The 103,660-nt window shown below is 52.8% G+C and overlaps 4 protein-coding genes across 5 annotated transcripts; 3 read left to right on the top strand and 1 right to left on the bottom strand.

Annotated features, from left to right (window-relative positions):
* Window positions 1–3,183: 3,183 nt before the first annotated feature.
* On the top strand, window positions 3,184–5,361 carry YRDC (yrdC N6-threonylcarbamoyltransferase domain containing). Its single transcript, XM_057403403.1, has 5 exons — window positions 3,184–3,596; window positions 3,700–3,814; window positions 4,148–4,267; window positions 4,672–4,814; window positions 5,165–5,361. The coding sequence occupies exons 1-5, from the start codon at window positions 3,184–3,186 to the stop codon at window positions 5,226–5,228; spliced, it is 855 nt and encodes a 284-aa protein (XP_057259386.1). The 3' UTR covers window positions 5,229–5,361.
* Window positions 5,362–31,301: 25,940 nt separating this feature from the next.
* On the top strand, window positions 31,302–66,264 carry EPHA10 (EPH receptor A10). Its single transcript, XM_057403527.1, has 17 exons — window positions 31,302–31,393; window positions 32,297–32,361; window positions 33,581–34,250; window positions 48,375–48,530; window positions 49,199–49,528; window positions 54,841–54,965; window positions 56,668–56,830; window positions 58,074–58,182; window positions 58,398–58,453; window positions 59,705–59,830; window positions 61,313–61,498; window positions 62,180–62,241; window positions 62,348–62,551; window positions 63,878–64,027; window positions 64,194–64,387; window positions 64,486–64,650; window positions 65,528–66,264. Exons 1-17 carry the CDS (start codon window positions 31,303–31,305, stop codon window positions 65,640–65,642), a joined length of 2,967 nt encoding a protein of 988 aa, XP_057259510.1. The 5' UTR covers window position 31,302; the 3' UTR covers window positions 65,643–66,264.
* An 18,866-nt stretch (window positions 66,265–85,130) lies between these two features.
* Window positions 85,131–89,531, bottom strand: CDCA8 (cell division cycle associated 8). The gene is made up of 10 exons (XM_057403394.1): window positions 89,397–89,531; window positions 89,174–89,302; window positions 88,456–88,496; window positions 87,864–87,939; window positions 87,392–87,531; window positions 86,864–86,940; window positions 86,434–86,532; window positions 86,152–86,278; window positions 85,592–85,678; window positions 85,131–85,224 (listed from the first exon to the last, which is right to left on the bottom strand). The coding sequence occupies exons 1-10, from the start codon at window positions 89,476–89,478 to the stop codon at window positions 85,180–85,182; spliced, it is 903 nt and encodes a 300-aa protein (XP_057259377.1). The 5' UTR covers window positions 89,479–89,531; the 3' UTR covers window positions 85,131–85,179.
* A 167-nt stretch (window positions 89,532–89,698) lies between these two features.
* AIRIM (AFG2 interacting ribosome maturation factor) lies at window positions 89,699–91,205 on the top strand. 2 transcript variants are annotated; one of them, XM_057403391.1, is made up of 4 exons: window positions 89,699–89,964; window positions 90,036–90,215; window positions 90,327–90,445; window positions 90,822–91,205. In XM_057403391.1, the coding sequence occupies exons 1-4, from the start codon at window positions 89,699–89,701 to the stop codon at window positions 90,887–90,889; spliced, it is 633 nt and encodes a 210-aa protein (XP_057259374.1). In that variant the 3' UTR covers window positions 90,890–91,205. The 2 variants fall into 2 exon arrangements, with proteins under 2 accessions (XP_057259374.1, XP_057259376.1); XM_057403393.1 differs by having other exon boundaries at window positions 89,720–89,964; window positions 90,836–91,205.
* The last annotated feature ends 12,455 nt before the right edge of the window (window positions 91,206–103,660 follow it).

Genomic DNA, 103,660 nt, shown 5'->3' with positions numbered 1-103,660 from the left:
GGGGTGTGCAAAGAAGAGCACTTAACTTGGTGCAATACTTGTAGCTAAAGATCATTGTCCCATGTGGTCTGTCTGTCTGTGTCTAACTGAGTTATGTGTAGTAATGGGCTCGGTGATGTACTTGTCTGTACCCAAACTAAATTATGCATCATTAGCAAATGTCCAATCTATGCAAATACTCCACTGAGAGCACTGTGCTGTAGCAGGCCTTTTCTCTCATGCTTTCTGGTGGGCTGCTTGTCACTTCTGTTGGGCACAGCCGAGCTCCTTGGTGTACACCCTCCTTCCCATGTCCTCTGCTCCCTTCTGCCTCGTGAGGGTGAGCAGAAGTGACAAGGTGTTCTGAAATGGGCATGTTGCACCTTTAAAGTCTTCGGGATCATTTTGATGTCGTGTTATCTGCCTTACTTCATGGAGGATGGTGCTTCTGCAGCCATCCAAGGTATTGTTTTTGCAACTGCAGCAACGTTGTTAAACTGTTTACAGTACTCTTCCTGCACCGGTTGGGAATAAGGCTTGGAGAAGGAACTAAGACTGGCCTGTTGGCTGTGGAACTGCTGGGGGAGATCAGTTAAAGTGTAGTTGCCCTTGGAGTTGATGGGTGATGCAAAGCTGTTCCTGGTTTGGGGGGAGCATGGCTGGCAACTTGAAACAAGAGGCAGCCAGGTCTGTGATGTTGAGCAGCCAGGGTCATGGTGTCACCAGTGGCTGGCTGCAGGGCCTCGGGCAAGTCATGTAACTGCCCTCTGCCTCAGCCTCTTCCTTGTGCAGTGAGGACAGTGCCACTTGTCTCTGTGAAATGCTTTGAGTACACAGTCCTTGGCATTAGTGACCTGAGCTAGCTGGGCAGAGTCAGTCTGGATTGTAAGGCAAAAAAGAGAAGCAAAGCATGTGTTTAATAAACCCTGCAGATTTCCAATGGCATAGGTTTTAATTGTACACTGTTTTTTCTGTGACGTGTTTTGGAACCAACGTCAAGGTTTTTATAAGCGTTACCTGGAGTTGATACTCATGGACAGGGCTGAACTTTTAACTTTCTTGCGTCTCGTCTTGGTGTATTTCCTCTGTTCTAAAAGTCGGGTTCTGTGTCTGCACTGAGAAATGCAAATGAAACTGGATATTTATGTAGTCGTGTACATAGTCGAAGTGTGTGTGTTCTTGGAACTAGTTTAAAAATCCCACACCATGCTTTTGGTGGTGTGCAAGCTGGCCAAAATTTGGTTCATTATGCAGTGTACACTTTCTCAAACTAAATGCAGTTTCTACTTTTTTCTTAAAAACAGGAGATTTTTTTCATATGATCTTTTTTCAGCAAAATCCAGGGTCTGTTTTTTGCAGTACCGTAGTTACAGTAGCTGGTGTTTCTTGCTGTGTAGCTTTGTGTCCTTCCACTTGCTTACTGAACCGGAGCGATCGGTCTGGCCCTTGCTGTGGAGTTGTAGTTGCAGTTGGGTTTCACACAGAGCAGTGTGGTGGGAAGGGATGAGCAAACCTCGAGCCTGGTTCGTTACCCAAGTCATAGTCGGCATTGGCATCATTAGGAAGCGCAGGAATTGTAGGAGAACCACAGGTTGTCTCCTGACTGCTTCTGGTTTGACACGCTTGGGGAGCTGGGCAGTGGGCTTGGAGATGGCAAAATAAAAGAACCCCAGTTTTCCAAGAGTGTGTGTATGGGTATTAAAGGATTTTATTTAACTATGAAACATGGGGAGAAAAAAAAATGTGCTTACATTGAGCAATGTGAAGATGTTAGTTACAGGTACAGTACTTCCAAAGGAAGAGCATCTCCAAAACCCCCAAACAAAGAGTAAATATGAATTTGTATTTTTTGAAGAATGTAAAATGTGAAATAATGGTGTTTGCTTAATTGCTCATTTTGTATGAAGTTAATATTGTACTTTGAAATATCTGCAAAGAAGTGGAAATTAACTTTTTTTGGAATTGAAAGCAATATTAATACTAATGGAATCCTAATTAAATGCTTATTTAAACATTGTGTTATAATAGTCTTTCCTAAGAGTATTTATGAGTTCCTGGGGAGATGCATGAGGATCCTTCCCCTGCCCCCTTAGGAACTGGTCAGGATGTGAAGGTATTTCCTCCCCACCTGCAATGCCCTTCGTGGACTCCATACCCTCAGGAGTTGGAGCAGAAGTTGTTAATCTTAAAATTACTCTTCATTTATGTGGAGGGGAGAGCCTTGCTTGGTCCCCTTCAAGCAAACACCCAAGTACGTGCCATGAGCTGGCAGGAGCCAGCCGACACTGTAGGGGCAGGGAGAAAGGCAACTCTTCCTTTGGTTAACATGAGAGATTCAGCATTCCAGCTCTGACAGTTTTAGGTACCAAGTGCTCCCCACCGAGGAGGAGCTTTGGGGGAAGATAGCGTCAATAAGGAAAACAGACGGAGTTGGCCCCCTGTAGCTTGTGCATGCCTCGGATGATGCATCTCTGACTTTGGGATTGTAGGGAGTGTCAGGACTCTGCCCACAACACAGAGCGTTTGTTCCTCTCCAGCCTCCCCAACAGTGAAGTGGATCATTCCCAAGCGCCGACCCTGTGAACAGTCAAGGGAAGAGTCGATGCTTGGACAAACCGGTGCCATCTGTTCAAGGCCACAGTTCTTCCAGTAAGCGGCAGCCCTGGGTGGATGCACGAGCTCCAGACCGAGCCCATCCCGCTTCGCTTTGAAGGGTGAGTTCAGGGAGATAAGGCTCCAAGGCCGCAGCTGGGGGAAGCGCCTGCCGCGGCTCCTCGCTATCGCTCCGGCTCTCCCGGCACCAGGGAAGGGGCAGGCGGGCGGGCTCCTCCAGCCGGGCCCGGGCCCTGCGCTTGGCTCGGCAGCGATCGGAGCAGGGCAGGGGGCGCGTCCCCCGGGCCGAGGGGTGCCCGGAGCGCGGCCAGGAGCGCGCCCATCTCCGCCGTGAGCTCCTCGCAGGCGGCGATCCGGGCCCGCAGCCGCCGCTGCCGGGTCTCCAGCAGGCCCCGCAGCTGCACCTGCGGCAGACACAGCGGTCACCGGCGGTGCCCGGGGCCGCCCTTCGCTCCCACCCCGGCCCCCGCCGCGCTCCCTCACCGCCTCCTCCGGCCGCCCGTCCTGCGTCGCCATGGGAACAGCCCGCCCCGGTACGTCCCCGGATGTGCGTCAGCGCGCTCCCCGGTGCGAGCCGGAAGCGGGCCGTGCATGCGGCGGGCGGCGCGGATCGCGCTGGCGCTGGCCGGGGACGGAGCGGCGGGGCCGGGCCTGGGCCTGGGCTTTGCCCGCAGCGCTCGCGTCCTCCTGCCGGCCGGCGGCGAGGCACAGCCCCAGCAGCGAGGTACGGCCCGGGGGAGGCGGCGGGGACCGGGTGGGGTGGGCCGGGCACCGCTGATCCCCCCCCCCCCCCGTTGGTGTCTCGCAGGCTGGACGGAGGCGGTGTCGGCCGCCGCCGGTGCGCTGCGGGCGGGCGGGCTGGTGGCGGTGCCGACGGACACGGTGTACGGCGTGGCGTGCCTGGCGCAGGACTCCGGCGCTGTGCGGAGCATCTACAGCCTGAAGGGGCGGAACGGGAGGAAGCCGCTCGCCATCTGCCTCGGGGACGTGGAGCGGCTCTACAGGTGGGTGAGCAGCTCCGCTGGGCTCCGGAGCCCATGCGAGCCCGAGGCCACGGGGAAGGGCTGCTTCGCCCCCGGGGTGAAGCCGCATCCTCCCGCTGTGCAGGTACTGCCGTGTCAATGTGCCGGACGAGCTGCTGCGGGACCTGCTGCCTGGACCTGTGACCCTGGTCTTGCAGCGTTCGGAAGAGCTAAATAAAGACTTGAATCCCTTCACATCGGTAGGTCCTGGCGGCAGGAGGTGGAGCTGGTTTCCGGGGACGGTGTTTTGTGCTTCTGCTGCAGTAGTTTTTACTCTTACCTGTCTGTTCCCTCTACTTATCAGCGACGGGTGTTTTCCCAAAGCTGGTCCCTGCGCTGTTGTGCTCCCTGTGATTTACTGACCACGGCATAACGCAGTGTTAGAAGCTGATTTACATCTTGTATCATTGCTGGTTCAGTGCTTGTTGATGTGTCATTCTCCGGAGCATCAGCTTTAAGTCAAGAGGGCGTTAGGCAGCACAAGATTAAAACTGATTCCTGTGTGTAAAACCATGTTCTCTTCTTCCTCGTAGCTGGTTGGTGTTCGTATTCCAAACCACCCCTTTATCAGGGAGTTGGCACGAGCTTGCTCTGGACCACTGGCTCTAACAAGTGCTAACATCAGCTCGCAGGCCAGCACGCTGACGGTGTCGGTAAGGTTGGTTTTGTCACTTAAGGGGTGTTTCTGTGGTATTTTGTCAGAGCCCCGGGCTCCCACAGTTGGAAACCAGCTTGTGCCAAGCTTGTGACCCTGGTGGTGGTACAGCACCAGGCAGGTGCCCTGTCCTTGCCCCCACTCCTGACAGACTTCTGGCTTGCTTTGTGCACCCTTAGACAGCGGTGCAGGTAAGAAGGCTTCAACCAGAGGATCCTCATGGCTTCCCTACACATCTGAGATAAATCTGTTCTCAGAAAACAAACTGGGATGTGTTCATGACAAAGGTGTGAGCTGACCAGAGGGGGCAAGGGGAGAGACCATTTTCCCTCAACACCAGAACGTGCAGCAGTGAAAACACCCCCTGGCCTGTTTGCCACGTCTCTTTTATCTTCCTCCCAGGAATTCCAAGACCTGTGGCCTCAGTTGTCCTTAATCATCGATGGAGGCCCAATTGGGGACGTTCAGAGCCCGGAGTGTCGCTTGGGGTCAACTGTGGTTGATTTATCTGTGTCAGGGAAGTTCAGCATCATTCGGCCTGGCTGGTGAGCTTGTTGTGCTGCATGTATCTGAGCTGCTGCTTCACTTGAAATGAAATGAAGCTTTCAGCTTAGAGTGGGTCTGGTTTGCTTTTTTTCCCATAGCAGATGAATCTTCATGTTAACACTGCTTAGGTTAATGACCAGCCCACTCAGCAATCCTAAAAGAGCGCTCCAAATTCCCAGCATAGGACAACCCTTTCTAGAAGCTTCCAGTGAAACACTAATTTCTGGAGTTCATGTTCTCCCCGATTCAAAATGCAGTTCTGCATCTGGCTGATTGCATCCCCCCACCACAAAATGCAGCCTAACCCTTAAAAAACCCTGTTTTCTGATGGTTCTCTTTTACCCCGCAGTGCACTGACACCTACGGTTGAAATCCTGACACAGAAGTATGGATTGGTACCAGAATCATCTTAAGACTTCAGACTCGGAGGAGCTGGTGAGGCTGGGCACCGTGTGCCTGTGCATTCAGGAAATGGGCATTCATGGCCTTGTTTAATAAGGTCGATGGGTTCTGTCAGGGTTAATAAAGTAAAGATAGAAAACTGGAGCAGGAGTTGGTGGGTATCTGTTAATTAGTATCAGAATCCCAGCCTGGTTTGGGTTGAAGAGACCTTAAAGCTCCTCCAGCTCCAACCCCTGCCACAGGCAGGGACACCTTCCACTGGAGCAGCTTGCTCCAAGCCCCTGTGTCCAACCTGGCCTTGGACACTGCCAGGGATGGGGCAGCCACAGCTTCTCTGGGCACCCTGTGCCAGCGCCTCAGCACCCTCCCAGGGAAGAGCTTGTGCCTAAGAGCTCAGCTCAGTCTCCCCTCTGGCAGGTTAAAGCCATTCCCCTTGGCCTGTCCCTGCAGGCCCTTTTCCAAAGCCCCTCTCTGTATTTCTTGTAGGCCTCTTGTAGATGTTGGAAGACTTTTACAGGTTCTCCAGAGCCTTCTCTTCTCCAGGCTGAGCAAGCCCAGCTCTCAGCCTTTCTCCATAGCAGAAGTGCTCCAGCCCTTGGATCATCTTCATACATCTGCTGTAGTCTGAGAAACCAACCCAGACACGAGTGCCGACCTCCTCGTGCTGCTGTATCATTCCCAAATACCTGTCTGTTTTGTTAACATGGTTAGACCTTTGAAATACAACTATTTGCACATTAGACTGTTCTCAGGATGAGGGTGTGTGTGCGACCCACCCTCCCCTTAACCACTTATTCCATGTCTTGGTTTATTGTCTCTGCACTGAAAGAAAAGCAAAGATGGAGAAGATGGTTTTGAGCTTTTACATTGTTAGAGCCCTGCTGTTCTCTGGCTGTTTCTTTCTGTTCTAAATGTAATCAAAACCTGCTACTGAGATAAAGCTATAAATGCTTTTGAAAACTAAAGTATTCCAATGATCCTTGTCTAGGCAAGGGCTCAGAAGGACCTGGCTTCCTCCTAATACCAAGAGTGAAACAAGCTCTTGGTGTGCTGGTCTTCGTTTTTTAGATGTGGACTTCCCTCTCTTGACTTTGTTCTGGAAACAGTGCTAAGCTGGGGAGTAAATAGGGAACGGATGGAAGTGTCTCCTGGTATTTATCCTTCATTGAAAAGTAAAGTAAATGGAGCTATTGTTAATTTGAAACAACTCGGATGATTTTCTTATAAATGCTGATTTTTGGACATTGTTGTCCATCACTTCCAGGTGCTCAGTGAGAACAGTAACTCTGTTCTGTGAAGATGATCTCTGGTCTGACCCTGAGAGCAGCCTGCAGAGCTTTCATAGTACTTCCCACTGGCTCTGCTCCGAGTGTTGTGGCTGGTCAGAGGCAAATGTAGCCTGGGCTGACGCTGGGGATGAACATCAGGTTGTTGGAGGCACAGAAAGTCTTCATTTGCTTTCCAGTGCTGGTGGCATGAGCCAAAAGAGAAACCATTGGATGCAGAGTACATGTACGTACCATTGTATCCCATGGAGAGGACATCATGCTTGTGTCCCTCCACCGCCAGCAGCGCTATGAAAGTGGTGTTGCAGAGAGAGTGGGAGTCTTGATGGCCCGGGATTCAGGTGGTGTCTCCAGGAACCACCTGCAGGGAAGGAGGTGGTGGGGCTCAATGGCACTCCTTTTTGATGGGTGGTTTTAAATGGCTCTGTTGAGCCCATCATCCCACAAGCAGCTGCTGTCATTTTCTTTTCAAATAGCTTCCTTTGGGCTACTTGCAGAGGCCAGGCTGCTGAGGGTGGGTGCTCCAGGGAGGTGGGAGTTGCTTTGTCTTTCCCTATCTAGTGTCAAGGACAAGGACACTGCCCAGCCATCCACAGCCCAGTGAATTTGCTGTCGCTGTTCTGCCTCTAGAAGCTGTCTCTGGGAATTTATGAGTGGGCAAATGAAGGAGCTTGAAGGCAGGGTGGGACCATCCAAATAGCAACCATTTGGAAGCAGTGAGTGTGAGGGGAGAGGTGCAACAGCCAGGTCTAACCGGGTCAGCTGGTTGCATGGCTCAGGCTGGGTCTTCATGCTTGCAGTGTGACGTGTGCTCAGCAGCATGGCAAGGATCAGTTTTTACTGGAGTCCCATCCCTGAGCCCACCTGACTCACCTGCCCCGTTGTGCAGAAGGCCCCAGGAGTTCCAAATACCACTGCACCAGGACCCTTCTCACTACTGCATCGCTGGAGATGATGCTCATCCTGAACAACTGCATCCCCTGATGCCTCCATCCATACAGGCTTGTTCTGGGAGCTGAGCAGGACCCAGCCTTTTGCTTCCAGGGTGGCCCAGCCACGGGAGCCGTGTCTGCCACCACTAGAGCGAGCTCCGGCCACTGCAGGGAGCCTTGGAGCCAGCACTGCGCCGGCTCTATGGCTCCTTAAAGGCATTAATAAGTGAGTGCTGGCCTGGGGCTGCGCTAACATGGTCTTGCTGTGGTGCAGAAGGTGGTTTGTGTGCTGAGCTGCCTGCTGCAGGCAGGGGGACAGGACCTGGTGCCACTCCTGCCTGTGCCTGGCCCTGGCAAAGCCCACACGGGGCTGATTTTCCCCAGTGCCATGCAGTGGTTATGGATCTATTGCTCGTGTCTCAGTCGCTGCTAATGGACTATAATGCACGTGGGGCTGACCCCCAGAATGATGTCTTCACAGAAATTGCCTGTCTCTGGAGCTTCTGCTGTAACAGGCCAGAAGCACCAGGCTGGGTGAGTTACTGTCATCTGCAAAGCGTGTGCGTGAGGGGTCTCTGGGTGCTTTCCCTTCTCTGAGCCCTTGCTCTTGCCATGTAACCTGCAGCATAGAGGTGTGACTTGATGGGGATGGGGGGGTTCCAGCCTGGAGCCCGGCAGGCAGACTGGGTGCTCTGCTCTCCCCAGCCTGATGCTGAAGGTGAGCCAGAGCCAGCTGCCCTGATGCCTGGCTTCCCCCACACCTGGGCACAGATGTAAAGGCTGCTTGGGGACTCACAGAAACTTCTCATCATAGTGAGCAATTTCCCTGCCGATTCTGCTCCCTCTCTGGATCTGCATGGCGAGCCTCCCTCCATCCTGTTCCTCAGCTCATCAGCTATTCATTGATCTTCACCAGGCTCCTCCAGGCCTCATTCATCACTCTCACGCCTGCCATCCACTTTCCAAATGTTTCCTATTTTTCCAGTGATGTATTTCCCTGCTCAGACAAGCTAATCTGGCCCCATCAATAACCAGGGTGCAGCGTGCTCCTCACCTCTGCACTGACACAGGCACAGGGACGCTGGGTCAGGGGCCTCCCAGGAGCTGCTGCCCTGGCTGCTGGGGCTCATATGCAGCAGCTCATCCTTTCCATGGGGATTTGGAAGGTGAAAGTGATGCCCTCGCAGCCAGGACATGTCTCTGCTTCTGGCTCATCCCATGCTGCTGGTGCTCAGCATCCCTGCGAGCGGCAGCTTTATTTGTGCCACCGGCACCAAGAGGATGAGCCACACTCAGGAGTGGGTGAAGCAGCTGCTGGCCTTGTTCCCATGCAGGAAATGCAGGCACTGTAAATCCCTTTATTTCCTCTGGCTTCTGGGTGGCTGCAGGTCACTGTAGCTGCCAGCGTGATGTACTCAGCACCAGCCAAAATGACCAGCCTTTCCATCAGCATTTGGGCACTGTCAGCGCCTCCGGAACACATCAGCATGGAGCAAACCCAGGCTTTGTTGCTCCTTCAGGTTCCTGGTGCTTTCCAAAGCTGCCATCCTGCGTGACTTTGTGCCAGGAGCTGTGCGCGCAGCGTGCGAGGGATGCGGCATCGGGAGCAGCAGCCGTGGTGAGTGCCTGGGATGCTGCAGGCTGTGTCTGCTGAGATGTGGCGTGTAAATACAGCCCTGGACATGCTGAAGGGACAAACAGATCCTGCTGGAGCGGAGAGCTGGAAACACTTCCATTAGCCAGTTCATGGATGAGGGTGACCCTTGTGGAAATCATATTGGCATGAGGGCTCCGAGCAGGAACCACTTGGCTTGCATTCTAATTAGTGCTTGCTCTCCACATAAAAATGCATCTTTAGAACCTCATTAACGGAGCCAGTTCAAACTGATCGAGATGATTCCAACGAGCAGGACCAGACCAGGCTGTGTCGGCATCAGGAGTGAAGCTGCTGAGTGTCCAACCCTTCCCATCCCTGTGGAAGCCACTGGGGCAAAGTGCTGCCAGGGTTTGTGTTGCATTGGGAAGCCTTGGGTGAGTGATGGGGTCTGCTTCTCACTGTGATCTTATCGATGGATGGCTCTTGAGTGCTTCCCTTCGTCCACAGCGCCACTCCTGCTGCAGCTGGTGCCTAAAAGCTTGTGGCTTTCCATACCCATGTGCACTTTGTGCAACTGTTCCATGGCAGAGGTGGTTGTGCTGAGAGCATTTCATAGCTGCAGCAATGAGTGTAACAGGAGAGGTCTGTGGAGCAGCACATGGGAAGGGGCATCCATGAGAGGACCAGTGCTTGGCTGGGGCTTTTCTGCCTCTCCAACACGTCTCTGAGCCAGGGCTTTGTTGTCTCAAGAGGAATCTGCTCTAAAATGCTCCTTGGAGTTTACCTCTGGAGATTATAGGGGCCTACTGCAAAACCCAGCTTCCTTTTACACGCTGTGCATGCAGATCCTCTTCTAGTGTCCTCCAGCTCTGGAGCTGGCGGGATGCCTGGCACCCTTCCACAGGATGCTGGTTTAAGGAATTAGCCTGCAGAAGCAGAGACAGAAGGGACCTTGAGGCCATCTGGAGCACCCGCTTCCCACACAGCATCTCCCGAGTCACTCCAGACACATTTGTCAGATCCGCTCTCAGCTCCCTTATGTGGAGGAGATTCCACCTGGATGCTGCTCATCTTCATCCCGTTTTCCAGTGCCTTAAAGGACATTTACCGGGAGTGGGATTTTTGAGGGGACCTCGCTCTTATCCCCTCCCTTTACCAAAGAGGCTGTGATTTAGCCTTTCTGGGATTGATACCTTGGAGATGGCTGCAGGGTGAATCCCTAGGGAGAGAGCTTTGGGCAGCACAGGTCGAGGTAGGGATGTGCCATGGGGTGCGAGAGGCTGGGTGCTGGAGCGATGAGCAGCTCGTGCTTGCAGGGAGGATGGCTCCAGAGATCAAGGGGTTTTCACTGCGGGGTTGTTAAATTAACAACTCATTTAATTACATTCTGATTGAATTGGATCCTTTTTTTTTCCTCTTCAACATCACCAGCAAACGGTTCTGGGCACAATGAATGGTGCCCACTGCTGCTCATTCATTGCTGCTGCTCAGGGGCAGAGGTTCCGCTTGCAGCCTGAGCCGTGGGCCGGGTCCAGGAGCTCGTGCTGCCCATGCTGTGCCATGAGCTGCCCCAGGGGCCAGCCTGCAGCTCCCCACGGATCCAGGGGGTCTCTGGGGTAGGGAAAGCCCTGGATCAGCCCCCTCCATGCAATGAAGCTGTTAATTGTTACTCAGCAGCCAGCTCTCCCCTGTGCCTGTGATGATGCTCTCCATTAACTCTGCCCACCAAGCAGCTGGGAAGTGGGCTGGCTGCAGCTCCCTCAAGTGCAATTACTTGGTTACTCCGTGATGCAAGCTGTCATTAGGCACAGCTTGTTGTGATAAGGGTGGCTGGCGAAGGGGGAACTCCTGAGCCTGTGGGAGCCACAGGGTCTCATAGCCTGAGTGCCCCAGGCCTGTGATGGCCCAATTCGTGCCCTTCCTTCATGGGGCAGCTGCCCCACACGGAGCACGCTGGCCCATGGAGAGGGAATGGGATGGGTCCCTCTCTGCACTGCATCTCCCCACCTCATCCAAGACCTGGGCATCTTGTGGAGCCCTTCAAGGGAGGCAAACTTGTGGTGGCCAATGGGTGCCTGGGGGTGACTCTGCAAGAGAAGCGACACAGGGAACAGCTTCACCCTGCTTCTTTTTGGGGATCAACCCCAAAGCAGGCCTTGCTTCTGCAGGAGCTGTCATTGCTGGGGGCTGAGCTGCTGAGAAACCCATTGAGTTAACCTCAGGTTAGCCAGGAGAATGGGAGTCTCTTCTTGGAAATGATACCATCGAAACCATTGCACCTGAAACGATCCCCACTGGAAGCGCAGCTGGAGACAGTCCTTCATTCACCGTGCTCCCATACTGATGCTGCAGCGTGACTTCGATGAGCCTTGTCCAGCTGCAGTTCTGGGCAGGGAGCCCTGGGACGGGCAGGCTGGTTCCTGGTGGTTCCTGCATAGGTGACCAGCAGAAGATGCTTTCCAGGCTGTTCTTGGTGTACAGTCGCATCCTTTAAATACCCTTCAGACGCTGAGAAGCTTCCTGAGGTGTGGAGACAGCACTTCCCTGCCTCCAGGTGTCTGCAGGCACAAGAAGAGGGGAGTCTCCAGGGATTTGGGGGTTTAATCATGAAAGAGCATCTTTAAAAACTGCAGCGTGAGCACAACCATTGGTTTAATGATTCCGAGCAGCTCTGGCTGGAATCCCGTGCCTGTTCCAAGCCTGTGCTGGTGGTGGTGGGGGCACAGCACCTTGCTGGGGATGCAAGTGGTGGAATGGGGACCGTGATGGAACAGGGACCACTGGTGCCTGTCTGGCCCTGGGAGCCAGAGGGGCTCTGCAGTGCCTGGGTGGGGGAGGCTGGTTTGGGTTGAAGGGACCTTAAAGCTCCTCAGCTCCAACCCCTGCCACGGGCAGGGACCCCTTCCATAGAGCAGCTTGCTCCAAGCCCCTGTGTCCAACCTGGCCTTGAACACTGCCAGGGATGGGGCAGCCACAGCTTCTCTGGACACCCTGTGCCAGCGCCTCAGCACCCTCACAGGGAAGAGCTTCTGCCTAAGGGCTCATCTCAGTCTCCCTCTTGCTCAGCATCCAGCACCTTCCTGAGAGGCAGCAATGCTGAGGTGAGCGTTGGGTGCAGAGCCCACGTCTGGCACCGACCCTTCTGTGCTTAACGCTACTGCGAGCAACCTCTTGGAAATGCTTCCAATTAGGCGAGCACATCTCTTTGTAATCTGGATCCCTGTTGTGCTGTCAGAATCAATTCAAATTTAATTTGCAGGAGGTGTATATTGGGCAGCTTTTTTACTTAGCGCAAAACGGAGAGGAAGATAACATTGATGGAAAAAATAATGCGAGTTCATATCCTCCTTACCTTAAGGAAGGAAAAGAGATGCCAGACAAACTTGACCAAATTTACATTTTAATGGGAAATGTTATGACTGCCTGCTCCAGGAGACACAAATTGCTTTCCGGATGGGACCCGGGCTTTATACCCGAGAGCAGGGAATTAAATCGAGCAGCCTTTGATGAGATGAAAGGGATCTCTAGAAACGCAGGCGCTGCCACCAGCCAGACGTGGGGATGCTGCCTGTCCCTGTCCCCATCACCCTGAGGGGCACGGGCAGGATGGGCTGGCGGGAGGGAGGCTGCTGGACACAACCTGTGCGTTTCAAACCCTGCTTGGGCAGACCCCCTTTAAGTGGGTGATGGCAATGGAAGGGCTGGCTAAGAGCAGGCTGTCCTTGCTCCCTTGGCAGCGAGGAGCCTCCAGCAGCATTGACTGCACTTGCACAAGTGCCACTTCAGCCTTTCCCGCTGGCAGCTGCAGCCGGAGCCCTCCATGGGGTTTTGCTACCCTCCGGTCTCATTGTTCCTCATCGGAGCATCCCAAGCTCCACGGGGCCATCCGGATGCCTCAGTCCTGCTCACAGGTCGCTGATGTGCTCTCACCCACCCCTTGCACCTGCAGCACAACAGCAGTGAGCTTTCCTTAATCCCTCTGTGTCCTCGGAGCATCCCACTGCTGCTGGGGTGTCCCTGCTGTCCCCCAGCCTGGTCTCGGCTCCACTCCGTGTGTGTGGTTGCCCCATCCTGCAGGATTTGGGGGGGTTTTCCAGCCTCTGAGCTTGGTTTTCAGGTAATTTCCCTGTGCTCGAGGGTTGGGTTCCTGCACGCATTGGATGTTTTTATATTGGCAGCACAACAGGCAACCAGCTTTATTGGCATCAGATATTCTTGTTAGCAGTGACCAAGGTGTCTCAGCACTTGAACTGACAGTTCATCATTCAAGTGGCTCAGCTCACCACCTATTTATTTACTTCCAGAAGTTGCTGGTGATTATTTGTCCTGCTTCTAAAGCTGCAGCTGCCAATGGGGACTGGCTGCGAGTAGTGCTTGGCTGTGCCCTTGACCCTTCCCTTGCTGTGCTGGGCTCTCATAGCCCTGGAGGGGCAGAATCGGAGGCCAGCCCTGGGATGGAGGGATGCAGGCACAGGAGTAGCTGCAGGCTGGGATCTTGCATCCACAAAGCAGACGGTGCTTTTCCAGTTGTCAGAGCAGTTGTGGAGTGTAAGCTCAGTGTTGGATGGCAAAGGCATCACTGAGACAAGGAGACAGCGCACTTATAGGGGATGCTTCCAACCCAATCAAACGAGCAAAACCAGCGCTGCTAGAGGCTCAACCAGAGCAGATGCTCTGGCACCCATGAGGCTGCTTCCCTGGGTGAAGCAGTGTCACTGCCTGCAATCCAAAGCAGTGATAAATCATAGGTGACCTTCAGTGATGTATTACTGCCTTGTGCAAAACACTGCTGTTTCTGTTGGCCTGCTCCCGGGCATCTGCCTGGGATCACAGTAATTCCAATCTTTAGCATCATAATGGGTTTGTCATGGCTTAGATAATGATAAAAGGCTGGGGATGGAGGGGACGAGCAGATACTGGAGGCAGAGCAGTGCCTGCACCAAGCGGCAGCTCCCACCGGTGTTTCCTGATGTGGGAAGTGGGATCCAGGCTGCCGGCTCTGCAGAGCCAAACGGGATCGCTGCGAGGGGATGGAGAGAGGTTGGTTGTGCTGCTTTCAGGCTGGCAGGCTCTGCTCCGGGCTGCACGCTGCTCGCAGCAGTGACTGGTGCTGGTAGTGCTGAGCGATGGGAGCGGCGCTGCAGCAGATGTTCTGGTAACGACACGGAGCAGCCCGGGGCGGATGAGCGCTGGGGGATTGGATTTCACAGCAGCGTGCCCCGATGCGGAGCCACGTCTGGAGCCTGTAGAGCTTGTTGGTCACAGACTGGAGCTGCATAATGGGGCTGTGGTGTAGAGGTGGGTGCTTGGTCCTTCAGAAGCCTTGTGGGCACCTATTTGGGTCTAAAGTACAGGGGTTTGTGCTTCAGCGTGGACAATCGGTCTTGTAGCATCCCCCCTCCAGCAGGGATGCTCTGCGCTGAACCACATCAAGGGCTCAGGACCCTTCCTGCCAGCGCTGGTCCTGAAGGTCCTTGTTCTGAGTCTCCCCTTCTCGCTCTCGGATGCTCTGCCTCTGTGTGAGCATTTCAGCATCCAGGAGGGCTCTGAGGACACCCTGCGGTGCTCAAACCCAGGCCAGGCCCCAGATGCAGGTGCCGGGCTTGGCTGGAGGCGATGTGATTTCCCTGCAGGAAAATCACAGCGAGAGAAAAGACTTTCTGGAAGCAGAAACTTCCAGTTTGCGAGGCCAAATTTGCATTTTGATTTTGGGAATCAATAGCTATTTACAAATAGTGCTCCTGCGCTGCTACGGGTCATCCATCAGCTTTGGGTTTCTGCTCGATAGAAGCCATTACTGGCTGCTTGTTTGTTTGCTTGCTCAATATTAGTGGCTTGTTCAGGTGCTGCAGGTCTGTGTTCCAGTGACAAATTACAGACTCGTGGGCTTCTTTTTTTTTCCCCCAAGCAGGAAAATGCAGATGGTGATGTCAGTGCGGTGCCACGGAGCCAGGGCACGCTGCCAGGGCAGCTGTGAACATCTGGGATGAAGTGATGCTATGGAGGGCATGTCCCTGTGCACTGAGCACCAGGTGAGCCTGGCTTGGGGTGGGCAGGGTGGACCTCGTGCTGCTGCCTCCGTGCCCATTCAACCTCTCCCTCATGGAATCACAGAATGGTTTGGGTTGGAAAGGACCATCCAGTTCCACCCCCTGGCGTTTATCCTTGTGCCGATGACAGGTAGAAGGACCAGGGCTCTTCGGGTGCTGCTTCTGCTTCCCCAGTCTGCCTCATCCTTTAGAATCACAGAATCAGCCATGCTGGGGAAGCCCTTTAAGCTCACCCAGTCCAACCCTTACCCCAGCACTGCCAAGGCCACCACTGCCCCATGGCACTGAGGCCTCGTTTCCACGTTGTGTGAACACTTGCAGGGACGGTGACTGCAGCCCTGCCCTGGGCAGCCTGTTCCAATGCCTGAGCACCCTCTGGGGCAGGAATTGGTCCTCAGCTCCATCTAAACCTGCCCTGGGGCAGCTTGAGGCCGGTTCCTCTTGTCCCATCCCTTGTCCTTGGGCAAAGAGACCAACCCCACCTTCCATCCTGGCCGTGTTGTTGGGCTCCCATCACAATGTGCCAGAGGGGAGCATGCAGGGCTCTGCAGGTCCGAGGCTGTTTGCCGGCACTGGCTCTGTGCTATTATGGACAAATTACCTGTGGAATGCCTTTTTCATCCTGAAAGAACTAACTTGATTAGCAATTATTGGTGCAGAACACTTGGGGAGTCTCTGCAGAAGGTGAGGACGGGCTGTTTGGCTGGAGCTGCTGTCACTTTTGTCATCTAATTATAAGAGTATTCAGTGCCAAGGCTCTGGACAGAGAGAGGAAAAAAGCCCTCAGTGTAATTGTATTGGTCACATCTTGTAGCCACTAATTACTTGCTTCACAATTAAGGTTCCTCTGGCTGGCTCTGGAGCTGTCATTGCCTCGGCTTCGGACAAAGAGCTCCATGCTTCTCGTTGCACAGCTTCCATGTTAAATGTGGGGCTGGGTGGGGAAGGGGCTCGGCCCCTGTATCACCCATCTGCTGCTGCAGAGCTGGTGGGTGCTGCTGCAGTCTTGCAGGTGCGCCCTTCAAAGGAACACCCATATAATCCATCACCCCTGCACCCCGGATCCCGCTAATGCCCATGGCTGCCGTATGGGAGGCAGGAGGAGAAAGGCAAAGTCCAAGCCTGGAGGAGAGGAGCGACAGGCACTGAGCTTATTTATTGTTCCCTGTTTTCTTCTAACGAGCATCATTTTCAGCCTGTTAATTGTGGCAGGACGTGAGCTGGGCGCAGATTGATTTGGACCCCACCGTCGAAGCGGTCAAACACTTAAGGCCCTATTTTCCGCTCTCTAACCAGACACGGTGCTTGTTCTCCTCGCACACTGTTTTACACCGGTTTAATTCCAACACTAAATTGAAAGCAAATGAAAAAGCAGCTTCCCAGCCCAGAAGGCCTTCCTGGCACGTGTGCCTGAGAACAACAGCCCCTAGCAGGGACATGTGTCCTGCAGCACCAGGTAGCATAAAGAGCCAAGCAGAGCCAGCAGACAGACAGGTGGATGGAGGAGGGCTCTACATCTTTAGCTGTTCATGTGCCTTGTTTGTGCGAGGTACACGGTGCTCCTGCCATTGCAAACTGCAACTTCAGCCTTGCAGTGCAGATGGTTTGGTGTCTGTTGGTCTCCTGCAGCCAGGGTCTCGGTGTCTCTTGGCTCCCAGCCTGGCCCTGGTCCATGGGGACCTCCAGGGCAGCCCAGGAAGGAGATGAGGGGCTTGCAGTCACTGGTAAGGGATGCACCGGTTCCAGGTCTGGGTCAAGGTGCTGGAGCTGGGGTTGATGCTTCCCCCTGAGCATCGTGTGCTCATAAATCAAACTCTGGATGTGAACTTTAGCAGCATCCATAAATTCTTCATTTATCATTATTAAAGATATGTCAACATTCCAGAACTGATTTATAGCTGGTAATTTAGATCACGGATTGCCTCTGATACAGTAAACTATTCATATCCAAAGTACGTCATGCGGTTTTCCACCATTAGGAGTTAATGACTCATAAAACAGGGCCAGAAGAGGCTGTTAGTGCGACTGAAGGGAAGGCTGTTGGGGTTTCCCTCCTGAATTAACACGAAGGAACCCCTGATAACCATCCCTGTGAATGCCCCATGGGCTGGGGTGGGTCTGGATCTGGTTGGGATGGCTGGGACTCGGCTCGCTGCCACCACCGAGGCAGAGCTGTGCCAGCCACCGTCAGGCTGTACAACCAGGTGCTCTCCCCTTCACTTTTACAGTGCATATGTTAAAGCTCCACTATCTCCTCTGCACTGACAAAGCTTTAAAGTCCTTCATCTCCAGGAAGGACCATCTGCTGCTCCAACGCCATGGAAACAGCTTTCGGCAGGTGAAAACTTTAGTTCAGTGCTTTAATTTAGTGCAAGGTCAATAACTTATTGTGCACTTTACAAGGGATTTCTTGCAAGCCTTCAGTAAGGCTGTGGGGTTTTTTTTTGGTAGTGATTTTGTGTTTGTGTAAGTGCCACGGAATTGACATTATAGAGCGAGACAGATTGGCCCGTCTTGAACAGCGTCTCCAGCAACAGCTGCTGAATTGATGGGCTGTGTTGGCATACCTTCAGAAATGACACATTAAGGCCTAAAATAAAACTATTCGAACATCTAAATTAAATGGAATCAAAGCTTAAATCATAGCTAAGTACATTTGCAGAGGCTGGGCCGTCGTGCTGTTGGGGGGTGATGGGAAGTGGGAAGGGGATAGAAGCCCAGCCTGGTTTGGGTTGAAGGGACCTTAAAGCTCCTCCAGCTCCAACCCCAACACCTTCCACTGGAGCAGCTTGCTCCAAGCCCCTGTGTCCAACCTGGCCTTGAACACTGCCAGGGATGGGGCAGCCACAGCTTCTCTGGGCACCCTGATAAGAAGCTTCAGGTGTGTGGATGGGGCTTTTGCAGACCTTGGTCTGATGGGGATGAAGCCTCCTCCCAGGGCGGAAGGGGCTCGGTGGCCTTGCGTGTCCTGCTCAGTTTCAGAAGGCTCTGAGATGGGTTTGTACTGAATCATTTCCCAATTTGTTGGTTTTTTTTGGCTCTATAGGGGATGTTTTGCATTCCAGTGCCTGATGAGTGAAAGCTCTGCTCACCCGCTGTGACAAACTATTGTATTTTGGTTAAAATATCACGGAGAGATGCCGGCGTGATAGAATGTGCAACGTTATCTCTAATACGCAATTATATTTCATAATACGAATTAATTAAAATCTTACTCTTAAATGAAGTAGCTAATTGCAGACCTTTTAGCTTAATAAAGATAGAGAGCGGAAAGGGATAATGTATATGGTAATTATTGAGTTAAGCAGAATGTAATGTGCATCCGGGGCTCGCCTTGGACATTCTCAGTCAATACTTAATTACTTTACTGCTCTCTGAAGCCTCTGTGGCACCTGGCTGCTCTGCTCGTGTTTCCTCTCCTGAGACATCATCCCTGCTGTGATTTACCTGTGGCTGCTCTTTGCAGTGGCTGGTGGGTGATGGATGCCATTGGGTCCCATGGGACTACATGCCCCGATGGGCTGCAGCCACCTTGGTCCGTGCCTGCGGCGTGCTTGGCGCAACGTGGCAGTGCCCAGCTCTACCTGGCTCCTTCCCGTGGGGCCTCTGCACAGCTCTGGGCTCTGGGCGCAGGCTCCACTTGGTGCTGCACAACTGCAGCATCCTGCGGATCTCCTTGGGGTCTCTGCTATGGCTCTGTTGTGCAGGGAGGAAACATGTTGTGAGATGTGGATCTGTGCTGGCAGCTGGAAAAGCCTCCCAGCCCCGTGCAGCCTGGCAGCGTGCGTGCCTGGTGTGCCCCGTGGAGACCCTTTGCTTCTCCAGCTCGCCTTGATTGAGCGGCGTTCCCGGCATCGCACAGCCCTTACGGGAACACGGAGGAGAAATGCATTTAGCAGAGCTGAAGGTCAGGTTTTGAGAGTTGACGGTTACAAGGTCGGGAACAGGGAGTTACAAGAGAAAAGAAAGCACAAACCGCAGTCATTGCTGGGTGCAAGGGCCAGGCTGCTCCCTGGGCTCTGCTCCGGGTGCCGCAGGGCTCCTGCATTGTGCAGCAGCACAGGGATGCACAGAGCCCTACTCCCTGCCTGGGGTCTCTGCAGCCCTGCCTGTGTTAATCCTGTTTGCTGCCAGTGAAAACAAGGCAATGCTCCTCGTGCCTTCCTATGGGGCGGGATGGATGGGAAGTCCTCTGAGACCCAACTGCCATGTTCCCTTATGGGGATGTTTGGTGATGCTGAACAACGCTGGAGAGCTGTCAGCATTGACCACAGCATCCTGGCACTGTAACAACGGGCAGACAGCTGATATGAGCTTAATGACTGAATGCAAACCTAATGACTGGCAGGCAATGGGACTCGCTGCCTGGGGAAGCTGGAGCTTGACACAAAGCCAGAAGTGTCCAGCTGGAAAATTCTGGCCTGTTTGGGAAAGGCCACTGTGAGCAGCAACACTTGAGCTAGCTGGATTGAGAACAGCTCCAAAAGAGCCAGCAATAGGTGGAAAGAGGGATAAGATGCACCCTGGATTCCTCAGCAATGGATCTGGGCAGGTTGTCCTGGTGAGGCAGGCATCCAAGGTAGAGAATGGGAGTGCAGGAGATCTAAACCACACGTGCTGTCAAATGTGAGACAAATTGTTGGCTACAACACAGCAAACCGAGATTAGAGCAAGAACAGCAAAGTGAGAAACACTTTCTGCTGTAAGCAGAGTTCATCAGGTAGGAAGAGCTGCTCTGGACAAGGACCTGAGTTCATCAGTGCATCATTGTTCACTCTGGCCTGTGGGAAATGGATGGAGCTGCTGCACAAGGAGGTTTTCCCAGCAGATGCACTCACAGGGCTGTGCAGAGGGGCTCGAGCACCACGCATTGAGCCACAAGCGTGTGTTTGCCCCCTGATGCTTTCAGGTTTGTGGTGGTGAAGGGCTCGGTCCCATCCCTGGGCATGGCTGAGGCCAGAAGAGCGTGTTGGAGGGCTGGTGGCAGGAGAGACCTGCAGGCTGCGGATGGAGGTGTGGGTCCTGGCAGCACATGGCCGGGTCCTGCTCTGCAGCTGGACCTGGCTCTGCCTCCGCCCGGTTCATCCTTCACGCAGCACCCCTGCGAAGGGCTTGAACAAGGATGAAAGCCCCCTCCTTAGGAAGAGAGGCTGTTTTCATTCGTCAACTTTCCTCCTTTTCAGTCAAGTGCTGCGCTGCTTGGCAGCTGCTCTGTGCCTGCAATAGTTATGTCAAAGCCTGGGGTGCCATCAAGGGTCTCTGGCCATCTGCAAGTGAAGCGCTCCTTTCCAATTACCGGCGCTGGCATCCCGTGTCCTCGCTGGTCCAAGCTGATGTTTGCTAAAGGATATTAGAAGAATTAGGAGATATATTTCTCTCTAATCCTGTCCCTAGTGACAGCAGACTCAAACTAAAAAGCACCAGCTCGTGTGCTGTTGTTTTAGGCAAGAGCCCAGTGGTGTTAACAAAGGGTTTTATCATTCTGGGGGCTGCACTGATGTAGAGAACAGAATATCCAAGGTACCAAAGCTGGATGAATTAAAAGCTTAACAGCGTGAAGAGGTGTTAGAGCACCACAAATCCTATGGGAACTTGTCTGGGCTGTTCCACTCCTTGACACGGGTGTCCCTACCGGACAGCGTTATCCTTCCCTTGGGGGTGTCCTCATGCTCAGCTCCTGGATTTCCTCTCTCCAGGAAGGAGGCTTTAGGGATTCCCTGCCTTGCTGGCATCACTTATCAGGGGCAGGCACAGGACTTGCCTGCCCCCACGGGTGCCTCACCAGGAAACGGGAACAGCGGAGGGGCCTCACTTTGTCTTGGATGTGTTTGGCAGGGATGCAGCACAATGGGGCTGTTGGGGGGGGTCAGAGATTCTGTCACTGTCTGTGTCTGTGTTTTGGCTTTTCTCTCATGCTGTCAATAACTGCAGTGTGTCTGCAAAGGTGATGCTCCTGCATGTCCAGCTGGCAGGGAGCAGTGGCTTTGGGGAAGAATAGCAGGGAGTGGATGCTGCTGAGGATCTTCTTCAGTCTTCGCTCTTCTTTCCTGGCAGTACCATCGAGCTTTCGAGCACCTCAGCTCTCTAATCCAATCAGTCCGAGGGAAACTGGATTTGCTGCAGTGCCTGACCACTTAGGTAGCTGCCTGCAGAGGAAATTCCAGCTCTGTTTTACAGGAGTGGCCCAAAGCTACCCCAGCACCTTTTAATGCAGAGATTTAATGCACAGACAGGGCTCCAGGACCTGCACCTCTCCCTGCTTTATGCTGCTGCTCAATTCCAGCACTCCTGGCTTTCAGCAGCACTGACAGGTACGTTCCCTGGGACAGAGGGGGATATGCAGGTGGGGAACTCCACTATCAAGAGCCAGTTACTGCCCTCTCCAAAGCCCTGTGCTGGGGACTGATACAGCAGCTCACCAGGCAGCTCTGTACTGGTGGCTGTGTGTGTTGATAAAGAGAAGAAGCTTTCCAAAGGACTTGTGACCACAGTCCTATGGCAATGGCACGTTTGCAACTGCTGCAGGTCAAAATGTGAAACGTGAAAACGTGGCTTTGCTGCTCCAGGGTCTGAGCATCGGCTCCGGATGTTCCCGAAGGATGCAGCCTGGGAGACAGAGGCTGCTCGGCCAGGGCTCACTGGTCCAACTTTGCTTTCCAAGTGACAGGAGAGCCCTAAATTATCACTAAATTACTACTCAATTTCTTATGGATCTGGTCCAAATGCCACTTTTCTGGCTACATCCCATGTGTTTTCCAAGCAGCAGCAGGACTGGGTGGTAAGGAGGGGAGATTTGATTACTCCTGTTAATGCTCCTTTATTAAAGCTCAAGTGATGGGAGGCCATGGTTTCCATCTGCCTGGAGAGTGTGAACCTGGCAGAGCTCTGGCTCTGGGTCCAGCTCCTCCTCCTGGAAGCAGAAGAGTTTCTGCTGGGTCCTTGGTTCTACCAGGATGGTCAATGCCACAGGGATGCTCAGCCAGCACGCATCCCAGCACCCATGCAGCCCAAGGGCTCTGCTCTCCACCAAGGTACCATTTGGCAGGGACAGGGGATGCCTTGGGTACTTGGTACTGTGGGTACCTGGTGCGATGCTGCTGTCTGCCATACGGATTGCTGTGGCTCTGCTGTATCTCCAGCAGATGCCTTGGCCTCATGGACATGTTGGTGGGGATCATGCAGGAGCTGCATTGCTGGAGCTGTCACCGCTTCACCGTGCTGCAGGCTGGGGTTTCCCTGGGGATGCGTTAAGGGATTTATGGGCATCTTCCAAGGTTTTCTCCTTTATGATTCTTGATGGGTAGATAAAAGGCCCCTTTCTTCCTTTAATGGAGTCTCAGATGTTAATGGCCTCGCTCCAGTCAAATTAAGGTGCTTTGGCCTGGTTTACTCTAATAGAGGATGATTGAGAAGCGTCTGGCTGGGTCGCAGTTGGCTTCCTCGCGTGTCTCGTTGTGCCGCGCTGCTGCCACCCCTGCTCATGAGGAGCTTCCTGGAAATTCAGGAATGAGAAGGCTGGAGGAGCTCATCCCTCCCGCGGCAGGGGCTGCAGCGTTCCCTGTGGATGCATCTCGGGACGGTCGCAAGCAGGGGCTGGCGGTGGGATGGGTATGGGGAAAGGCTGTGCTGCGGCTGCACCCATCCTGCTTTGTCCCTGGGGTAGCTGGGGCTGCAGTGAGTGCGGGAGCAGCCCTGCCTGCCTGCCCCTTTGCCACGTCCAAGGGCAAAGCAAAGCGCTGGAGTCTGCAGGGTAATCAGAGCTATTAGAGGCACTCATGTGTGCAAGAGGGTGTGAAATGCAGATGGATGGAGGACTCCGGGGAGCAGCAGACAAGTGGGGATGTGCCCGTGCCGGTGCTGAGGCTGGAGGGGAGCAGAGGCTGTGGGAGCCAGCACAGGGCATCTCTGAATCAGCACAGAGCAAATCCCCATTGCTGCATTTTAAGTGCGTGCTCCTTGCTCTTGTCCTGCCTCTAAATGATCCTGGAAATGTATCGTCGACTTAACTGCCTTTTAATTAAAAGTCAGGGATATTAGAAAAGAGAAAGTCAATTCCTGTCACAATTAAGCTGTGGTTTGAACAATTGCAGCATTTCAGCAAAGGATCCTCTCTGGACTTATTGATCCGTGTTGTCATAACGTCTGCTTTATTACCACCGCTCAGACCATCTTCAGTGACTGTTTTGCCTGAATTATGCACGGTATCTGGCAGGCAGAGGAACCTGCCTGCTGCCAGCCCCAGCCTACAGGGCAGCCAGGCCCCCACGCTTGCTCCTCAGGGCTCATCTGTGAAGCCAAAGCCTTCCTCTTCCTCTCCCTCTGCAGACGGGGGGTACAGGGAGGTCTCCATCGCTCTCCCCTGTGGAAGTGACAGGAGTGCAGGACACTGATTCATCCAAATCCACCACGATGCCGGCCCCTTTTAAAGGCAGAGGTTCCAGTTATGGTTTCCCTGCCCTTTCAAAGTTCTAGCAAAGGAGGGGGTCTTGGAGAAAGGAAAATGGATTTCTCATGGCTTCAAAAGGGCCCTGACACGAAAGGTCAGAGTCTCTGTTCCTGCAGCAGATAATGAGATCTCTCACAGGCAAATCAGAACACTTGGATTTCAGCACAGAGGAGCTCCTGGTTTAACCCAGGCTATTGGGAATAGCAAGAAGAGAGGGCACGTGCTGAAGTGCTGTCTGCTGTGGCATCCTGGCAGCGGGGATGCTGCAGCCCCAGTTACCCAGGGCTCGGTGCCGTATCCTGCTGCCCCACGGTGCCTGGCACAGCCAGTGCGTCCCTGCAGCTTGGACAGAGCCTGCTGGCCTCCCCCTGTGCCGTCACTGCTCTCTTGTGCTGCGGTCCCTGTGGATGCTGTGATTCCTGGAGATGCTTTCTCTCCTGGAGCCACCTCACCCGGATGTAGGGATGGGGAAGGAGAAGCCTCACAACCTCAGCAGCATTTCGTGCAAAGCAATGGGCAGAGCTCCCGAGGCTGCAGCCCCCTGGATACCGTTTGCTTCGTGATAAATAGGATTCATGTAATAATTTCTGGCTCTTATTAATGCTTTTAATCCGCAGACCTCAGGAGCACTCAGGCAGGGAGAGGTGAGCCAGCAAAAAAGGGAGGGATGCTCAGAGAAAATGGACAGAAGCAGAGAAAAGTGAGCAGGATGAACTCTTTACCTCTCTATCCCATTAGCACACCCACCTCAGACTGCTAAATCCTGTTAGGAGCAGGCAGCCTGCAGAGCTGGAAGGCAGCACGGGGCACTCGATGCTGGGTAGTGCCGGGGCTCAGCACCATTTGGGGTGTTGGGAATGACTCCAGCCCTGCCTGCCCCTGGCTCCAAGTGTCTCCCCCTTGGGACAGCCTCTGGCTTTGCTCTTTACCCCTCTTACTTGTGGGTTAAGTGCCCCTCAGGCTGCCTGTTCGTGCCTAATGGGAGCAGTGCCTCATCTTGTCCTCCGCCGATGTTACCGGTCTGCGGCTTGTGATTAAACAGGCTGTCAGGCGCAGCTGTTTACAGATAATAGTGCTGCTTTCTCTCCATTCCTCCACTATCAGACTCATTAGGAAGGTTTATGGGTGAATCAATCAGTCTGGGATTGAATAACGTCTAAGAGGCATCTGCGCGCTCCGTGCGTCCAGATGTGACTCTGGTGACCCCAAATCACTGCACAGGGCAGAGCCCCGGCTCCACACCAAGGTGACCCCAGCTCCTGCTGTCCCTGCATGCAGACCCTTCCAGGGCTGCATCTCCTCACTCTTTCTCCCAGACCGGAGCCAGCAGTAACAGCCTGGGTTGGTAAAATTCCTTCTGATGCTTCATTACAGCAGAATCTGCAGCACAGGCAAAAAGCCGCTGTTTCCACTCATGCTGAGGGAAACGTTCATGCATTTCCAGAGGAGGCTCCTGGTACGGATGGAGCTTGGCCTTCCAGATCCAGCAGGAACACGCTGCAGCTGCAGCTGGGAACAGGTTGTTTCTGCCATTTGTTGTTCTTTCCCTTAATTCTCATGCAGATGGGACACTCGCTCCAGCTTTTCCTCCCTTTCCGTCTGTTTAAGCAGGATTTCTGTGAGCCTCCGAAGTGATCACGCTTTGGGATACTGAAACTGAATTTATCTCTCCCCTTTCCCCCCAAAGCCCCTTCCACAGGGGCCAGTGCTGACCCTGGGAGACAGACTGGGGTGCACCGGTCAGGGAGGGCTCATCCCTCCATCACTGGGATGCAGCTGGCATCCCGAGGGGTCAGTGGTGGCGGTCCCTCTGTGGGGGGCTGCCTCCAGCCCCAGCATGGTGACAAGCAGAGCAGAGGCACCCAGCGGCACGGGAAGCCATCCAGCTCTCCACTCTGCAATTACTGGAGAGCTTTAATGGAGCTGGATGCAGCCGGTGCCTTATTTAAAGTCTGCCCAAGTGCGGAGTCCTGGAGTGCAAAATGCATCTAGGAATTAGCCCCAGCTGGAGTAAATTGCTAATTATCATTTGCAAAGTATATTACCCTCTTTTTATCCTGGACAAATGCAACAGCCTCGCTCTGCATGACCTCCCTGTCCCCCTCACCCTGTGCCTAAGGGATACCTGGCGAGTGCCTTGCGGTGATTGAGCTGCTGAGTGAGGCCCCAAGTGTCTGTCTTCATCAGTGCGCCGTGCAACTTGCATCTTTGATGGCCTCATAGACCGGAGCCCCAAGGGAATCCACTGCAGCTTCGTGCCCTTGTTGCAAAGGGAAGCTTATCGAGGGGCCGATCAAAGGTAGGGATCTTGGTAATCGATTTGAAACGGTGATCAGCGCAAAGACTTGAATGTGAAAAAGCCTTTGACAATTAGAGGAAGCATCGGGAGCTCTGGGAAGAGCAGAGGCTGTGGTGAGGGCTTGGCACTGGCCTCTGCCATAGCCACTCTGGCTTGTGAGGCTGGACTCTCACCCATGTGTGGCCATAGAGCCAACAGAACCAGTCTGGCCACAGGTGCTGGGCACACGCTGCCCATCCGTCTGCAAAGCATCAGCAGCCTGCTGTAAACTGGTTTCCGATGCCACTGGAAATGAAACCCCTAATGACAGCACTTCAAACAGAACTGCTGCAAATCTCTGTAAGTGATTTTAATGAAACCAGCCAGGAATACAAAGAGAGCAAATCAAAGCTGGGACAACTCCTTTGTTCAAATTACACGTAATCGGTATCAAAATTATGATAATGGCTGTTTGCACCATTATACTTGAGGAATATCATCATTTCTATCAGAGACCTCAGGTCTCAGAGGCTCAGACTGAGCGCTCAGTCTGCAATTCAGCCTTTCAATCAGAGCAAGAAGCAGCCGGTCTGTGCTCAGTGCTCTATTCAGTGCCACCAGCAAAGCATCTCTGCAGGGCAGGACCTGCCTCCCTGGGGAAGCTGGGGGGTCATTGGGGTGCCAGACCACCCCCAACCCCGTTATAACTGTGCTGTGCACCCTCCATCCTGTGTGTGCACAACACTGGAGCTTGCTCTGGCTGTGCCCACCAAAGGAGAGCTGGGATTCACTGGCCTCATGTGCTTGGCACTGGCTCCAGCTCTGCCATGCACCTCCATCCCCACGGGCACTGAGCTGCATGAGTAGGCATGGGTCCCCTAGGAATGGCACAGGGAGTCTGATTAATGCATGTAATAAATCTGCAGGATTAGGTGGCCTGACTGCTCTTGTGCATCTGTTGGTTCCTCCTCCACAGAGACAATGACATCAGAGAGCTCTTAAAATAGGAGGGTTCTCCCTTACGGGGGTTTTGTGGCTGGAGCTGAAGGCAGCACCAGGACTTGTGCCCAGCTTGGGATGGAGCACCCTGGGACGGCTGGATCCTGGGAATGCTGCTGGCAGCATGGCACTGCCAGGACCAGGGGCCCTTTGTAACCCATGTTGGGTCCCTGTGGCTGCAAGTGATGCATGGCAAGCCCTGGACCCTGATAGAAGCAGGGGATGCGGGGTTTCTGGACAGTGATTTGCACTCACCTCATGCATGGCACGGCAGCATCTCCCGTGAGCCTCCTGCTGCTCCCAAAGCTCCAATGGAGGTGGGGAAAGGCGAGCAGCATCTTCCACACACAGCTCCCCAGCTCCATAAACGCCTTGGCTTTGCCCTTCAGATTCTGCCACCGGATGGCAGTGCCTGGATCCCTCCTGTCTGCTTCTAATCGATAGCGTGTGATAATCCGGCTCCGGTCGAGCTGGACTTTCATGCTGAGTGGATCCTTGCCCCCAGTGAAAGGCTGCTTTCGTATTGACGATGACAGGACGGAGTATTACTTATAGAAGTATAATGATCTCGTGCTGCCTGGAGCTCTGGGTTTTCTCAGGGTATGACGAATGGGAGGCATTGACAAAAATGAGCCCTTTGCTGTGTTTTACATTACTTGCTAGGACGTGGACCTCTGTGGGCTGCCTGGGAATCCATTAGCAGGAGCTGTAAAGATGCTTCAAGGCATTTACCCAGATTAGCTGCCGTTATGTAGGCAAGGATCTTTTATGTGATTACCTTAAAAGCTAAAGAGCTGCTGCAAACTATTTCTAGCGCAGCGATCCTGAAGCAAAGTGCACCACGTCTGACAGGGAAATGCAGCCCTTAGAAACAAATGCGTAGCTCTGCTTGCTTTGATTCCCATGCAAACAACTCAGGAGGTAAAAGGAGTGAATCCACAGAGTATTCCCCTTTTGCAGCCCAACAGCTTTGGCTGTGATTTATGGGGAAGCTTTACAGTAACTTCCCTCCTCGCTGTGATTTCTACCAGTTAGCAGAGAGGAGATGGTGCAGGGAGGGGACGGTGCTGGCTGTGATGGAGCAGGGAAGAGGTGTCTGAGCCCTGGGGTCAGCAGTGGGATGCTGAAGGGCTATTGGTACCTGGCGTGGATCATTTGAGCTGCTTTCCTCTGTGGGATATTTACTTTACAGATGCCTCAATGCTGTTGTCTGCTCTGCCTCCACCCGTGTCACACCAGTAACACCAAACCTTGTTGTGAAGCATGGTTTTGTTCTCTGCCCAAACCAGCATGAGGTCACACAAGTCCCTTGTCTCCATGGTAAGGAAATCCTTTCACGTGTGGAAGAGGACGGTGCAAAAGCTTCTGTGAGGTTTCTGCTTGCTTCAAGCCGCATCCCAAGACCCACATCCTCCTGGCTCCTTTGTCCTTTAGCATAAAAAGTCATTTGTCAGCAGAAGAAACCAAGGTTTTGTTTTCCAGGCCAGATCTGGCTGTCCTCCCACTGAGACTTTCAACTCTTTATCTCAGGAATTGATGGTTTTGGATTCTGATCCTCTTTCCTTGGTGTTTGTATTGATTTCTGTTTTTTCCAGGAGGGTTATTTTCACTGTGGTTTCAAACCTATCTTTCTGTCTGCACTTACAGCAGGTAATAGCTCAGCTCAGTGAATTACACATTTCCAGGGCTCTGCTGGCCCTGGCTCTTTGCAGAAGCTCCCCTGGCAATCTGGAACTTGGGTATCCTGGATATTGCTTTCCCACTCGTGTGTCTCCAGGCTCATGTGGCAGCATTCAGGATGAGGGGAAGGTATTGTGCCATCCTGGGGACAGCATCTCCCTGTCCTGCCCCCCAGCCATGTCCCTGGTGCTGGCTCGGCTGTGCCACAGCCTGCCTTTGGGCTCAGAGGCCAGTCCCTGTCATTCCCTGTGCCTGATCAGGAATCAATCCAATAGTCTCCATTGAAAAGGCGTCTCTGTTTCCTTCACCGCAGCACTGGCTTTTAGTCATCCAGTCTTGCAGAAGAAACATTCATGAGATCCTTTCCCCCAAACAACACGATACTTCACAATCATAATTAAAACACCCTCTGGCTGCTCTAATATTAAGCTCTTATTAGTGCTTGGAATAATATTTCAGATAAATGGGAAAGCCTTGTGCTCTATTAGCATGACATCCTCTTCTCCTAGCGAAGCATCTCTCTAACCTCAAAGCCTCCATACACCTCCATGCGCTCTTCCCTGTTTGGCTCTTTGATGACATGAATACCTACACCTCCCCTGGGTTTCGGAGGTGAATGGAGCTCTCCCAGGGGGATGTATTGATTTGCTCCACGACGTTAATACCTTCCAACGTACCAGCAGCAAGATCCTGTCCGTGAATACTAAATGGCAGGCAGTTGTGCCCTAGGGGCTGGTAAGTGAGATCCCATATATTACACCGTGTGAGTTGTGTGTCATATTAGAGCAATCTAGTTTTAAAGGGCATCTTTCAAGCACAAACTAGCTTTCCCCCACACTTGACTGATCACACAAATAACTGTGATTAAAGGTCAAGTGCCTGGGTTTTTCTATTTTACTCCTTAAAAATTTATATGCAAAAGAAAACCTCGAAGTTAACATAGCGTGAAATTGTTATGCAGTTATGAGCCTTTAACGACGACTAAATATCACTTTTCTTCCTGGGTGGCTTGAAAAATCTCCAGTAATAATGGGTCACTTCTGCTTTCCACTTGAGGAAGATCATAAATAAGCCCTGACTTTTGCTTCCCTGCCCTCTAATGTGATGGAGGGAGGGTTTAATCGTATGAACTTGTGACTCCAGCCACCAGGGCGGTACCCCGGGCTCACCGGGAGCATCGCTTGGGCTCAGAGCACTGATGGGATGCAGCAGCACCGCAGCAATGCGCCAACCCATGCTGAGCTCTCACAGATGGAAAGAGCATTGATAAATGGATGGGGATTTTCTCCCCCGTCAAGATAATGCAGGGAAAAGGTAGTGGCTGTGTTTGCAGAGGGGCTGAGAAATAGAGGGAGGGATAGAAACACTCTCCAGCTAGGCTGGCTGTGTCCCCTTACAGGTGTCTGCCCTGGATTAGGTTTCACTAATGTGGGAGCTGAACAGAAAGGTTTGGGGCTGAGCTGGAATATGGGGAATTGGTGCTTTGGGGTGGGAAGACATGGAGAGCAAGTAGAAATATTAGAAGTATATATTGTCAAATCCAATTGTGAATCCTCTGCAGGCTGGCTACAGCAGCAGCATCTTCCTCTGAGCTGGCTGAGAGCCCCAGGTTTCCAACAGCTTTATACTCGAATGCAATGCCTCCCAAACGTCTCAAAAGAAAACATGCCTTAGGTGTTAATAAAATGCTTGGAAAGGCAAGATTCCTGCGGAACAGACTAAAGAAACATCATGCTCAGGGTTTTGAGCTGGTACCTGAGCTGCTCACGGTTCCTGGTCCTGCAGGGACTTTCAAATAGGTTTCACATGGGTAGTCCCAACTGACTTCAGGAAGAGAGAGCTTAGAAGCTGGGGTATGAGGCAAATGAACTGCAGTCACCATATCTAATTAATCTTATTATGCAATGTGCAAATCTGAGCCTGACTGGCAGCAGGCTTCAGTGGGATGCCCGCTCCAGCAAGCTTCTCATGCGTGGGGCACCGCAGAATTCAAGCTTTAGGGTCTAACGCTTTGAGGTGCTTAAACGGAGCGTGTTTGTGCAGACACACGACACTGCTCTTCTCCTGCAGCACCGGGACCTGCGGGAGCCTCCCCATTCAGTGCTGGCCACTGCAGTGCTGCCTTTCTCTGGGGCTTCTTTCTGGCTGACTCTTAGGGCAGCCGCTGGGCTGGGAGGACCTGGTGAAGAAGCGGAGAATCAAATCTGAAGGTAGAAAGGCAGAGCAGAGGGCTTGGCATAAAACTGGTACTCCTGGGGATCACTGAGAGCTGCCCTGCTCCTCTCCTGAGCCCTACGGTGCAGAAACAAGGCTCTGACTCTCCACTGGCTGCCTGTTAATAGCAACAGGGAGCAGATGTCATCCTTGGAGCGATGGGCACAGCACTGCGGGTTGTGGTTATGGTTGTGACCACAAGGATGCAACATCCCAGCATCAGGAAGGGCTGTCTGCGCCCCAGCGGTCCTTCCGCTTCCATGGGGTGTAGAATCAGCTGGGTTGGAAGAGCCCTTCAAGCTCACCCACTCCAACCCTTACCCCAGCACCGCCAAGGACACCACTGAACCACGGCGCTGAGGGCATCGCCGGCAGCCGGGAGCCCGCAACCGGACGCACCCGGTCGGGGCTCGGGCCGCCAACGCCATCAATAGGCTTCAGAGTGAACGCCTCGCCCACCCCGCCCCTTCCCGCTGATTGGCCGTTCCGGCAGCGGCCCCGCCCCGTCGTCGGTGATTGGCTGTGCTGGGGCCGGAGGGGCGGGGCTCAGCGGCCGGAGCGCGGCGGCGGTGGCGGCGCGGGGCGCGCGGAGTTGGCGGCGCCATGGCGACGGCGCGTGGCGGCTTCCCGCGGGCGCTGCCGGTGCTGCTGCTGCTGCCGCTGCCGGTGCTGCCCCGCGCCGCCGCCGAGCAGGGTGAGACGGGACCGGCACCGGCATCACCGCACCGGTACCGCTCGGTGCCGCCCCGCTGCTCGGGCGTTGCGGTGCCCGCAGCCACCGGGAGAGGCCGGTGCGGTTCGGTGGCGGCTCGGCTGCGGTGCCGCCGGGTCCGCTCCGATGCCGCCGGGTCGGGTCCAGGAGCCCTTCCCCGCCGGAAGCGGCGGTGGCTCCGCAGGGGAGGAGAGGGACGGGGCGGGTGGGTCCCGGCGGGGTGCGTGGGTCTCCCGTGGAGAGGGGACTCGGGTCCCCGCCGTTACCGGAGGCGCTGGGAGGAAGAGAGCTCCTTACCGCGCTGGACCGGGGCGGGAGCCGTCCCGGAGCGCTCGCGTGTGAAACGGGCGAGGATGCGCCCGGTATCAGCGGGCGGCTCGAACCGGGGGTGAGGCGCGGCAGAGCGCGCAGGCAGGGACCGCTGCTGGCTGTGGAGGAGCCCCGGAACTGGGAATATGGGGAAATGCTCTTCTGGAGCCCGGAGAATCGGCTGCTCCGTGGGAAGAGGGTGTAGTCTGCCAAGGGAACTCCCGCTTCAAAGCAGCCACCGATATATTCCAGCTCCAGGACACGCACGGTACCGCTGCGGTGGTGTCAGTGGGGTTGTCCTGCAGAGCCCCTTGGGAAGGACCGCAGCCTTCCCGGGGTGTCACCCTCGTTAGGTCAGGGTGTTAATGGCATAGCTGAGAGTGCAGCCTAGAGCTCTGCAGCGGGAGTCCTGCTCCGTGCTCATGCTGGTGGAGACGCGGTGGGAGCTGCTCGCCGTACTCCAGGACCTGGCTCCCATGCCAGGAGGGGTGCACAGCACCGAGCTTCCCAGGTGGATATTTACTGGCATTTTCAGGGTCACTGAGTTTGCTTTCTAACGTGTCACCTTCTCTGCAGTTGTCCTGCTGGATTCAAAGGAATCGCAAGCGGAGCTGGGCTGGACCTCGCACCCATCCAACGGGGTAAGTGCAGAGCTGGGGCTGCCTTTTGGTGCTCGGTATTGCAAGTCCTGCAGCGTGAGCATCCTGCTCACGTGGAGCTGGTGGAGGGGGCTGACTGCCACCGGGTCACCTCGAGCTGGGGGCGTACGGGCAGCTCGGCATGAGCTGTTGTGTTAGTCAGCACCAGGCACATCGAGGAGCAGAGCACGGGTTATGGGAGCAGTGTGCTCAATGCGGAATGCCCCCTCCAAATGAATTTTACACTCCTGGGCTAAGCAAATGAATAGCAGCAAGTTAAAGCTTTGTGTTGTAGCACGAGCTCCGGAGGAACAGCTCGGCTCTTGCAGGAGGGCTGTGCCTGGGGTGGGATCATCAGCCCAGCATCACGTAGGGTTGGTCTGATTCAGGTCCAGGGTCAGTCTATAACCGTGTTCAGGAGGACGTGTTGGGAAACTCAGGAGTTGTGTTGCCTGTGGCTGTGGGTTCATTTTCCAGCATGGAAGCAAAGTGTTCAGAGGGAGTAGTGCTAGATCGTGGAGTCATCTGTGTTGGCCAGCTGTTAGTCTGCTGAAGAAATACTATTTTGGGTGGTTTTGGCAATCTTGCATAAGTCTACACCCAGGAAGAATTGCTTTGGGAGGTTGCCAGGTCATCCTTAAGGATGTGAGGGTGGAATCATAGTTTCCCTGATCAGAATCTCTGCTGGGAACTTTGGGGAAATACCATTTCATTTGCAGTCAGAGGGTTTGTCCTGTTCCAGCTCAAACTTCCCCTGATGGAGAAGCTGCTGCTACTGGTCACAAAGATATTTGTCCCCCTGTGATGGTGTGACTGGAGTCACATCTCCTTGGCCATCTTTGGCTTCTCTGGATAGCCCAGCCCCATCTGGCTTTATGCTGTGCAGATGGTCCTTCCTAAGGGACAGCATCTAGGGGATAAAGTCTCTGGCTTCTCAGCAGATGATGTGTCCCCTTTCAGAAGGTCTGATGCCATTGCTCTTGTTCGAGGTGTGTCTCCAATTTTGTACCTCTGCAAGGAGCCCAAGTGTTAGGTGGTCCAGCAGCACCACTGTGCTCCTACAGCTTGAGGTTTTGGTGGGCTGAAGACTTGTATTGCCTATGATATAACGGGCTGTAGGTGGGGAGAGGCTTGTGGTGGTGGGTGTTTTTCTGCCAGGGCAGCTGGCTCTTGCTCATGGCAGCTCACGAGCTGTTTACAGCCCTTTGCCTTCTTTCCCCAGTGGGAAGAAATCAGCGGGGTGGATGAGCATTACAAGCCGATACGCACGTACCAGGTCTGCAATGTCATGGAGCCAAACCAGAACAACTGGCTGCAGACAGGCTGGATTGCCCGGCGCGATGGCCAGAGGATCTTCATCGAGCTGAAGTTCACCTTGCGGGACTGCAACAGCATCCCTGGCGTGACGGGCACCTGCAAGGAGACGTTCAACCTGTACTACGTCGAGTCCGACTCCGACCTGGGCCGTAGCATCCATGAGAGCAAGCACACCAAGATCGACACCATCGCCGCCGATGAGAGCTTCACCCAGGGGGACCTGGGTGAGCGGAAGATGAAGCTGAACACGGAGCTGAGGGAGATTGGGCACCTGAGCAAGAGAGGCTTCCACCTTGGCTTCCAGGACGTGGGTGCCTGCGTGGCGCTGGTCTCCGTGCGGGTCTATTACAAGAAGTGCCTGGCGACCGTGCAGAACCTGGCCGTGTTCCCAGACACGGTGGCGGAGACGGCGTTTGCCACTCTGGTGGAAGTGAAGGGCTCTTGTGTTGCTCACGCCCAAGTGGATGTGGATAACCCCCCCCGGATGCACTGCAGCGCTGAGGGCGAGTGGCTGGTCCCCATCGGGAAGTGCACGTGTGGTCCTGGCTTCGAGGAGAAGGATGGGGGATGCAGAGGTAAAAGTGGCTGTCGGTGTCCTCTGGCAGCCTTTCTCTGTGTCAGTCCGTGTCGCTGCCAGAATGCTCCAGTGCTGGAGCACGGCTCAGACAAGTGGAATTGCCTTTGGTCAGCAGTGTGATTCTTTTAGCTGATTGCTGCTCCCGAGCTAACGGCCAGACCTTGATTTGAAGGGTGGCAATTGGGTAAATGGGGTGCGCTGCTGGTAGCTGCTCTGCAGCACGGTGTTGGCTGGGCAGGCGTGCCAAAGCTCTGGGTACCATCAGGCATCTCCCATGGCTTTATCTGTAGCTATAAAATTAATCTAGAACATTAATATCCCCTTTGTCACGCTTTACACACGACTTAATAATTCAGGGACTTTATAGCTCTTGAGGTTATGTTTAATGACAGCTGTAAAAGTGGATATAACCTTTACATTAACAGGTCTCCCTCTAATGAGCCTGCTGCTGTGACCACTTTGATCTCACTTTCAAAGGCAGGTGAGAGCCAGGCATGGGATCAGCCCTGAGTGTGGGATCCTGGCTGCTGTGCTCCTCCTCTCAGAGCGAGGGAGCCTCTGAAAGTACTGTGAGGGGTGGCTGCCCCATCGCTGGCAGTGTTCAAGCTCCTCCAGTCCCAGCCCCTGCCACGGGCAGGGACCCCTTCCACTGGAGCAGCTTGCTCCAAGCCCCTGTGTCCAACCTGGCCTTGAGCACTGCCAGGGATGGGGCAGCCACAATTTGTCACCTGGTAGAAAACAGATGGAGAGGAAAATGCCTATAAGTAAGTCCCAAAGAGGCACAGCTCCGCCGTGTTTGAGGTGTGCGGTGCCGCAGGAGAGCGAGCTTTCCCTAAGGGATCAAGTCTGCCCTTCAGGAGCTACTTGAAGCTTTCCAGATTGAAGTTGTGCCAGCGCTGCCGCCTCGCTCCGGGAGGTGGGAATCCTTTCCCAGTGCTCCAGGCAGCGCCCGTTCGCCTGGTGCCCTCCTTTAAGGCGACCTAATGAAATCCATCGGATTGAAATCTCAGCACTGCTCCTTGCTTCAGTGGCTGCGTGGCAGCTCGCCATGCTTTCCCCATCTGTTTGGAGTGGGAATTTACATAGTGAGTCCCAGCAGGCTTTTGCTAATGTTTCAGGTTTCTCCGTGTTGAGTTTAAATAATTCATATTCTCTAAGGAAAAACATTTGAAGTAATTTAATGGCTATAATGAAGTTCCCCCCCCATCCTTTCCCAGGAAGCAGGTCATTAGTCACTCTCTGCGGAGCAGCGTCTGATGCCTGGTCAAATAAGTTTTGGAGGGTTGAGAGCTGTGTGCTTGGTTTCGGAGCCCTGCATTAACACAGAGTGAAGCGAGGAGCTTTGAAAGGCTTCTGATGGAAGCATCAAGGGCTGTGGAAATTCTTCAAGGACAAAAGCCCTTGAGCTGGGGCAGGTAAATACGGTGTTAGTTTGGGGGTGTTAAAGCAGCAAATCTGGCTGTGCTGTCTGGTGGTGATGGTGGCTTTGGGTGGTGCGAGTCCACTGGCTCCTCCTTGCCTGTGAAACTGCTTGGCCACCACCCCTGTTGCAGCTCTTCTGGCCATGAGGGGTTGGACCGTGGGTTTATTCAAGGGCCAGATGCCTTGGGAAGCAGGGGTTGACCCTCACGCAGTGCCAGGGATGCCCGGTGGTTCTCCAGGCTGCCTTTGGTGCTGCTTCCCAGCTCCTGGTCCTCTCCCTTGTCCTTTATCTTCTCTGAGGACTTTCTGGCTGCCTCTGCAGTGTGGGTGTCTGAAAGCAGTTGCTTGTTCACCCCATTGACTGCCAGGGTGGCTTCATGTCCAGTGGTCCTCCAGGGCCTGGCTGTGAGCTGGATCCAGAATGGATCCAGGCTGGTGCTTAGGGCCAAGTGTGTGGCTTCTGTGCAGCAAGAAGGAGCTTTATTCCTTTATTTGCCACTGACCCGGTGAAGCTGTTGGAACTAAATCACAAAGCTGGTGTCCCCGTAACTGTGATTTAAGCGCTGAAATCATCCTGCCGCCCAGAGAACATTTGTATCCTCACACTGAAATCAGGAGATGAGAAAAGACTAATAGGATTTACAGCACTGCTAATGACTGCTGCAAGAAAGCTGAGCCTTTTCACTGTCCATCTTCCTCTATGGCACCGCTCCTCTGAAGAAGCCCCAGTGTAGCTGCCAGGCTTCCATGGCTTTCTGATGCATCACTTTGGGGCTGGTTGAAATGCAGCCATCTCTGGGGGGGGACCGAGCAGCTTCAGCATCTGTTTCACATCTCCTCTCAAATAAGAGCAGAGGTTCTGTCACGGTAAATACATTTGGGCTGCTTTTATGTGGCTAATATCTATCTATAGCCAGACGCTGGCTTGCGCTTACCCTGATCTTAACACTCAAACCTGCTTCCAGCCGATGCACAGCAGGCATCCACAGTTGCACTGTGGATGATCTCCTGCCCACCCCTATTTGGTTTTCGGGAGGCTTCTCAGCACTTAGGTCTTCTTGCTCTTAATTTCACCAGGCAGGAGCTGTGGCCCCTTCCTGCCATTTACTTTGTGGTGCCTTGCAATAGCTTTTGTGTAAATGAAACAGCGATGGGGAGGATCGGCCTGACATTGGCGGTGAAGTTGTCTCTTTCTGCTTCACCTTTCCCATCCGATCCCTTGTAATATCTGCGAGGAGAATTTCAACAAAGCCCAAGGTTAATATTTACCAGCCAGATTTGCTGCAAATGAGACAACTTCAACCAGACGTTGAATTAATATGATGGAGACCGGGTTCCAGAAATAGCTGTCAGCCACTCTTCTTTGACAGCAACGTAAATCTGTGCTCGAGAGAAGTTTCCTTCTCAATTTGTTTCCCTCCACTTCTGACAGCACTGGGGGGAGCTGGCGCAGTGGTGCTGTCGTGCTGGGCAATGCTCTGCTTCCAACACTGGCATCGTCCATGGTGGGCATCCTGGCACCGCACTTGTTCCAATAGGTGATTGTTTAGTGGCTGCATCTCTTGCCTACCCAGGAATGATGCCGGGTTTAGGGATGAAATAGTTTCTAGTGCTTGGGCACACGTTAAACAACGTTTAAAACACAGCTCAAGGGGGGCATGGAGCTGTTGGAGGGAGTCCAATGGATGCTGCGAGGGCTGGAGCAGCTCTGCTCTGGAGCCAGGCTGAGAGAGCTGGGCTGGGGCAGCCTGGACAAGAGAAGGCTCCTGAAGGGGAGACCTCAGAGCAGTTCCAGTGCCTGAAGGGGCTGCAGGAAAGCTGGAGAGGGGCTTGGGACAAGGGATGTAGGGACAGGCCAAGGGGAATGGCTTTAACCTGCCAGAGGGGAGACTGAGATGAGCTCTTAGGCAGAAGCTCTTCCCTGTGAGGGTGCTGAGGCGCTGGCACAGGGTGCCCAGAGAAGCTGTGGCTGCCCCATCCCTGGCAGTGCTCAAGGCCAGGTTGGACACAAGGGGCTTGGAGCAAGCTGCTCCAGTGGAAGGGGTCCCTGCCCATGGCAGGGGTTGGAACTGGAGGAGCTTTAAGCTCCCTTCAACCCAAACCACTCTAGGATGCTATGATTCAGCTGTACAGGCTGCTGGCCCATCTCATCTAGGTCATGCTTTGCCTAGACAGGTTGGACCAGATGATCCCTGAGGTCCCTCCCAACCTGGGATTCCAGAATTCCATGATTCTGTGATTCGTTCTAATTTAAATTATGGGTATCATCTAGTTGCATGCCCCTGCCATAGGCATGGACCCCTTCCACTAGACCTGGTTTCAGTCTGTACCGGGCTCATCCCTGCAATGTCTGTGTGAAGGACTTTGGAGCTTTACCAGGCAAGCTGATGTGGCTGCTGCTCTGGAAACATGGGGATAAGATGAAAGGCACAAGTCACACTAATGAGAAGGAAGCAGCCTTTGCTAATGGGAACTGCTTGTGGTGTAGGATGTAGTGCACGCTTGACACTGCATTAGGCAAGAAATGGCTTTTCTGATCTACTGAGGGATTCATCAGTGATCTGCTGAAAAATGAAGGGCACCGGCCTGCAAGTTCTCTGTGCTCATCAGCCTGAGCTCCCTTATTAATGGCTGGAACCGGGTGGCGAATCTAACACTGTGTGTAGTGTAATTATGCTTTATGGCAGCTTATAATTGCTTGTGTTAATGAGGAGACGAGCTTTGCGACAGCGCAGTCTGGCTTCTGGGGTGGCTCTTTGCTGCTGCTCTTTTCCTAACTCATTTTCAGCCTCACCCCCTGGTAATTCCATACAGGACTGTGCCCATGCAGAGGCCAGGCTGCTTCTGCTGCTGTGGATGGGCTCTCGGGTGCTGTAGGTCTCCTCTGGATCACTTTATCCTTCTCTCAAAGCCCTCCAGTGATGCCTTTGCTGCCTGCCTGGCTTTATGTCTAACACAAATCGCCCTTGCAGTCACTTAAGCTTATAACTTCTTGTCCTAGCGCCAGTGAGCAGTGAGAACACTTCTCTTGTGTGCCTTGCTACAGATCTCAGGCGTGTCAATAACATCTTTCCTGTGCTTGGTTTCTTGAATAATAGGGGATGAAACTGATAAGCAAAGCTTTTGAGGAGATCATCCTGCCTGGTGTGAGTACCGGGTTTGAGGACAAAAAACCACAGCTGTAAATAGTGTGAAATGGAGTAGTTCCTTCATTGCTGCCGGCTATTACTTGGGCTTACACTTGGTCAATGCTTTGAGCAAATTTAAAAGGAAGTCCTTGAGTTTTATTTTCCAAAGGGAAGTGCTGCAATAGAGAAAGCCCTTGCTTTTAAAAACCATCATCTTCCCATCTGTGTCCTGTCGTACCTCCCCTTTTAGTGCTTGTCTTGTTGCTTCTTAACATCATAAGCTGAATGGTGCTGGACCCGTTCACTTTGCACTCATCCATAGACTCATCACCCATTCATTTTACACTCATCCATTGACTCATCACTCATTCACTTTACATTCATCATAGGCTGCCCTGATGTGTGCCTTTGCCTGGCTGTGGTACCCGACGGCAGCGTTTGTCTCTTCTCTTCTTTGGGACAGGGAAATCAATGGGTCCATCCCAGTGTCCGCATTGAGAGATGCAGGTAGAGAGGGGTTTGTGCTAAAGGCAGGAGCCCCAGGCTGCTTTGGCAGAGGAGCGTGTGCTTGGGCTGAGTTTCTGCTTTGGAAGCCACCAGTGCACGGGTTGGGTGTGCGGGGGGCTGTGGGCAGCAGCAGTGCAGGGCAGCACCCTCCTGCCTGCAGCAGGCTGTGCCGCTGCCTTTCCTCTGCCACTGAATTTGCAGACATCAGCTTTAAAACCAGAGAAAAAAGGAGCCCCAAAGCAGTGGCCTGGCCCTGAGAGCTCCTGACACCATCTTTCTCTTAATGACAGCAAGCTCCGAGCGAGGCTGCTGTCCTTGCAAGTCTCAAGGGCTGTGCGGCTGCCTTGCGCATCAGCAGCTCGCTGCTGCGAGGGGCCAGCGGGCAGGGATGCTCCTGCTGGGGCTTGGTGGATGTGAGAGGGAGGGAGGAAAGAAAGCATCCGAAGGCCAGATGGGGTTTGCTGAGCAGGCTGTCTCCTTCTGGAAGATGCTTTTGGGAGCTGAGTGTGTGTGTTCTGTATGGCCAGGGCTTGCTCTTGCTGGGCAAAAGTTTGGGGTGGAGTGGGAAATGGTATTGGTGAGATGCTTTCCTCTGTGTTGCTTGTGTCCCATCAAGGCATTGTGTTGCTACAGTGTCCTTAGGTGGAAAATAAATAGTTCAATTAAAAGTTAGAGAAATTTCAGCAATTAAATGACAGCATTTTGTCAGTTAGTGGGAAGATACCTCCTGAAGCCTGAGGTCTACTTTCCTGTTTAAATACAAAAATTAATGGATCCAAATGTGCAGCGCCTGGGGCTTTTGATTTGTTTCATCTTTTATAGGTTAGCTTACAAACCTGTATGTGCTTCTGGAGTTTATTTTATCTTCTGAGTGATGCTTGAGTATTATGCATAATAAGTTTATTTTTCCTCCTGGGATTCTCTAAGTTGCACAAAGCACCAGCTTTTACTTTCATCACTGATGCAGCCACCAGCATCCCACAGACAGGCACAGCAGGGCCGGTGCTGTCAGGGCTGGAGCCAGGCATGCTGTGGCTTCATGGGGTACTTGTGGGGTGGGAAATGGGGCTACGCATCAAGTGGGGGCTGTGGGAGTAAATCCGTGCCTGTTGCTGAAGGAATAATCCCGGAGGAAATTCCCACTTCAAGTTGCCTTGTGAATTATGGTTTGGCTTTCTCCTCTTGCATCTGTGTCCTAGTAGGATGTGTCTGGAGCACCTTTGTGACCTGGGCAGGGTGACAATTGGAAGGCATAGAGAGCTTTGTGTTAAATGAATTTGAAGCATCCACCTCCATTGGCAGTAGCTTCTGTGGTAGCCGTGATGTCTTCTGGTAGATGCCGCTTTCCATCGGTCACGCCTATGAACCCCCCATGTAAAATATGCTTTCTCTTCAGTCCCTTTTTGGAGTAATGATCAAGCTTGGAGATATTTGTTATTTGGGATCGCATATTATATTGGTGTTCTACAGCGTGTCTGAAATAATTATGGCTATGGAAATTGTGGCAGAGCCAGACACAAATTACTCGATGACACTTAATTTTAGGGCAAACTACTCAGAAAATTACAAGCAGCACAATTCATTTGCCAAATTCTTGTCAGACTTAAGGTTATAGATACCTGGCTGCTGGGTGGACATGCATGCGCGCTAGATGGACGTGGCTCTTGTGTTGTAATACAGGGGAAGCATCTTTTGCCTGAGGCTGAGTTTGGGTGAGGGGATGCGCTTGGCAGGACCGGGTGCGTTGGGGATGCAGGTCAGTCACTCCTTCACAGGGAATCATTTGGGGAGTTGGAAGAGACACCAGTAGATTGCAGTTGGCTCAGTGGCTGTGCCTGCTCTAGTGTGTCCTTGAGGAACATTCCAGCATAAATAGCCATGAGGTTCTGCCATAGCACTGAATTCAAGCAGATGTATTCTTTTCTATGTTTCAGGCTTGTCTTAATATTCTTGGGTATTTAATTTGCTTTTGGGCTAAATCAGTGAATTTAATTTTGAGCTATTAAGAGCTCATTGTTGGAGATGCACAAAGATTTAGCCTCTGGATGTAGCTTTTCATTTCAATGCTCTTCAAATGATTTAACAAGGGCAAAAATTATAGAGGAGCATTGTCCTAAAGGCTTTGGAGATGCTGGGAATGTGCTGGACTGTCGGCTGCTGAGGGGTGTTATTGAAAACCAATTATTGAAACTGAAAAAGAAGTCAGAGGACAAGATGCTGTTGATTTCACCCAAGTGGTGCAGCCTGAAATGCCCATCCTGGCAGGCAAGGAACCAGGGTAGGAAGAGCTGGAGACCCGATCCAGGGCTCGTATTGATCGCTCCTTCGCGCTGACTTTGTCCCTCTTGCTCAGGCGCGGAGATTGGACACGATTTCTTTCCCTTGCTCGCCGTGGGGCTCTGTCACAGCATTGCTCTCTGCCTGCAAAGTATTGATTACAGCTTTTGCAATAAGACAAGGCAAGATTGCAAAGCCAGCGTGGAAAGGGAAGACAGGAGCCTCTCTATTACCCAAGGACATTTGTTGAGGAGGCTCTTTGACCAGCTCAATACACCACTGGTGCTGTATTTTGTCGGTGGGTTTTGTACAAGGTGCCCTGTCTGGTTTGGGGCAACTTGTCCTTGTCCACAGACATTCCCTGACCGCCGTCCTTCCGGGATATCCAGTCCAGTGCTGACCTTTCTGTTCCTCCTTGGGCCTGCTGCCCTGTCCCTCCTCCCGCTGTGCTGGCATGCAGCACCTCTCCTCTTAGGCGTTGATGAAATGTTTGGGACGTAATAAATAGTGACTTGCGTGGCTTGATAATGGAATTAAGATAGATGGAGGCTGGATGCGCCAGCCTGGTCCGGGGAGGGGTCAGCGGCAGCAATAGCTCCCGAGAGACACGTTGAGAACAACTTCATATTTTATAGGACTGATGATAACGGTGAGTTTGCAGGGACATGAGAAATGGATGGCGATGCAGTGCGTGGCGTGAGGACCTTTAGTGTGCCTCAAGGTACGTCAGTGACAGGCACATACACATCTATTCTCTGTGCTGCTGGGGTAAGGTGGGCACTGGTGTGTGGATATCTCAAGTACGGGCTGTGTGTTGGAAGGAAGGACCCCAGGGGTGGGGTGAGTGGGAAGGGGGATGCTCTGCATCCTGCCTGTGCTGGGCAGAGGACAGGGCAGACCTGCCTGTAGGGAATGGTAGGTTCCAGTTTGGGCGTCAACTGAGATAGGACCCCCATAATGATGTAGACCTTTGTCTTGTGTGTTTTCCCCCCATCCTATTCTGATGGTTGCAATGGCACGTTTGACCATTGCTGGGTGAAGGTTGGATGCAAATCTAGAAGCTCAGTCTGTCCTTTGCCAGGAGGGACTGCGGATCTGCTGGGGTGCCTTGACCCATGGGTGCTGCAATGGTTCTCGCTGCAGCACCCCCTTGGTGTGGCTGTTAGCTTCCCTGGGCTGCTGCCTTTCCTAACCAGTGTTTTTATGAATGCCTACTTCAGCAGAGCGAATTAACACACATTAAAAGCAGATGAACTTTGTCAAATACAATTCCATGACAAAAAATGGCAAGGAATTGATTTTGGAAGACAACCGAGTTGTAGTGTTAATTATAAATGACTGTATAGGCGTTCTGAGTGAAACTGCAGGCGTTATTGATTCACGCTGGCACGCACGCAGCTCCCCTGCTATCTGCAGGAGTTCAGCAACATGGGGAAGCTCAATAGTGCTAACGCAGGCAGTGTCCTTCATGGGGTTGTTTTCCTGCCTTCGAAGCTGTCTGCAGGGTTTGTGGGTCAAGAAGCTGACCTGAGGCAGTTTGAGGAGGGCAAAAGCAAGGCACAACCCATCAGAAGCAGTAAGAGTAGAAGCAGAGAGGGCTGAAAGCAAAGCAGCAAACTCTGATACGAAGAAAACGATACCAGACAGCAAGGAGGGATGAGCGTGGCTACGAGGGCATTGCTGGAGCTCACTCCTGAGACACAAAATGCCTTCCACAGCCAGTGAGGGGTTTGTCCTGCTGGTACCCAGAGGAGGTGACCCAAGGCTGTGGTCTTTACCAGGCACTGATGCTGGTGTGAGTGTGCTCGTGCACATGTGGCTGTGCTGTGTGCCCCTTCCCATCCCCTCCACCCTGCAGCATGGTCGCTGCTGGACCCTCAGCCTGTGTAACCCGTTTTTTCCAGCTGTGAGATGGGCAGGAAGTATGTTTGATCAGTTTTTCTTGATTTTCTATTAACATTAATGTGAAGTTGTCTGAGTTAAGTAGCTTTATTCCTAAATCTGTGGCACAAAGCAATTTCAGCCTAGTATTTAATCTTCCATCTGTGTTCATTCTCCTAATATTTCATGCTAAGCTTCAGTATTTACTTAGGTCTCAGCCCCTTCCTCTCTGCAAAGTGATGAACTTTTTAATTAGAAGAGACTTGTGTAAGCTGCAGGAAATGGGTTTTTGGTTTTACTGCACCCTGCGATGTGTCTGGAGCAGTGTTGCTGCAGACAAGGCCAGGTTGGATGGGGCTTGAAGCAACCTGGTCTGGTGGAAGTTGTCCCTGCCCGTGGCAGGGGGTTGGAACTTTAAGGTCCCTTCAACACCACATATGGGTGTAGGAAAGTCCCATTTGCAGCCACAGGTACGTGGTCCCCAGGTGAGCGGGTGGCAGAGGGGAAATATCCTTTCAACCTGGGATAGCCCCTTGGCTCGCTCCCCTGGATTTCTGCTCCTTTAGGGAATGTTGTCTATTCCCTGTGAGGAGAGTTTCTGCCAACACAACTGCAGCCAGATGTGCTACTGGCCTGTGGTCTTGGGAAGGGCGCATGTGGAAGCTGTGGATCTATGGGGAGCGGGATGCTCTCTGGTTGGAAGCTTGCATTGAGCTGAACTGCTCCATGGGAGAGCAGCAGCAGGAGCAGCACCTAGCCAAAAGGCTGTGGGAATAGGATTCAGTTTGCTCTCCTTGGTTAAAAGCCATTTTTTCCCCTTGCCTATGTGTAAGCCAACATGCAGAGCCAAGCTGTGGATCCTTAAGGGCCAGCTCCTGTCTGGTTGTGCAGTCAATGTGCTGGCTGCACCTCCAGAGACCCGAGTCCTGTTTGTCTTGGATGGCTTTGTGCAAATCATGTGGTGGTTCTGTCCCAGTTTCCTGCTTGTCAGTGGGGTTAATGCTTCCGAAAAGGAAACTAAGGTTCACTTAATTGCTGGAGAAGCCCATCACTGCACCAGTTGGCTGTCATAAGTGTACAAGGTAAAGCCTGCTGACCAGCTGGTGGATACTGCCAGAGTGATGGATAACTTCATTTTACTGCTGCATGCGAAATCTTGGCCATGCTTCACTTGAACAGTGACCTATGATCAACCCTGGTGCTTACACAGCCTGCATCCTGCAGTCGGGTTGTCCTACTTGGTGCGCTTAGTGAGTCACTTGTAATCGCTGTTCATGGATTAACAAGATAAAGCTGTGCAAGCTCTGGTGCCCTTTTTGCTCCTTAATCGGGCACTTTTTAAGGCAAAACTTGAACTCGCAGCTCACTGTGGCTTAGGAAATGTTGAGATCCTTGCTGCTGAAGGAGAAGCTTCAGCATCCTTGGGGCTGCGACTCCCAGATCCCTGGCTGGAGAGGAGGGTTCTGCCTAGGAGCCACTGGATGGAAAACCTGGTTGGCAGGCTTCATGTGGCTGTGAGATGGAGATGTCTGAACTGCTGGGGAGGGCAAACCAAAGCTGTCCCATGCCAGCTGAGTAGGAAACCATGCGTTTTGCAGCTCTGCGTCCTCAACTGCCCCTGCTCTCCCTATGGCACAGACTGGGTGAAAGAGGACGTTGCCTTCTCTTGATAGAGCCATCTGCTCTTGTCTGAGGAGCTGTGCTGGATGAGTTGGTAAGAGAAAACCTTTCCCATGGGTGCATCATGCCAGGTGATCTGCCAAGCTGCAGCACAGATCAATGCTGCTTGTTCTGCTACTCGTTTGCTCATGTGTGCATACAGTGTTCTATCAAGGAGGGAATGCGTGCTCTCTCTGTCAGTGAAATGAATAAGGCATGCCTGGTGAACAGGGAGTAGCTTGTGTGGGCAGAAATGATGGAGCTGGAGAGAGGCAATTAATCTGTCTGACCCATCCTGCTGCTTCTCTTTGGCTCTAGGAGAATGGCTTATTGAATTTTATTATTTAATAATTAAGTTGCAGTAGTAGCAGAGGACGAGGAACAGGCTAGAAAATAGCAGAGGGGAAAAAAGAGGATTTCATTCTATAAATTGATGGCCTGATCTCTTGCGAGCTGTCACGTACCCACAGCAAAAATGAGCACTGTGAAATCACAGGGACACTGAAACCAGCTGGGGACCAAGAAAAACACTTGTAGGATGAGGTGGAAGAGGGTGGGAGTTTATCTGAGAAAAGAAACGGAGATGCACACATGATGCATCACATGTGCCGGGGTGCTTTTGTTCTCCCCAAGTGTAAGGTGCAGGCAAGCAAGGAACAGCGTTAACAGCAAACCCACCGGCTCCTCGTGGGATGTGCTCATGCGGGGTCGGGGTGCCTGTGTTTATGGGACCTGCAGCTTGAGGTGGTTTGTACATTATTAACTCACCTCCTGAGAGACACTTCTGTAAACTTCTAGCTCGTAGAAAACATTGAGGAACAGCCCCAAAGAGCCTTCTAATTGAAGAGGTTCCATTCCCTACAGCGAGATGCCACCTGTACGCGGCTGTCAGGCTCACCTTTAAATCCAAGGCATGGCAGCTCTGTGCTCAGGCTTTGGTGTCCAGATCCCATCGGGTTTGTAAACAGGATTGAGCTGTTGTGCTCTGCCTGACAAAGGATGCGCGCAGGCATCGCGTGCCAGCGTCGAGGCTGTGATGCAGGGATGGGATGAGCTGCTCCCTGCAGCCAGGGAGCTGGAGCTGCAGCAGTTACGTGCAGCACTGGAGCCCGTGAGCCCCTTCCCATCCTGGCTCTGCTCTCTGGGTGAACATCTCCCCATGGCCTCCAGCTGCTGGAAGAAGGCGGGTTCTGAGCCCTGGCTCTTGAACCCCTTGGGTCACAGCTGCAGAGCTGGGAGGAAATGCTCAAGTGTTCAGGGAATCGTAGAACCCCAGCCTGGTTTGGGTTGAAGGGACCTTAAAGCTCCTCCAGCTCCAACCCCTGCCATGGGCAGGGACCCCTTCCACTGGAGCAGCTTGCTCCAAGCCCCTGTGTCCAACCTGGCCTTGAACACTGCCAGGGATGGGGCAGCCACAGCTTCTCTGGGCACCCTGTGCCAGCGCCTCAGCACCCTCACAGGGAAGAACTTGTGCTTAATGTCTAATCCAGATCAACCTCCGATAGAGGGAAGTCTCTGTTTGTTACTTGGGCATGGCTGGAATGGGCCTGAGGAGCCCAGATCTGCTTCCCACAGGCTTTGCTTGCGTTGGGTGACAACAGCACAGGATCTTGTCCAGCAAAAGCAGGGTGTTTTTGTTGTGTCTCTTATGGATGGAAAGGAAAAGTCTCTGCTGTGTGTGGCTGCTCTCAGCTCTGCCAGGCTGCTGTCTGTCATGTGCCGGCAGCCAGGGGATGAAGGGACCATTGGGAGTACAAACCTCAGCCACGGTGCTGCGGTCCCTCCCCATGTATGACTGCACTGAGTTCCAAGGGCTCTGTGGTAGGTGGAATAACCTCCCCTTAAATGCTCCCATCTCAAGCAAGGATCCTGTCTGCCCCGCGCTGAGCCTGGTGCTTTGTCCTCAGCTCACAGCTGTAGCTGCCAGTTTTATATCATGCTAAAAATTAATGAACCAGAGTGCACCAGCATCATCTGCTTGGAAGGAAGAGTCTCAGCAGCCAGCTCCTTAAAGATGATAAGAGAGGGACTGTGCGAGCGGAGCTGCTCATCGAGGAGCTTTACAAGTGATTAAGTTTAAGCATCCCGGGAGCTGATGACGGGGTAGGAGACAGCAGCACCACAGCAAGAGGATGCAGAAGCCAAGCAAAACACGAGATCCCGCTGAGCCAAACTCCTGCCAGCCCCTGCACCAGCTCCAGTCCCTGGCGCTGGGGCCACCAGCGACGCCAGGCGTGCACGCACAAAAGGCTGTTCCCTTTTCAGATGTTTTAAGGTCAAACTGAAGCTGTTGCCAGCTCCTTTATGGAGCTTTACAGCCTTTTTTTGTTGGGTTTGTAAAGTGGAAAGTCTTTCATGCAGCTTCTGGGTGTCCTAGCAGGGGGATTGCTTGGAGGATGCATGCTACTTGTAGTGAAGATCAAGCAAACCCTTGTCCGGTGTGCGAGTTGTTTGTCTATCAAAGATGCTTTTCAAAGGGAAGCTTGGGTCTGCCCTGTTAAAGCAGCTTGATCCTGCTGCTGGTTAACTCCAGCACGTACCCGGGTGCCCACGGTGACTGTGAATGATGCACAGTGGTAAAGCTGTAGCTGCTGCTGACATGGCCTTGTGACTTGGGTTTGTGTGTGGAGCTCTGGTGAGGGATGAGGTCTCCAAGTTCTCCCTTTTCAGTATTCCTCTCCTTTTGGGGTTGTTGCTGAGTCTTGCTATGGCTCCGGTGTCATTTCTGCTTTGCTCACCTGACACTTAAACCCAGAGCCATGTGTTTTCCATATCCCCCATCTTTCTGCAGCCACCTCATCCTCCAGAGCCTCCAGCTCCTTCCATGCCTTGCTCCAGCTGACAGCTGATCATTCCTCCAGGCTGGAAGCCAGTGCAGAGCAGCAGCATCCAAATGTCCCTTCTGGATCAAACCAAAGGCGCATCTCTCTTGGTGCCAGGGTCATGCAGGACTGAAGGCTAGGAGCTTGGAGGCTTGTATTTACTGGCCAGTGGTAGGTAAAGGATGTACAAGTGTACAGGGAAATGGAGTCATCAAACGTGTCCCAAATTCACCTTGTGGTGCTCTTCCTTGTCCCATCCCTGGCAGTGTTCAAGGCCAGGTTGGACATAGGGGCTTGGAGCAAGCTGCTCCAGTGGAAGGTGTCCCTGTCCATGGCAGGGGTTGGAGCTGGATGAGCTTTAAGGTCCCTTCCAACCCAAACCAGGCTGGGATCCCATGATTCCCATAACTCTCTTTGTCTTTTCAGCTTGCCTCCCTGGATTCTACAAGCTTTCCCCCCATCTCCCTCTCTGCTCTCCCTGCCCTGAGCACAGCTTTACACATGAGGAAGCCTCCACCTTCTGTTCGTGCCAGAAGAACTACTCCAGGTCTCCGTCAGACCCCCCCTCTGCCTCCTGCACACGTAGGTCTCGCTGCAACATCTCCTTGGAAAGCAAGGAAATAGGGATCCAGACTGTCCTGCAGCACAGAGCCAGGGGATGCCCGGGATGTTGTCTGAGGCCCCATGCATGGGAGCTTCACCTGGGTACAGGGAGTCCTGTCTGCGCTGTGGTACTGCTGCAGCAGGGAGGGGATGTGGGGTCTGTCCCTGTGCCATGCAGCTCGCAGGCTGGTGAGACAGACGTGAGGTCGGGCTTGTAGGCTCCCCAGTAAAACTCGAGCACAGTCATTTAGTCAATAGAGTTGACAGCTTTTAATTAAATGGCCTCTAGTTAATTGGATTGGACTCCAGCTTCTCCAGTGATGGATGCTCTCCAATGATGAGAAACCCTCCTGCTCTGCCCACGAGTGTCTGATGGGTGGTGGGGTCCCTGCCGCTGAGCCCCAAGGCGGTGCTGGGTGCTGCGTGAGCCTTGCCTTGCTATGCAGGCACATTCCTCCGGTGGGAATCCTCCCTTTGGTGTCCCCACCATGCTGCACCCATCAATGCATCCACATCCCGTTGTGCTCCCTAAGACCACGCGCTCTTGCCGTACCACCAGCACCTGTGCTGCTGCTCCCATAGGTTTGCCCTTCCCCCTGGGTAGCACTGATGATGCTCTATGACCTGTGATGCTCTTCTGCTTCCAGGCCCTCCCTCCGCCCCGAGGAACCTGGTCTACAGCCTGCGGCAGTCATCCCTGGTGCTGGAATGGAGCGCTCCGGCGGATGCGGGCGGCCGGAGCGACCTCACCTACAGCCTGTGGTGCGCGCGGTGCCCCACGGCTCCGCGGGGTCGCTGCGAGCAGTGCGGCAGCAGCGTGGGCTTCGTGCCGCAGCAGACGGGGCTGGTGGAGCGCACCGTGACCCTCGTCAACCTCCTGCCCCACGTCAACTACACCATCCGCGTGGCTGCCCTCAACGGCGTCTCCGGCCTCAGCCCGCAGTACGCGGAGGTCAACGTCTCCACTGGCCTCGCAGGTACGGGTGGGACCCATGAGGGTGGTTGCGCAGGGGAGGGTCAGGGTGGGTGTAAGGGAGAAGCTCTTCCCTGTGAGGGGGCTGAGGCGCTGGCACAGGGTGCCCAGAGGAGCTGTGGACCCTGTGCTGTCCATGTAACGCCATCAGTAAACTGCAGTAGATTCGAGTCTGCTTTCGGGAAGGGACAGGCAGCGCTGCTGTTGTTAAAAACAAGAGGTTAAAGTCAGAATAGGGAATGGTTTGTGTTGGAAGGGACCTCAAAGCTCCTCCAGCTGCAACCCCTGCCACGGGCAGGGACCCCTTCCACTGGAGCAGCTTGCTCCAAGCCCCTGTGTCCAACCTGGCCTTGAACACTGCCAGGGATGGGGCAGCCACAGCTTCTCTGGGCACCCTGTGCCAGCGCCTCAGCACCCTCACAGGGAAGAGCTTCTGCCTAAGAGCTCATCTCAGTCTCCCCTCTGGCAGGTTAAAGCCATTCCCCTTGGCCTGTCCCTACAGGCCCTTGTCAAATTGATTTAATCTTTCTCTTCTGCCCTGGTCTGTGGCGGTTTTGTGTTCTTCCACCTCACATCACGTTTCCGTTCCCTTATGTGAGGGGCAGCAAGTACCCAGCCCTGCCCCGGGTGGCCAGAGGGGCTTGATCCCTCCTCAGCTGTCAGTTGTGCCTAAGGAGAACCAGCTCTGCCTTATGTCCTTGTCTGTTCCTCTGTGGTTACGCTATGAATTTGCATGAACCCCCTTTGCCAAGCCACAGTTAATGGAGATGGATGATCCCCACGTACCTCCTGGCAGGAATTGGCCAACAATTTCATCTGACGAGATTAAACTTTGATCTTGTTATAACTAATTTTCCCACCGCTTGATCAAGTGCTTGTGCACACGGTGTTGCTTTCCCTTCCCTCCTGTAATGGTTCCTGCGCATCCGTGGGGTGGATGCTGTGCTGCAGACTGCTCTCCGGTGGAGGTGTCGCTCCTCATTAGGATCTCTGCTGTTCAAGGATGGATTTAGCTCTGGGAAGATCTCGTGTCTTCTGAGCTCAGGCTATTCCTGAGCTCGGGAAGGGTGAGCTTGACAAGGTCTAATAATGAGCCATTCATCCAGAGGCTTCCTCCTGGTGTCAGGCAGAGGGAAGAGGGATTGAAGCTGCCTCCTCACCTGCAGCATCAGGTCTGAGCTGGGGACAAGAGGCTGGGTAAGGGCATTGAGTGCCTTGTGCTTTGTAGGGAGTGAAGCAACCGCTCCATCACAGCAACGTGTGCCTTAGCTGTTTGTTCAGAACAGCTTTTCTTCGGGGTAAGTGGGAATCTCAGCCCCTCACTCGAGGCTGCATACTCCTGAAGGAGCTGAAATGCGCGTGAAGAATATGGCATAATTAATCTTGTGAAGTGCTCGGAATCAATGTCTCTTGTGGAGCTGTCGAGTCTCCGGATGCAGATGGTGGCTCACAATTAGCCAAGCAGCTGAGGCTCAGGAAGCTTCTTAGAACACTTCAATCTTGTGCTGCTGAAGGTGTGCCCTCCTGAGACAGCGCCAGGCTGCCCTGGTACCCAGTTGCTCTCCTTTGGCACTGTGGGCATGAAGTGACAGTGATGATGAACCTGCGCCCGTGGGCAAAGAGGGGGAGCTGCTCTGAGAAAGGGAAGACTTCAGAGGTGTCACAAGCAGTGGTGACTTCCTTGGTGGCTGCGATGCGATGCTCTCAGAAGTCATTTACAGCAGCAGGGAAGCTGCAGCTTCAGAGGAAAAATTAAACAAAGAAACAAGACCCTATTTAGCTGTCAGATCTCTGCTCCTCTAAATATAGCTCCGAATGCAGCTTTCGCACTGCCCTTCCCCTTCAGCAGTCACAAGGGGGAATTAGCAGTTGTTCGTTGTATTTGCAGGGGAAAAGAAAAGATGCTCTTTAGTCTGCAGGAGGCCAAATTAATACTGTGTTTTTTCTAATCGGGCCCCAGCATGGGACTAAATAAAAGTGTTTGAGGAGAGAAGGGAGCTGTTTACCTGCAGGAGTAGAGCTGCATTAGCTATGTAAATGCCTGCTCTGGGACGATGTCATTTATATTCCCGGCAGGGATCAGCTCCGATCTTAAAGGGCTTTTAAATCTGTTGCAGATTAATAATGCAGCCGGGGCTGAAATGCATTCTCCTCTCTGAGACTGTGGAGAAGTGGTTTGTGCTGAATGAAGTCTCGTGGAGTTCTCTGCCTATGCAGCCCAGCCCCAGCAAGAGCATGCAATGGGTCTGCAGGATGAGGGGCTGGGCTTGTGGGGTCTTTGCCATCCACGCAGCAAGATCCACCCCTGGAAGAGCTTCATAGGAGCTGATGAGGCTGCTTTTTTCGGTTTGGAAAGAAGGATCCTGGGGCAGGAGTTGCTTGGGGCAGTGGCCAATGCATTTGCTGTGCTGGGGAGGATGCTGGTTGTCCCCAGTGCTGCGCTGCAGGGTGGCAGGGATGCTCAGGGTGATGGCAAGCTCTGTCCATCTGATGGCTGCTCACCCTATATGGGGACCAGCAGACAGCAGCAGAGGATGGGCTGTGTCTGCTCCTGTTTGCTGTGTGTCTGCTCTGCTGCCCTGGCAATGGAAAGGTGCAGAGAGAGCATTCCTGGGGCTGGGTGGGCACCAAAGAAGCTCTTTCTGCTGCAGGCACTCTTGGTTCTGCTTCATCTCAGAGAGGAACGGTGCTTGCAGTTGTCCCTCTTTGGGTTTTGGATGCAATGGGTTGTTCATTGGAGGGACACGCTGCCCACCCCTGGTTTTACTCCTTTTCTGCCAGTAGACTGGTTAATTAAGAGGACTAAACCCACATCCAGCTGAAGGGAGTGTATGAAATGAGGCACAGTGCTGAATAATTTAATGTTTGCTTTTTCAGAATAGAGGCAATGTTGGGGGAGCTTAAAATATTGATGGGGAACACGTTGGTTTTTTTCACAGTGTGAAATGCTTTATGGTCTGTGTGATTTTCTTTAATGCCTTTTAGACAGGTTTGAGGCTAGCACCTGCTTTTCTGGCATGTACCATGGGCTCTGCTCTGCAGCCCATCACCGAGTGGGATTATTCCTGATGCCTTTGCTAACAGTCAGGACCACTTGTTGGGGTGTTTTCAGTCTGTTTGGTAGATTCAGAGATACAGGAGGGCATCTGTGTGATGATTTATTGATGGGAATCATATAAACCAGCAAGGAGCACTTAACTTACTTTACAAGGAGCAAAACCCAAGTGGAGTGTTGGGCTGATCTCAGCTGCCCCTATCACTTGTTGTTCCATACAACACGCAGGGATGTGCACTCATGCAGAGGCCAAGGGCTCGTGGTGGGGATTACCCCGCTGTCCAGTGATGAGCTGTGAGCGTGCTGTAGGTTCCTGTTTGTGCACGTGGGGTCAGCGTGTGTGTCTGCAAGGCTCCACTCCAACAGCAACAGCCTGGACCAGCCTAAACCTGGCTCTGGTGAAGTGGAAACCAGGAGCAGCTTGCAGGGTTTGGAGCCAAAGTGGGGCACGTTCAGCCATGCTCATTATGGGCGTTTGAAGAGCCACAGGAGGACATGGGGCTTCCTGCTGGTACCAAGCTCACATGAGCGCAGGGGGCTCCTGGCTGCTCTTTCAGCAGCAGCCAAAGGGACCTGGAATCAACAAGCAAATCATCATGAATAAAACATCAGGAGGACCTTTTTTCTTCAGCAGAGATTAATGAGCTAAGTAACAACCACAGCATTTCACGGACACTTAGGGTGACTTTCCAGGGACTCCATAGGAATCTTTTGGGGATGCTCAGGGTCCAGCAAACACCCTGATTTTTGCAGGAGAAGCAGGACAAGCCAGAAATAGCTGATTTCCCCTTGCAGCTTTCATTGTGCTTGTGCAGGGTCGCTGCAGCTTGCTCACCCGGGTGTGCTCTGGTCCATGATGCTTACCAGGGTGATGCAGGGAGGACCGTGGCTTCCAGCCATGTCCAGGCTGATGCTGTGAAGGGCAGGTTGGGCAGCCCAGAGCCACGCATTTGAGAGGCTTTTGTGCCATTTCCCATTTCCTCCTCGCCCTGAGAGGAGACTTTCTGCCACCCAACCAGGACTGCTTCTGGCACTGCCCTGGGAGAGCTGTGAAGACCTCACCTGATGTGTTCAGCCCATGGGGAGCTCAGTTTTTCCAATGAATCCTAATTTCCTCACTAATGAATCCGAAGCTGAGCAAAAGCCTCCAGTAGAACCCTTATTATAGTACCAGATATTTCATTTCCCTAGCACACGGCAGCCCCTTCCTCCCTGCTCTTGCTGGTGGATGCCCTGGCTATGGGCAGATGATCACATCTGAGCTGCTGCTGCCTTGCTCTGGAAAGGTAAGGGATGCTGTGTCCTTGGCTGGCTCCTGAGCTGCTGCAGACAGTCTGACAGGTCCAGCTGGCTCTCTGCTGGTGCAGGAAGGGAAAGACTTGGGGAAGAGCAGCCGGGATGCTGCCAGCAGGCAGGGATGCTGCTGCTGTACGGGCACTGAGCACAGCTCAATGGCTTGGAGGCAGGAGGAGGTGGTCAGAGGAGGAGACAGCACGGAGAAGGCTCTGGGAATGTGGAGATGAGTGCAGCAAAGGCATCAGCATCCGGCACAGAGCCTGTGGATAGCCGGGGACAGCGAGCTGCCGTGCCAGGGAAATCAGCCTGTTTGGTGCCAAAGCTGGTTAACATGGGAAGAGCTGCCGAGTGCATCCCGCATAGTGAGAGGAGCTAAACGGGAGCGCAGGTGCCAAAGCACACTCCTGCTCAAAGAGGTTGTGCTTCCCAGAAGTCCTTCGCAGCAGGTTTGGAGCGCTGCATGTTTGCTGGTGCTCGGACCCCTCTGCAGCACCACGGGTGGAGGATTTGCAGGATTTTTAAGGTTTTTTTTTGCCTGGTTTTGGTCCAAGCATCGCCAGCTGCCCACAGGTTACAAAGCTGCTGTGTTTTACCGCTGTTTTCTCCCATTGTACAATCATCAGCTTAGAATTTGCCCTGTTTTGGTCCTGGTTCAGAGCGTGGCAACTGGCATCTGCAGCAGGAGCACCACTCTTCAGCTGTTTAAATTGCTGAAGTTTCCACTGTGGCATCACTGGGCAGAAGCAGAAAGGAAGTTACCAAAACTGAACACATTTGGGCTGGCGTGGGGCTTGCAGCCCAGGTGAATGCCCCATCCCCGGCAGTGTTCAAGGCCAGGCTGGACACAGGGGCTTGGAGCAAGCTGCTCCAGTGGAAGGGGTCCCTTCACTTGGATGCAGGGGGATTTGGGGGCTGCTGGAGCAGGAGGGGAGCTCACCCCCTGCTTTCCTCTCTGCTTCCTCCAGCTTTAAATCCTATCACCGGCATCCGCACAGATAAAGTGGAGCAGAAGAGCATCTCCTTGTCATGGCAGGAGCCGGGCCTCCCGACCACAAACGGCACCGAGTACGAGGTCAAGTACTATGAGAAGGTAGGCTTTGGGGAATGGCTGTGGGGAACGGCTCTGGGGAATGGCTGTGGGGAATGGCTTTGGGGAATGGCTGTGGGGAATGGCTGTGGGGAATGGCTGTGGGGAATGGCTGTGGGGAATGGCTCTGGGGAATGGCTCTGGGGAATGGCTCCATCTCTGGGGAGGGACTCTTCATTAGGGACTGCAGTGACAGGACAAGGGGTAACGGGTTCAAACTCAAACAGGGGAAGTTTAGATTGGATATAAGGAGGAAATTCTTTCCTGTTAGGGTGGTGAGGCACTGCAATGGGTTGCCCAGGGAGGTTGTGAATGCTCCATCCCTGGCAGTGTTCAAGGCCAGGTTGGACGAAGCCTTGGGTGAGATGGTTTAGTGTGAGGTGTCCCTGCCCATGGCAGGGGGTTGGAACTGGATGATCTTAAGGTCCCTTCCAACCCTGACTATTCTGTGATTCTGTGATTCTATGCCCCAGCCAGCTCCGTGTGCTTCCCTTGACAGTCTGCCCCGACCATCTCTTAATTTTAAGCCCGGCTTTTATTTGACAGGGGGTGAGATTTTGAGAGGAAAAAGCAGCGGGCAGAGAGCAGGGACAATGCTCTAAATCCAAATAAATGCAGTTTATGAGGCAGTTCCACAAATTACCTTATCTGCGTGTGCTCAGGCTCATTATGGAACTGATTGCATGTCAAGCAAACCGCGCAGGTGACATGGTGACGTTCTGTATTTAGAAACAAGCTACCGTGAAGCTGATTCATATTAATGTGATTTTCAGCCTCTGGTAGATTTGAAAGGAGAAATCAGTGTGAGAGGGCGAAGGCTGAAGCCCGAGATGGTAATTCCTGTGCAAATGGGCTGCAGCAACAAGATGCTCAGGGGATGTGAAATGAGGAAACATCCTGCTTGGGCAGGGAATTTGAACTGGTTTAGTAATTATTGACTGCAGTGAGGCTCTTGATGCTGACACGAAAATCAACTTAGTTCCTAATCCTTGCTTTTAAAGCTGTATTTGAACTGTGGAGATTCAAGGGGGAAAGCGTATCAAATGGCAAATACATTCCACAGTGGTGTCCCTGGGTTGCTGCACTGGGATGCTCCTTGGGACTGATCCCTTGTGTAAGGAAGGCGCAGCACACACATGTGGGATCTGAGGGAGGCTGATGCTGGGGCAGCAGGACACAGCCCAGCCCTGCTCTCAGTGGGAAGTAGCAGCAGATAACCTGGTCCAAGTCTCGTCTTCTCACTGGGGAGCTTGGTCAACGGTACCCAACATGGCTGAGAGAATGATCTCTAATGGTGGCTGCACAGAACCACGGGAAGCTTTGTGGGAGCCGTTGGAGCTTGGTTTGCTTTGCAAACCCACCTGCCAGCTTTAATTACTCAGTGTCTGCTAATACAGGGGTATTTACACCAGGGCTCAAATGGCTGTAGCAAGGGAACAGGAAAGGACCAGAAAGTGCCAGCATCCTGTCCTCTGCCTGTTTCCATAGCACATCACCAGGCTCCGTCTGCTATTTCGTGTGACCTTTCCATGTAATTCCTATTAATGAGACATCCAGCAAATGTATTCTTTCCTTTGAAAGCTTTCTGTTTAGATAGAGTGTCCCCATGGGACCCAGAGGCGAGGGGAAGATCCAGCGGTGCTGTGCCTGCACCGGGGCACAGCCGTCAGTCCAGCTCCGTCTCAGGTATCTCGTTATTTCACAGGATCAGAGAGATCAGAGCTACTCAACTGTGAAGACCACATCGACGGCCGTGACGGTCAATAACCTGAAGCCTGGCACCCTCTATATTTTCCAAATCCGGACATCCTCCTCTCCGGATTATGGGAACTACAACCCCAGCATCGAGGTGGAGACGCTGGCAGAGTGTAAGTGCTGGTACCTGAGACATGAGGGAGGCTCTTTGAGCTGAGCCGTGGGGATGCTGCTGCTCCCTGCTCCTGCCCCACATGCTCTCGGTTTCCTGGAGCCTCTGGCTCCTCTGCTCTGGGTCTAAGGGGATGCGCTTCCCAGGGATTGCTTTTATTGCATTTCCTATATGATTCTGAGCCCTGCCTCTGCTCTGTCTGTCCTGGAGGAGTTTGTCCTTGCTCTTCTCCGTGCATCAGTGACCTGGGCACAGACTCTCTGCTCCTTGACTGAGGTTGCCCAAGGAAGTGCTCAGCAGAGGCAGTGACCGGGTGCTGGTTTGCCTTGGTGTGATGTTGGTGCTGGAACAGATCTCACCAGGTCCCTTTTGTGGTGCCACCAAACAGGCACTGGAAGGGCGTGAGTGTTGGTCCCCGATGGTATACATGCTGAGGGCACAATCCTGCCTGGAGATGCAGCTGGTCTTGGATGCATGCCCCACATCGGTGGTGACTGGTTTACCCCCACTGCCATCCTGGCTCATGAGGCACTCGGCTTGTTAGCTGTTTGGCTGCCTCAGGTCAGCCAGCATCAGTGTTATCTGCTGGGGCTTTTCCTCTTCACAGTTTCCATTCATAACTATAGTCCAGAAGCATCTTATTTCACTGATTTAAAAGAGGGCTTGGAGAGACGGTTGGACTTCAGCTTAATAACCCACCCTGGCTAGAAATGAAAGCCCTGAGATGGCTGGCTCAGTACGACTCTCGCAGATTGTGTTTAACAGGGCTTTAAATTGCATCCATTTGCCACACAGAAGACATTTGCAGAATGAATTGAAGCCAATAAAAGTTTTATATAGAATGTAGCTTTCTAATACCCCTGTTTGCAAAAGCAGGAAGGGAAGGGATTAATGTGATGAAGGAAAACTATTTGTAAGCTATAAATTTTAATATGTCCCTCTGATAAACGGGAGCCTTTCCTCAGTGCTGATTAACAGGACCAGGAGCTTGGTGTGTGGCATCGCTGGGGCTGCTCCATCTGTGCCTGCAGCACTGCCCTGCACGTTGGTCTCACTGCATCGGCTCAAGTGCAGTAAAACTGCACCAGAATGGGGATTGTGAGGATGGGGAAAAGCAACTCGGTGCTAAGGGTGGCTTGTCCCATCCTTGCTGGAGGATGCGGTCGGCACTGGGAGGAGCAGCCAGGGCTGCCCCATTGCCCTCCTGGGGTGCATTGCTGACCACCTCTGCGTCCCTCCCGCAGTGTCGGTGGCCTCCAGCGAGCAGAACCCTGTCCTCATCATCGTGGTGGTGGCCATCGCGGGGCTGACGGTGCTGGTGTCCATGGTGATCGGCACCATGGTCTGGAGGAGGTGAGCGGGGCTGGGGCATGGACCGAGGAGGACCAAAGCCAAGTTGCCCTGCAGCAGGGCTCTTGGGAGCATGGGGCGGTGCTGGCTCTAAGCATGGGAGCTGGGTTGAGCCTGCTGGGGCTGGACTCTGTTCCTGAGCACTGGGACTTGAGGCTCTTATAGCCAGCGAGAGGCTGCTGCCCGTGCAACAGTGTGCATCTTCGTTCTCATTGCAGACAGTGTGGATACAGCAAAGCCAGCCAGGACGGGGACGAGGAGCTGTACTTCCATTGTAAGTGAAGCCTGGCCACCATGGCTTTTATGACTGTGTGGGCATCCCTGCATTTATTGCTATTAATAACCCAGCTTCCAACAAAGCAGCCCTGAGTGCTTCCTTTTGAAGGGCTGTCATCCTGCATTATCCCAGAGCAGGGGCTCAGCACAGTGAGGCTCCCTGGGGACAGCAGGCTTGGCAGCTTCCTAAGCCAGGGTCCATCCTTCCTGCACCCGGGTCGCTGCTGTGCCGAAGGAAATGGGGATGCTTCAGCTTCCCATGGGGTGTGTGAATCATTCTGTCAGCTTCCCCCAAACGGCTGCATGAGAGCACAGCTTTTGTTTTCTGGGGCTACTCTTGATTATTGAGCATCAGTAATTAGACAGACAGCAGCCGTCAAAGGAAATTCAGATATCAGGATTGATGAGTTTATCTGATTCCTGGCATATGCCCATGAAGCGTACACATGCTCTTGTGCTCCCCGAAGCATTTCAGATGCAGCAGAGCCTGCGTGCTGCTTGGATTCAGCTTGGCTGCTTCATAGCATCCCAGACTGCTTTGGGTTGGAAGGGACCTTAAAACTCACCCAGTTCCAACCCCTGCCACGGGCAGGGACCCCTTCCACTGGAGCAGCTTGCTCCAAGCCCCTGTGTCCAACCTGGCCTTGAACACTGCCAGGGATGGGGCAGCCACAGCTTCTCTGGGCACCCTGTGCCAGCGCCTCAGCACCCTCCCAGGGAAGAGCTTCTGCCTAAGAGCTCATCTCAGTCTCCCCTCGGGCAGGTTAAAGCCATTCCCCTTGGCCTGTCCCTTTGCAAGCTCTCCTGGAAGCAGGTCAGCCTCGATCCACACTGCTGTCCTGGACATGCTCCTGGTGCAGGATTGCTGCCCCTGCAGCAGGTGGTAGACACCTGTGGGAGGTATTTTGCTGCCCATGCTGCTAATGGAGGGGACCTGGAGCATGGGTGGTTGGGATTATAATCATTTCTCTTGGCAATGGAGATGATTTGGATACCTGAGGATTAGCATGAGTGGCTCGGTCAAGGAGAGAGCTGCGCTAGGGTGAAGGAGCTGCTCGCCTTTAACTCAGGGGTTGTGGCACTGCAGCAGAGCAATGAGTTTCATTTAATCCCACAAGAAATCTCCTAGCAGCCTGAAATCGGAGTCTTTTGCTTTACTGACAAAAAGGTGGCAATAACCTGGTTAACGATGGGTAACGTGGGAGAACAGGCTGAGCCCTTCTCATGCACCTTTCTGCCTTCCCTGCAGTTAAAATACCAACCAGGAGGATGTACATCGACCCTGACACTTGTGAAGACCCCATGCAGGCCGTGCACCTCTTTGCCAAAGAGCTGGATAACGCTAGTATTAAAATTGAGAGGATCATTGGGACAGGCAAGTTCCTTGCTGCATCTCCTCATGCTCTGGCACCACGGGCTTTGCTCTCGTAGGTGCTTGCAGCAGGGAGATGGGAGTGTGGTGCTCGGGAGCTTGATTTTTGCATCCCTGTTTGTTTTTCCGAGGCACTAAGCACAGGCAGGGAGTTTGGAGCAGAAAGCGTCAGCAGTTATCTGCATCTGGGCACTGTGACAGCAGCATGAGGACTATTTATGAATTCGTGAACCTAATGATTTATTGATCTTCATCAACTTTGCTGCCTGAAACTTAAAAGCAAGTTAACATCCCCTCGGTGGGCCCTAGAGCCCTCCTCGCTAATGTGAGCCAGGACATGGGAAACGTGAGGATCCTTGGCCTAAAGACAAATTCAGCTGCAGAAGAAGAGGTGGAGGAAGGGAAGAGGGAAGGGCTTTGCCCACCAGCTTGAAGGGCAGGGTTGAAGGGAGGAGGGCACGCAGGAGAAGAGGAGGTTGTCTCTGTAGCTGCTGAGCGGAGCAGCTGAGAGGAATCCCACATCCCTTTGAGAAGCGAATCGGTGTTTGAAAGATCAAGGAGGAAAATTAGCCAGGAAGACATTTCCATGGAAGGGGTTTGGGAGTGCTTTTGTCTCGTGTCTGACCTAAAAAGTACCTGGCTTTTAGATCAGGGAAGCTTTTCTTAGCTACACATTTTGCTATAAAGCCAATATTGGCCTTTTATGTTATGAATTTGGTTATGTTATGAATAGCTCCATTGTCAAGTGCGTGGCTGTGCAGAGTGGGATGTTCTGCCTCATAGAATCATCCCAGCATCCCAGCCTGGTTTGTGTTGAAAGGACCTTAAAGCTCATCCAGTTCCAACCCCTGCCACGGGCACTTGAGCAGAGGTGGAGAGAATAGCTTAGAGGTGTAGGAAGAGGAAGAAGCAGCTGCGTTGCATTATCGCAGGTTTTTAGCATCACATGCTGGTGCTAAACTCGTGTGAAGGGTTCTGTGCTCAGCAAAGGTGGGGGAAGATGTTAAAACAGGCTCTGTGGGGGAAACTTGCAGCCACGCAGGCCTCCGGGTGTTTGAGTTTATGGATTGGCAAATCCTGTGATGAACAATGGGGAAGTCTTGCTTGCTGACACAGCAAGACACACCACTTGTGCCCCGCAGGAACGCGTTTTATGCTTCCAAAGAAAGGGAAATGTTCCCTAAAGGGAGCTGGCTTCCAAGAGGAGGACTGCTGCCCTTTGCTTTGTGGCAGGTATATGTATAAGCTGCCTTTATAACGCATTGCAACAGCTCAGTACAACACCACCCTCACACAATGCTACCACGAGAGGAAGCTGTGAAGTAAAACGAGGAGGTTGCTCCTTCTTTCCCGGCCTGGAACTGGCCGAGGGCAGTGTGACAGCCCGTGATGGAGTGGTGCGACCGCGATTGCGGGGGCAGGCGCGTGCTGGCGGGCAGGGACGTGGGGCCCTGGATGCCGTTAACCCATCTCTGTGCTGCGCAGGGGAGTTTGGAGAGGTCTGCCGGGGGTGCCTGAAGCTGCCCAGCAAGCGGGAGCTGCCGGTGGCCATCCAGACCCTGCGGGCAGGGTGCTCGGAGAAGCAGCAGCGTTCCTTCCTGGCAGAGGCGTGCACCATGGGCCAGTTCGATCACTCCAACGTCATCCGCCTGGAGGGGGTCATCACCCGAGGTGAGGGGGGGACACATGGGCTCTAGGACACTCTATGATGCTGTGCAGGCGGTGTGCTGGAGCTGTTGCTTTGGAGCGGTACCGTCGGCTCTAGAAATGAGGGGCTTTTCCTCCTGTATTCGCTGGTTTAGCGTTCTGCTGATTAATAAAATGCTCCTGGCTAGATTAATACGTCCAAGGAGTGGGGCTGGCTTAAGAGCAAAACTGTGCACTCTTAATAAAAGCAAATTGAAGTGAGGTTCTGTCAGTAAAACGGATGACTCTGCTCCCGGCTCTCGGACTGCTGTGCGGATGCTGTAGTTAAATGGATATCCATGTAAATCCAAAGGAACGCGAGCAGCTGTGCCGATTTAACTGCCCTTTTTATTAGGTAAGGAAACGTTTCTGTTCTGAGCCATGGGCTGAGCGGGTTGCTTTTGCTTTCACTGGGTTGTGCTGTGCTTCGTGAGGGGGTTTAGTGTCCTGGTAAAAGGAGCGTCTCGTGGGATCCCAGCTGAGGAAAACCTCGGACCCATTGCTCATTGAAGACTATCCTAAGATGAAATCCTTGTCTTCCTTAATAGCCAGGCAGCCCAGGCTAACCGTGCTGGACGTTAGCACCCAGGTTTCTAACACCCACAGTGTCAGCACTGCCTAAGCCATGGGCAGGACTCACGCAGTGCTCCTTGTCTGTCCATGCAGGGAGCACCATGATGATAGTGATGGAGTACATGGGGAACGGTGTGCTGGACTCTTTTCTCAGGGTGAGTGCTGTGGGAGCTGGGTCTGTCACCCTCCTGAGCTCTGCTGGGGGAGGTCTCTTGATGGGGGCATTGCTCACCTTTGGCTTTTCCTCCTCTCATCCTCCAGAAACACGAGGGGCAGTTCACGGCCACCCAGCTGGTTTGCATGCTGCAGGGGATTGCCTCTGGCATGAAGTACCTGGCAGAGATGGGTTACATCCATAAAAACCTGGCTGCCCACAAAGTCCTCGTGAACAGCAGCCTGGCTTGCAAAATAACCGGCTTCCGACGGCCACAGGAGGATAAGATGGAGACCATCTTCTCCACGATGGTAAGCTGCCTTTCCCGGCTCCGTTGGTGACGTTCCCTGAAGGCAGAGTGCTGTCAGAACAGCTGCAGAGGTGGATCTCCCTGCCTGTGATACATGGCTGTGGCCAGGAGTGCTTGGACAGAGGACACAGGGCTTTGCAGCCTGCTCTGAATGCTGAATAAGGACCAAATCCAAAGCCAGCCAGCTTCCACAGGTGGAGTTCATAAAACATACAGCGATTCCACTCCAGAATCGCTATTTTTCCTAGGCTCCCACTTCCTTCCTCATGTATGGATGCTGGCTCTGCATCTAAACAGCTTCTTTCTCAGCTAGAAAACAAAAGCATTTAGGCAGGAACTGCATGGATCTGCCCAGCTCTGCTCTTCCCAATCTCTGACCACAGCCCTGCTGCCTGTCTGTGTGAACAGGCAGAGGCACTGGGTGGCTGGAGGCAGCCCTGGCAGCCTCAGGGTCCCTCCTGTTTCATCACTGGAATGAAATTCATGGCTTCAATTTAGAATCCAAGTCCTGCTTGGTTCACACTTGCACCAGGCACTGCAGCTCCTGAGTGACTGTGAGCCCCTGGGCATGGACCCCATGGATCCCCCCCACAGGCAGCCCCTCGCTGGAGCCACCTCTCCATCCCTGCTTCTTTCACACCCCTCTTTTGAGGGTGCATCAATGCGTTTTGAACCGCAGAGCAATCGGATGTGTTTCAGTTGGTACCAGCTGGGGCTGTTGGTGCCTTGCGTTAACCAGACATTCATGTAGGAAAGAGCATCAATTCCTCAAGCAAATGAGCACTTATTGCTTGCAGGGAGCATTGGGCAGCCCCAAGGAGGCAGCAGCTCAAGTGTGCTGAGTTTGGAGCTGAGCGAGGGCAATGGAGAGCTCAGCAGGAGCCCTGGCTTCGCCCACCACGGTGCAGTGGGGCTGTGGCTTTGGGTCAGGGTCTCCCTGCTGTTAATGACAATTGGCTGTGGTCTGTGACCTGCTGCCAGTAGTGCAACCAGAGGGCTCTGCAGACAGCGAGACAGGGATTGCAAACAGCAGGAGAACAAGCCAGGATGGAGGGGCTGTGTTTGCACAGCACTGAAGCCGTTCTCATGAAATATTAAGGTATAAAATGCCATCAGCTCTTCCCAGAGACGTTCTCTTTACCCATTAATATTTTAGGACTTGCATACAGCGGCATGGCTGTTTCCAAATACATCGAGGCTAAAGTTTCCTGTTAGTACTAAACCTACACATGGCTCGTGGGCTGCTCGGTGTCTGCCCTGTGATGCTGGGCAGGCCGTGATGAAGAGCTACATCCTGCTCATCATTTCTCCCCTTCTCCCCATGCAGCGTGGGAAGAGCCTGGTGCTGTGGTCAGCCCCCGAAGCCATCCAGTATCACCACTTCAGTCCGGCCAGCGACGTGTGGAGCTTCGGCATCGTCATGTGGGAGGTCATGTCCTACGGCGAGAGACCCTACTGGGACATGTCCAACCAGGACGTGAGTGCCTGCGGGGTAAATGACGGTGTTGCCATTGCTGATGGTGTGCGGGAGGCTCCGTGGGGTGCGGAGGAGCTGCCGCTGCTCTGATGTGGGGTATGGGTGCCCCAGGGGTTTGCCTTTGCTCTGGTCCCATCTCCTCACCTCCTGCTCCCTTGTGATGAAGGTGATGAAGGCTGTGGAGGACGGGTTCCGCCTGCCCGCCCCGGTGAACTGCCAGCCCCCCCTGCACCAGCTCATGCTCGACTGCTGGCAGAAGGACCGCAGCCAGAGACCCAAGTTCTCGCACATCCACAGCATCCTCAGCAAGCTGGTGCAGAGCCCGGAGCCCCCAAAGTGCCCCAGCTCCACGTGCACCAGGTGAGCATCCTCTTGCTTTGCTGCCTCCTCCTTTGCCTGCCAGGTCCCACCTCAGGCGTGCCACGTCCTCCGTCCTCACCACCCTGTTGTGTTGGCAGGTCCCACAGCACCTCCATCCCCCTCACCGAGCGAACCTTCTCAGCCTTCCCATCTTTCAGCTCCGTAGGCGAGTGGCTGGAAGCGATAGAAATGGGCAGGTACAAAGACAACTTCACCGCTGCGGGCTACTGCTACCTGGAGTCGGTGGCCAGGATGACAGCCCAGTAAGTGGCTATAACCTGGCTATAACCTTGTGTCGCTGGGTGCAGTGTGAGTGAGCTCTGCTCTGCACTTAGGCATCACTAAACAAGAGGACAGCTCTTCCAAAACCTGTCTCTAAGAGCTCACTGGTGGGGCTGGCTGCATGTTGGAACAAGTCCAGAGGAGGGCCATGAGGATGATCAGGGGCTGGAGCACCTCCTGTATGAAGATAGGCTGAGAGAGTTGGGGCTGTTCAGCCTGGGGAAGAGAAGGCTGCGTGGAGACCTCAGAGCAGCTTCCAGTGTCTGAAGGGGGCCTATAGGGATGCTGGGGAGGGACTCTTCATTAGGGACTGCAGTGACAGGACAAGGGGTAATGGGTTAAAACTGAAACAGGGGAAGTTTAGGTTGGATATACGGAGGAAATTCTTTCCTGTGAGGGTGCTGAGGCACTGGAATGGGTTGCCCAGGGAGGTTGTGAATGCTCCATCCCTGGCAGTGTTCAAGGCCAGGTTGGATGAAGCCTTGGGGTGGCATGGTTTAGTGTGAGGCGTCCCTGCCCATGGCAGGGGGGTTGGAACTGGATGATCTTAAGGTCCTTTCCAACCCTGACTCTTCTATGATTCTATGTGTTGTGCATCTCAGTTGCTGTTGCCTTTCCTTTCCCCAAAGCAGAGTTGAATCCAATGTAGTTTACTGGTTCTATGCTATGTGGACAGCACCGGGTGGCAGGGATGGGAGCTGTCTGCTGTGTGTGCTGCAGGCTTGTGTTAGCCCTGCATCCCTGGGACAACAGGTTGGGGCTTTCTCACTGTGGCAGGTCTGAAGCCTGCCCTGCCCTTGATGGGAGCTGTTGGTGTTGGGGCATTTCAGAGCTGAGGCTTGTTTTCCATGGTGGCAGGGACATCCTCAGCCTGGGCATCACGCTGGCAGAGCACCAGAGCACCATCCTGAGCGGGATCCAGACCCTGCGGGCGCAGGTGATCCAGATGCATGGCCGAGGTGTGCAGGTGTGAAGCGGAGCCCCACAGCGGTGCAGAGCCCTGAGCCGGGGAGCAGGCAGCCACCCGGCCCCACACCGGACCAGAGGTGGGATGTAGGGATCACTGAGCTGCTGCCAAACCAGCGGGGCAGGAGCGCAGGGCGTCAGGAAGCCAAGGATTCCCGGGATGCGTGCCTCGGTGGATGTGGCTCTCCCTGGCACTGTTGTGTGTGATGAGTCGAACTGATGATGCCATTTCACACGGTGATTGGGTTAACAGGGTGGATGGACCTTTGTGCGCTGCCGAAATGCAGAGCTGACAGCGCTTTCGTACCTAGCATCCTACTGGTGAGATCCATGGGTGTTTTTATGCGAGCTGACACGTTCCGGCAACCCCACAAGGAGCTTTTTATTGCTTTTCTTTTTAGAGACCGGAGCACAGCTCCCACCCAGCGCCCATCTTCTGGAAGGTGACTTTCCCCATCTGCTATGCTGAAGGCAACTCTTCCCCAGCCACCTCCCTTCTGCTCTGAGTTGCTTCCCTGTGTCTTGACGCCAAGGTTGGTGGGCAGAACCAAAACACTCTCCACTAACGGGCAGAGCAAATGGTGCTGAATGTTTCTGAGGCTCTCTTGACAAGACAATTGCAAGGGAAGAAATGAAAGGCTTGGTGATGGCTCCCTTCATCAAAGAGAGGTGAAGCACTGGAGCCCTTGGACTGCCCTGCTGATGCTCTCAGCCTTTTGTGCAGGTCCCAGCTCCCCTGGAGCCCAGCAGTGGGGTGGGAGCTCACAGACCAGAGCAGCAGCAGGCAGCACGCCTGCCGTGTTATGAATAGCACTAATTCAACCCACAGCAGCAGCAGGAGCATCCCAGTTCAGGCAGAAATGGGATGGAAAGCCAGGAACTGCTCTGAGGTCAGAGAGACATCAGGCAAGGCTGTGCTTTGGGAGGGATGCTTCCCATGTCCTCACTGCGGTGTACCCCTGGCCACTGGAAGGGATGCGTTAGCTGTGGTGAGTGCTCTTCCCTTCCTCCTCCAGTTGCCCCATTCGTGGCTGGGAGCAGGGAATGCCTGGCTCTGCTGTGCATGTTTTCCAACCTCACATCAATGGCTGGGCAGAGGTCCATGGGCGAGGGCTGCAGTGCCAGCATTCCCCACAGCACCCACGGTGGGTTGCACCCCATTCTCCGGGTGTCCCTCTGCTTGCTGGAGGGACCACGCACCCCAGGGGGGCAGAACGGATCCTTGCATCCATGGGATCCGTGGAACCCTGCTGTGCAACCCAGGCAAACCAGGACACATCAGCACTTTATTTGTTGCAGCGGGAGCGCAGTACTGCCTGCCCTGCACGCTGGCAGTTCCCACTGCTGCGGGCCTGATCCCTGACGGAAGACATAAATAACATCTACTTAATAATACATGTTTCCTTGAAGTTAGTTAATTAAATGGGTCTTTGCAGCTTTGTACGGAGTTTTGTAGGCCTTTTATTGCCATCTGTAAGTATTGCAAGTGAATTATTGATGACGAAAGGCAAAGATTTACAAAGGGAATGGATGCTGGGGGAGATGCTCACAGCACGGCTGGAAAACTGTTGGAGTCAGATCCTCCAATTAGCCTGCTCTGAGAGGATGAGGAGCTAAATGATGGTTGAGAGAAAGGCTTTAAGTGTTGGCACAGGCGTCTTGGTTCCCTCCTGGTCAGGCAGAGCAGCGTGACCATAGGCACTGGTGACAGCCGTGCACGAGCTCTCTCCTTCCTTCCCCCTCTGCACTTTAAGCAACGCTCCCCAGTGTCACTTGGTTGGTTTTACAGCAGAAATAACTCCTCTTTAGGTTTGCCCCTTGCCCTGTCTGGTTGGTCGCTCTCCATCCCACTGTTCCATACCCAGAAGAGTAACAATGGAGAGCCGAAACCTTCATTTGGTAGAGATGCCAGATCCCAAGGATCAAGTGCAATTTGTATGCCCTTTATGTTTACATTTTATCGATAGAGGAAGTCTATTCTAGTTCTCTAGGCAGGGAGCTGAACCAACTTGATTCTGGATCCTCACCCCCATTTCCCTGCTCTGGTCCTGTCCATTGGGATCTCTACCCTGGGCTGGGATGCAGGGAGCCGTGCTGGGAGGTCACTGCTGGATAGGCTTGCGCCATGAAAGCTCCATGCAGCTGCCTTCAGGAAGGTGCCCGGCACCCCATGGCTTTGTGACAAGGTGATGGAGTGCTCAGGGTCTGGGAAATGAACATATCCAGACTCATGGCTCTGAGTCCCTTGGGAAGCTGCTGTGGCCATGCAGGCGGGGGTCCCTGCTCTCCCAGGGGAGATGGGCTCTGCATGGGGCTGGCAGCCCCACAGTTTCCCTTGTGTGGAATCATGGAATAGTTTGGGTTGGAAAGGACCTCGAGATCATCCCATTCCAACCCCCCCTGTGTGGTTGGACAGTGCTAGAATAGCACAAGTAAAACTGAGACCATCTTTCAATCATTTCTATAGCGTTTCCCCCACTGAATCAGCCTCCCTCCTTTCCCCAGCATAATCAGACCTGAAGGTGTAATTTCTTTGTCTGTGTCTCTCTGGCTCTTCTCAAAAGGCATTCAGTGTTTAATTACTTCTCTGACTTATTCTGCTGGGAGCCTTGGATGTGGTCTGTGGATGGAGGTGTGCTCTAAATCAGCAGAAACCAGAGGTGTTTGCTTCGCTGACCTCTCCTTCAAGAAAGAAAAGGAAAAGCACCTGATGGAAGCCTGCTTTCTAGCCTAGCTTGTAGCAATAAACACTTCTAATTGAGCTCCTCATCGACACTGGAGGTAATAAAATGAGCAGATTAAGCTGGAGATTGTTGTTATGATTTTAGAATTAACTTGCAGCCTCCCAGCACCTCTCTTTGGGGAAGCTTTCAATGCCTTATAATTAAATTAATTAGCAGCACTGTTTTGAAGCTGCTTGACCGAGGGAAATGCCTCACAATGAGTTTGGTCTCTTTGGCCATCCAGCCTCTGAGATGGCACAAGGCTCCTTCCTCCTCCCCTTGGTGTGGGGAAGCCCTCATCACATCGGTGCTAGTAAGGGCTCAGGGCAGGCTGACCGCACTCTACCAGTGCAGCAGCATTAGTGTTAATGGGCTTGTTCAGAGAAGAGAGCAACGAGTGTTCTGTAGTCTGTGGGCTTTGCTGGAGCTGATAAATGCAGTTACATGAGGATATGGTTTTAGATGCTCAGGCAGAGCGGAGGCCAGGTGTGAATCAGAGGAGCAGAGCAAACATTGTGTCTCGGCTCGTGTGTAGCCAGGACCATTGGCTGTCCTTGCACAGTGGGTATGCACTGGAAAGCAATCCTGATCCCAACAATGTCCAACAAAGGCTGTTGGTGCCTCGGGTTGCAAAGCAGGATGCAGTTCCCATCATTGGAAGAGCAGCGCAGCAGCATTGCTGTCAGCAGCCAAAAAGCTGGGGGCTTTTGGAGGGGCAGTGACATGGGCAAGGGGAATGGCTTTAACCTGCCCAAGGGGAGACTGAGCTGAGCTCTTAGGCAGAAGCTCTTCCCTGTGAGGGTGCTGAGGCGCTGGCACAGGGTGCCCAGAGAAGCTGTGGCTGCCCCATCCCTGGCAGTGTTCAAGGCCAGTTTGGACATAGGGGCTTGGAGCATCACCGGAACCCTGCAACACCCCCCTTGCATGAAAGCAAAACTGGAATCAAGTTGGTTCATCTCCAGATGCTTTTTGATATTCATTAAGCACGTGTTATATACTGTAAATACATACTTGAGAAGGCAATATCTATTTTTCTAAGCTTGAAACAAATGTAATATAATATCGTAAGGGACACTGTGTGCATTTCATGTTTGAGCTATAGTCAGACATCTCCAGGGAATCACAGTTGGTTTTGAGTAATAATAATAATAATAATAATAAATGGTGATAAAGATCTATAGACAATTTTTGTTAATTTTGTATTTATTGAACTATGGTTGAAGTTTGCAATAATGAAATATCCAAATACCTAAGTAAAGCCAACCACTCATTCTGCCCCGGCTTGTCTGTGTGGGTCCTTTCAGGTGTTCTGATGCAAAGTTCCACTGTAACAAGGGGGTAAGGGTCAGGTAAGGAACAGTTTTAGGAGCAGCAAGGTGTGAAAGGATGCACTGTTTCATTGTCTAGCCCATGTGCTAAGATGGGAACTGACTGCTCCTGCTGTGGAGGTGGAGCTCAGGATGGTGGCTTCTTGCTGTTAACACTTTGTTGGGGGGGGAAACCATTGTTTAACTAGTACAGCATGTGTGTTTTGTGGACATAAAGGTCCATTGGTTGGCCTGATGCTTTTGGCACAGGCAGGAATCCCTGCCATCACCCGGAGGACCAGATAACCTTGGAAGTGCTCCCAGCATGGAGCTGTCAATACCAGCGCAGTTGTCACTCTAACAGACGTGTTGCAGTGTTTAGCGCAGGGATGCTGCTGAGCAGAGGGAAAACACCGCAGAGGTCCTGTGCTCGAGGCATGCCACTGATTGCCTGAGTAAATGGAAGCAGGGTATGGCCAGCATGTGAAATGCAAACAGTGCACAAGCAATACTGAGCAACAGTTCAATGCAACGCCCAGGACTTCACAGTTCTTCTCTTTTCCTCCGGGTGCTTGACGCCAAAGTGCAGGTACAAAGGTCTCGGTTTGGGAGGCTGACAACAGTGACAGCTGCTGGGGAAAGGGAACTGAATGGGTGCTTAAAATGGGTGCAGCCTATTTGCCTTCTGTCGATCAATTAATTCAGCCAGCTTGCACTAGGAGCCTGGCCAGGGCTCTATTGGCACTAGGAAGAAATAATGAGAGCTCTGAAGCAGGGTTATGAATAGTGGATTGCGACTCGCAGCCAAGCAGATGGATTCTGTGCCCTGATTTATCTGTGCTCGTGGGTGATGGTTTCACCTCCCTTCTCTGACCTTCCTGGGGGCGGTGGGACACCTCCTTTTGTGGCTGTAATGGGGGGTGCTGGGGATGCCCAGCATAGGTTGTAGTGGAGGACATGGGGGTCTCCAGCTGCAGACATCGCCTGTCTTGAGGGCTGGTGGGCAGGCAGGAGTGATGGCATCACCACTGCCCTGTTGTGGTGATGCATTGCACAGGCTGACCTTGAAGCTGCTGGTGCCGTGGAACAGGATATGTCCTGCAGGATGGACCAGGGAGAACTTCTCTGCGTGGAATTCTACTTCCCTGATCTGAAGTGGCCAAGGCCAGGTTGGACACAGGGGCTTGGAGCAAGCTGCTCCAGTGGAAGGTGGCCCTGCCCGTGGCAGGGGTTGGAGCTGGAGGAGCTTTAAGGACCCTTCAATACAAACCAGGCTGGGATTCGATGAACATTACAGCTTGGTCTGGAACTGTGCACGTGTCTTCTGTACCCAGCAATGGACTTCCCAGCTTCTGACACATGCGGTGCCTTTGAAGAACAAATCTAGCTCTGGAAAATGTCTGGGAAATCATAGCAAACAGCGTGGTTATCACCCTGTGCATGGCCAGCCCACGGCTCAGAGGTGCTGGTGCCAGCTCCTGCCCCTGGAGAGCTTCCCACCACCAGCCCTGCATCCCTGGGCTGATGGAGAGCACACTGTAGGGCAGGGTGTTGCTCTCTGGTACCAAAGGAGGAACCAAGAAGCAGTAAAACACAGGATGCAGCAGGCATCAGTCATGGAAGGGCTCAGGTGCTGCCTCATATGGAGGGTGTTTTACGTAGACCATTTATTGCATGGTGCTCATGCAGGCAGCTGGGACCACATCTGGCCAATCCCTATGGCAGGTCCATGTCTCAGGGAGAGCAAAGGAAGAACCAGGTCTCCTCCTCTCGCCCCTCGCTCCCACTTAGCGGCCTCGGATATGAGATCCATCACCTTCCCCCTTCCTCTTTTGGGCATTTACTGCAGAGGTGCTGCTTGGTCTCATCCGCTGTGATGGCTGATGAGGACAGGGCAAGCCACTGCTCCTGTGACAGCGATGTGGTGGGGTCAGAGCAGCCCGGCCTCGCTGGCACTTGTCCCCCATCATCCCCGGGCAGGATGGAGCCAGGCAGGAGGAGAGGATGCTAGGGGAATGTTAAAAAGAGCCTGGCTCTGGAGGAAGAGCAGCGTTTAAATATGAACAATTGCTAATTATCAGGAAGAGCTGGAGCCATCTATCATCATCACCTGCGATCAGCTCAAGTGTCACCGGGACGGATGCATCTTTCCTCCTTGTGTTAATCTCCCAGCATCTTGGTGCATGAGAAGAGCACTGCACAGGCTGGGGCATGGCCAGAACCACGCAGCTCCTCCTGCCCCTGCCCAGCACCAGCCTCCCAGCAGGACTTTGCTGGGAAGGATGGGTCCCCTCCCAGTCTCCCCGTTGGGCTGGTCAGTGCCATGCGCTACCCAGCTTGGTGCATGAATGTGCTGCCATCCTGCAGACACAGCCGTGCAGCAGAGACCCAGCATGCTGCAGAGCAAGGGACAAGGCATCCAAACGCATCCACTGGGAAATACAGAGGCTGCACCATGGCTGGAAGCAGATCCCACAGCTGCCCGTGTCACCCCAGCAGAGCCGGGTGTCCCTGTGCCTGCCTGCATCCTGCCAGCTCTTGTGATGTCTCTTAGGGACTGATCCTGATCTGCTGCCTCAATCCTGTTCCTCTGCTTTTGTTTGTGCCCTTTCGGATGTGGCCGCTGCCCAGGCAGGCAGCCGCTGTGCAGGGAGATAACAGCTTCCCTTTGTCTGATGCTGAAGGCGCTCGTCAGACTTGGCAAGATAAAAAGGCCAAAGACATACATAATTGTGTAATCAAATGGCTCCTTCCAGGCATCCCTTGCTGCAGGGCAGATGGGTCTGTTGTCAGCAGGCAATGGAGCAAAGGCAGTGCAAAGGCAGCTAAGGTTACCCAGGGTAGGGGGTGCTGTATGGGGGCAAGTGCTGGGATTTGTGGCACATCCTGGTTTATGTGGCCTTGGCACCTCTCAGGAGGTGTGCTCAGTGCTCTGTGTTGGAGCTGAGTGATGAGCACTCCAGTGCCAGCCCCCTGAGGGTCCTGTGGATACCCTGAGCTGCGAAAGGGCAATGATGCAGAGGTGCCTGTTGCACCTAATGGAACTTCCATTAGAGGAGGGAAAAGCCCATGATGTGCTCGTGATTGGCATCAGCTGAGCAAACGCATCCCTTAGAGATGCAGCCGCACCAGGCCTGGATGTTCTTTAAATCTCACTTTACCAATGGGTAATGAAATATTCACCCTCAAACATCACTGAGCACCGACTAAAACCATCAGTGTGTTATCAGTGTTGTTCCCAGACTAAAGTCAAACCCACAGCACTGCACCAGCTACTAAGAAGGAATAAAAATGACTGCTATAGCTGAACCCAGGACAGTTCATTACAGTGGTTCCTGTGTGGAACAGCAACAGCATCATTCCCCCTCCAGCGGTTCATCACCGGGAATCCCAAGGGAGCTATTTTATCCTCATGCTGCCTGCGTACATGTGTGTGTGTATGAGGTTGTCTCAGAGATGTGCCCAAGTCCTTTCCATCTAAAGCACTGGCAACCAAAGTGCTTGTGTTAGTGGGGCATCTGGTTGTGTTGCTGCTGTTTGCAGTCAGCTCTGCAACACCTTTGATTCCCTAATCGTGATTAAGTGCATAGTAGGGTCTACGGTACCTGCAGCTGGGGCAGGTTCTGCTTTCCACTTTCATAAGGAAGCTCTGTTATGACTGTAACACTTGCCACAAAAGGAGAAGAGTTTCCCCGAGTTAAAATTGTTGTTAACAGGATATTGTCTTGCCTGGTAAGAGCAGGGTGGCTCTGAGGAGCCGTCTCACAGCACAGAGCAAAGCAATGTATAAATCACTGCTTCCACTGGTGGGGAAAGGCAGCGTGTCAGGTATCGCATCGCACTGCATCCAAATGTGATGTGGCAATAATGAATCCAGCTTCCACAAATACAGCTTTCTTCCAGGAATAAACTTGTCACTGTCAACTTCAATTCTTGCCAAAGAATCGTGATTTGAGGTGAGTTGCTTTTGGCAGCAATTTACAAAAGCGAGTGGGTTTCAGCACTATTTATAACACCAGTAAGAGTCTAAAGACTAAATATGTGTGCGTGGTACAACAGAAAACCCACATCCTAAAGGGAGCTCCAATATAGAAGAGCTTCAGAGAGCGAAAGTGAAGCACAAACCACTTCTATGCTTGTGGACAGGGGGTGCAGCTCACCTGGGTGGATAATAGAGGCTGATGGAGACCGGGTTGAGAGCAGCCCTGAGAAGGAGGACTTGGGGATGTCGGTGGATGAGAAGCTCCCCATGACCTGGCTTCAGTGTGCGCTTCCCCCCCTATACAATTCACTTCCATGAAGTGAAGCAGGATTTATAGGAAGTACATTGGGGTGAAGCTTTGAGCCGTTCCCTGCGTGCACCCTGCACTGGGAAGGGGCATTTCCCCACCTTACAGCTCTGGTTTCCACAGCCTTGACTGCGGATGAGCACAGGGAGGCTCAGCCATTCCCACCTGATGCTCCATGGGAAAACCATCGGGCAGGAGAGGGAATGGGCCTGGCACCCGCTGCTTGTGCAGGGAGGAGGGTGCCCTGATGCAGGGCTGGAGTCTCTGCGCTCCCGTTGGAACCAGCATCAAGAGAGGGGAAAAGATACTGAGATGCATGGGCTGCGACCAGAACTTCATCAGACTTCCTGTGTCAGCAAGGAGCTGGGAATAAAAGGAGATGTGTGAAGGAGAGAGTCTGAGGACCTGAAACACAAGACACAGCGAGGAGCCATGGTTATTGATGGTGAAATCTCTGAAACTCGGCTGCCATGCATCAACGTCTCACTTGCCCCGTGTGCTCCTCTGATTTAGTCTTTAAAGCAGGGGAGAGCTGATTAAAATTCAGCAGCCTGAGGTGCTTTAAGTGCTTCTTTAGAGACAGGAACCTCCAGACCTCGGCGAGGAGGGAAGGGGACCTGCTCTAGCAACAGGCTGAGGGCAGTGGCTGTTTCCCGACCTCAGGATAGGGGTTTGTCCTCCCACCACCCTCCTGGGAGCATGGACACGGTGCAGGGGAGGTGGAGGTCTGTGGGGGGGAGCAGCGGTGTCTCAGGCTCCCTTATTGATCTGAGGGATGTTTCAAGCACATCATTTATTTCCATTAGAGCTCTGCCGATGTCTTCATCTCGGTGTCCCCGGCGCAGGTCGACATCTGTCCTCAGGAATGCTTTAATTGCGTTTCCTCCGCTCTCCGCTAATGCATTCTGGCTTCATTAGATTAGACACCTATTGTCCTGAGGATGTTGTCATGTTTTCAAATGGCTTCCATCAGCACCTCCCAGGCACCAGCTATTTCGGGATGTAATAAAACTGAAACCTCATTCAGGCTGGATGAGTAATGGAGGTGCAGTTCCCACCCCGCTCCCGCCTGCCTTCAAATCCGACCTGCCCCTGGATGCTGGCAGAACACAATTAAGGCTCTTGTCTCGCAGGCATCACGCGCGTGGTTGCGCACTGCTCGGGAGGAAGGGCTCTGCAACAGGAGCTGGGTTTCTAATGATCTTGTCATCGCCAGCAGCACAGAGAGATTAAATGGAAGACGCGGGGAGCAGTCAAGATCAAACCGCAGATTTCCAGCTGTCCGGAGCACGGGCAGGATCCGGCTCGTGGGGCTCGGGGTAGGTGCACGTGTGCGCTTGGCCTCTGAGGGCAAGAGAGTGAAACATGGAGGGATGCAGAACGAAAGGGCCAGGACACAGCACCAGAGCCCATCCATCACCGCCAGCTCCGGGGGTTTCTTTCCTTGGCAGCTCCAAGCAAAGCCCATTCTTAGACCTTGGGAGTCCTGGGATCCTTTCCCAGCACTTGCAGAAGCTCCTGGCCCCACTGCACAGTGGCAAAACAGCCACAGCCTTAAGGAATGAACTGAGGAAGGAAGGGACTGAAGGGACCCTGGGGCAGGAGGCCTGTTCCGTGCTCAGCCCTGTTCCGTGCTCAGCCCTGTTCCGTGCTCAGCCCTGTTCCACACTCAGCCCTGTTCCTGCTCAGCCCTGTTCCGTGCTCAGCCCTGTTCCGTGCTCAGCACTGTTCCGTGCTCAGCCCTGTTCCGTGCTCAGCCCTGTTCCGTGCTCAGCCCTGTTCCACGCTCAGCCCTGTTCCTGCTCAGCCCTGTTCCTGCTCAGCCCTGTTCCATGCTCAGCCCTGTTCCCTGCTCAGCCCTGTTCTCTGATCCCCCATCAAGGGTGACAGCTCCAGGATCAGTTTAACACCCAGGTACCCAGCCAAGGGCTCTCCTTCCTCCAGCAGAAGGATTGTCTCAGCCCTGTCTTCTTATCACGAGCTGCCGCAATCCCTGCATCCATCCTTCTCGCCCCACGGGCGGTATTTTGACTCCTGGAATTCATCTTACCTAGCAAGGGGACTCTAAATATATCCCAGCCAATTTCCCCTCCTCATTTTTAATCATCTCTTTCAGCGTTAAGTAGGTTCTGGAAAATATGTATTGGGCTGATGGGCTTTTCATCACGGCCGATAGGCAGCGTTCATCACACCCGTGCCCTAATCCCCACAGCACATGCACATTCACTGCAGTGTCCATGCTTTGATTCTAACAGCACTGAATTCATTGCAGCTCCATTACTGCCTGCACGTGCACCCCACAACAACAGTGATGTGTCAGCTGGGTCCCCGTGAACGGCTCCGGTCCCATTCCCATGGGATGGGATGGAACACTCGGAGTGCTATGGGTACCTGTCCCCCACACATGGAGAGGGCTTGGTCTGGAAACCTCATGGAAGTGACAGGAGGAAAAGCAGAGGTAAAAGTGTCCTTTTCCTGGGCAGGATCCTTTTCTCTGCTCACTGTGGGATGTGAGCCCTCATGAGGCTGGACCCGAGTGGTGGAGACAGCCCCACACAGGACTGGTGCTGCCTCTCTGTGCCCTCAGCTTGGCTGGGGACCCCAAATCCCACTGGAATATTGCAGCAGTGGCTCCTCTAGAACAGCTGCTGTGGCTCTTCACAAGGGAATCTGGAGACAGGCCAAGGGGAACGGCTTTAACCTGCCCCAGGGGAGGCTGAGATGAGCTCTTAGGCAGAAGCTCTTCCCTGTGAGGGTGCTGAGGCGCTGGCACAGGGTGCCCAGAGAAGCTGTGGCTGCCCCATCCCTGGCAGTGTTCAAGGCCAGGTTGGACACAGGGGCTTGGAGCAAGCTGCTCCAGTGGAAGGGGTCCCTGCCCGTGGCAGGGGTTGGAGCTGGAGGAGCTTTAAGGTCCCTTCCAACCCAAACCATTCCTTGATTCCATGTGAATCCCAGTTTTGCAAGAAACCTCCCTGTGAAGCAGGCCCTCGGTCGCAGGGCAGGTGAGGAGCCACGATGCCTGCTTAGGGCCAGAGCCGAGGGCAAGAAGAGGAAGCGACACGACCTGGAGACGGGGCACAAAGAGGAAAACTCACTGAAGCCTGAGATGCTCAGCAAGCGCATCCCGAAGAGCGCTGCAGAGGTGGTGACGCTGCAGCATCTGCCGTGTCCTGGGAGCGTGCAATTGCCTACGCTGCAAAACCTCCATCTCTTTGGGCTGGCTCTGCAAGAGCAAGGACACGGTGCCCCAGTGCCCGTGCCGGCTGCCTCATTGCGCGCTGCCATCAGCCAGTGAGCAGAGAGGAGCGAGGGCAAGATTTACGCTGCTCAGCCCGCGTGCCGGGGGGTTTATGGGCACTGTGAGATGGCTCAGCTCTGAACAAACACATGGAGCAGCTCTGCACGGCCTCCAAAGCTGCTTTACGACTCCCTTTTAATGTGACTGATTCCCTTTCACTGCGTTTAAAGTATTGTAGGGATGGGGCCAGGTCTCTGTTGCTTGGGGCACGGTGGTGCCAGGGTTCCATCCCCGAGTGGGAGAGGTGGGATGAGGAGCAGGGCCCCCATCTTCTCCATTTACACCGTGGGCAGCCAGTCTTGCAGGCAGGAATGAGCCTGGAATCAATTAGACCCGCTCCATCAGGAAAGGAAATACCCTGCGATGCTGCTGGTCCCACACATGTGGCCAGAAAGGCAGTGCCGTGGAATACCCACAGAGAAAGGCTCATCAGTAATCTTGGGAGCCAAAAGGCAATTACGGCTGTAGCAAATAATGTCAGCCTCCAAAGAGGTTGGGGATATTGTGAGCTCGAGGAGAGCTTGGGAAGCAGGAAAAGCAGCGAGGTGGCTCTGTATTGAAAGCAGCATTTGTGCTTCTCATCGAAAGCAAAGTGTTCTTAGGGACATTAATGGCTGCAAAGAGCAGAGGTGGTCTGAATGCAGTTAGGGTTAGACAAGAAAAGGAATGTAGTGGCAGGTCTTTAGCAGATGGAGATAGAGGGGAAAAGCTGAACAGGGACCTTCCTTACAGCCTGCAAGCCCCTGCCTGGGTCAGTCAATGATGATCCCCACCTCATCCTGGCAATGGCCCTGGTGTACAGGGCAGAGGTGCTGGGGGTATGAGGGACCACTGGGAGTGCCCAGCCTCCAAACCCACTTGTGTTGTGCTGCCTGCAAGTGGGGCTCCAGCTCTCTGCACGGAGAAGCTTCCTACAGCAAAGCTTAGCTAAGGCTGGGAGTGCTGTGGGGAGCAGATGGCAAGTGCCAGATGGAGACAGTGTCTGAGGAGGGAGATGTTATTATGTGGAGTGAGCCATAGGCTCCCACGATCCCGCTCCCAACAATCGGCAATTAACTCAGGCTGTTAGCATCAAACTCGGTCTCCGAAGCTCCCTCCTCCTCCCTTTGCCATTGGGCCTCCTTGTTTCGAGGTGAGCTGGGTGTTGGACGAGAGAATGAACCTGTAATTCATTGGCAGCGAGGATAAAAGCCCATCAGAGGGGTTATTTGCCAGGGGTTATCCCTGGCCCAGAGGGAAAGGGGAGCTGGTTCTCTCTCACATGGCCTCTTGGTTATAGGGAGCAAGTGATGCTGACTTGTCTTGTGCTGCATCCTTCCAAGGGCTACCTGCAGACAGCACCTTGGATGCTCCCCAGGGGACTCAGGCATCCAGTGATGAAGCATTCAAGTGGGAGCTATTTGGGTGCTTCTGTCTGAACTATCCGGGCATTCATGGATGAACGAACCCACAGCATCTCTGTGCTTTACCTGCAAGAGCTGCTTCGAGCTGGCAGCCCTTGGCAAGCGGTTCCCCTGTCCAGCAGGGTCCTGTGGAGCTGCATCTCCGGTGTCTCCTCTTTGTGTGCAGTAATTGAGCAACAGAAAGGGAAAGCAGGAGCCTTTGTGAGCAGGCACGCTCCAGACTGGATTTGCACTTCCCATCCGGCGCTGGTTACTGGCCAGTTCCTTGTGCCCTCATTTGCAGTCAGCAGAGGCAGGCTGACTGACACTGAAGAACAACAACTCCTGACATCCCATCAATCAAATGCCATCAGGATGCAGCTTCCCAGGCTCCCGGGTCACCCTCGGTGGTAGATCAGAGCCCTCCTCATACTCCTCTCCCACTGCAGCACACAGCAGGCAGGGAGACAGATCCTCAAGCTGCCATTTCTCACTGTCCCCCCCTATCCTGGCACCAGGTGAGGAGCCTGGATTGATCTGGATCCAGCCTTTGCTGTTTGTGTGGATGAGCCCAAGTGGGGAGAAGCACAAACAGGGTGGCCCAGGGCAGCTCTTTCCTCCTCACTTGCACCGCCTGAGCTGAGCGAGATCCACCTCCATCACTAATGCATGCTGCAGCAATGGGGGAAAATCCACTTGCTGCTCACAGAAGGTATCATTTGCAGATGCTCATCACTCCACATTACTCTGTAATTAGTGCTTTTCATGAAGGTGAACTGAGGCCCTTTGCAGAAGGGAAGGTTTGGGAAGAGAGAAGAGCAGATGTGCTTCTTAAAGGAGACCAAGGGGTTGGGTTTTATTGCTGTAACGGTGAATGCACAGAGGAGCAGACAGGCTCTGCTGTCACTGCTCGCTGGGAGCCAGCCCTGAGCACCAGGGTATCAACAGGACGGTGGGTGCAAGTGATGTGCTGGGCTCCGGTGGTGCAAGCAGGGACAAGCAGAAGGACAGAACCCAGCTCATGGTGCCTGCTCACCTGCAGGACCCACAGGTCTCTGCTCTGTGGAGTGCTCCTGCTCCCTGGATGAGCAGTGCTGAGGGATGGGCTTGCCCTTAGATCCAGCGCCTCTTCCCAGTGATAAGGGTCCTACAGTGCCAGGTTCTGCAAGCTCAAAGCTGGCCAGGAGAGGCTGCAATTAATGCTCAACCCCCCAGTGCTAGTTTTGAGTTTGATGCATGACAAGGATAAATTGTCCTTTCCCACTGCCTTTGTGCTCCAGCACTAAGGATCAAGTCACTTCCCCAAGCCCCTTGATTTGGGGGCTTGAGCCAGGTCCCAGCATCACTCAGGGAGGGTGCTGGACAAGATCTCATTAAATGTCTGGTTGCAAATGGATTCATTTCAACTGCTGTATGGAAACACGATGGCTTCCCTGCTGTGTGTAGCCCTGAACTGTGCAAACTAAGCAGGGTTTGTGCTTGATGAGGAAGATTGACCCATAACCAGTAACTATTGATTTTTTTCCCTTGAAAGCTGCTCTCAGGCAGTTGCTGCAGGGCTGCACAGCACCAGCAGAGCAGACAGACCCCAGTAGGGCATGGGATTACACTCCAGCACCACGAGCTGTTGCTCCAGAGGTGCTGGGAGCAGAGCCTGCATCCTTTCATGCCTCCTGTTCCACCCTCTTCTGCAGCATCGCAGTGAGCATCTCCAGGGCTATGTCCTTCACTGGTGCTCCCAGGCAGAAGCCTGAGCTCAAGGGCATCCATCCATGGGAGGGAAGAGGGATTCTCCAGTGTGATTTCTGGCTCCAGGGGGATATTTCCTGGTTCCTTTGGAGGCACAGACAGCGCCTGGCCCCGGTGTGAGGGGCTGTGCTGGGCACATGGGCACGGTCCTGTCCATGCTCTGGTGGCACAGCCAGGCTTAGGGACAGCAACAGGAGCTGAAGCCATGACTTTCCTGTTAACTGTCTCACCCTTATTAAGGGAAATTAGATTAATTACATTGTAGCAGGCAATAAATCTCTCCCTGGAGAGACAGGGAGGGGGGCCTGGTCTTGGTGTGCAATGTTAGAATGAGCGGCTCTGTCTAATCCCATTTCTCAGTGTGCGAAGGCTTTGGGCAGGAGCAGGGTAAAGCTCTGTGGTTTATGGGCACTAATTTCTGAGGGAAATAGAGGATTTCTTCCTCACTCTCATCAGAGCCAAGGATGAAATTGCTCTGAAGCCTGCACCCTGTAAGCTCTGCTTCCCACTGCTGTATTTTAAGAGATCGTTTATGCTTTCCCCAGCTCTGATGTGACAGCGGAGCAGCAGCGCCTGCAATTCCACAGTGAGGTCCAGTCACATCACCTTTCATATTATCATGCTGTAAATGACATTCACTGGACAACATCAAACTGATTTGCAGCACAGCTGTGAAAGAAAGCCTGCTACCACCTATGAATAAATTGGATATACTTATTTTGGCCTCCTGAAAGGCTTAAAGTTTCAGGTGTGAGGCTGTGAAAGCCTCACAAGACCCAGCCTGCCTCATGGGCACCTCTTATGGAGGGTGACAGAAGCCTTGGATTGAAGGGACCTTAAAGCTCATCCAGTCCCAGCCCTCTGCCATGGGCAGGGTCACCTTCCACTACAGCAGGCCCTCAGTGATAAGGTTTAGTGGTGGCTTTGGTAGCCCTGCGGTAACGGTTGGACTTGATGATCTTAAAGATCTTTTCCAACCTGGTTCATTCTATGATTCTATGACCTGCAGTCCTTCAGTGCAGAGACAACTTACCTGTGCACAACACCGTGTGGCTCCAATGGACTCATCTCCCTGATGGAGGTTATCTTTTTGCCTCATTAAAAACTGCACATTGCTCAGCTGAGAGCTGCTGGAAGGGAGATGGAAGTTAGAGCAGAGCCACTGTGATGCCCCAGATGCCATCAGGTGACATGGAAACACAGGCTGGAATAGGAGTGGAGAGAGCATCCTGTCCCCACTGAGGAAGGCCCCCCAAAGCTGAGCCCTTACAAAGGGAATAGCATCATGCATCACAGACACTAGGAGCTTGACACTCTCACTGGTCCCCAGAGAGCCCTCACCGACTCACTTGGAGAGGACACTCATGTAGAAGAGTCAGTTTTTCAGCACAATTCATCCTATTGATTAAGCAAATAACGTCTGGTTTTGAAAATACCTTTTTCTTGTCATTTCCCTCACCCCTGAGGGTTATCCTTGTTTTCAAATGGACTCACAAGTCCCCATGGGTGAGTTCTGGGTGTGCAGAGTACCTTTACAGCTACCTGCAGTCACTGCAATGGAACATTTGGAGATGCAGCCTGTTCAACTAAACTCACCCAAACACCAGATACACATTTCACCTTTGAATTTGCAGTTCTCCCACTCACTTACCTGGAGAGAAGTGAGAACTGATCTGCTCAATGCCTCTTCAAGCGATGCTAAGGAATATTCCCCCTTCTTACACCTTCAGCTGACCCAGGAGACATGGATTTCTGGTGGAATTCTACAGGTCCGCTGGAGGAGTTGCATGTGCTGTCCTGCACCTTCAAATCCAAAACTCCTGCGTGCAAGAATTGCCTAGAGACAGCTGTAATTTGCTCTAAACTATCATCCCTTCTATCGGCAAGCAGGGAATTGGTATCTGGTCCTTCCTTCCAATGTCACCGAATCAGTGACCACCTGCAAGGTGTCCACGATGATAAACGCTTGCTTTGTATACGGAGCTATTTCTGACAATGCTTGATAGTGCACATCTATCAAATTGCCTGCAAGAGCCACCTATTAGGATCATTATCTAACACAGTCCCTTTGTGGGAGTTCAATGTCAGCACATCCTGGGGACGGTACCTCGCTGGGTACCTTTTGTGCTCATTCTTTCTCTCGATTAAGAGCTGCACATTCCCATTCTCAATTTGGGCTGAACTTTGGGGGCTTCTCACACCCCAGAGCAAAGCTGTGGCACAGACACCCCTGAGCATAGATCAGTGCACAATGTATGGCTGTATCTGCTTGCAACAGGAGCAGATTCAGGGCTGGCTCTATGCAGGAATGCATTTTTCCCTGCAAGACTGTAGTTATCCAGCACAATAAAAGCCCTGTCCTGCTACTACCACCCACTTCCTGCTGGGTCTTATGTTGCTGGAAGTACCACCAGCTCTTCCTTCCGCAGTTTGCTCTTTCCCAAGGGAAACTTACATTGGAAGAGCTCTGGTTCAGACGAGGAGTTCTGATCTTAAGTCAATGCTCAGCAATGTTTTAACAAACAATGGCCATTACTCCCCAGACCACCCTTCTTACAAGAAAGCCACAGTTGTCAGCCCTGAGCAGAACGCATCGTGGGTGAAATGGCAACCAGGAAAACCACTTTTTCTCTTGGAATCAACCACAAAACACAGGGGCCTTAATTCCTCCTGCAGAGCCTCAATCTACGAACACAAAACACAGACCCTTGGAGGTCAGGTAGTTCAATTCTTGGGAAGAACATAGGCAGAAATGGTATTTCAGGAAGGCACCTCAGTGCCCTCTAGCCCACCCCAAGACCGGCTCTGCTTAGGTCAGTCCCCAAAGCCATGCCCACAGCATCTCAGGTGGCACAAGCCAACATCAGTCTCTTTCTGTAGGCAGAACTGCTCCAGCCAGCAATGGGCACAGCCCCTTCCAACCTGACAGAGCAGTTATTTCTCTCCATTGCTCTTTATTTCCCATCACTCAGTTTAAAGAGCAGTTCAGACTACAGCCAGGCTAGCATACAGGTAACACTAAACCTCCCCCAAATCCACAAAACCAGACAGCTTCCCTGCATTGCCCCCATAATCCTTGAACTGGAGAAGTAGGTTCCACGTTAAACAAAGTGCAACTGCCAAGGCCCAGAAGTGATGGCAACAATTTACACGAGCAATAAAACTGCATAAACCTAAAATACAGCTTACCCCCGTTGCAGAGGAGCACATGCTGCAGACAGCATGCAAAATGGATTTAGGTGATGAATCTGTTTAGCTATTAGCTGCCAGACAGCTTTAATTCATGTCAGATACAATTAACTCAGTCTGACAATGGGAAAAGGAAGCTTGAATATTAACAGCCCTGTTGTTTGCATTGTGCTGGGAATGCCATGTGCTGGCAGTACTGCCTCTGGGAATCACAGAATCATTATAGAATGGTTTGGAAGGGACCTTAAAGCTCATCAAGTTCCAACCCCCTGCCACAGGCAGGGACACCTTCCACCAGAGCAGCTTGCTCCAAGCCCCTGTGTCCAACCTGGCCTTGAACACTGCCACGGATGGGGTAAAAAGGAACCTTGACCTATGCCACCTCCATGCTCTACAGAGCAAAGTCAGCTTGCCAACAACCCCAACAAGTACCAACTGAGATGCAGCCATAACCCTCCAAGTTCTGCAGATTCATCTTCTCCCAAACTTCCAGGTGTTAAACACTTATTTTTCAAGGATTTTTTTTTTGCTGTATGTATAAGTAATATCTTAATTCCGTAAGAATATTGGTTAACAGAATTCGTAGTTTACAATATTGCCACCTGCAGTTAGGACTTAGAATTGATGCATCCAATTCCAATGACAAGTTCCCAAGGGGCTACATTTAAAAGTGAATTTTCATGACTCTGAAGCAGGGCAAGATTTCTCTTTCCTGTAAGCAATGGGGAAAAGCCCCACATTAATGACTGAGGAAGTTAAAACAGCATTTACTCAATATGTCTGTTTGTCAAAGAGATGCACTGAACGAACTCGATTTAGATGAGAAGAAAGGGCAAAACAATGTTTTGACTAGGTCAAGCTTTCCTCTTCCCTGTCTATACTTGGTTCCAGGAGCATTGCTTCTCCTAAAGGTTTCAAAGGGGGTGTAGGAAGAGCAAAGTTCTCTCACATTAGTGATATTCCAGTAGCTCGAAGGTTACCCTCAGTAATCTGGTTGAGCCACAGCACAGCTGATTCTATTGAGTTTCAGCAACTCCAATTCTTTATTTCTTTTAAAACAATAAAATGCACAAGTTCTTTATACAAACCTCAAAGCCAGTTAAAATGCAACGGCTACTATAAGAATAAAAGCATTGAGATTCATGGCAGCATCATGAACTACAAGAATCTTTCTATTTAGCCCCAGGCACCAGCAATTTGCCTTTTGCCTCAGTTTGTAAGCTCATCTGCAGAGAAAGGACATGCCTGGAAGGAAGCGCTTCAAATCTGAACCATTGGTTTCTTTCCCCAGTCACTTGTGTCCACTGCTTAAGTCTTCTGTGAAATACCAGAATAGCTTTTCTGCCTAGGCTGTTGGTCTGCAAGCCCATGATAACTGTATCTTGGTCTCAAACCTTAAAGGAAATAGGAAACAGAGTACCTGCCCCCCCTGGCCCTGAAAAACAAGAATGAAATCTATTCTAATCCCATTACATACTACAGGTAGAAAAATTAGTTAACCTCCCTTTTCTAAGTTAATGGAAGACACAATTAGGACAAGAACTAAAGGTAGCAGTCCTAAAGGTTACATTCTGTATTTACAGAGGGATGTCAATATCCACTGAGTTTCATCTGTGGGTTTTTGTAGCACTGCAGGCTTGTGCGAGACGACCCTAGAAAGAAAGGGAAATGAGTCAGTGCTCTAAGACACCAATATCCCACAGCCATTTACAACTTCTACTTGAAGGAGAAGACACCTTCAGTTTTGATTCAGCTTTCCAAGAGCATTGACAATAGTTCTTTTTCAAGAAGCACATGGTTTATTTACAGTTTGTATTAAGCTAGATGTGATGTAAAGCTACTCTGTCTCCTCCCCTTCTCAGTTCATGCTTCTTGACCACTGATATGAGCCAAAATACAAGGCAGGGCAGGGAAAAATAAGGAGCTCCTATTATAGTTCAGGAGTTCAGTGACTAATACCATAATGACAACACTGCCTTATGACTTCAGGCTACGACTGACAAAAATACATAGACTTACTGATAGCTTCTGCATAAATCCTTGGGCCTCTGCATTCAGATGAAGAAGATTATTCTTGGTCACATCACTTGCTGCTAAACGAATGCACTGTGGAAAACAACAGCCAGATCTTAGCTTTTCTGTCCTTAGAAAGCTGCAGTAGTCAGAAGCAGCAAATAAATTCAATTAGAAAATAAAAGCAAATAAACCCCAAGCATACCAGGAGACTGTGTACAGGCAGAGACTATGTTAAGCTTGACCAGAAGCTCATCTCATACCTTCCTTGCAGTGCATTAACACATGACTGCCAGCAGAAGCTACTTTAAATGCAACTTAAACACAGAGCAGCCATCATTCTACATTCTGTTTTGACCAGCTTGAAGAGCTCACACTTCTTAAAAGTCTTTGAAGGTTCTTTTTATGTTAAATCTATCCATCCCTTGATAAACTGCAGTGGCACAACTAAACAAACAAGAGTGGATGAACTGAAACTAGTAAGGCCCCTTCCCACCCCTCTAAAAAGAAGTTGCAAGCTATCTCTTCAGCACTGATTCAAGTGCAGATTCAAGTTTGTGATTTACCTCCCCTCCTCCCACAGGGACTGTGATGAAGATATCATTGATGTCAGCAAGGGGGCTGCCATTGGCAGAGACGGTGTAAACACGTTCGTGTGCTGCAGGTGCGCGCAACCCCGGTGTCTTGAAGATGCTGAAACAAAAGAGTTAGAGGTAAGAAAGGGCACTGCAGTTGCTCAAAGCACTTTGACTCAAAGTCTTTCATTTCAGGTTCAAGGAGCCACTAAGGATTACATTGCCAGAAGATGACAGCATAAGAGATTAACAGAAATTCATCAGAAGGCAAACCTGGGATCAAATCTGGGTGTGATCATGGAGGAACCTCCCGGAGCACAGAGATCAACGATTCTGCCAGTAGCTGGAGTGATAAAATTGGTTTTGCTTGATCTGTTAAAGGGGGAAAAAAACCAAACATTTGCTTGTAAGAATCCTTTTAACAACTGTGCAAGCGTTATCTTACCAAAGACTTGAATGAGGTTGTCACCACAGAAAACCAGAGGTTCTCGCTAATCAGAGTTAAACCCCAAAGCTAGGGGTAGCTGCTCACCACAGAACGGAAAGTTGCCCATCTTTCATTCACTGTTAAATCCCATTTTTTCCTATAGGATGGCACAACTACACCCACCAGCCTACTAAGCCAGTCCTTTTCAGGGTTGTGTTAGCTCTTTACACTTACTCTCCATTTCTGAAACCCAGCACAGAAGATATCCCCTATTACCTTTTGTTTGTGCGCTCCTCTCTTGCAGGAGCTCTTCTGCTCCTGGATGCTGGCACTTTTTTAGTGGATGCCTTTGCCTGAAACACACATTACGCAGCAAATCAGTCACCTCACTCTCGTGTGACAGCTGAGTCCACATCAGCAGAGGCTTCCATACAAACTGCTTGGCTCCACAGGCTCCTTTTCAGGCACAAGAGTCCACAAACAAACACCGAAGAAGCTTCCGTAACCTTCCCCTATTGCTACAACTTTCAAGGAAGTGATAGATGTTTTGAAGTCCCCCAGAAGTGGGGATTCACCAACACTGGACACTGTTGAGTTCTGGCTGGACAGGGTGCTGGGACATCTAAGTCTAAGCCATGCTTTGCCTAGAAAGGTTGGACCACATTATCCTTGAGGTCCCTTCCAACCTGGGATTCTAGGATTCTACAGTTCAAAGTATCCCACCCAACTCTAGTGTCGTAGGCGTTGTCTCCATAAGTAATTCACACTTTGGGAATAAAGGCATCACAAAAACTAGCTATTTACCTTTCCAGTTGTTAGATTAATGCTTTTAGCTTCTGACTCTGGAAGACACTGGCTCTCATGTTTTGCCTTCTTTGTTGGAGGAAGCAAAGGAGACTCAGCTTCTTCTTGAATAGCTTCAATATGCTGTGGCAATTTTCCCCCTAGAAAGTGTTGCCCAAGTTGAAAATAAATAGTAACTTGCAATTATTAGTTAGCAGAGGAGGTAAATAGCAAACAACAAGCTTTTTGAGCAACAATTTGCTTGCAAAATCTAAATCCCAGTGTCATCCAGATGGTTGACAGAGCACTATTTGGAATGTTTTAATAGAATTAAGCAGAGCTCCTGCAGATAGCAGGGAGAAAACTAAGATTGTTTGCATGGTTTTAAATATATTGACGAACATAAGTAAGAACGGGGCTGTTACTCACAGTCTGTAAACCCTGCCATGCCTCCATCTCATGGCACTCACCACAATGTTTAGAACAAACTCACCTTGTTTGGTGACCTTGAAAGGAGTACGGCGAACTTCTGCTGCCAACTTGTTTATTTCTGGTATTTCCAAGTCTGCCTACAATTAAAACCAGTCACAAGACCATTAGGGCTCTCAGTAGGATATAGTTCTGACAGGCAGCAAGAATACCTTTGTGCTTTCTGTTGTGCTTTAAACTGGGATGTTCCCCAGTTATTCTGGAGGTGATAGTGACACTCATCTGCATGCCATGCAGGACTAATACACTTATGCTACAAGTGTGCTTCACCTGTGTGAAGGTGTGAACATAAGTGTGCTACAAGGGTGCACCCTGCTGCCCAACCAGCTTAGGAATGCTTTCATTGATTGAAAGGTGTGCGTGCTGTCAGGGATGGGAGAGAAATCAAGCAGATAAGGGAAGACGCACATGGAGCAGCAGGAGCATACAAAACCCATACTCCATATAGCAGAGTGTTAGGTTTCACAGCAACACTGAGGGAAGTATTTGTGTATCCTCTGCTATAGCAACACCCCAACAGACTCAAGAAACCCTTCCCTGTCCACAGTGGTATGCCACAGTATCAGAAAAGCTAAAGATTTATGCTAGAAACCTACCACTGCTGTCAGTTCCAACAGCTTCTTGCATCCTGCTTTAGCTAAAAAGAAAAGATTTATTAGAAAATCAAGACATATAAAAGCCATAGCCCCAAACAGCATACACAGATATACTTAGTAAGTTACCACTAGGGTGCAGAAAACCAGCAAAAACCAGTTTGGGGGCACCGAGGGAGCTGGGCAGTGCTGGAATCACAAAGCACATAGATTGGATATAAGGAAGATCAGATATAAAGAAGACATATTGGTATATATGGATATAATTTTAGACTGGATATAAGGCAGAAGTTCTTTCCTGTAAGGGTGCTGAGGCACTGCAATGGGTTGCCCAGGGAAGCTGTGAATGCTCCATCCCTGGCGTGTTCAAGGCCAGGTTGGACAGAGCTTTGGCTGACATGGTTTAGTGTGGGGTGTCCCTGCCCATAGCAGGGGGGTTGGAACTGGATGATCTTAAGGTCCTTTCCAACCCTATTCTATGATTCTATAGATGAGACCTGTGGGGAAGTGGTGGGGAAGTGGTGGGCAGCGCTGGGGAGGGGTTGGACTGGATGAGCTTAAAGCTCTTTTCCAACCCAACTGACCCCATGAGCGCAGCGCTCCCGCGGGCCTCTTGCTGGGGAGGGGTGAGGGCGCCGGAATGGATCCCGGCGGCTCCGTTATTGCCGTTGGTTTCAAGTACCGAAGGCAAACCGCGCCCCGCCAGCCCGGATCCCCGTACCGAAGAACTCCAGCCAGTTCATCTCGCGGAAGGCCACGGGCAGCCGCAGGATGTGCATGTCGTACATGTCCTCCGCCTCCTTCACCAGGCGCTCCCCGTTAGCTTCCAGCCGCGCCAGCCGGCTCTCCACTGCGGGGCGGGGGCACACACACGGCGTCAGCCCCGGGGCCCGCTGCCCCTCCCGGGCCACGCTCCCACCACCACCCCCGGTCCCGCGGCCTACCCTCGCGGTCGAAATCCTTCAGGAATGCCTCCAGCTTCCTGCGGCGAGCGACCGCGCCGGGGTTCTTCCTGGCGGGGGCCATAGGAACGGGAACGAGACCGGGATCGGAACCGGGATCGGGATCAGGACCGGGACCGGGACCGGGATCGGGATCGGGATCGGGATCAGGACCGGGATCGGAATCAGGCTCGGGACCGGGACCGGGACGCGGAGCACTGCCGCCAGCCGCGCGTTCAAATGCACCCAATCAGAGCTCAGCGCGGGGCGATGACGAACCGGTGCTTCCGACCCGGCGCGTTGCCATGGCGCCGGGGCTGTCGGCGATGGCGGCGGCCTTAGGGCCCTGCGCGGCGGCCGTGGCCCGGCAGGACGCGGCCTGGCGGGAGGCCGTGGCCGGGTGCGCGCCGCCGCTGGGCTCGCTGGCCGGGCTGGCGCCGCAGATGCGGGCGGCAAAGCGGCTGCCGTGGGGCGCCTCCCCGCTCGGTGCCTTCGCGGACTTGCCGGAGCGGCTGTGGCGGAAGCAGCGCGGAGCGGCCGAGGCCCTGCTGGAGCAGCTCGGCAGCCGGCGGTGAGGCGGCGGGGCCGGGCCGGGTGGGGAGTGCGGGGCCGCGGCTGAGCGCAGCCCGCTTTGCCGCGCAGGGCGGAGCTGCGGGCCGTGCGGGACGCGGTGGGGGCCGCTGTGGCCGCCGTGCTGCGGCTGTACGAGGAGCGGGCGGCGGAGCTGGGCCTGGACGTGGTCCTGCGGCGGGGGCCGCGCTGCCCATCGCTGGCCGACGCGCTGGAGGGGCTGCAGGACGTGGAGCGCCACTACCGGCACCTGTATCCTTCAGCGGTGGGGCTCCGTGGGCAGAGCTGGGGGGGGGTGGCTCTGTCCCTTTCCCATCCTTGTTGGGTTCCTCTGCCTCTTTGTTGTCCTTACCGGGGGTGAAGGTACCTGGAGATCCAGCTTTTCCTCCTCCGCATCAGCTGTGAGAGCCTGGCAGACATGGAGACCCTCCCGCAGTCCTGGGAGAAGATTCTGGAGCGCTACAAGGGAGACGTTGTTCAAGGTGGTTCCGCTTTCAGCAGCCGAAGGGAGCCTTCCTTGAGCTCCTTGGTGATGGCTCCGCACTGGAGGTCCCACGCAGGCCTTGCGCTGTGTGTTGGTCTTGGTCTGGGTGGCAGTGGGTGACCTGGCTTGGTTTGCAGTTGGGTGTTGTGACCATGAACAGCTTCAGTCGTAAATACCATCACACGCTGGCTCAACGGGAAGCAATGCCCTTCCTTGAAGTAAAACCAGGGGGTTGGAGAGCCATTGCACTTGGTCTGCTAAGTTGGTTGTCCTTAAACTTTTCTTTATTACTATTAGAAACAGGGTTGATTTTTGTGCGTACAGAATACAAAGTGCATTAAGCTAACGGGGTTGTTTTCTTCCTTCCAACTCAGATACTCTTCTGAAGATCTCTCTGTTTGTGGACAACCAGCGAGAGCTGTGCAGCTCAGCAGGCTCCTGACAGAGAACAGGAGGGGCTGATGTGGACCAGGTTCTGTGACAGTCTGGTGTGCTCCAAGATGGCCTCAAAGAGGAGGAGGATGAACTGAGGAAGCTTCACTGGTGCATTTTGGAGGCTGAATGAGCCGAGGACTTGGCCTGAGCAGGAGATGGTTGGGCTGTTCTGTTTTCAAGTGGAAATGGACTTGATATCTGCCAATAAATGGGTGTAATGTAATGTCCTGATACCATGTAAGAAAGATGTTTAGGTGCTGCCCTTACAGATAAATAAGGTGTTAAATCAGGGCTTAAACTCAGTTTGCACCTTGTGCCTCTCAGCAGTGTGTTTGCTTTCATCCCACCTGCACATGGATTTGACAAGGAAGGAGTTTGAACGTTTGTAATGCTGGAGGTGCACAGACACCCGAGTTCTCAGAGAAGGCCAAATAAAGAATGGTGCTTGGACAGGGTGGAGCTGTGCTCTGCTCCCTGGTTTAGCGATGAAGTGGCTCTTGGAGCAGGGAATGTGACCACCTGAGGGCACTGCTCGACCTGCAGAGAGCAGCACTGGGGGCCCCGGTGGCTGTGCGGCGCTGGGGCTGGGTGTCCCCCCTCCTGCCAAAAGATCTTCTTGGGATGATGCTTTATACCCAGTTCCAATTGCAAAGGAAAATAACGTGAGCCATACACCACTGTTCTGAGCTGCTCACTTGGCCATCCCCTTCCCCGGGAAGTGAAACATGGAGTCCCCCTCTTGCTGCTTCAGCTTAAGATGAAGCAGATGATGCACTCGAGATACTGGTTTGGCAGATAGGCCAAGAATGCAGCTTTGTTTAGCAAATGGCTGTACAGCAGTCTCGCTGCAGACACTTCTGCATGCAAAGCACTTCCCCTCCTTCTTGAGTGCCTTTGTCTCACCGTGACTTGTCACTGACTCATGGTGTCAGCGCGCTGCTGATGCCCTGGGTTGCATCACAGCACTAGTTCAGTGTAAGGCATTTATTTTCCTGTCCACAGCAGAGTAAGCAGTTTCATCTAATTTCCTTTTCCAGGGCTTTGATTCCAGCTGTAAACTCCCAGCTCTAGGGATTCACATCCCGTGTTTCAGTTCCAGTCAATGAAGGAGCACAGGTAAACTTGCTTAGCCATTGCCTGCTGCTGGTGTTCAACCCCTGCGCCTTCCCTAGGGATGTCACTGACTTCTGATGTTAACAAGGGGTCAATATATGCCTTGGATGACACAGGTCACAGTAGGTTTATGTAGGTGCCCTCCAGCTGAGGGCTGGTGGGTGGAGAGGCCACCAGGCTGAAATCCAGCTGACAGTGCCTGTACAGCCTTGTGTTCATGAAATGTGGTTTGAAGAGCATGGAGACAGAGCACAGCATCCCAGCCTGGTTTGGGTTGGAAGAGACCTTAAAGCTCCTCCAGCTCCAACCCCTGCCATGGGCAGGGACCCCTTCCACTGGAGCAGCTTGCTCCAAGCCCCTGTGTCCAACCTGGCCTTGAACACTGCCAGGGATGGGGCAGCCACAGCTTCTCTGGGCACCCTGTGCCAGCGCCTCAGCACCCTCCCAGGGAAGAGCTTCTGCCTAAGAGCTCATCTCAGTCTCCCCTCGGGCAGGTTAAAGCCATTCCCCTTGGCCTGTCCCTACAGGCTATTGCCCAAAGCCCCTCTCCAGCTTTCTTGTAGTCCCTTTAGGCACTGGAGCTTCTCTAAGGTCTTTCCAGTGCCTTTTCCTTCTCCAGGATGACTGCAGGGTGAACCCTGCGGTGTCATCCTTCTCAGGCCTTGCCGAGTCAACATCATAAAGCAATAAATGGTGGTGTTCAAGGATGCAGAGTCATGTTTACATGTGCACACACTATACAGTCCTTCAACACCCCTCTCTTCTGTCAGTCGGTCTTCAGTACAGCTGCATAAAGAACAAATGGATTTCAATTTTGGAAGGTCTTCACAGGAGTTCAGTGGTGGCCCTTCTGCTTCTCCCAGATGTTTGTCCCACTGATGTCTGGCTGTGGGCTAACAACAGCCCTGCTAAAAGTGCTGAGAAGGGTTTCTGAATTAAAAGTGGCCATGACCTGACTGAGTGACTGAAATGGGTTGAAGGATGTGCTCACTGAAGTCTTGCTATGATTAATGTCTCTGCACTGTTTCTGGCTGGTGGGCCATGTCATCAGTTGCATTTGTCTGCAGTGTTCTGGAAGAGTACAACTGAACCTCAGCATCAGAGCACTCTAATTGGAGACAACTGTGGGTTTGTTCCACTTCAAGATCTGGATGTTACAGCTCAGGATGGCTGCCAAGGTCCCCAGTTGCTAACAAGAATGTGGTTCCTTGTGAGTGTGAGACTCCCCGCAGCTAGCATTCACCAGGGAATCTCTGTGGGGTCAAATGTTCCCTCCATGAAGGCTGCCAGGGTGGGCATTCAGTCTTGAAGCACTTAACTTGGGAGCACTCAAGTGGGAAGGCTGCTCCTCTTCCTGTGTTGCCTGTGAGTCTGCATGGCCAAGTTAGGTACCTGAATGGGATAGCACTGGGTGGTGCCATCCCAGCCTGCAGCCCCAAGTGATGGAGTCACCATCCCTGGAAGCATTCAAAACCCATGTAGACGAGGTCCTCAGTGCCATGGTTCAGTGGTGGCCTTGGCAGTGCTGGGGAAGGGTTGGGCTTGATGATCTCAAAGGTCTTTTCCAGCCTGGTTGATTTTATGATTCTGGGGAGCCAGGGCAGGCTGCCTGCTGTGGGCACTGCTCTTCCTCCCCACGTCTCTCCCTCATCCCAGAGGTCTCTGATTCACTCTCTGTTTCTGCAATTCAAGGCTAAGCTGTGTCATGGTTCACTATTAGCAAGCCATGTCTGCTGTCACCAGCAAAGGGTTTCAGTGCCTATGTGGGTACTGGAAGTGGAGGGAGGAGAGTGAAAAAGCAGCAGCATCCGCCTGGCAGGCAGCAGGGTGCCCTGGTAAAATACACCGAACCATAAGGATAAACCCGAGTGCCTTTCTTTGGGGAGCAGGGCTCTTAAAGTATTCATGCCTGGAGATCTGTCTTTCAGGAGTGCAATAAACCCGAGTTAGCAGCTGGAGCTACCTTGTTAAAGTAAAATGGTCAGGAAACACAAAGCTCGTGCTTTGATTTCCAGCTTTGCCTCCTGCTAACTTAATTTGAACACAGTTATTCCTCACTTGTAGGGAAAGCGAAAACTGCAATCAGTTCCTGAATTTGAACACTCGCAAACATTTATAGAGAGCATCTGACTTCTATCTGCTTAGTTTGTTTTCTCATCTAGGGTGGAAGTCAGCTTCTGGTGCAGTGGTGTCTGCTCAGTTCCGCTTCAGGAATGAGGACTCCAGACTTCTGAAACCAAAAGCTTTGCTTCAGTACAAGCTCCTGGATCCCAAACTTGAATTTACTACAAGGGTCCAGTTAGGAAAAAAACACAAAGGATTTGGCACCTGAATTGAAGTGTAAAGTGAGTCAAAGGCAGAAATATGCGATAAAAAGCATCACGAGTCAGTCGGTTCCTAAACCAAGCGTGGGCTTCACAAGGCCCTGCGGTTTTCAGCCTTCCTCTTGGCCTGCAGCAGAACTCCTTTGTGATTTTGCAGGGCCCAAGAGGCTGCACGAGCACTTACCCGCTCCTAAAAGAAACCCAGCAGTCAGTACTTGGATGTGCAGCTCTGCTCCCAGTACTTGGATGTGCAGCTCTGCCCCCAGTACTTGGATGTGCAGCTCTGCCCCCAGTACTTGGATGTGCAGCTCTGCTCCCAGTACTTGGATGTGCAGCTCTGCTCCCAGTACTTGGATGTGCAGCTCTGCTCCCAGTACTTGGATGTGCAGCTCTGCTCCCAGTACTTGGATGTGCAGCTCTGCTCCCAGTACTTGGATGTGCAGCTCTGCTCCTAGTGCCCGGCTGCCTACGCTCCAGTGTTTCTCCAGTGCTCTTGACTTCATCACAGCTCTTGCCCTGATGAGCACCAAGGGGGGCAAAATCTAACCCTGTGCATGTGTGTTGCATGGGGCACATCTGCCTGAGCAGCAGGGTTGTGCTTTCCCATATGCTCAGCATGGGAGCTGTTTGCCCTCACAAAGGTGGGCACAAGCAGTGCTCTGGCCGGCTCTTTGCCGCCGTGGTTTGTCCTTTGTTGCCACCCCAGCCCCTTCTATTGCAGCAGACCCTTTAGGGCTTCCTGCTCTGCACTTTGTGCTTCCACAGAGCAGAGCCTGTTCTCACCTCTCGCCCTATCAGCCGGTCCTGCGTAGGTTTCATTTCAATCCTCCCTTCCTGCTTTTCCCCCCAACCCTTTCCCTCCTCCTCCCTCCTTCCGTGGAAACAAGTCTACAGTAGGTGTCTCTTGAACCCGCCTGAACTCCTTGTCCCAGGCACCTTCCTGACTAATCCCTTCCAGATGTCCAGGAACTTTCATGTTTAGCAGTTTTGCCCGAGTTCCTATTCCTTCTCAGACAGAGCAAACATTCTATTTCCTAATCCCATTGGAAAAACACGACTGATCACGGCCTTCTGAGAAGTCCTTGCTGCCACAAAACACCACGTTTTAAGCATCACCGCAGCCTTCTACCCCTCACTGAGCACAAGACACTCGTAAATAGCACAGGAGCGTTGTTTTCCATAGCGGACTGTGCTCCATGGCTGTCTACGAAGGCATGAAAACATGTACCCAGCCAAGTGGCAGGGCTGTTGCCTTGGAATATCCCAGCTAGAGCAGCACGGAGAAATGAGATGTATCCGATGTTCCCCTGATGGTGACCCAGCAATGGAAAGCAAGTTTCGCTGCCCATCCTCTCATCTAGATTCCAGCATAACTTTGGTTTCGGGGAGGTGACTGTTACTTCAGGCAGGGGATATGGTCAGTGGCTCACTGAGTGACCTGAGCATCCTGTTTTGGTTGTGGAGTATGGCAAGCTGCATGCAGCCGCATGGTTTGTGCCTAAAGGCGGCACTCAGCATGGGCCTCTGGGGAAAAGGCTTCTCTGTTGTCCCGAAGTCCAGTGGGATGATGAGATTTGGAAGACCGGAAGCAATGCCTGAGCCAGGCTGCAATCATCTGCCTCTCCAGCAGAGCCTCTGCTTGCGCTGAAGTCAGGGTTCTCCATGTGCATCCAGTGGCTCTTCATTCTTCCCCACTGCACTTGCCGTGCAGCAAGGCTTGTAGGGGTTTATGGCTATTGTAAAGAAGCTTTGGGTTCTTCAGTGAACTTGGGGAAATCCCCTCTTTTTCCTTCCATTTTTCCTTGCCTCTGGATTCACCTTCCTTATTCATGTTCATTGCCAAATGGCGCTGAGAGGAGGGAGACCTTCCCTAGGTTCAGATTCTTGGAACAGCTTTGTGCCCTTAGCAAAGCAAACCTCTCTGAGATTCCATGCTCCTCCATCCCCCAGCCGCAGCCACCTTCCTCACTGCAGGCTGATATGGGATGTGCTCCCTGCTCCTTCTTCTCCACAGTGCAGACACCCCCACCTGGGGCAGGCAGAATGCAGACCATCAAGCCGGTAAGCCTCCTCACCCTTCTGCTATGTGAGGAATGAGTCCAAGAGCCTTTGCACACCATTAATCTTTTCCAATTCTTAAGCAAGCAAATGATCTCCTCCCGCTCCCATAAATTCATCCTCTCTCTCCCTCTTCCCCCCCGCCTCCAGTGTTTGAACTGTTGGCCAAGAGCTTTATTAAAAACTACAAGATGCCGTTTTGTTCCTAACCGAATCCCAAACAACAGCGTTAGGTGGAGAAGAAACATTTGGTGCAGTCAGCTTTAGAGCATTTTTGTGTCTCGTCCATAGCCACTTGTCAGCCAGAGACCAGATTCAGCTCTGCACTAAGCATAATAGGACCTTTTCTCTTCTCTCCTGAGCTTAGGAGATGAATTCAAGCTGGTCCCACCTCATTTCGTAGAGCACCTGGCAGTGTTGGGGGGAACTCATAGGGCACAGCAGAAGGGATGCTCCCCCGGGGATGGCAGCGTGGTCCAGCCTCTGAGGGACCTGGCTTGCGGCTCAGCTTCAGCTTCAACGTGCCGCCAGCCCCAGGAACAAACTGTGCCGTGCCGCTGCCAGGGCTGGTTTTCCTGCCCTCAACAGGGAGGTTCCAGAGATGCCACGGACCTTGCCCCCTTGCCATGGCCCCAGCAGCATCCCCTCCACGGGAGGTGTGGAGCAGCCGGTATCATCCCCAGCTTCTGTGAGCAGAGAAGCTGCAGCTGGCGCTGGGAGGCCGAGGGTGGCTGCGGGCTGCTGGGGCAGTGAGGACAGCAGGGTCCTCACGGAGGGTGGCTCCGTGCTGCGGTGCTGGTGAGGTGCACACCAGGGTCCCCGCCAGCAGCCGTGCGTCACTGCCATTCCTTGGCACCGCGTGTGATGTGTCACAGCCTTCCCCCTTCCGTTTCCTAATGTTCCCTCGGCCTGAAACCCATCAGCCGGTGCTGAGGGAAAAACACGCCGAGGAAGCCAAAGCAGAAGTAAGCAAAGCTGTTCCTTTGGCTGCATTCCTTGTGTCTCGCTACTTCGTTTGAGCAAGAAGAGCCCACTCCTGCCTTGTGCACCTGAGCGGTGGGGACAGGACAGCAGCAACAGCATCCTTCTTGCTCGCGCTAGCAGAGAGCATCACATCCCTGTTTTGGGAATGAGCAGGAATGAATTGTGATTCTGGAATCAATTCTAAGGTTTTAGTTGCTTTTTGTGCCTGAGAAATCAAATAACCATCATTCATTGCCTTTCTTTGCATTTTACCCTCAAAAGTGGGCTCCGCCATCTGCCTCTCCTCGTGGAGGAACTGTAATGATGAAGAAGTTTAAACAGAGCTTGTCTTGAAAGCAGAATAGAAAACCAGGGGTTTACCCATCAGGAATTGTAAAGGTCTCCTTGATTTCCACAGGCTGCACTGGTTGTTAGATCAATGATGGATTAACTTTGTTCTGAGATCAATGGGTCCAAAAGACTGGGTTCCCTCCAGTCTGTTGCAATAACGGATTATCCCTGCCATTCAAAAACCAGGCCTAATTTGCCATCTATGATGATTTTCTTTTGCAATGAGTTGTACTTGGCTTTTCTGTGCTGTTTCATGCTCAAATGACCTTGGCATTTTCACTCATTCCTGGGCCTTAGAAATCAATCAATGGCTTCGCAGCCATTCCCAAAGGGCTGGGGAAGAGGAAGACAGGAGTTTCATTCACAGAAGCGTCTGACAGTGAGGTGTGTGGAGGATGAACCTGGGAATAGCGGGGCACAGGGGAGCAAGAACCTGGCAGTGTCTGGAAATCCCTGCTGATGGCAAGCTTGAGACGGGGGAAGATGCTGAAAGCGGTATCCTGAGTGGTCCACGTCAGTTCTCTACAAAGAGCTTTCCTCCCTCGAGGAATCTCCACGTTGTGCAAAGAGAGGTGGTGGCTTTGCCAAGGAGAACTCTGTTTCATGGTATGGTTTTCATACCTATGCCCAAATGAGCTCCAGGGCTGAGAGTGAGAGCAGGAAGATGGGAGCTCTGGAGTGTGGCTTGCACAAGGAATGCTTTTAAAGGTAATAAATCTCCCAGTGAGTCAGATGTCAGGAGCAGGGCAGGGGAGAAACAAGGCATGGAAAAGTCCAGATAACCGCACACAAGGAAAAGCCATCTGAAGCAGTTGTGGAGCCTGTGGCTGATGTGTCTGGAGCAGGGGCCTGGGTGGGGGGGGCACCTGAGGCAGCCAAAGAACAGCTCCTCTAATGAAGACCCTGCTGGTGAGCTCCTGCTGCCAGCTGTTAGCCACATCTGCAGGAGGCAGAGCTTCAGGTGGGCTGAGCCCTGCAGGACAGCAGGGTCCGGGCAGACCGGACCATCCCATCCCCATCCCACATCCCCTTCCTGAGGCTTGGGATGACATGGAAAAACCCCCGAGGCACCAGGGAATAATCCAGCCCAGCTTTCGCTGGACACGACTTCCCCAGTTCTAAAAAGGCTTTTTCTTTTGGGTCGAGTTTAATAAGATTAGTGTGTCGTCCCTGGAGCTGTCAGCTCGCTGGCAGGTCCGCGTTCAGTAGTTCCTCACGCGCCAGGGAACGCTGTTGCTCATTCCGTTGGCCTCGGTTTCCCTGGATCAGGCTCTCGCTTTGCTTTTCAATTAGCTGCATCTGCACAGCAGGAACCAAGTGGAGATGAGAAAGCCTGGAGAGGGGTGCAGGGAAGTTCACCCGTGTGGAAGGGAGCTCCCAATGCTCCCAGTGCTGGGAATGCTGGGGCTCTGCACCCAACCCGACCCCGCTTCCCACCAGTAGCCCCACTAGGATCCAGACTCCATGTACACCTTGTTTTGCTGCTGGAGACCGTGTGTTCCTTAACGCTCCGGTTTGGGTCTGTGCTGACATTATTGAAGCTACTGGTAATAAAACATGTCACTGCGGGGGCCAGGGCCACATCTGATCCTGTGAAGGGAAAGCAAAAAAACGCAAACAAACCCCAAAACTCCCAAAAGCAAACGAAAGCCAACCCATATTGACAGGAGGAATGGAATTCCAGGGATGCAGAACACTTGGTCCTGCTGCCCAGCCCTATGGAGGGGCAGCTCCCATGCGAAGGCACAGAGTGGCACAGGGCAGCCGCAGCATCCCGGTGCCACATCATCGTGGAAGTGTTGAACCCTGCAGTGCAATGGGAGGCAAAGAAACGCTGTTGATGCCTCTGCCATCCCGTCAGGGATTAGTACATGCTGGAGCAATTTGCATGGGGATGAAACTTGGAAGGAAGGGCAATGCTGAGCGAATACGGGATTATTTATTATTGCCAGTTGCAAGGGAACAGCAGCAGCCTCCAAGCTTGTATAACTCTGGAACAGGCCTATTATTAGAACGGAAAGTTAGCAAGCAATTAGCTAATTGCAATTCACATTGTCAGTTGGCAATTAGAAGGAGAACAGTTATAAACCCCAACAGATGGAGCTCAAATGGGGCAGTCTTTTATTTATTATGTAGTTTTTCCATCCCCAAAGGGCAGTTGCTAGGAACTAAACTACAGGTTGGGACCAGGGAGCAGGGAACAAAGCCAAGCCTGTGAAGGGGTCCCTGCAGACCACCTTGCTCAGCAGCAGCAGACCTGCCCCGTGCTTGCAGGCAGTGGTTTGGGGGAGCTTGTCCTGTCCAGGCGTTCCCAAACGGGCCCTCTTCAAGGCTGGAGGGTTCAATTGCTCTGTGGTTTCATTCATTTACTCTGCTTTGGGGGTGTTAGTGGCTAAAATACATATTTCTTCTTATCCATTTGTTTATGGCTCTCTGCAGCTTCAGATGAGGCCTTCTCTTCTTGACACAAATCAGTGGTGCCCTCCTGAACCTGATTTGAGGTCATTTGAGGGATCTTCAGTCCCTAGTGAGACTGAGTCAGAGAAGGGATCTCTGCAAAGATTAACAGGGGATGAGGCAGTGCTCTGCTTCCCCTTTCAAGCCACGGGAGACAGCAGCAGAGCAGTTCTCACGGGACAGAGATTATCTCATTGCTTGTGTTAGAAATACCTGAGTGATGGAGCACTGGAACGTGAGTGATGGTGTGAAACGTGAGGCTTGGCTTCCAGGGATCGCTCAGGGCATGCTTTATGTTTAAGCCAAACGCAGCTATGCTCAGTACCTGGGCCCTTTTGTTGTCTTCTGCATGCATTCTGTATTGAATGAGAAGAGTTTTCCAGTGAAGCTGTAGGTGGATGTCTACTGAATGGTTGGGAAACGGTCGTCTTCTGCTGACCGATGTCAAGATCCAAGTTGCACACATACAGAAGGCTGTGCTTAAGGTGGTCAGGTTTGACCTTAGAGATAAAGCACCCCAGGAGGTATTCCGAGGCAAACGTTGGGCTAAAGAAGCTCAAATCTACCTCAGACTTTCTGTGGTCATGGAAGGAGCCTTGCTTTTATCTCCTCTGAATGTCAGTGCCGCCGGTGACTCCAGCAAAGGAAGAGCATCCCTGCTCCAGGTCAAGCTGGCACAGAGACAGCTGTGGGATCTGAAACGGATTAAGCCCAGCAATATGAATTTCATACCGAGTAATACAAACCCACTGCACACCTTGGGCTGATATTAACCAGAGGATGAGTTGGGATTCATCTTAGAGCGAACGCACCGTAATGAAATGGAAACATCAGGTTTTACTTATAAACCCCAGGTTCCCCACAGGAGGCAGTTTATGGAGTGGCCATTTATTAAAGACAAATGCTATCATTTGAAACATATCTCACGTGGAGCAGGGGACTGGCTGATGCAGAGGAACAGTAACTGGAGATGGAGCTTTGCACTTACAAGGCATTGTTTGAAACAGGCTCCTCATGCAGAGGAACGTGTGATGAGAGCTGCTGGCTGCCCCAGTGTCCACCCCAGCCCCTGCCTCCCACAGCGAGCACAGCCCCACGAGGTGCTGAGTGCTGTGACCCAGGCTAAACATGCTTAACCTCTCTATATATTTAACAGCAGGCAGGAAGATAATCCAGTTGTCTGGAGCCAGGCCAGTTGTGTGCAGGTATGAGAAGGGGACCTGAGCTGCAGAAAGGCTGCTCAGCCCTGGGGTGCTGAGCTCTGCTCCCTAAATCACCCACATGGGAGCAGAGCATCTACCAGGGGCGGAAAGGACCACGTCCAGAAGAGAGCAGGGTAAGTGGATTCCTGCCTTTGTCCATGGATGGAGGGTGATTTGTGATGCTCCTTCTCTAGGGCCTCTGATTTGGGGTCATGGAGGCCACAGAATCCCAGCCTGGTTTGGGTTGGAAGGGACCTTAAAGCTCCTCCAGCTCCAACCCCTGCCACAGGCAGGGACCCCTTCCACTGGAGCAGCTTGCTCCAAGCCCCTGTGTCCAACCTGGCCTTGAGCACTGCCAGGGATGGGGCAGCCACAGCTTCTCTGGGCACCCTGTGCCAGTGTTGCCAGATGTTCACAACTGCTGCTGCAGGTAATTCTGCTGCTCACCTGGGAAGGAACGCTTCATTCGATTCATTGAAGAAGCATTCGTTGCCTTTCTGAAATCCTTCTGGATAGATCCTGGCACCTCAGCAGGATGGTGCTGTTTGGTCTTAATATTCTAAGTCAGAAGTCCAGGACAAGAATGTCCTTCATAGGCAGTAGCAGGTGAAAAAGCATGCCTATTGCATGCTTTCTAGAGGTGTAAATCCCATTTGTTGCGTGTAGAAGAACTTCCTGTCTCAGTGACATTTGCAACCATTTAATTTGAACAAACCCCATTTGGATGCTCCATCCAGCTAAAGTCTATCAGCCAAACCAGGGACAGAATGTAAATCCTGGCTGTATTCCCCTTCCTGTGCTATCATCAGGGATCTAGCACGCTAAAGCCACTGTTCCTTTTGCTTTCAGAGCTCCCAGGGCTGAACAGTTCAGTTCCTGGAGCCCTGGAAGAAACCATGGGTTCCTTTTGGGTGGAAAATGGCTCTGGTTTGGGATCTCTCCATGTTCTCCATCCTGGATGCTGGTGGCAGGGAGGCAGACCCTGCTGAATCACATAGCAAAGAGGAAACATGGCCTGGAGCAGTCAGGATGCTGCTTGTGGAGCAAGGACACCCCAAGGCACGGAGAGCCCAAGGATGAGCTCTTGTAAGAGGGTTCCAAGAGCCTCGTGTGCCTCCCAAGCCCATCCTCTGCTGCCAACAAAGGCAAGGTTTTGCTGGGCTCCAGACCCAGGCTTGGCATCCATTAATGGGAAAATCAGTTCCCTTCCCAGAGAGCTTAGAGGTGACGTGGTCCTGGGAATGGTGTCCATCCATGTGGAGCCTGCCTGGCCCCTGCACACAGGGGAGTAAGCAGCAACCCCCCGAAAGGCAAATTGCATCAAGGGATCTCCTAACTGCTTTATCCTCACAGCTCCACATCTGGCAGGGAGAGCAATGGGGCAGGGGAAACGCATTGCCTGCCTGCCTATAGAGCTCAGACAGGCTGGTGACAGCTTGGCAATGTAAATGATGCATATTAGGCCCTAAATAAAGTGTGAGGAACATGTTTGGGATCAGTAAATCCATCCTGACACAAAGAAGCAAAGGAATGAAATCCCTTTTCCCAAACAGACTGGTAAATGGCCTAAATGGAATCTGGTCCCACTGAAAAATGGAGATTTATGGTTGTGGTCTCCCTGCTCCGTTGGGATGCAAGGGAGCTTGTATCAGGCAATAGGGGCAGGGAGCCCTTGGGGAGGGTGAGGCTTGGCTCAGGAATGGGGGTCACATTCCCCCCCCCCCCCCCCCGTAATGCTCAGGTTTCATCAAACCCACTTTGTCCGCATACATTTACAGCCGAGTTCATCCCATTTCCTGTCGCATTCCCCCATCAGCCATTTATCATCCCCAAGGGGTGGCTGCAGCCAAATGTCCCCTGACTTTCAGCAGACTCCGTGGGCCTTTCTTCTCTGCATAAGTGGTAGACTTAAGATAAGCCCAGGGTCTCTTAAACATGGATAAACAGAGTGGGTGTGATGCGTTACAGGCTGTATTATGACAATCAGACAGCAGAGAAGGGGACTCTCTTTACAGCTCTGTTGATGCTGGAGAGTCCCTTGTCCTCAAAGGATGCCTGCTGGGGGCTCAAGCACTCTCACATCCTGGCTTTGGGAGGCAATAATCAAAGTACCTGAGCAGTCACATTGCAGGCAGCAGGGGAAGGAGGAGCCCAGGGGATGCTGCTGCCCAAGGCTGGGAATGAAGAGCTCTGGGTCTGCTCCCAGGGAACAGAGACAGCCCCGTGCTTAATGGAAAACGTGATCCAATCCAGCTTCTTCCCAGCAGGATTCCGTGCCTGCTCCCTCTGCCAAGCCACCTGCTCCAGCAG

This window comes from Pezoporus wallicus, unplaced genomic scaffold (assembly GCF_028554395.1).
Source record: "Pezoporus wallicus isolate ANWC-B61680 ecotype Strahan unplaced genomic scaffold, APGP_CSIRO_Pwel_v1 contig_8232, whole genome shotgun sequence".
In the NCBI taxonomy this organism is placed as follows: Eukaryota; Metazoa; Chordata; class Aves; order Psittaciformes; family Psittacidae; genus Pezoporus; species Pezoporus wallicus.
Note: the sequence above shows the minus strand (reverse complement) of the source record. Positions and strands in the feature narration are given on the sequence as shown.

Excerpts from the sequence above, each read along its gene's own strand:
- YRDC (XM_057403403.1), top strand. The coding sequence starts at position 3,184 with ATGCGGCGGGCGGCGCGGATCGCGCTGGCGCTGGCCGGGGACGGAGCG. Across the intron at positions 4,268-4,671 it reads CCAGCACGCTGACGGTGTCG|GAATTCCAAGACCTGTGGCC; the intron begins GTAAGGTTGGTT and ends TCTTCCTCCCAG. Across the intron at positions 4,815-5,164 it reads AGCATCATTCGGCCTGGCTG|TGCACTGACACCTACGGTTG; the intron begins GTGAGCTTGTTG and ends TTTACCCCGCAG.
- AIRIM (XM_057403391.1), top strand. The coding sequence starts at position 89,699 with ATGGCGCCGGGGCTGTCGGCGATGGCGGCGGCCTTAGGGCCCTGCGCG. Across the intron at positions 89,965-90,035 it reads GAGCAGCTCGGCAGCCGGCG|GGCGGAGCTGCGGGCCGTGC; the intron begins GTGAGGCGGCGG and ends TTTGCCGCGCAG. Across the intron at positions 90,446-90,821 it reads CAAGGGAGACGTTGTTCAAG|ATACTCTTCTGAAGATCTCT; the intron begins GTGGTTCCGCTT and ends CTTCCAACTCAG.
- CDCA8 (XM_057403394.1), bottom strand. The coding sequence starts at position 89,478 with ATGGCCCCCGCCAGGAAGAACCCCGGCGCGGTCGCTCGCCGCAGGAAG. Across the intron at positions 87,532-87,863 it reads TTTCAAGGTCACCAAACAAG|GGGGAAAATTGCCACAGCAT; the intron begins GTGAGTTTGTTC and ends AACACTTTCTAG. Across the intron at positions 86,533-86,863 it reads GAGGAGCGCACAAACAAAAG|ATCAAGCAAAACCAATTTTA; the intron begins GTAATAGGGGAT and ends CCCCTTTAACAG.
- EPHA10 (XM_057403527.1), top strand. The coding sequence starts at position 31,303 with ATGGCGACGGCGCGTGGCGGCTTCCCGCGGGCGCTGCCGGTGCTGCTG. Across the intron at positions 49,529-54,840 it reads CGTCTCCACTGGCCTCGCAG|CTTTAAATCCTATCACCGGC; the intron begins GTACGGGTGGGA and ends TGCTTCCTCCAG. Across the intron at positions 64,388-64,485 it reads CCCAGCTCCACGTGCACCAG|GTCCCACAGCACCTCCATCC; the intron begins GTGAGCATCCTC and ends TTGTGTTGGCAG.